The sequence below is a fragment of the Hypomesus transpacificus genome, unplaced genomic scaffold, assembly GCF_021917145.1.
Source record: "Hypomesus transpacificus isolate Combined female unplaced genomic scaffold, fHypTra1 scaffold_290, whole genome shotgun sequence".
NCBI lineage: Eukaryota > Metazoa > Chordata > Actinopteri > Osmeriformes > Osmeridae > Hypomesus > Hypomesus transpacificus.
The window spans coordinates 1-125,204 of record NW_025813817.1 but is presented as its reverse complement, the minus strand read 5'-3'; the positions used below and the strand labels follow the sequence as shown (position 1 = coordinate 125,204).

The 125,204-nt window shown below is 48.6% G+C and overlaps 6 protein-coding genes across 8 annotated transcripts; 3 read left to right on the top strand and 3 right to left on the bottom strand.

Annotated features, from left to right (window-relative positions):
- Positions 1–8,763: 8,763 nt before the first annotated feature.
- On the bottom strand, positions 8,764–10,717 carry LOC124463515 (pleckstrin homology domain-containing family A member 5-like). The gene is made up of 3 exons (XM_047015272.1): positions 10,578–10,717; positions 10,399–10,475; positions 8,764–9,467 (listed from the first exon to the last, which is right to left on the bottom strand). Exons 1-3 carry the CDS (start codon positions 10,667–10,669, stop codon positions 9,406–9,408), a joined length of 231 nt encoding a protein of 76 aa, XP_046871228.1. The 5' UTR covers positions 10,670–10,717; the 3' UTR covers positions 8,764–9,405.
- Positions 10,718–27,494: 16,777 nt separating this feature from the next.
- LOC124463514 (1-phosphatidylinositol 4,5-bisphosphate phosphodiesterase zeta-1-like) lies at positions 27,495–40,648 on the top strand. Its single transcript, XM_047015271.1, has 11 exons — positions 27,495–27,684; positions 28,730–28,931; positions 29,956–30,100; positions 30,416–30,565; positions 32,550–32,738; positions 32,955–33,114; positions 33,670–33,786; positions 35,500–35,672; positions 38,288–38,411; positions 40,061–40,210; positions 40,566–40,648. The coding sequence occupies exons 1-11, from the start codon at positions 27,495–27,497 to the stop codon at positions 40,646–40,648; spliced, it is 1,683 nt and encodes a 560-aa protein (XP_046871227.1).
- A 76-nt stretch (positions 40,649–40,724) lies between these two features.
- On the bottom strand, positions 40,725–54,751 carry pik3c2g (phosphatidylinositol-4-phosphate 3-kinase catalytic subunit type 2 gamma). 3 transcript variants are annotated; one of them, XR_006955562.1, is made up of 34 exons: positions 54,324–54,751; positions 53,360–53,848; positions 53,162–53,241; positions 52,868–53,025; positions 52,516–52,630; positions 52,143–52,254; positions 51,632–51,702; positions 50,970–51,033; positions 50,644–50,769; positions 50,481–50,511; positions 50,075–50,261; positions 49,606–49,728; positions 49,272–49,400; positions 48,958–49,072; positions 48,668–48,801; positions 48,377–48,565; positions 48,044–48,137; positions 47,812–47,906; positions 47,468–47,648; positions 47,237–47,344; positions 47,058–47,150; positions 46,776–46,905; positions 46,286–46,422; positions 45,935–46,104; positions 45,673–45,829; positions 44,980–45,089; positions 44,663–44,834; positions 43,854–43,972; positions 43,662–43,758; positions 43,460–43,526; positions 42,795–42,874; positions 42,545–42,670; positions 41,851–42,107; positions 40,725–41,472 (listed from the first exon to the last, which is right to left on the bottom strand). XR_006955562.1 is itself a non-coding variant. In XM_047015270.1 (33 exons), the coding sequence occupies exons 2-33, from the start codon at positions 53,795–53,797 to the stop codon at positions 41,955–41,957; spliced, it is 4,161 nt and encodes a 1,386-aa protein (XP_046871226.1). In that variant the 5' UTR covers positions 53,798–53,848; positions 54,324–54,751; the 3' UTR covers positions 40,725–41,954. The 3 variants fall into 3 exon arrangements, 1 of the variants encoding a protein (XP_046871226.1); XR_006955563.1 differs by having other exon boundaries at positions 40,725–41,438; XM_047015270.1 differs by having other exon boundaries at positions 40,725–42,107.
- Positions 54,752–56,720: 1,969 nt separating this feature from the next.
- Positions 56,721–57,689, top strand: LOC124463517 (protein Bouncer-like). Its single transcript, XM_047015275.1, has 2 exons — positions 56,721–56,767; positions 56,980–57,689. Exons 1-2 carry the CDS (start codon positions 56,745–56,747, stop codon positions 57,407–57,409), a joined length of 453 nt encoding a protein of 150 aa, XP_046871231.1. The 5' UTR covers positions 56,721–56,744; the 3' UTR covers positions 57,410–57,689.
- A 332-nt stretch (positions 57,690–58,021) lies between these two features.
- On the top strand, positions 58,022–58,432 carry bncr (bouncer). The gene has a single exon (XM_047015273.1). The coding sequence runs from the start codon at positions 58,022–58,024 to the stop codon at positions 58,430–58,432; it is 411 nt and encodes a 136-aa protein (XP_046871229.1).
- A 368-nt stretch (positions 58,433–58,800) lies between these two features.
- reln (reelin) lies at positions 58,801–119,171 on the bottom strand. Its single transcript, XM_047015269.1, has 64 exons — positions 119,039–119,171; positions 118,671–118,806; positions 106,938–107,008; positions 99,870–99,902; positions 99,410–99,488; positions 99,195–99,291; positions 98,725–98,776; positions 97,984–98,080; positions 97,196–97,436; positions 96,930–97,075; positions 95,274–95,425; positions 94,907–95,022; positions 94,396–94,604; positions 94,051–94,179; positions 93,749–93,858; positions 93,568–93,634; positions 93,203–93,436; positions 92,803–92,964; positions 91,217–91,453; positions 90,475–90,667; positions 89,606–89,718; positions 83,725–83,862; positions 83,449–83,635; positions 83,145–83,350; positions 82,755–82,926; positions 82,005–82,211; positions 81,471–81,706; positions 81,055–81,212; positions 80,627–80,840; positions 80,427–80,503; positions 79,687–79,845; positions 79,183–79,377; positions 77,801–78,083; positions 77,303–77,443; positions 77,033–77,210; positions 76,757–76,841; positions 76,419–76,601; positions 76,032–76,200; positions 75,495–75,600; positions 75,132–75,358; positions 74,204–74,427; positions 73,809–73,959; positions 73,393–73,651; positions 72,682–72,931; positions 72,336–72,504; positions 71,694–71,834; positions 71,346–71,523; positions 69,984–70,177; positions 69,529–69,782; positions 68,995–69,149; positions 68,635–68,849; positions 68,372–68,549; positions 68,034–68,209; positions 67,718–67,824; positions 67,362–67,604; positions 67,034–67,209; positions 66,868–66,941; positions 66,556–66,717; positions 66,180–66,337; positions 65,861–66,080; positions 65,389–65,586; positions 64,997–65,095; positions 63,590–63,595; positions 58,801–60,180 (listed from the first exon to the last, which is right to left on the bottom strand). Exons 1-64 carry the CDS (start codon positions 119,169–119,171, stop codon positions 60,084–60,086), a joined length of 10,212 nt encoding a protein of 3,403 aa, XP_046871225.1. The 3' UTR covers positions 58,801–60,083.
- Between the last annotated feature and the right edge of the window lie 6,033 nt (positions 119,172–125,204).

The window sequence follows — 125,204 nt, the reverse complement described above, 5'->3', positions numbered from 1 at the left end:
CTCTCACCCCCACTCATCTCTCTCACCCTGCCACTAAAACTAGCAGGGAGCTACAGGGAGCTGTGGAGGGAAACTAATGCTCCATCAGAACAACTTTTTTTTCTTCTTCCGCAAGTCCATAAAAAAAAACACGCCCTTGGCTGCGTTTGTTTACGGGGACCAGGCTTGATGCCCATCCCCTCACAGTGCAACTGACAGGCAGGCTATCTATAGAACCCAACGAGAGGGAGCATAGGAGTGTTTTTGGGCAAGACTGGCCGCGTTGTCGACTATCCGGGAGTCAGATGACCTACGACAGACGGACAGCGCTCTGGGGAGTGGAGAAGCCAGCCAGTCTTGAGATTACCAGAGCTGTTGGTTATCCCGTCAGCGTGAGACAATGTGATACCATAGTCAGTCGAATGCAAAGCAAGTGTTTGTTGAGACTGTTGGCAGTGGGCACACACAACGAAGTTCGCTGTGGAGAATGTAGCTGTGGGTCTGTGGGAGACACGAGCCAGGGGAGTGTGTGGGAGCTGCTGGAACAGCAGCAGCGCTGGTGAGTGAAGTGCTAAATGCAATACATTATCCAATCACTGCAACTGTCTCGAGATCCCTCTGGATCCTGTCTTAGACACTAAACACCCAGCGGGACAAGAGGGTTGGCTGGCAGGGATACTATTACAATAATGCCATGCAATTTGCATGCACCTGTTCTCAAAAGTCCTCCTGGGCTCATGTGAGAGTTGGTGACGATACCAGTGAAGCCCTGGAGCGTACGAGTCGAAGGAACGTCCTCGGGAAAGAAGGACTCAGCTGCTGTCTGCTCGGAAACCATCAGCTGCATCGCTGGTCTTCTCCAGATGTCCAATGAGAATGCAAGAGCAGACTGCAGACTGTAGGAGGGCTGATTGCTGCAAGCCCTGGGGGAGGGATGTTAGTCTTAGTTGGGTATTGGGAAGCTTTGCTGTTGTGATCTTACGCAAGGAGGTTTATCTGTAGGGCTGCTGTCCAGAATGGAGCACTGGAGAGAACGCCAGTTATCTAGAGGGGAAACCACAACAGAGAAGGTGAAAACCCACACAGTGGTAATGGGTCTCCACTCAGAACGCACCCGAGCACAGCTGGACAGGTCCATTTACTGAAGCTCTCTGTGGCAAAGTAGTGTCTTTAGTTGACAGTTGATATTGATACGGTTGACACATGCTTCAGGGGGCCAGTCGGAGCCAGGTCTGTGTGCTCTGCTACAGAGCGCAGGGGGATATGGGTGAAAGACCTGTCTGAGACACGACAACCAGGCAATGTGTTTAGAAAAGGTCTGGGCAGAGTGAGTTGTGCGTGGGGGGGGGCGGGGCAAGGGAATCAACAAAAGCTCCAGGCCCAGGGTGGGACATTAATCTCTCTCTGACTGCTTCTAAATTGAAAACTTGGCAGCAAGCAGCACATCAATGCTGCCCAGCCTCGTCCTCCAGACCCCTGTACGATGGTGGGAGAGGAGGTAAAGTGCTGCTTAGCCTCCTTCTCTAAACAGGCCTCCTTTAAGGTTCGATATGGATGTCGCGCAGCTACGAAAGACAGAGGGACTCTGCCATGGCCTGTTTGAAGCTGGCAGGGTGAAATTGTAACAATTTGTTTTTCTAAAAGAGAGATCGTGTTCCAAGCACTGGCTGGATTTGTCTTTTTTTTACGTGGCGCTCCCACAGCTGCTCCCGGCGTGTGAGCAGACTGACAGCCTCCCAGAGCCCCCGAATCAACACATACAATCGGGACAACAACTGGACCGCACTGTGTTCACCAGACTGAGAAGGAGGGAGAGAGAGAGGGAGAAAACCGAGACAGACAGAGAGACACAGAGAGAGAGACAGAGAGAGAGAGAGATCCAGAAAGATAGATAAAGAGAAAGAGGGAGCTGTTTGTATGGGTACAATACTCTCCACCTTTTAAACAGCTTATCACACATCCTTGTTAAGAAGGATGAAAACTTGGCACAAGGACAAGTTAACGGATTTTACAAGGAGCAACAGGTTGGGTTTTAATCGTACTTAGCATGTGTGCAGTGCAGGTAGCAGGTGGGGACTCAAAAGGGAAAGCAAATGAGCAAGCAGAGCAACGAGGAAAGCTAATGTGGGTATGTGTATGTGAGTGAGTGTGTTTCTCTCACCAAACTCTTACAAATTAGCAGTCTGGGGTGCTGAATAGAATAAGGCCGCTGACACTACAGTCTACAGTGATAACAGATTGATATGGCTCAGTAAAGAACCTCAATACAGACACAATCCCATTTCCAACAAGCCAGCCCTGTCTCTTGGACTCAACCTGGGCCATAATCAGCAAAGGCCAGCTCATAGCAGATTATCAAAACTGGGATTAAGCTCTACTATAAACTCAACTGCTCTGAGCTTCGAATCAAAGACATCGCACTGCTAAGAGGCTTTGAAGCCCTAAGTATTATTCCACGACCGAACCCTAGAGGAAGAACATTAATTCACCACTCAGAGGGGCTCAGCTATAGTCTGTGGCTACAGAGGATTCCTGTCTGAGAGCCAGTGCATCTATCCAGCTGAAGCTGAAACTGAGCGAGACAAAGTGACTGGGTCTTGTGAAACAGGGTCTGGCCCCGACCCAGGGCTCTACAGTCTTTGCCAGGTCTGGGCTGAGATCTAACACCAACGGTGAGAGAATCTGTCACCATGCACAGAGGAAAACCACACTGGGGACCCTCTCTTTGCACCAGGATGGAGCAGGGGGAGACTAAGCCCCTGTTCGCATGGTACCATGTGCACATGCCGATTTCTCACCTTTACATATCAAACAGAAGTTGGTTGGTTGGTGGTTTTGAAGCCACGCTGGCCAAAGCACCGTCCATGAACGAGCAGTTTCTAAATAACAATATCAGTTATAATAAGATCAACAATGAATCAGATGAAATATCATCAGAACTGAATTCTAGCTTTTACTAATGGCATGACTTGGGCCAGCTTTCGCATTGAGAAAAAGGCCTTAATCAGCACCTGGGGCAGTCATAGACATGAAAATCTCCCTAGTCCTTGACTCTCTCTCACACACACACACAGCTCGCCAGATGGCAGAGACCCCACAGAGTCTGCAGTGCATGAGAGCGGTCGGAGCAGCTCAAAGCTGACTGACTGTTGCCTGCGGCAACGGGACTCAAGGGGACTCCAGAGTCGTGGAGCCAGAAACAGACATGACGAACAGCCAATCCAGATATGCTGGTTTCCCCTCCCAAATCTCATTACACACACACACACACACAAAGATTCTCAAAAGGAGTGGCTGGGTGAGTCAGCGAGCAGCCACAACTGTCAGCCTCTCCCTGTTGAGCAGGGAGTACATTTACATTTACATTTAGTCATTTAGCAGACGCTCTTATCCAGAGCGACTTACAGTAAGTACAGGGACATTCCCCCCGAGGCAAGTAGGGTGAAGTGCCTTGCCCAAGGACACAACATCATTTGGCATGGCGGGGAATCGATCCGGCAACCTTCTGATTACTAGCCCGACTCCCTCACCGCTCAGCCATCTGACTCCTCGTCAGATGGCTCTGACGGGTCACAAACTGTGTCCTGACTGGAGCAGGATCCTCCCTACAGTAAACACTCCCCTCAGCCAGCGCCTGTAGAGTCTGACAGCAGCAGAACCAGAGTCCCCTGCAAGCCATAACAGGAACAGTGGGAAACTTTCTGCATCGACAAGGCTACCCTCTCACTGAGTGGCCTGTTAGAACAGCCTGGAAGAGGAACCCCCTTGGACACACGCTTCTCTTTTTGTTTCCCGCATTCCCTTCACAGCCTGGAGCCCAGTCCCACCCGAGGTTTTCCCCCAGATAACTTTGTCTGATCGATACGAACGTGGTGCTCTGACAGAGACACCCTCCTGGGAGACAGAGCTAATCAAAGTTCAAAGGCTGCCTCAGACACTGAGATGTGTGGGTTGGGACTGCGCGTGTGTGTGTGGAGGGGGACAGAACAGGAACTCCCTCCCTGATGAATCCAGCCCCACTCCCCCCCCTTCCCCCCCCCTTCCCCTCTCTCTCTCAGTGTCAAGCCAGGTAGACTCAGAGCCCCCATTAGCTGAGTACCAAACGCTCCCCTCTGACTGAAGTGAGATCAGTGGGGAGCCATTCCAGGGCTTTTCTGCCAGGCAGGCTAGCTAGTGAGCTGATTCACTTGAGCAGAGCATCACTCATCAAAATGAAACACAAATCCACAACCGCTCCGCGTCTGTGACACGCCGTTCCATCCAGCAGATCTGATAACAGCGTGCCTCGCTTTTACAGATGCCTTAGGAAGCCCAGCTCCAGCCCAAGGGTGTAAAGAGGCAGCTCCAAAGAGAGGTTTGAGGTTGGGGAGGGCCGTGTGAGGCAACAGATCCAGTAAGACTTCCCCCCAGAACTCCTCCATACTGTAGACGGATGATAATTCTCTCCGTTTCAAAGGGAGAAGCGTGAGTGGAGCTGCAGATGTGCCTAAGCAGACAGACTGGAGGATCCTGCTCCAGTCAGGACACAGTTTGTGACCCAGTCGGTAGCCTAACCCTTAAAATAACTACAAGGCTGCAGACCTACATGCTTTTCGTGGGACGTAACAGGTTTTCATTGGGTAGATCCAAGCCACAACATTGAGCAATAACTGTCATCATTACTGTAGAACCAAGAAGCATAATAGAAAGATACGTTTCCTTGGAAAGCAGCGGTATCAATTATTGATCCACTGGTAAAACGTCTGTGATGATGAGTCGTGCTTGATATGTCCTGCAGTCAGGAGGGTTCGCTAATCTTTTTAAAGCACGGCATCAGCTACAGCCCAAACATATAGGAACACACTGGGGAAACATAAAAAAATTGGCCAGATTTCAGTTGACATGCTTTCCTCTGTTCTGTGGGATGAATAATGCAGCAGGAGGAATGAAGCAGCCTAATGAATATGGTGGTGGCAGAGTCGACTAGCTAGTCAAATATTTATGTTTCATATTGGAGTTTACAGAGGAGGGCTGTGCTGTCCCACCATGTCCTCAAAGAATATTGACTTTGATGGAGGTCCTTTGGGGGAAAAACTTTTTAGCGAATTAAGAGGTAGGGTTGGACACACCAAGCACAGTCCAAAAACAGTCTCAAACAAAAGTCCATAAAACCCTGTGTAGCCTGAAAGAAACAGAGGGAGGGAAAGAGACATGAGAGAGTAGAAGTATGGAGCTATTTCAGTGCCAGCACAAACTGAATCAGCATTTAACAGTTTTGAATTAGAAATGTTCAAACTGAATAACCAACTGTTTGCTCAATTTGAAATCTGTGAAATTTGAGCATTTCACAGAATGAAATTGAATCTTTGAAACTCAAAGAAATCATTAGGGGAATAACACAACAATGGCACTCTCTGTAGGCAACTAACCTATGTTTAGTGAACCTCCTTAAACTGATACTAATTATCTACCCTTCTGTTCTCATGATGGATGTTGAACCATCTCCACAGACCAATGGACCTCCAATCTACAGGATACTGCAATAAACTGGCAAACTATATGCATCAATACATTCACACACATTCATATGCATCACACCAATACGTAACTACAACACAACATTTTACAGACCACACACACCACCACACAAACTCTTCCTTGTGGCCTCCAGAATGAGTAACATCCACTCACTCTGGTCATGCCCACTTATTGACTCCTGGCCGGAGGTCCTTGGCACGCTGAATTCAAAGCTCGCTCCAGCCTCCCAGACAGCCCCTCCAGTGCTCTGCTAGGAGATCTGCCCACTATCCAAATATCTTTGACACACAAACCCCTTTCTCCTCATATCCTTAGCAACTGCAAAAAGGTCATTGTTTTTAAGCTGGAAAGGCAGAACCAAAATATCATTAACGCACTGGCTCAACCTTCTCATCGAACGCTCAAACCTGGAAAAACTTACAGCAACAGCAAGAGAACAGTTAAGGCTTTGTGTTATCAAACATTAGTAGACATTAACCCGCAAATACTGTAACTGTACTGTGTAGTCCCTTGTTACAATCAATCTGAGTTTGAACTGAGAAGCACTCATCCGATTAGAGCCAATAAGAGTTACATTAGATTTCATTTAAATCTTCAATATTTAACATACAATATTTAGTTTGAACATTTCAAATGACAAACTATTAAATGCAGATTTTCCCTTTGTGCTGGCATCAAAATAGCTCCATAAGAAAGTCTACAGGCCTAGGCCTAATCGCTGTAAACAACTCTTATGGGCACAAAATGGACCCTCATCATTTGATTGGGGTTCAACATTCATCCAGGATCTTTTATCTTGCATCGCCACAACAGTCAAGCCACTAGACAACTCTGAGCTGATACAAACCATCAGAAGGCTCATCCCAAGGTTCAAAGACACTCGCAGGTCACAGAGGACATTTCTCATTAGTGTCCATTTATACGCTGACACATCATTGCTTCACTGTTCAGTTTAGCCAATTTCTCGTCTTTCCCTCTGCTTGAACCTCAACCTAAATAGGGATTAGGTTAAATATGGGATTATGTGCCCCTCGGATTAATGAAATCTGTCAGATGGTTTTGGCACCACGTCTCGACAACAGACATGAGTTTGCGAAAGAAGCAGGTCTAGGCCTCGCCACTAGCCTGGCTGTGTATCTCGTGCCAACATTAATTTGAACTGCAACGTTGCACCAAAAAAGAAAACGTTGCTTTCATAGCATTGTTGACTGAATTATTTGTAGGCCTATACTGTAGAACAGCTAGGTTATACATTTATAATGAGGAACTTAATGACTTTGGCTTTCCTATTGCACATAAATCAACAGAAATGTCATACATAACCAACATAAAGACCTGGGCACTCACTGCAAATATAAATTAGATGGGATGCCATAATTAAAGGCAATTAAATGAATGAATAAATGAATACATTGAGAAAGTAGACATTTATCATCTCTCAATCCATCTCTCAACAGCATTATTTAGATTTCTGTACCTAAACCTGCCACACTAAAACCTATGACACCGTACTTTGCCAGCATGAATAAGTGAATTACAAGATCACTGTAGTCTATCAAAAGGGGCCTGTTTCGAGCCATTGATTCCAGGCTGGATCCAAACAGCTGACTGGGTGTCCAATAAGCGATTTGCTCATTGAACTACAATCTCAGTACAAGGCTGTAAAACAGACGAGTTAAGCTGGAGGAGAAACCCCGATTCTCTGATATGTGGATTATCCCATTAGCTCTTGGCAAAGCAGCAAGGCTTCAGGATTCAGTCCTTCGTTTTAGGACCTCTTCTCCCTGCTCAACTGGGAGATCGTTGGTGAGCTGAATACTTCAAGGGGCCCAGAGAGACGACACTGGCAGAGGACTAGAGCTTGGTAGTGCAGTAGTTGCAGCAATGCGCTCCATTGACCACCTCCTCCCTCCCTGAGCCCAGGATGATGATGAGAGGCTATTGAGCCCACCGCAGTGAGGGCCTTTCACTGTGACAGGCAGGGGAAGTGAGGGAGGCACTGCGACCAAAACAGGCTTCATTTCACTAACTTTACAGCATGCTGCTTGTGGAGCACAACTGATTTTAAAGAATACAAGAGTAAAGTAGCTCTTCTCTTTGAAATGGTAGATAAGACCTGTCCCTCCTCTGACTCTGCATACAATGATCTACTGACAAAACACATGATCAAGAACTGTGCCACCCTCAACAGTGGCAGTGCTGAACACAACAACCAACAGCCAAACTCCTAGTTCACAGTTTAACACCTCCTGACTATGTGATTTGCTCCCTGCTGGCAGAGAGCTAGCTGGCAGTTGAAACTATGCTCTTCAAAACAAAGAGGTTTAGGCCATGCTGGCACGATTCTGCAAGCAAACGACCCAGAACCTCGGCTACTTTGCGGCTCAGTCGGGCGAAAATGATCTGATTAACATCTGCAGTGACCTTTACTGATTCAAAGCCCACAATGACATCAACAAATCAAATCTCCCAAGCTCCCAAGCCCCCCCGCATCAAACTGACAACCTGTGGCCTACCTCACTACTATTCTCTCACGGCCCACAAATGGATAGAGACGACATCAGCAAGAACTGCTGCTCAGTGCTCACCATGTGTCCAGCCAAGAAAGCAAGCTGCACAACAAGTCTCTCATTCAGCAAATCTCTCACGCCGACATAATCCAGCAGACTAGATAAGTATGTTTAATGGATTCCATACTTATTAGGCCAAGGCTTGTTTCCTATCAGACTGAGTCTGAGTTCTAAATGTTCTCAACAAACCTCAAATGCATGACAGTGTACCGTTGTCGAGTGTACCTTTTTCTGAAAATCGCCACCAAATTCTGACAGAGACAATCCTCATGTCATGCAGAATTTGGTTAGTGATTTTTTATCAGATTGGTAAATCAGATAAATATATCAGATTACTGCCTCTCTGTTTGGCAGCATGCCACAAGGCTCCTAGAATTCATGAGGAAAGATTGCCTTGTTAACACAAAGAGGAGTGAGAGGATGGGAGGAAATGTGAATACTCTCCAGCATTCCTGTTCTGTGTACACTCTCTCTTCCTCTTAAAAAAAAAAAGAAAGCTGCACAGTGTATTCATGCACAGTAGAGCATGTGCCAACACACAAACTGACACATTTCACTTTTGAGAGGCAACAAGGCAGGGCATCGCATCTACATGGATGTGACACATTCTGAGCAGTAGCTAGCTGTAGATGGATCACATGATGGTCTCTGATTACACACACGCCTGTCATGAAGCCAATGGAATGAAACGTTAAGACATGGTGACCTCAGCTAACCTCTTTGGTGAACATCACTTCGTAAATAGAATTCTCGAATATAGTTCAGAAGGGTGGGAGTTAAATGAGGAATAGAAAGTGTCTTTCCCTGAACTAGTGGAACACATGACTGTTTTAGTCATACAGCCACAAACACAAATGCAAAAAAGGTTTTCAAGTTATCAGCATATATACATACACACCAGCACAATCATGGTCAAAATGTGAATGATGTTTATGTTTGAAACTGAGACCAACTGACACTTTGCTCACCGACTGTATCAGTATAATGACTAATCATTAACCGTCCATGCTGATACTATATGCAAACAAAGGAGTAACGCTCACAGGACAGTCATTTTCTAAGCATGTTATTTTCTTTCAAAATCAGCACAGCAAATAAGGGTTGGGCTTTGTGTTTCATACAAAAGTTGTGAACATCAGAGGCAATAGAAGATGTGGCATTCTGACATGACACTACACAACGTCTCCAATAGAAGATGTGGCATTCTGACATGACACTACACAACGTCTCCCTTGTCGTCATCCGTGTGACAAGTATGACTTGCAAAGCGGGCCAAACCAAGCAATAATTAAGATAATGAGAAAGGCATGTTGAAGCAGGATGGCAGCACAATTCTGACTCACTTGATGAAACATCGAGCTCCCTCGAAAGTATATCCTTCTTCCCAACCAGTCGGTAGATCTGAAGAGAAAACAGATTAAACAACAGACTAAACAGGGTTGATTGGAATGCTAATGATGACATAACAGCTGTCAGGGAGGTAGGTGTCTCGGTGCAGGGACCAACCATGCACAAGGCTGCAATGCCATTTGGTCAGAGTGCGAGCACCTTGGGCTACCTAACAGACTTCAAACGACACAGTCACAAGTGACAAAAACGGTAGCTAGTTAGCTAGCAAGATAGGTGGCCACTGGTTAATGAGTGGTACACACAGAGTAAAATTGACATTATTTATATCTAATTGATGTGTATATGTTTGCTATTTGATTCAGTACAGTGTTTGCCTACACTAGGTTAATTTAGTGGTGACTAGTCAAGTAAGTTTGTATGTAGCTAGACTAGGCTAGTCTCTAACCGTGTATCAGCAGCAGCTGTCGCTGCTGGAAAAATGTCAATCAATTACACACTGGCTTTGCTGCGTTGCCTTGCTAGCAGGGCAGCGAGGTGTTTAGCTAACGATATAAGTTACCGAGATGGTTGTCAAGTTCGAAATTTGAATTGTCTCATTTATTGTCTGAAGGGAGCATTGTTAATCGTTTTTCCCTTTTTTACCTAACGCAGTGGACGACTGTAGGTGGCCAGGTCAGGTAGTTAAGGCTAGCTAACGATACTGTTAGTGTTAGCTGTAGTGCCAAATGAAGGGTGACCAAATTAACCGTCCAACGACTCTGTGGCACCAGTGGTGTGGGCAGTCGGCACCACCACGCTCAAAAAGAACAAATCGTTAGATTTTCGCAGTACGCGAACCAAAACCCACACATCAAAGTCAGCAGTAGCAAAACAGACACAGAGCGAGTTTCTTTGAGATTGTGCCATTGGAAACACACAGCATTGGCGTGTACAACATCAGATGATTTTCAAAGAAACTTCTCCACGAATTAAGTCAACATACCTGGAGTTTTTCTGTGTCCGGTTATTACTGCCTCGCCACTTACTGGATGCAACCAGGTTGTACTCTTCGCTTCTTCGCTGTTGGTGAGAAATGGAAATAGTGAAAACCCGTTGTAAGCTGTGCCTAAAAGGGTTTAAATCATACATTAAGCCAGTTAATAAAATCCATGATGTCTTTACTTGATGAAGAAGACACGTCCATCCCGAGTAACCCCATAACTCCAAGAAGAAGGGAGACAAGATATCCACTCGGGGTGTAGATCCGCCGCCATGTCTGGCAATACTAGTACTACAGCGTTGAATAGCGCGTCTCCGCTCGAGCCGCGCGTACACCGAAACCTTGGCAACGGGCGGGTAGCTGTAAGGCTAAAAAGTGAATCACTGGAGGTGCGGGCCTTTTTAAAATACTGATTAATGTCCTATGCATTTCCCAATATATAATCCGACATTTTACATCGGCCGTAGGTGCAGTTGTAAAATGCATGTTTCACCAAATGAAATGGACTAGGATTGTGAGAAATAGATCATGCACTATACCTTTTCCTATACTGTTATATATATACTATACTGTTGCAGCACACAGACAAATAGAGAGTCATGTGAAGCCTAATTAGATTCCGTAGCAAAAAGGAAAATGATATTGCACACACTGCCTTGCTGCTACACTTTAATTAATATTTCTAAATGTGCCCTTAACTTCCTAAATAAACTCCTCCTCTTCTCAGGGCATTGCTGTGCAGTCGGCAGTGTCAGCTCTTCACACCGCACAAAGAGAGGTCACCCAACACTCATCGGTGGTTATGCCTGGCTTGTTTGTTGGCTTTGCGCGGCATTGTGCTTAAGACTGTACAGTTTTGCAGACAGGGCTTGTGATTGGTCAGTGAGCGCCTCTACTCGGGGTCAGGCACAGGCAGGCGTTGCTCATGGATTGGGACTCAACAAAGAAAAAAAGATCCATTACTTTACCTGGTCACATTTCTAACATTGGGCCCATTGTATGTTCTCCCGTGGTGATGCTGTCAGGGAAGTGACCTGTGACTAGAGCCTTGTTACAGAGAGTTGTTTGTTCTGCTCAAAACCAACAGAGCAGCAGCATGGACGGTGGTTTGAAGAATTTTTTTGAAACAAATACAAAACATTGGTCGGTGAAGAGAATTTACTGCTGTAGTGAACGACAAGAATGCCAAACAAATTAAAACCAAAGTTGTTGGTGTAATCTTCCCATGGGCCCTGTATTGATTGAGAATGGAGAGAGAGAGAGACAGACAGACAGATGGAGAGAGAAAGAGAGAGAGAGAGAGAGAGAGAGAGAGAGAGAGAGAGAGAGAGAGAGGGAAAGAGAGAGGGAAAGAGAGACAGAGAGAGAGAGAGACAGAGAGAGAGAGAGCGAGAGAGAGAGAGAGAGAGAGAGAGAGAGAGAGAGGAGAGGGGGAGAGAGAGACAGACAGACACACAGAGAGAGAGACAGAGAGAGAGAGAGACAGAGAGAGAGAGAGAGAGAGAGAGAGGGGAGAGAGAGACAGACAGACACACAGAGAGACAGAGAGAGAGAGAGACAGAGAGAGAGAGAGAGAGAGAGAGAGAGAGAGAGAGAGAGAGAGAGAGAGAGAGAGAGAGAAAGAGAGAGAGAGAGAGGAGAGAGCGCAGTAGTGGTGCTGCAGGATGCCAGGCCCAATACAAACAGCAGTAATGTGTCTCAAGGAGATCCATCACTCTCTCAGTTTGCCTCAGTTCGTCCACTTTTTCTCCCTAACTCGATGTGCCTTGAATTTTACTTACCTTTAAACTGACAATAACAAAATAAATAATAAATAAGATACCTCTATGAAGAGTTTTAAGACTATCTCCCATTTTAAGAATAGCCATCCTCTCCACTTTTTGCCTACTCTTGCGTTTTGTGACCAAGGTCAATGAGGTATGAATTTGCTTGGTCAAAGCCTGATACCAATTGGTTTATACCCACGGGGTCTGAAGGTGAGGTAGTGTCTCACCAAGGAGGGACAAAGATACCCTGTTTCTTTTTCCAGGGAAAAGGCTCAGTTTCAGCTTGAAAGAGGCTGGACGTTTTTAGTCGAGCAGTCTAGTAAAAGAAAAAAAGAGGATGAGGAAAAAATGATGGAATCATATTTGACTCTCGACAAACTTTAGCCTGCAAATTTTTTTATCAAGATTATTTCGGTGGGGATCAGTGGGGGTCAGATGGCTGAGCGGTTAGGGAATCGGGCTATAAATCAGAAGGTTGCCAGTTCAATTCCTGGCTGTGAAAAAATGGTGTTGTGTCCTTATGCAAGGCACTTCACCCTATTTGCCTCGGGGAATGTCCCTGTACTTACTGTAAGTCGCTCTGGATAAGAGCGTCTGCTAAATGACTAAATGTTAAAAGTAGTGGGGTATACCGCTTGCTGTTTAGGGTCTGTCCATATTGACACAAATGACAGTCCATTGCACAGGGGCTATTGAATCCTTTTTCTTTTACAGCCACAGGCATTTCTTTAGTGAAGTCCACCGTTGCCTAGATCCTGCTAGGGGTGAATCATGTGTGTTCGGCCCTGCTTACATATCAACCCAAAGAAGACTCGTTACTCTGAACACCCTCATATCCCGAGGGCCTCATCACATTTCTGCAGCTTGTCACATCTGTCTCTGCTGAAGCTTATTGGAAATATGTGTTGTTTTAGCTACTGTCCTAATTAACACAGAGGTGGGGAATCCACTGTCACCTGGTGTTCTCCCTGGGAAAAAGAGTCGAATTAAAGTGAGCTATCTTTAGAGATGTGTTATGTTTCCCACAGTGGTTGACAAGACTGAGACATTACCCATTGTTAGTTGTGGGATACCAGAAAATGAGTCACAATAAATAAGTTCAGAACAGAGATTTTATCCTGAATGAGCAGATGAGGATGACATTGTCTCCAATTACAGTACATTACTCTCAAAACCCCTCCCCCTACAGAAACTAATAGAAGGAAAATAAAAAACAAATAAACATGGAAACAACCATACCAGAACACAGGAGCAAATGAGTCCTTGGCCCCCATGGAATGGTTCCATCTGTTTATCCCCTCTCTTGGCAGGCTACTGGATTGAGTGGACTGACTCCCCCTAAAATGTCACTCTGGTCTTAAAAGTTAGCTGTTTTTTAACATTTCATGCCAAATGAGCTGTGGAATTGCCTTAGAGATCCACACATTTGCAGATTTATTCTAACTACAGCCCCTCTGATATGGTTGCTTTGTTGTTGAAGGAGAGGACTGTGTGCAGAGAGGCTTATGGAATAGCTACGAAAAAAACGTTGTTTTGTAACCAGAGCAATGTGAAGATCAGATTTCTCTCTCGGTTCTCAAATCCAAGAGAGAGGAAATAATTAAGAACTCACAGCATTGTGTCTGGATGATACTGTGCATTGAGGTCTTATGTTATTGCTCCAGAGTTGTAAAAAAAAAAGAAAAAAGGTTATTTTCAACATCTCAGGCCAGACTTGAGGCGTCAACATGTAATTAATGGATGTGTATATCAAGCAGCTGTTTGAGTGCCTTTATTCTGTTGCCGGCCTTGCAGTCCTCATCCTCTGTAACTGGTCTCCAAGCTCTGAGGTTGCTGATTGACCGCTTGGTCCTTAGTCTGGGTCCTCAGTGTCTCAGGCAGGATCACAGGCAACCCTGACATAATGGCTTGTTTTCATCTGTGCCAGTTGTTGTGAAAGACCAACTATTTGTCCTCAAATTGGGGAGATGTTATCCCAGCTTTACACTGCGCCTGTGCATAGGTTGTTATGGTACCCGTGGTACAATGGGTTGGAATGTAGTAAATATAACAAGCCCACTAGCTTGTATGGCTCACTGTCTAGTCAAAGTTCACACTGTCTGTTCCTCTGAACTGAATGTGCTCCACTCTTTCTCTCCTATTTCAGAGTATCATTTTACAGGCATCTATTACCCACAAGTCAGTGCTGCTATTAGGGTCAGTCAAATCAGCAGGCGATGGTGACACTGAATGGTACTGATGGAAACAGTGGCATCATGTTGGCTTAGATGACTGTAGCAGTAGTAGTTTGGAGGATGTGTGCTAAAGGTTATTCAATTGTTAGATCGTTTGGTGGAATCAGTTGTCAAGTCAGTTAATAGTTCCCAATTTCATTCTTGGCTTATATTAAATCTGCTGTCCATGTCTCCTGTTAAGAACAGTAATGAAAGATACTACTTGGCCAGGATGTTAAACGTATTCCACACCTTCTGTAATCTCACTATATGAGGTTAACAGGATGACCTCATAGGGATTTCATGGGTTAGGGTGCAGTCCAAGTGGTTTTCCTCCCAGCAAAACCGCACAGCTTTTATGAGATATTTCCACAGATGATGTGTGTCATTAAAACCATAAGGAGTAAGCAATCTGCTTAGTGATTAGGGAATCATGTTATAAGTGGTCTGGGGCAACAGCAATTAAAATGGTGGAGAGGGGAAATTAGAAAGTATTGACATTTCAGTAACAGTAACTGTTTGCAAACCAGACCCCATTCCTCACAGTCTTGCTGTTTGGGGGTATTTCTGTCAATCTACTTTTTAAAATTGAATCAGGAGCTGGCAGATTGTGTTTCCTGTACAGTTGTGACTATGAATAGGTAAGTGACTTCCCATCGACCAGGGTCTTAGACACAAACCCACAGGGATCAGATCTCATACAGGCTAGACTAAAAGTTACGTCATGGACCTGAGATGAACAGCTGAGGTCATGTCACATGAGAACCGGAAATACAGTTCTGACTTTATAGGATGGTGACCAGTTTTAGGATTGGCCAAGATAATCATGTCGTCTGAAGCATTCTGATCTCTGGGAATCTTTCAAAAGTCAAGGCAAATCCAGTTGTTCTGGAAATAACTAAATTACGACGTTTGCAAACGACTTGTGCTCGCTGGGTTTAAAGTCTTTGTTTTAGACCACCATGATAGCTTAATCGCCAGTTGGTTTGTCCTCCTGTAAAGCTACTGACGACTCTATAGTAATTTGCTGATTTAAAAGGTGGACCAGAAATGTTTAGTTATATTGTCCCCGTCTACCGTAGACACTTAGCTGATTCCTAAGATAATGTGGAAACGTGCACAAGTGCTATTCCACTTTGGTCCTAACGCATTTCTACAGTAGCCTATGCTAGCACATCTCACAACACAGCACATTACATATCGATTGCGGTGCATGAGATGTAGCTGGCATAATCACTTAGCGATCCATGGGTGGCATTTAAGTAATGAAGTAGATGATTAATTAAAGTGTGGGTCTGTTTAATATTGATCAGGGTCTTTAGCTCGTCTCCGCCACGATGCATAAATAACATCTTGTGGGTGGGAACCTTGGATATTCCCAAGCCATTAAAGATCATCACTTTTGCTGACATAACACATCCTGACACACTTGTCCCCGAAGTTTCATCTTCACGAGTGCAAATTCATCCCGTTCGCTGTGTATTTATGCGAAACTATAAAAGATTATATAGACCCTCCCCAGGGGAATCACCTTAGAAGTGCCACCTGAGTGTAATGGATTTGAAGGCAGATTATACAGTCAGTATTAAGTGGATGTAACTGTATTGGCCTATATCGTGCCACTCCAACTCTAGTGAATGAAATCAAACAAACAAACTTCAATGTCTTTCAATGGTCATCATCACCCACCACTCAAGTAGCCAACTGTATTTGTTGAGTGTTGTGTACATCTAATGATGCACAGGATTTCCACATAATGTGGAACTTACGATACAAATCTCTTCCATTTTTTTAGTTTTCCTGAACACTCCTTGTCTTTCTTGAGGTTTGAGCTTCTTGACGCCGATCAATGGGCATCTGCAAGGCCCTCTGTGACATTGCTTGTAAAAAAAAAAAATGGGCAGTACAAATGACATTTGATTTGATTTCCTCCAGCTGGGAAAGTTGTGACAGTCATAGTGGAATTGAGTCATGTGACTGGTCACAGGTCATGTGAGACAGGACAGTGAGGAAGACCCGAGTCCTGTGCAGGGTAAACCTCCAGAGCCTCATGGACCACATCGGACCTCTCTCACGCCCCAACGAGGAGTGGGAAGAGCTCAACAGTTTCCTGTCAACTTTTGTTGACAAACTCTCAGGCAGATATGTTTCATAAACTAATATGATTGACGAGCGTGGTGTGGCTCAAATACAGTGTCCGTCTTCATGTTCAGCTATGATTGTCAAGGGGAGGACTACTCCCATGGAAATGGTATATACCATCTGTCTTCCATGTGGGCGATGGCCATCAAAAGGGATAAAAGCAAAGCTTTGTGTTGTGAGGTATTGTCATTGAGCTTTAGATCTCCAGAAAACACATTGTCGGAGGCACAAAGCAGTTTTGCATGATTCAGCATTTTGGCTTTAGTATGTGGAGAAAATAATCCTATTCCCACTCTCAGTGGATCCACAAAACAGGCGCACAACAACAGCGCTAGGCTAAAAACATACATTACCTTTTTAAATCATAAAAAAAAAAAGTCTTCCATGAATTAATATGACGAGAGAAAAAAGCATGTCAACACTATTGCCTTTCAAAACAAGTACTATGTAAGGACTGCAAGAAATATACTCTGCGAGCCAGCCTTTGACATAGCGGTACACATATTTATGTATGAACAGCTGTCGTGCTTTGAGCTATTTGCTCCTAGGAGGTCTGCTAATTTGCCAAGGTCAGACGAGAGAGAACGAAAGATGGAGGGAAAACAACCCACACATTTTGCTCTCTCTTTGAGTGATCAAACAGAGCAGATTCGCATAATCTTTCCCCACACTGACTGTAATAAAAAAAAGCATTTACAATGTGTTGTTTCTTTGCCTTTTGTCCTGCAATCTTCACCTGGGGACTATAGTTTCCTTCAGGCTATGGGGGGAATTACTCAGGTTTCTGTCCACCTTTTGTACCCTCGATGACAAGTAATGTGTCAGTGAAGATTATTATTGTGTAAAAAAATTAATAATAATACATGAGCTCCTTCCAATTAGAATGACTGGCGGCTGGTCAGGGGACAATGAGATTCATTGTTGACATCACTAAATTTGGCAAGTTTCTTCATGACCCCAGATTCTTCTGAAGTTGCAGATTCCCTCTGTTACTGTATGTGTCATGTGCGTGTCATTGTGTGTGTGTGTTCATGCGTGTGTGCTTCTATACATACCAATGAGAGTATTCATGCACGTGTGTGTGTGTAGCATAGCGTGATCCATGGCCTCTGCCACAGCAGGATGCATATATCACAACCTGACCCACGTCCTGGACTACTGTGTCAATGAGTTCTCTTCTCCCCCTTTTACAAGGGAGTCAGATGGCTGAGCGGTGAGGGAGTCGGGATAGTTATCGGAAGGTTGCCGGATCGATTCCCCGCCCTGCCAAATGACGTTGTGTCCTTGGGCAAGGCACTTCACCCTACTTGCCTCAGGGGGAATGTCCCTGTACTTACTGTAAGTCGCTCTGGATAAGAGCGTCTGCTAAATGACTAAATGTAAATGTTATATCTTGCCCTCTCTCTCCCCCTCATTTTCTTTTATGAAGACAGTGATTAAACCAAGTGCTATGAGAAGCAAATTACCAGCACTTTGAGCCCACCTACATTTCCTGTGCTGTCTAGAGTTACTATTCGCAAAGAAATAGTATTCACAAAGTGAATACTGAATACTAAATAGTTTGTTTTGGAAATGCTGAATCTTAATTAAGGGCTTCTGAGATCATCAGGTTGTGAGGGAACATGAAAATGGAGCCAACATCTAAAAAGCATGTAACCTATGATTAATAACTACACAATGCATCAGCACTACATAAAGTAGTGATAAAGTATTGACAACAATAACATATAACATGATGTTAACTCTGCAGGATATTTGACAGTGGAATGATATCTCAATCACTGAACCGTGAAAGTTTACCAAGACGTAATGGAAATGTCACTTGACTATGACGGAGAAAGTAAAATGAGATCTTTGTTCTCTGTAGATAACAATACTTGTTTATCTTGTACTCCTCCTTAAAGATAACACCATTTCCACATCATTACATAAATGATAAAATCTCTCATTTTGAGGTTAAATCTAATCTAAAACTGTTCAGTATCTGAGTCAGTGCTGCATCATAGAAAGGGTTTTTGGCAAACTCTCCTGTACTGCACACCTGTTCAGGTGGACAACGATCAGCAAATTCTAACTTAAGCTCCCCTGCCAACACACACACACGCACACACGCACACACACACACACAGCCATATGGCTGGCAGGTCAGAGTCAGAGTCAGCAACATAAATAGGACTGTCGTGGTGAATTGGCTCTGAATCGATGAGGAGTGATGGATAATGGGAGAGCTGATCTCTTTTCCTCTCAGGTCCAGTAAGCCAATATGACGGACCACTGGATCTGCTTTAAGCCAATGATGACAATTTACACATCAAATCAAGGGTGTAAAACGTATTTGGGTGAATCAATAAGTCAGGGTTTAAGAGTCCCAATAGCTACTGAACAAGTAGTGTTAAAGTGCGCCATTGTCTCACATACCTTCACATTTTGCTTTGTTATGTCTCGTTTAAAATGGTTGATGTATGCACATGCTACTGCTACTGTGTCTCTCTGTGTGTCATGGTGACTGGAGCCAGGGTGACACAGCTGTACCCTGTGGAGGGGTCGTGTGAGGGCCAGTTCACGCGTCTCCCTGTGTTAGACTCAGCTAGGCCAGCTCATCCCTCCAACGACGAGTCCTAAGGATTGGGAGGCTGAGGGGGGCGGGGGGGGGGGGGGTAGGGTTCCTTAAGGCAGCATTCCTAATCAATGAGTATTGATTCCCCACTTATTTCAGACGCAGCCAGGTTGACGGACGTCCCATCTCTTCCGGGCCATTCCACTCCGAGGGAGAGGAGGGTGCTAGAAGAAGAATGCGGGCACTCACACAGTACACACACACACACATTACACACACACACACAGTACACACACACAGGCCAACACTAACAGAAGGACACAAATGTATTATGAAACACCATCACAAGCATTGCTGTACTGCTACAGGCTCTATCAATGCATGTAGAAAACAGTGACATAATCTCAACCTCTCTCTCTCTCTCTCTCTCTCTCTCTCTCTCTCTCTCTCTCTCTCTCTCTCTCTCTCTCTCTCTCTCGGTCCTCTGTCCCTCTCTCTCTCTCTCTCTCTCTCTCTCTCTCTCTCTCTCTCTCTCTCTCTCTCTCTCTCTCTCTCTCTCTCTCTCTCGGTCCTCTGTCCCTCTCTCTTTCACAGACAATTAATCAGTGTTTTGTTGGTTGGATGGCACGTGGTCACTGCAGCTGCTGGGCTCAGCAGAAAGGTAAAATGAATACAAAATTGAGAGAGAGGACTAAAGCAGCGTCCTCAGGGATGGACAGATGAATGGATGAAGGGATGGATAGATATATGGATGGATGAAAGAATGAATGGATAGATGGGTGAATAGATGGATTGATCATGGATGGATGGATGGATGGATGGATGAAAGAATGGATGGATGAAAGAATGGATGGATAGATGATGGATGGGTGGATGGATGGATGAAAGAAAGAATGGATGGATGACCGGTGCTTTGATGACACACAGACAAAAAAAAACGTCATTCTCTAATTTATAGATCAAAGAGCTTATTACGAGAACTTTTCAGAGCGTACGGGATGGGGGGGGGATTCTGGTACAGTGTCGGGTGTAAGTGCATTCGCGCCATGAGTACAGAGCTTCCTGGGATTTACTGCCCACGCTCTCTTATGACACTCTTAGATTTACATACCGATGTAGGAGACACTTTAAAGCATCGTTTCTTACAGCAACAGCATCATCTGATCCCATGGCAACAGCATCATCTGATGGTTGGTCATTACTTTGGGCACAGCGCCCAGGATGGGGATTACTTTAATGTACTATAACATCAAAGAGACTGCAAAACAGAAGGCTACATAAGGATACCAACAGCAGCTAATTATGATTAAGTGAAAAAAATGCAGAGCTAACTTGCCTTGACTAAAGAAGCAGTGTTATAAATGACGTAATTACTTGCAAATTAATAGCAGCATAGCAAGACTTAGACATGAAAGACATTTGGATCTGTTGAATGGATCCCACTCAGCAATGAAACATTGATTTTAAGGTGCGAGACATGAGGATACATGGCATGATGGTCGTACAGTTTGAACGTAAGGCTGGGCAGCTATCGAAACGGAACTCTGTTAGGACAATAAAAATAATACTTTGATGTTTTGGACATTATAGACAGTTTATCATTACTAAACAGACCATTTATTATTAATCAATGCTTAAGATAGCTATGTCCATTAGTAGAAGACCACATAGGGACAGATACCTAAATTAAAAGAACATTAGCCAGCCATTGGGGTAAAGGGGAGCAGGGTAAAGAACCAACGCTAAGACTGTGTAATTGCATCTGTGACCACCATGCAATTACACCCATGTCTGCTGATTGAGCTCCTTGAATCCTTTCCAATTTGCAGATCATGACTGCTGTGAAACGCAATTAATGGGTTCCGGATTTAATTAGTCCTTGGTGATTTACCAGTTCCTCACAGCTCATAGGAATAGCTTCAGTCCAAAACGTTCCACTTAACCCTGGTTCCGGAAACGTTCCTCTCTTGAGTCAAAATGTGATTGACAATATGTCTGTCTTTAGTCAAGGTGCCTTCCACATAAACATATCCAAAGAACATGAGATATTAAATCAGTGCAGTTAATTCTATCAAGTGCAATCTGTCTAAATGGAAAAAGCCTCGTTGTTTTGTGGTGAGTGAACAACAACTTTGGCGTAAACAAATAAAACAGAATGATGGTATTTATGGTCATCCTGCATTCATTATCTCCCATCTTAAGGTGGATTGTCCTGACAACACAGACCCTGTTTCAAGATGTTCAGTAATGTCATGTTGAGGACATACCTAGCTATCCAAGCTGGCATGAATGTCAAAACAAATATGAAGTGCCTATTGTTAGAGTGAGGCAGACAGGAAGGTATGCAGAGGACAGAGCTCATGTTTTTGTCTTCGTAAACCTATGCTGCCACAGAAATAGTCTGACCTAAGTGAAGCCACACGTTTCCTGGGTTCCTGGAGCTGCCATGAAAACATACTCACGTTACGTTCAACCATATCTGTGTGTGCCACCTTGAACCAAACTGAAGAAAATGTTACCTGCAAATGTAATTGTGTCGTTACTAGAACGTCTTCGAAATGTAATGTTGTGAGCAAACCATTAGTCTTTGCAAGGCCGAATCAAATCTAAAGTAGATAAGGCAACCACACCACATGGCCGCGGGAACTAGGGGTGCTGAGGGTGCTGCAGCACCCCCTGACAGCACGAGCATTTAAATTGATATGACTTAAAAATCCACCACCGTGGCACAGTTCCGCAGTAGCAGACTGGCCATCGGGAGCACCGGGAGAAGAATAATGATGAAAGACCAGGCTAAGAAACGTAGGGTTGGCCTGAAAACTTAAGAGACAAAGAAATCACCTTCACTAGACAAGGTTTTACCAATTGAAAAACGTTTATGTTTATTTTACATAAAGCTCAACTATTTTGCGCTCAAATAAAGGCCAAAAAATTAAGGATAGAACTCCCAAACTTGCATCACATCGAACACTGAATATGCTTGCATTCGCAGGGCAGCTGTGGTTGCGTATATGGGGGCCAGTTCTGGTGGGCCGGTCTGGATCAAAGTCCAGGGCCTATTTTTACTCCCGGTACGTCCCTGCCACCCCGCAACATTAAGCCCCCCCCAGCACCCCCTTGATAAAATGTGTTCCCGCTGCTATGCCACATCACCTCATTGGGGTGCTCTTAGCTTATGATACAAGAATGTAAATATGCCTTGGTCAAACACCCCTCACGGTAATTGCATTCCTTATAAAAAAAACTTCCAATAAACTTGGCATGCTATACAAACCTTGGGCAGGGAAGTTAAAATATGCAAATGTTCCCATCAAACTCAATTTGGGCCGTGGTTATTTACTCTGACTGAGCGTGGCTGTGAAGCTTCGCAAGCTGCTATCCAGTCTGCCCCGTCCCCAACGCAGTGTTTAACAGGTGTGCTGATTGTTTGCCGTAAATCATGCCCATGCCAGATGTTGCCAAGCAACTGATTAATTAGTGCATGCAGGACGGATCGACGGGGCACGTGAGCTCGTTTGTCAACGCTCTCTTTAGGGACGTCTGCCTCGCTCCGTTCCTTCCACTCAGGCGGATAGTGTTTGACTCCCGGTGGATCTAGAAACGGGTCAATTAACAACGAATTCATGTGGGGGTTTTCCTCACTGAGAAAGAAAATGATGTCGAAAGGTTGCTGATGTGCTTTGATCGAATTTGCTTACAAGTTTGAATTGGGATCTTGACTGAAGCAGATGTTGTTTGTATATTGTTTCAGACTGATTCAAGCAGCAGGAACGTATTGCTCTTAACCTAGCAGTGAAACAGACAGATGTCAGAGTCTCTCCAATCTGTGTGTCTGTGTTGATGAGCTTCTGAAAGCTTCAGACTAGCTGGTGGTATCTCAGGGGACACAGTCTGCTATAATAGGGAGACTGACATAGCAGAGAGTCTCACAACCATTTCATTGCACAACTCTCACTGTAATTCCAGTTAATCTTTCAATTCTTCAGACACAATTATGGAAGGCTGATGAGTCATAATTCCAATCATAGTCTGAAATATCATTTAAATCAGAAAGTTCCTTCATACTAAACCTTACTGGGGGTTTTTAAGCTCTTATTTGTAAGTGCTTTTTGACAGCCTTGTCAGGCCACATAAACACAACTGGGTCTGGGTGTCGCACCTTTCACCCTGTCATCCCCCTGAGTCTGTTGGAGTTGCAATGTGATTGTATCAATAAAGCTGCAGCTCTTCACTTCTCTCATAACGGCAACTCCTTGTGTGCCAGTTGAATTGAAATCACAGCCGATTCTGCGTAAAAGAAACCCTTCTAATTTAGCACCAATGTGCTTGCGCTCCGCACCCGGCGAAGGGTTGAATGGAGGTGCATGGGAGCAGAGGAAGAAGGAAGATTCACAGCGGATCCACAGACCGACAGGCATAGTGAATGGGAATGATTTATAGATGGCTCTTCCTCCCTCCCTGCGATGCGTTTGTCATGTAGGCTGCCGACTCTGTGCCTCTTCTGGATGGCTAGTGACCCAGCTCATCTCTAGACAAGCGTTATTCCTGTCACTGTCACTTGTTCTCAGGGCACAAGAGACAACACACAGGGTGATGGCAGGGAGAATCCTAGATACTTATCTTAAACCTCTAAACCCTTTCAATGGCAATCCCTCTTGCTCTTTCCAAACGACTGTAAAAGTGTGATCCTTTTCTATTTTCAATGGCTGCCCTGGCTTGACAATGTAGGTTAATATCACTGGGTAAATGAACTAGGCGCATGGAGCTAGGGACCATGTGACCCGTGATAAAAACTAAATGGTCCAAATTTCTTCTGTCGGTCGGGTCCCCCATCCCACACAGCCCTCCTGGAAGCCAGTGTGGCTAACATACATCAATTCATCTCTGGCATTTCTGAGGCAGAGCCATGAGGGTGGAAATTATCTTAAATTCTGGATCCAACCATCACTGGAGCAGAAATCGTTCAGGGTTAGAAGAAGGCATTCATTTGTTTTATAACTTGATGGAAATGACCAAAAAAATAACTCAAGATTTCTGGTCAATTTTTTTGCGTGCCAGATCTGCTAGATGTAAAGGATTTACAAGACACCCAATTTTGGGGGGGTCTTTTACGGCTCAGTAGAATATCTATAGCAGATTAGTTTAGCTTATATTTGCTTCATGGTTACAAAATGACTCACTGTTTCTTTGTGGCAGATCTCAACAGTTTATCCCCTCACAACTGACTGCACAATCTGACTCACTAGCCTGCAGCAGTACAAGACAAGGCCTCTGATGTTGCCTTAACGTTGTTGCCACCGAAGGATTTCGTCATCAGATAGCATTTGCACACAGCTGATGATATTACAATAGAAGACAAATAATAGCCTACTCATGAGTAAAACATTTCATGATCTGTCAGTGTGAACAGCGTAGCAGCTTCATGCACACGTAGGCTTGAGGTAAACACCCTGAGAATGAATGTCATTTAGAATCTGTTGCGAACCCTGCAGTTCCCCCAAACTGAGTTGGTTCTGGGGAATTCCCATAATCGTAAAGTCTTGATAACACCCTAAAATGGTCGTTTTGGAAAACAGGAGCTTGATTGCTCATAACAAACACATCATCATTATTATCGCCCTGGGCCAGCTGGTTAAACTGTGAGAGCGAAGCTAACTTTGAAAGAGCTAGCTTTTTCAAACTTTGTTGAAGTGCTGGGTTTACAAAATACCCTAATGGTTTTAGGAAGCTACTCTCTTGCCTGTACTTAGAACAGTGTTCAAACTGAAGTTGGTCTGGGGGGGGTTCCTAGATCACCATTGAGATCCTCCAATGAGATAGATACCCTTGGTGGCTGACGCTAGACAGCCACACTCAAACGTGTTCACTGCTTCTCTTGTCACCAGAGCCTGCAAGGTCATCATTACTGGCATTCAGCCGCCCGACACCAAACACTCATGGGCCAATGAATACCGGATTAGCCAGTGGAAATCCTGCTGGAATTCATTGTCACCACAATTCAATTAAAACCTTCCTCTCAACTTCTCAGTTTAGGGATTTAGCCAATCCTACTCAAATGTGAAGAATGGCCCTAGGCAGTAGCTTATATTGCTGTAGTTTGGGCACCGACAGTGTATACTCAAAGTTAGTAAAGTAGAATACTAATCGACCCACAATTATTCAGTGTAATGCTCAGCTAATGAGTCACCACATTATATTATATGCTGTAACTCTCATATACATGCAACATTGCTCCAAAGAAAGCCCTTTACAGAGATGAGTGCTCCTAATAACAATTGCATTTGTACTGCATGGGAATTATCTTCTCAACTTTTGGTTCCCAATGGGCCTGACAGGTCGAAGCCCCTCCTCTTCCTACTCTGACACGGCTTCATTCAGAGAAAACCAATCCTACTGGACGGTGACCGAGCAATAACCAGTGTTGTGCACCACTGGTTCAGAGGAGACCTATAACATCTCATTCAGACAGAGGGAGGCAGCAGGGAAGCCCCTTCTTTGAGAAGTAGACCCTAAAACAACTTCACTACAAGTTTTTTCTTCCTCCACAGCATGAACTTTGAGATTCAGTGCCCTTTCTCTGAGGTAAACAGTGAGCAGGAGTGCTTTGGTGATGCAGTGACTTTATAATACCAATGTCAGCTTCTCAAAAGTCAGTCCTTGATTTCTAAATCCATCATCACACACCCACTTCACTTCAATTAATCCCTACGGCACCTCCAACTGAATCAGAAACCCTTCCTTTCAGATATCTGACTTCCTTCCACCCCTGCTCCAGCCCAAGCCACTTCTGTAAACACACAAGGGCCTTTTAACAATCGTTTCACAGGTGAACCACTGTGTGTTAACTTATCTCTGACCACACTGGGTTGATTTTCCCCTCTGCTTACAGTCTCACGCAGGATGATGGGTTCACAGTGGCAGGGAAAACAAAGGTTTGGGCTGTTCTGCGAAGAGCCCAAAAAGCTGAGTTGCGATATTTTTCTGGAATAAACATCTAAATGCATGGAACTGTCAGATGACTTGTGAGAAAGTCATAGAAAATTGTGAGACTGTGATCCCTTATTACATGGTTTCAACTCTTCATCCTGGTTGACTGAGACAATGCCAAAAATGAATGGCCCATGTTTGCCAAATGCCAGAAGGAGACAAATTAGGTGTATTTTTTACACCAGAGCCATATTCGTTCAATCCATGGAATTAGAACTTTAACGTTTTATTACATCACAAGTCTTCACGTGATGACAACATTCTTTTTTTCCTGAGGCTGTTCCACTAAGCCTGTGGTAAGATGTGGCCCACTTTACAGAAGCTCAACGCTTAAGGAAATACATTTCTAAGGTAGGTTGTTTATACACCACAACCATAAAGTGTTTTCCAGAGTGACTACGATAACTTACCTTGGCCATTCTTGATGAGGGACATTCATTCTTTACAATAGAAATACCTTCTTAGCAGCTATTGACCGGATGTGTGGCAAATATCTGTATTGTCCCCAAAAACAACATGGTGACAAGTAGCACTACCAGCTGTGGGTGGGGTACATTATATCCTTGACTGGCCATATCTCTAACGAATAGATGGCTAGCCACTTTATTCACAAAGAGGCATGCACAGCAACACACAGAGTGTAGTGTATAAAAAGATAATGACATGAGTGTCAGTGTTGGTGGTTTAGTACAGCATAGATATGACATTCTCAGCAGGGAGCGAGCGCAGCGACAGGGCTCTGTAACATCCGAGGCAAGGGGGTGGGGGCTAGGATAGGCACACATTTGAAATGAGGGTAGACAGGGGGAGAGAGAGACAGACTGGGCGAGACAGAGAGAGACAGACAGACAGAGAAAGAGAGAAAGAGAGAGACAGACAGGGAGAGAGAGAGAGAGAGAGAGAGAGAGAGAGAGCGAGAGAGAGAGAAGCTGTTTTGTTCCTCTGTGTTTGAGAAAGGGGGGGATGAAATCGAGGAGTCTTGGAGGGTGGAAATGTTCCTCCTTGAGAGCGAGCACCCAGGTTTTCCTTTCATCCCCCTCTTCTCAGCTGAAGGAGCAAAAAATAGCATCTAAGCAGCCAGCTCTGGACTCAGACTGGTGACATTTCTAGAGCTGTGGCTTTCTGACTACTCAACCAAAATGCTTCCAAATGTATTCGAACACTTTAAACATACTTTTCAGTTCTGTTTTTTAAAAGAGAAAACAATATTTTAAGTGTTTTTTTTTTGTCCTGTTCTTTACATTTCATTGTCAAATCATAAGGGGGCATTTTACATCTCCAAATTTCCGATAGGCCTATACAATATGTGATGCAATCAACAGTGACATAATCAGAAGGTCAGTGATTACTTGATGTGTAATGGCTTTCCATGTCCTAGGGTGTCAAGGGTCAGATTAGGTCAGGCACTTTGAGGTTCATGTGTAAAGGAAGAGGATGAAGAAGAACAAGCTCCCGCCCTCCAAGAGGGAGGAAATCCAGCACATTTACCAATGCTACACCTCTGGCCAGAGGACTCTGCCCGCTGCTGGACTCCTCAGCTTCCTCCACAGGGAGCAAATGGAGACCACAGCCAATCAGCAGACGGCAGAGAGTCTGATTGACAGATATGAGATAGAAGACATGGGTGAGCATGGGATCCGCTTCTTTATTAACGGTTTGTTGATCGCGATTAACTGAAAGCAATGTGTCGCTTCTCATAACACAGGGTCAATTTAGCTTAGTCACCTACAGTTACGCTGGTCTCACATCTTCACTGACAAGTGTTTCGGTCATGGGAATGTTCCGGTATATCCCAAGTGTTAGACGTTGTAGAACACAACTCCCACACGATGCCAGAATGTTCTGCCTAAGGCTTAGGGGCCTCAGAGTGTGACAACATAGATAGGAAGTCAGGGAATCAGGCACCATCAGAGGACTACTAGACCAGATGATGCCCAAGGGCTCAGTGTGCTGCTACTGTGCTGCTCTTTCTATCACAAATAATAAGACAAGGAAAAAACAGGAGGGCTCACATAGCTACAGGTCAAGCTAAGCTGTTGTTGAATTTCAAAAAGTTCTATCTGACTTGAGTTTACACCCATCTATGTCAGGAATCTCTGTCTGTCCGACTGCCTGTTCTACAATTTTGTGGCACAATCTTCTCCACAAACGTGCACTGTATGAGGTGGAATATCTTCTGGCGTGTTGCTCAAAATAATTATAACATTATTGTTTTATAATAATTACATTAATTGGATAAATAGGCCTTTAAATATGTCCGAGTTGCGGCAACAGTTGTAGCCACTGGTCTCGCGAGCCGCTCACCCAATCGGTTTTGTCCTGGTCTGAGCTTGCAGATATAAAAAGGCTGCTAAACTATGGAAGAAAATCAGACATAATGTTTTGTATTTCCAAAAGCCTTGAATACTTAATATAGAAATGTAAACACCACCGAATTGGTTTTGAATTCACCTTTTTAAAATGGAAAACACAAACAACTCACTACTGTTTAGCCACATAAATATAAACTACAGGAATTGGATTTCTAGGCATCATCAAATAAGGACTTACTTGCTGAACAACACAAAAACGTTACCAAAATCATAATGTGCACTCGCACCTATAGAACTGCTTCAACATAATCTGTGCACCTCTCTGATGCGTTGTGTCTCTGTGCTAATCTGCCACAGCCAGAGGACTGAAGACCATGACCTTTGAGGGGTTTCATAGGTACATGGAGTCTAAGGACTGCTGTGTGTTTGACCAGGCCCATGGAAGGGTTTACCAGGACATGACACACCCCCTTAGTGGCTACTTCATCTCCTCCTCCCACAACACTTACCTCACTGGGGACCAGTTAGTGGGTCAGAGTGATCTGGACGCCTACACAAGGTAACACACTGGGTGGAGAGTTTGAAAGGTATGGGACTGAAGAATTTGTCTGACATTTGGAAAAGGGAATCACTTATTAGTGGACTTTTGTGGTGTACTTTTCCTTGCGGAAGAAATCTCGAGACATTTTAAACCGATGCAACTTCTGAGAAAGTCACAGAAAAGTTGTGAGACTAGGCTTCCTTGAGAAGTGGAGATTGGTAGGGGGGATTTTAGAGTGTGTCTTGTCAGGAGTCGACGCTGGCCTATATACTGGGGTAAGAGGCCCATTCCATTGTCCACACACTCAATCTTTCCTTCGTTCATGCGGAACCTCTGCTGTGCTGACCCAGACAGGGAAATGGCTCTCCTACCCGCAGAGGACAATGGAGGTGATATGAGAAAGAAGCTGATGAGGACAGAGTAGCGTATTTATAGTCCCTTCGGGATCCAGGGAGCACTCTCTCTTTTCTGTAACCCTTTTTGTCAAGTGGCCGAGCAGACCCGGTTTACTTAGCTAATGAAAGAGCCATAAGCACGTTGAGGGATGGAGAGCAGCGTGACCTGTCAGCGATGGGCTGGTCAGGTGAGACGGCGAGAGGGAGATGGGATTAACGTGAAGCACGTTGGGGCATGTGTTCCAGTAAGACTTGTGCAAGATGGGAGATCAGAAGTTGTTGTTTCTTATTTCATAGACAAAATAAAGGAAGGGTATGTTCAGATTTCGTTTTTTTTTTTTTTCACTGACAAATTGTGATGCAGCCTTATTAATCATTGAGGGTTTTTGGCTTTGTGTCGTTCAGATACTGTAATCCCAAACATGTTTTCACTCTGGCTTTTCCGGATCCACTTTAAGCCCGTGGAAAACTGTGTTATATTGTTCACAGGAAATTGGAATTTGCCTCTAACAACTGCTACAAGGTCTTCTCTGTAGTCATCCAACCTATCATCTGAGCTGTCATCCTAGCTCTCATCCCTTCTCATTAATAAAGAATTACAAACTTATATATGAAATGTATTTTATATGTGATGTGTGTTCCTCCAGTGCTCTAAGGAAAGGCTGCCGCTGTTTGGAGATTGACTGCTGGGATGGTCCAGATGAACAGCCCATTGTCTACCATGGCTACACACTGACCACCAAGATCCTCTTCAGAGACGTCATCACAACCGTAGAGCAGCACGCCTTTGAGGTGATGCACACTGTACATAGCAACAGGAGATGGAAACCGTACAGCGTGGAGTGAACACGCCCCCAGTCCTGCTTCAGGACCTTTTCTATTCTTCTGGCTCTTATGAAGCATGCTGTGTTGTGTTCATTCAAATTAATGGCGTTCCTAATAGCAGTGTTGGGCACTGCAGGGGCTCCTTTTCATTCAGAGAGCTTTGGCCGTTCGCTGTGATGTCTGGGGAACTGGCATTCAGGCAGATGGCGTGTTTGAGTTTAACAAACTATTGAGAAGAGACTTTGGAGTATGTGTGTTTATCTTCTGTCTTTTGTGTGCTAGGTGTCTCCCTACCCTGTTATCCTGTCCCTGGAGAACCACTGCACTCCTGGGCAGCAGGAGGTGATGGCCAATTACCTCACTTCCATCCTGGGGGGAAAGCTGTGTTCCTGCCTAGATCTCACCACACTTATAGAACTGCCCAGCCCAGAAGTAAGCAAGCATCAATATCAAGTTGAGTTTCTGATGTAATTTGACATAATGAGGTTAGCACTACCTGAATTTTAAAATAAGTCTTTGCTTGTGCGAGAGAAAATTGCAGGCACAGTAAATGCTTCTAAACCTATTTATTTTCTGTCATTCAGAAATACAAATTCTTAGTAGGAGGGGAGGGCCTCGTTAGTTAGTGTCTGAGGTGGCTCATCAAGCAGTTTCTCTTCTCTCTACCTTCTCTGGCCCCGCCTCTGGGAGTACAGTATGTTACTGCCCTGGAGTACAGTATGTTACTGCCCTGGATCCAAATCCTTACAAGGCCGTTCAATCTCACAGACTCCCTCAGAATCAGTGGAGCGAGGCTGAAGGCTGAAAAAGATGGAACCATGAATAGTTCTTGAGCACTTTGGTGTGGAGCGTTTCATTTCTGTTTCTCGCTCTGCGAAGCAGAGGCTTCCTCTCTGAAATGGTCTGCTTCACTTTAAACTGTGCTTGTGGATGACCCTGTGAGGGGTCCTGTCTGTCCATTTGTCTGTCTGCCCAACCAACACTATTTGGAGGACGAAGGCTTTTCTACACATTGTATGAATGTGTTCTGGCTCTTTGGGTTCTCTTTCACACTTTATGACATGAATTGTGATAGAATCCTCTAAGTCTGACTTTCCTCCACACATCAATCTTTCATCTTTAAGGCTTGCGAAGCATTGAATTAAGTGAAACCCTCGATGGATCTAATAACTTGGTCTTGACTCCCAACCCTCTTCAGACATTCAATCCATTTTCATGAGGAGCCGTCACACACACCCACGCGTGCAAGGATAGCTACTTACCAAGTACTGGCCCTTGATAATTTGTGGGGCCTTTTAGTATGCCAGTAATAGTGATGGTCAGCACATTATAATCTTGTAATGTCGCTTTCACAGCGGGATAAGTACTAGCACTGTTGACTGTGCAGCTTGCTTTGGAGGCGTAAGCTATACTTTACAGTTCCTTTACATCTCACCCCAAGCGGGAATAGAGAATACTTTAATACATTTCAGCGTATGATATTTGAGCTTAATACAAGTTCACTGGATAGATTTTTTTCTACACAATTGGTTCAGTTAAAATATACAGATTTAGTCTATTCACATACTCATTAACAGGGTAAATATGTGTGTACTATATACATAGCATAATATTTTTTCGCTTGAGACATATTCTGGAATGTGGCATTACATGTTTTTCTAAGCTCTGTTAGGGAATGCTCACATGCAATATATATATCATCATCAATAAACACCTATTTCTAATTTCACCATGGTAAATCATCTTGTGTAATACCAGGAGTAAGGGAGCTGGGTGTCAGAGGAGACATGTAGCCACATGGAAACGCGTGGGTAATCGTTTTTAAACAGAGAGTCAGACTCTTGTGGAGACTGCTCTGGATTCCAGGCCGGGGATGCAACAGGATATCATTATTATTTTCAGTTTGCCGTCCCCCACTGCGGCAGTAAAGCCTCCTGCCAGAACCTGATTACTGAGCTGCTGGCTTCCTCCAGAAGTGACCACAGGTCCCCATATCTTAGATCTGAGCATGCTGCTACTCGTACCCTGTACACTGCCAACCCGGGAGATCACAGCTATGGAGAAGCTGTACTGGCTGCCCTGATGTGTGGTAGTCAAGAATGAGGTTTCGCTGTCTGGGTCACTGACTGTCTTCCCTCCCCCCCCCCAGATTTGAATCTTGGTCTATGTGGTTGTTGGTTTTGTCTTATTTGACATTTCTGGTTTGAACTCAATGATTTAAACAAAACATAAGAAAAAAACATGAGGAATATCTGGACGAATATATACTGAAAGTGGAGGGTTTATGTCCAGGAGAACTTTTGTTTTCCAACCCCTGGAGTTAGGACACAGACGCTGAATTATTCAGACAGCCTTGAGTTTTTGATGGTTGCAACCGAGACAGGTGTGCGTGTGTCTTTGTGTGTGTTTGTGATAGGACCTGAAGTACAAGATCCTGATAAAGAACAAAAAGCTGAGCCCTGTGATTGAGCCGGATGGCAGGACAGGGAGAGAGGCAGAGGGGGAGGATAGTGAGGAAGAGGAGGAGGAGGATGAGGAGGAGGAGGAAGAAGGACCTCGTACTAAAATAAAGTTCTTAGGTAGACAGGCAGGATCAGGAAAGAAAGTAAGTCCACAGGAGGGATATGACCGAGTACTGTTGTCAAGGTGACAGTGACAAGTGTACCTCCTGGCTGTAGTGTAGATATACCACCAGACATAAGTATAATGTACAACTGTATTTGATCTAGTAGTTACAATGTTTATGCCCATTCCCAGTGTGTGTGACCTTCCCTCTAAGCTTGCACACTAATTGTAGAAATCTCTCCTACCACAGAAGAAGAAGAAGAAAAAGGTGGTGGTGGTGGAGGCTTTGTCTAACCTGGTCGTCTACACCAAGTCTGTCAAGTTCCACAGCTTCAGCCACTCCAGGGAGCACCAGGCCATCTTTGAGAACACATCTCTGGGGGAAAAGAAGGCTCGGAAGCTGGCCAAGACTTCTGGTTAGGCTTCATGTTGTCTGGCTGGTTGACTATAAGATGGATGGATGATGGGTGGATGGATGATGGGTGGATGGATGATGGGTGGATGGATGTTAGAAGGGAGAGAAGGAGGGAGGGAAGATGAGATGGATGATTAGATGAATGCAGAGCAGTAAGTTATCTGGCAATACAACACCTTGAGAGTAGAAACACAGTAGCAAATAAGACATTAGGGTAGGGGACCGTGTATTTAAATTAGGGCAACGTATGAAATGTTAAACACAGCACCGAAAATACCCCTACAGCTCTGACCGAGATTTAAAGAAGGCTGGTGAGGTTTGAAATTGAATCCTAATCAGTTAAATGTGCTGCTATGTGTGGGAACATTAGAGATAGAGGATTGAAATGAGGTATTCTCTGGTGCTGGTCCCATCCAGCAGCATTACAGTTACACAGGCCATGGAATGTTCATCCCAATTAGGCGACAAGGATGTATAATTTCCTGCAGTTATAATAAAGTTGCAATGTAGTCTACTTTATGTAGAGATCGTTCTTAGCTGAGTCGATACTTTCCAGGTCCAGAGTTTGTCCAACACAACAGGAGGTTTCTCAGCAGGATTTACCCAGCAGGTTCTAGAACCCTCTCGTCCAACTACAACCCCCAGGAGTTTTGGAACGTGGGCTCCCAGCTAGGTAGCCATGTACTACACACACACACACACACAGATACACACACACACAGATACACACATCAAAGAGGTCTGAAAAACTACTTTCTGTGTTCCGTGACAGTTTCATCCTCATTGATATTCTTGGAACATTTGGTACCAATGCCCATTCAACCTCTAAACCTCAGCCCAGACTGCAGGTCTCTAGATGCAGACGTATTCTGTGAGCAAAAACACATAGATATTCCAAACATCTATTGCAAAATGGAAGACTTCTTTGATCTCAACAAAGTCTTTGATAAGATTGAAATGCTGACATCTTTATTTTAATTGCACAGAGACAAAAACAAAATGCTTTCCTATGTCATCATCAACAAATCCAGATTTACCATTACATCAGTGTAAACAAAGAACAATCAAACAAATTCCTTTGAAGGGACAGGAAGTAAGAGTTAACAAGGAAAGAAGAACAGTTAGATAATCACTTTTAGAGAAGAGTAGCAAATGTGTCTTCCAAAGCTAGTGAGGAGAACTTGTGTGTGGCCTGCAGTTTGGACACTGGTGTGGTTCAGGAACAAAGTTTGTTCCAAGAGGACAAAGATTATAGCATTTTTTTCTTGAACTTGTGTGTGTGTGTGTGTGAATGTGTGTGCGTGTGTGTGAATGTGTGTGGTCATGTGAGATTATCCCTTATCACTTTGCCCCCTTATTATATGACAAGGCCATCATCCATCAACTTACCATGCTTTATAGACCCAAACGTTAACCTTTCACGCTCAAGGTCCCTGTCATTCTAGATTATTCCGGGATGAGAAGTAACAACCCATTAGCTATAGCCTGGAGACTCATTTGAGCCTGTGTGGATGCCAGCACACCTGTCTATGTGTCTGGTCTGTGTGCCTGCCTGTCTGTGGGTCTGGTCTGTGTGCCTGCCTGTCTGTGGGTCTAGTCTGTTGTCTGCCTGTCTGCCTGTCTGTCTGTCTGTCTGTCTGAGTAAGAAGAGGCAACACAGAAGAAAGACAGGGATAGACAGATGCAGGCACATACATACACACACACACGCAGAGATAGACAGTACATCCCTGATCCTAACACGAGGAGATTTCTTCCTGCCGAGCGGCTTTCAGAGTCTCTCTGTGCCTGGGAGAAGCCGTCCATGCAGATGGAGCAGAGAGCAACTCCAGGAGACTGCCACACAATGGAGAGCACACAGGTCAATTTCAGACCGAAAAGAGGGTAGAGATAGGAGAGGAAGTTCACAGATAGACAGACCCGGGGACAAGAGTTGGGAGAGAAAAGCCCCGATATCCACAGATATATTATGGGAAGTTGTGGTGATTTATGACCTTCACTGTGATAGAGATAGAAAAGTGTGAGAACTGGAGTGTGAGCAGGTGTTCCACTGCAAGGCCACAGGTACAGCTGTTTGGAACCTTGTACTGCCAGGGAATCATGCCAAATCCCGCTGAATCACAAATATTTCATCTTTACCACTCACTGCTTTACGGAACAGATGATTGTTAACATAATTTCTCAAGTAACGCACAGTCGTCGGATTCAAAGAAAGTACAATAGTTTAATGCTTGCCAGCAAGGAGACAAAGTCTGATCGCAATACAAAGTTTGTCTGCTAGCATGTCATGTACAGCTGTGTGTTAACTGAATGTTGTTCTTCAACAGATCGTGTATTGCACAGCACTGAGTGAGTGCTGTTAAATGTGTTCTTTCCGATCCTGCAGTGGCACTAAACTTCCAGTCATTGGGGCTGCCCATGGACTTGAACGACGGACGTTTTCGTGACAATGGTGGCTGTGGTTACATCCTCAAACCCGCGATCCTCCGGTCCAATGAGAGAAGGTTTGATCCGAACTCTTCCCAGCCCCGCATAAGGCCAACCCACCTCCTTCTCAAGGTATATCACTAGTGTTTGAGTGTGCTTACATGTGTGCAGGTGTTTAGATGGGTGCTAGTGTGTGTGGGGGGGGTGCTTGTGTGTGTGTGTGTGTGTGGGGGGGTGCTAGTGTGTGTGTGTGTGTGTGTGTGGGGGGGGGGTGCTTGTGTGTGTGTGTGTGTGTGGGGGGGTGCTTGTGTGTGGGGGTGTGTGTGGGGGTGCTCGTGCGTGCGTGCTTACGTGTGTGCATGTGTTTAGATGGGTGCTCGTGTGCATCGTCCTATCTAACTAGGACAAGGTACTGTACCATGGAGCTCATCTCCTCCACCTCACTTCCTGTCTCTCCTGTACCGTCTGAACCACCGTGAGGAGCAACCCTGCTGAGAGCTGCGCAGTATAATTAGATCAGCCGTTTGAAGGGAGGGATGTGGGGGGGACTTCTGTATGCGAAGGGCATCCAGTACGACTGGGCGAGTCTCCGGTTTCATGTAGAGAGAGTCTCTGTGCTTCAGGGGCCAGTTCGACTCTCGCCTCCATAGCATCAAAGTTGAATGAGGAGATTAGTGATGGAGCCGGCAAAGAACGCGGTTCCCTCTGAACAGCAGCTACATCAGTTTCATGAAGTTTTTTTTTTTCATCCTGTTTTTCTGGTCTGATTATCAGTCTCATGGGAAATACTATCACTGTAACTCTCCTCACCCCAATTACAGAGCAGGCTTTGTTCTCTCGATAGAACATACCAGAGAACGGCAGAAAACACAGGCTATAGAGATGTGCAGCCCGACAAAGTCTGTCATTGTCCAGAAGTCGGAAGAGTGCGATGGAGGGTAACAAGTGGGCACTGGCGGCATGGCGACCCTGGTCCCGACATGAGGAAACGAGCCGTTGTGAATGTCTGACGCCCCACTCGTGTACAAATCACTTCCTAGATGTAGCGTGCAGCGTTGTGTTTCTATTCCTGTCTGTCATGAGGCCTTTACAGGATGGCTTCCTAACCTGACCTGGGGGGAGATCAGTCATTCAGACCGCACACTATCAGTGTTCCCAGATGTTTATGGCTGGGTTTGATCTGTAGGTCCTGATAAACGGTCACTACAGCTTTATCAGTCACAGTGATTTGATATACAGTACAGCTTGCAGGGCGGGAGTGTGGCATGGAGACAAAGCCTAGAAATCTGCAGTTGAACTCCGATAAGGAATGTCTTGAATTGGGATGCAGTTCTTTGGCCACAAAAATTGCCTGACGTTGCACTGGTTTGAGTTTTTACCCCCCTACAGGGTGTAGTCCATGGTCAAAGTGAGACTTGTCTGGTGTGCATGCTAATGAATCTGCTTCGTCTTGCATATGAAATATACATAGAAACTCCCTTTCTGGAGGCTCATAAAAAAAAAGCCAAACTTTATTTATTCACATGGGTTTCCGGCCATTTCTTTCCATAAGGGGAAACTTGGCCTCCCAAGTTAAGGCGATTCACTAGTATGAATGGTATATTTTTACTTCTCAATGGGTAAATCGTTCAATTATCAAGCAGTGAATCAACCTTCTGCTCAGGAAAAAACAATACGACTAGCTTTGCCTGTGCTTGAACATATTTTGCATAGAAAAGCACAAAGGTAGACTGAGTTATTCTGACAACTCACATCTTCTGACTACTACTCCTCTATTCTACTCCACCATCACTCCAGCCTACAGCTTTATATGCCTCCGGCTGTAGAACAAGTTGGGAAGAAGTTAGAACCATGGGAGTTGTAGTTTTCTAGCATTATTTTGACTCTTTTTACTCAGCCTTTGCCAGACAAAGCCTTCATAAGCCAAGTAGGAAATCAGCTATGCAGTCAGTCATCCAACCAACCAACCAACCAACCAACCAACCAACCAGGCAGTCGGCCATCCAGCCATCCAGCCATCCTGCCATGAAATAAGTCATCTAGCCAGCTAGTTAGTCAGTCAGCCATGCAGCCAGTTAGCCATTCATCCATCCAGCCAGGCAGTCTGCCAGCCAGACAGTCAAACATGCAGTCAGTCAGACAGCCAGAGCATGTCCAGATAAGTGCATTCAGGCTTGTCTTTGATGGAGGGGCCGGGGGGGGGGCAGTGGGGGCAGGCGGGGGAGCAGCTCCGTGTGAGAGGGCTGCAGATAAGGCTGGCGGGGTCCAGACTAGTATAATTACACCTTCTCCTCCTGAGGGACATCCACCCCTCCCTCCCTCTTCCCTCCCTCCCTCTTCCCTCCCTCCATCTCCTCTCCAGCTGACCTTGTCTCCCTCGCTACAGGATCTCAGGCAGGATAACATGAACTCTCTGGGCACGTAACATTTAGAAGTTAGAATGCAACAAGATTTTCCCTTGCTTCTTTAGAGATGCAGGGACACTGACCTTTAAAACACAGTGTAAACACAGTTCTTGAGGGAGCGTTGCATGGGGAGGACGTCTGATTAATGTCGCCGCAACTCTTCTGACGTGTAACGTGCGTTGAGTTAAATTATCCCATGCATGAGACCCTGTCTGAGGTGTTCACTCTAGAACGGTCATCGTGTCACTGTGTTGGCGTTTAGGTGGTGGTCTCTGTGTGTTTGGTCACTGTGCTGATCTGTGTGTTGTTGACTGTGTCGGTCGCTGTGTTGGTGGCGTTCAGGTGGTCAGTGGCTCCAGCCTGCCTGTGCCCAGCAGTGGGAAGTTGGATCCCTTCGTCAGAGTCGAGATTCTCGGGATCAATTCAGACAACTGCAAGAGGAACACTGACACCATCAAACACAACTGTAAGTGCTGTCACACACACACACACACACTACACGGTCGCACAAAACTGTATGTGCTGTCACACACACACACAACACACTCCTAACTTTGTCCAGCCCTAACAACAGTCCTTGACTGCATTTTTGGGGGGGGTGAAATTCGAATCTCTCAAAACAGCTACAACAGTCCAAAATATGATAAAAGTCTATATTTTAACTAGTCTTATTGTAAATCTCTGTATTATGAATTAGAGAAACTTGACCAGTGTTGCAGAGGGTGTGCACACAACGGCAGCTTCCTAAACTGTTTCTCCCCGTTTGTCCTCGGAGGGCTAAGAAGCAACAATCCCATCTGATTCCACCGTCAGCCGATCCTGTTAACAGCGACCATTCTCTCGCCTAAGGAATCCACTTTTATGATTTTCTACCATTTCTTATTTCCTCCCTTTATTTCCGATTCCCAGCCGCCAGCTGGTAGGCTTCTACAAGGGAGAGATGTGCTGATGAGTGCATGTGGAGTAGAGTGCCTTTGGAGCAGCCTTACGTTAGTGTGTTCCATACCTAACTACATATAACTGTACCCCCAAACACTGTAGTATGTACATATGTACACCCATAGGGACAGCTTCTCAGTATACTGCAGTAATATCAAGAATGTTGACTTTGTGTACGTTATAAGTCAATTTAGTCTGACTGTCCATGGCTGTGGCATGCTAAACAGCACGTCTTAGTACGGTAATAACCTTAAAGCTATTGCGAGAGCTGCATTATTAAGGCAGTCTCAAGTCTTCCTATCAAGAGCGTGTGTCAAACGACGTCTCCTGATTGTATGTTCACGGAACTCTGTTGCCCCCGGCGAACCCGCCCGTCATCAGGGTGTAAAAACTGACACTAAACAGGCTAATTGCTCGTGTTGCCTTTGATGGACTTAAAGGGACATTGGGAGGCTTCTTCCATATCTGGGGGATGGTTCTCAGCTCACGTAGATTTCCCCTTCATCCGGAATGTACGTGTTCAAAGCTTGGGCGCTTTTTAATTAAGTTGTAAACAAAGCATATGTCGGATGGTTTAGACTGCACCCAGGCGCTGCTGCTGGGAGAGTGGCATTCGCTGGCTTGAGACTGACAGCAGGAAAGGGGGAGAGTATAGAAGCGAAGAGAGAGGACGGAAATGAAGTGAGAAAGATAGATGACTGCTGATGCAAGGTTATAAGACATATCATTTTCCCTCAGTCAACCAGATAAGGTCACTTGTGTGAATACATGAGTTTCAAAATAGGACATGGAGATTACTGACTGCGGGACTGTGTCTTTCTCCTTGAAACAGAAGCTTGTCACGAAAGAGAGAGAGATAACCTTGGCTGGAATGGTGTTAGGTAGTTGCCGCTCTGAATAATGACCTGTTTGTGTTGAGACATGATTGCCCAGACAGAATGAATTTGGGATGAGCAGGAGAGAGGTCCCTGCTACAGGGAAAAACGAGTGCAGCCCTGTCCTGGGTGTGTGTAGCCCTGTCTTACTGGGTGTGTGTGGCACTGTCCTACTGGGTGTGTGTGGCACTGTCCTACTGGGTGTGTGTAGCCCTGTCTTACTGGGTGTGTGTGGCACTGTCCTACTGGGTGTGTGTTGTCTCATTATGCCTGGTGACTCGAAGGCCCTTTCCTGCCACAGCACTGAGCCCCCACTGGGATTCCTCCATGAACTTCACCATCGCTGTGCCCGAGCTCTGCCTGGTTCGCTTCTCTGTACGAGCCCAGATAGGACTCCTCAACAGCGAGTTTGTGGGCCAGTACACCCTGCCCTTCACCAGCATGAAGAAAGGTTAGAGAGGTGGAGGGAAAGAAGAGATGGAGGGGGTGGTGGTGAGAGAGATGGGGGGGGGGGGAGAAGAGTATGGGGAAGGAAGGTGAGAGAAAGGGAAGGAAAGAGAGAGAGAGGGGAGGAAAGAGAGAGAGAGGGGAGGAAAGAGAGAGAGAGGGGAGGAAAGGTGAAAAGTGGAGGGAAGGAGAGGCGGAGAGCATAGTGGCTGGTGGCAGTGTCCATTAGCCTGTGTGATTAATGTCAGCACTCTAAATCTGGTAGTCTGTATGTGTGTGTGTGTATTCATGTACGTGTGTGTGTATTCATGTATGTGAGTGTGTGTGTGTATTCATGTGTGTGTGTGTGCTCCCTTCAGGCTACCGCTGGGTGCCTCTCCTGTCTCGAGAGGGATTCAGTTTGGATCCTGCGTCGCTCTTCATCTTTGTCTGGTACTCCTAGACTCCCTCCCTCCCTCCCAAATCTCAGCGAGGATCTGCACCCCCCGACAGCAGGCAATAAAAAGACACACGTTGCCTCCGATAAAAAAAAAACCTAAACACGTTTTATCTTCAGAAAATATATTTCACATTTCTTCTTCCTACAATATATTTCCTGTGTGATGGAGCAGAAAGGCCTTGGGCTTGCTTCAGCACAGTCTCAAGACAGGACAATATTAACGTAAGTGGTAAGTCATAAACAAGTTCAGACAGGTCTCTTTATAAAACAAAACAAGGTAGTTATTGATTGGATTGGCATACAAGAAGCATATTGTTTTATAGGAATTCTAGAATCATAAAAACCACAACCTTTTATGACATTTAAAAAGGCAGCAGCCACAAGGGTTTAAGACCTCCTTCAAATGCCCAGAGGTAAAATAAATAGCATTTCAGAGAGGTATACATTATTGAACCAGATACAGTACACTACCGTCTCATTTGAATCTGGGACTTGTTGAAGGTTTAGAGCCAAGTTTCAGAAGCCTGCTTGGAGCCCTCCCATTAGGATTACATGAAGATACCTGGGTTTAGGTCAATGATGGAAGGCCAGGCTTGAGAGATGGGTCATGTGGTGGAAGAGTTGGGGGGTGAGAGGTTAAAACAAGGCCTGGGGCTCAAGAAGACCTTGAAATGACATCAAGCTTCCAGGCAGATCCCTGCCCTCCCTCGTCTGACGGCCTCCTATCCCCCTCTGCCCTCAGGACAGGCACAGGTGAGACGAGTGTGTTTCCTCTGCATGGCATCTATGACACCTTTACATTCCAAGGGACAGGGATGTTTGACACACTAAAACAGAACACAGCTGGCATTTTACTATACCAGAGTATACTCCAATTCTACAACAAAATATAAGCAACAAATTCAGTTCATAATTAAAAACAATACATTTATGTTTTTCCTTCATTAAAGACCGTTTCAATTGTATATCAATCTCCAAAAATGTATTTCTGAATGTTCTCTTCATTTGGGAGAAATGAAAGTCTTCTTCAAAAGAGTCTTTCCCTAGTCTAGATCAACGATGTAACAGTTGATGTGCATCCCAGTGCTGGAGTGTGAAGTTACACAGTCATATCCAGTTAGCTGTGTACACTGGTCCTATATATCCATTGTGCACAGCAAAGACATTAGTATGTAGGATGCAATCTGTATTAAAACAGCACGGACCTGCAGTCAAGTGCAGAGAAGTCCACTCTTCTCAGACCCAAAGTGGAATTTTCAGGATAGCAGTGCCCTCTAGTGGAAGAGTTTCTCCAGTGCACCTCCAGGCGTCAGATGGGACAGTTTCCCAAGGGGAACCACTCCTCTTTGTCCATCATCCTTTCCTCCAGTTGGATGTTGGCCGCGACCACAAACCTCTTCTTGCTCTTCACAGTCACCTCCAAGACCTGGTTATACAACGAGAGCACTTGGCTGTACTCCACCTAGGAGGAAGACATTGACATTACTTTTGTATAATTTAGCAGGACGCTTTTATCTAAAGCACTTTACAAATGGCGCATATAGAAAGTAAAAGGTTCTCAAAGCATAGTCCTACAGTATTTCATGGGTCAGAGTCAAGAAACGGTCTGTATTTGGAGATGTTTTACACGGAACACACACACATCCAGACTGATAGCACCTAACCTTGTGATACCCAATAGAATGTAAGAAGAAAATCCTTGTGGGGTGTGTTTGTGCATCGTTGCAGCAACGGGCTGTGGTGGCTGTTTCAATGCCCTCGGAAGGATTCTGACTTGATGTGTGGACAGGTAACTCAACAAGTTTGTATTTTAATTGTATTTGTATCATTGAAATTATATTTTAAATGTATACATTCATTGGTTTAATTATATTAATTTAGGTAACCAAGTCTTCCTACCAGTTCATTGAAAGTAGGGTTGTCGTTGTTGCGGGCCACCCTGGTCTTCCTCTTGGAGCGGTTCTGAGGGTCCGGCCTCAGGAACGTGACCACGTAAGCATCCGGACACGAGCCGTTGGCTAGCCTCTGAACACACAACAGGACGGTGAATGAGACAAGGGGTTTTGTTAACACACAGACTGAGACAGAAAGAGGTGGAGAGGGGGGGGGCGAGAGAGAGAGAGAGAGTGCAAACAGAGTGCAAACTCACAATGTTTTTCAGGTGTTTGATCAGAATGGAGAGTTTGAAGTCTCTGTAGGACATGAAGAGCTGGATCTGAGGCCTGGAGTCTGTCAGAACAGTGTTGAGAGTTAACCACTGACATCAGTTAGAGCACTGTGTGAACTCTAACCACTGACATCAGTTAGAGCACTGTGTGAACTCTAACCACTGACATCAGTTAGAGCACTGTGTGAACTCCAACCACTGACATCAGTTAGAGCACTGTGTGAACTCTAACCACTGACATCAGTTAGAGCACTGTGTGAACTCTAACCACTGACATCAGTTAGAGCACTGTGTGAACTCTAACCACTGACATCAGTTACAGCACTGTGTGAACTCTAACCACTAACATCAGTTAGAGCACTGTGTGAACTCTAACCACTGACATCAGTTACAGCACTGTGTGAACTCTAACCACTAACATCAGTTACAGCACTGTGTGAACTCTACTGAACACTTTGCCACCCAACCACTGAACTCTACATAAAAGAGAATGGAAAATATCTTTCTAGAGAAGAGATCGACCTCTGTGATGGATAATTTTTTCTCTGAGAGGAAACCTACCATGTTTTTTTGCATGCCTGTGTGTGTGTGTGTGTGTGTGTGTGTGTGTGTGTGTGTGTAGCAGGACACACTGAGCAGAACGTTACCTTTCAGTGAGACAGCTGGAGGCACGATCTTTGGGCCATCCAGGAACAAGCTGCACACAAACTCATTCTGTGAAAAGCCACAATATGTGCTGTCAGGTTCCATCGCTCCACAAGAACAACACACACGAATCAAACACACCTGCTGCTGTAGTGTGATGGGAAGAAAGTTAGGGACTGGATGGATATATAAAAACAGACTCACTCCTTTGCAAGGCCCCTCAAATAGCTCCTTTAGGTACTTGTTGAGCAGATTCATTTTCCTGGCCGGGGTAAAGGACATCTTATACCAGCTGGGAAACCTGCCCAGACAGAGCAGCAGAGAATCACGGGAGGTTCACTGAGGTTCACTGAGTATTGGAAGGCTGTGTCTACGGGGTGCATGTGCATAACTCACTGAGGGAGGGTGGACTCGATGAAGTGTTTCTGAAGCTGTTTGTGGAGGAGTTCAAACTGGCCAAACGTCTTCTCACTGAACAGATAGCCGTCCTCAATGGTCACCTTCAGCTCGTACAACTGAAACCAAAGTGTTGTTGAACATTCAGGACATTTGATATTTAATCAAATGAGAGTTCAGGTAAGGAAATCAATCAATTGAGATAAAATGAATTCAACCCCTAGATCTTTAGACTTTCTGTGTGTATGAAAAATATTCTGTGATCTTTTATTCCAGATAAGAGAAACATCACAACTTCACATGTTGGATTTATAGACACAGTAGGGGTGTCCTCAAGCATGCTAGACCCCAATCTCAGAGTGTGTGTGTGTAGGTGAGTGTGAGTGTAGGTGAGTGAGTGTGTGAGTGTGTGTTGCCTCAGAACAGCACGCAGCCTATCTAGCAGATGGACGGTTTACGCTGACAACAGGACGCGTGTTGTGATCAAAGAGAGGCATGATGGAGACGAGCGCCCCCGCCCCCGTCTGACACGGCTTCGGGGAGAGGGCGCTTCTCACAGCAAAGCATCCTGACTCTCCCGTCTGTCCTCCCAGCCAATCAGCACACAGCTGGGCCACACTGCCAGCTGCCTGCCTAGAGCCATCACTGTGATGTCTGGATAACAGGTCTGCCTTCTCTTGTGAGAGGTGACTCTATTGGCTGAAGGCTTCAATGAGCAGGCCACTTTTGTGTGTTTAGGGTTAGTGTTATTATAAGGAGGATGGCTGAGGACAGAACTGTGGAAAAGGGTTCAGCGAATCGTGACTCACCACCTCCCTGCCCTTGACGCTGTGCTTCTGGATGATCACTTCCTGGATGTTACTGTTGGAGGCGGAGCCTGGCGCGAGCGGCGATGGTTTTCTGCCGCCGGGCATTTGGACCATGTTGTGAATCAGAAAGTTGAGTTTGACCGGGAGACTGCCCATGCTCTGTTTGATCTTCCTGGTTAGGGGACACATGGCCAAGTTAGATTAGGTTGCAGATTCAAATCCCCCTTACATTGCTTTGAATGAAAGCATCCGCTAACTGAATACATTATTATAATATTATTATGATTATGATGATGCGGGGTGTGCGTGTTCAGTACTTGGTAAAATAAGAAGTAGCTTCCAAGTCAGAGTCTTGCGGTCGTAAGTTATTCAGAACGTATTGCAGGTCTACAATATCGTTCATCTCCGGCATGCCTGCGCCCAGCATCTGAGCACACAAACAAAACGCACAGGTAAAGAGAAATATCAGCGCCTGGCACAGCGTAACGGTCCGTGTCGTGGTCAGGGTGGGGGCTGTGTCGTGGTCAGGGTGGGCGCTGTGTCGGGGTCAGGGTGGGGGCTGTGTCGGGGTCAGGGTGGGGGCTGTGTCGGGGTCAGGGTGGGCGCTGTGTCGGGGTCAGGGTGGGCGCTGTGTCATGGTCAGGGTGGGCGCTGTGTCGGGGTCAGGGTGGGCGCTGTGTCGGGGTCAGGGTGGGCGCTGTGTCATGGTCAGGGTGGGCGCTGTGTCGGGGTCAGGGTGGGCGCTGTGTCGGGGTCAGGGTGGGCGCTGTGTCATGGTCAGGGTGGGCGCTGTGTCGGGGTCAGGGTGGGCGCTGTGTCGGGGTCAGGGTGGGGGCTGTGTCGGGGTCAGGGTGGGCGCTGTGTCGGGGTCAGGGTGGGCGCTGTGTCGGGGTCAGGGTGGGCGCTGTGTCGGGGTCAGGGTGGGGGCTGTGTCGGGGTCAGGGTGGGGGCTGTGTCGGTTTCAGGGTGGGGGCTGTGTCGGTTTCAGGGTGGGTGCTGTTTCGACCCACCAGCTGCAGCAGACTGAGCACCAGGGCGGAGCGCCGTCTGATGCCGTTGTACGCCTCGCAGCACAGCTCCACGAAGCGGTGGAACCGCTGTGGCTTCTGCCCCCCGCCGGTAATGAAGTGCTGCATCTCCGATGTGAAGATGAAAGGGGTTCGGTCCCTACCATCACACAATTTGCACATTTACCACACGGTTCCTTCGATAACGAAATTTCTCTTGCTGTAAGAACTTTAGCTGGTGTTTCCCAGGGTAACGCCAACTTGCCTTTTGATGCTGCCGAACATCTGAGCGTTTCCCATGATCTTGCCAAAGTCGATGTGGAACATGTGGCCGCTGTGCTTGATCATGATGTTGTCGTTGTGGCGGTCGCAGATGCCCAGGATGAAGGTGGCAACGCACCAGCCTGCACACGAGTGGAGGAAGTTCATCACCGCCTGCAGAGAGACGGCACAGATATACAGGGCTATGACAACACACTTGGTACAGTTAGGGCCCTATGACATAGACTACATCTGGCTTTATGACTTCCGCAATATGGAATGAAATCCACCAAACACGGAAAATGCAGAACTTCCAAATTAATCAAAAATGGACTGAATGCGTGTTCAGACGGACCTCCTCGTAGTCCTCTTCCGTTTTGTTCCACATGTGGAACCACTTCTCCAGGGTGTCCTCTCTCAGAGCCCCACTCAGACCCCACTCCTGCTGGATCTTCCCCAGGGTCACCGCCTCGGGCACCACCTCTACCAGCCCTGGAACACACACACACACAGCCAAAATTCATACACAAGCGCACACACAGAGGCACAATCAATTCGTTATTACAGATGGCTGAGTGGTTAGGGAGTTGGGCTATTAATCAGAAGGTTGTTGGTTCGATTCCCGGCCGTGCTAAATGACGTTGTGTCCTTGGGCAAGGCACTTCACCCTACTTGTCTCAGAGAGAATGTCCCTGTACTTACTGTAAGTCGCTCTGAATGAGAGCGTCTGCTAAATGACTAAATGTATATGTACAGAAGCTTCAAGTTCAACCGTATAGAATATCCTTCTGTCCTGTATGCATAGTATAGGAGTATAGCACCTGCTGCATGGTGCTCAGACTGACCCTGGTCTCTGCCTGTGGACAGGCATCTGTAGGTGACCATCCTCATGTCCAGCCCAGCCCGCAGCCACACCTGGTCCATCACACGCACCATCTGAAGCACCAGCATGTCCTGACGCAGGTTATCCCCTGTCTGGACACACACACACACACACAGTGTACAGCACATGCAACTGTGTTTCCGTAGCTGCATGAAGACAATTGCCTGGACACAGACAAACACATGCATGTATAGTGTTGACACGCACGTGCGCACACACACACACCTGGAACTGTCAGAGTTACCTTGCAGATGACACTGACGTTCCTCCCCAGAGGGTCCGTGTTGATGAAGGAGATCCCGAGAGGGGCAGCGTTGGAGTTGAAAAACTTACATTCCTGGGACAGAGAACACACATCATCATCATCACAGTTGTCCTCTAAAGCCTATCTCTGGAAATGTAGTCCAACAGGAATCATCTTACATCCACCTCCACCGCTTTCACCAGGACTGCAGGGTCCAGCGGCAGGCGACACGTGACGCCGTTTCGGAAAAACTCTGCGATTTTCCACCTCTCTCTCTTCAGAACGTCCTGAGAATGAGTGTGAGAAGAGAGTTCAACCCACAGTACACACACCCACAGAGCTTCCAACCAAATACACACACCCTGAGCCTGACTCAACTTCAACATGGGGGCTGTGTGAGTGTGACTTGCCTTCCTGCGGGCCTTCTCTGCGATGCGGACGCGCTCCGCCACGTGCGTGAGCAGCGTGACCAGGCGCTGCTCCAGATCCAGCTCCTGCCTCAGCGCCCGTCCGCAGCCGTGCCTGAGAGCTGCCTGCACCTTGCTGAACCAGCTCTGATAATGGGCATCGTCCTGGGCGTCCAGCAACAACCTGGCACACACACATACACACACACAGTGTGACACACATACAAGAAATAACTAACTGTGCAAGTCGCTTTGGATAAAAGTATCTGCTAAATGTAAATGTAAAGTTAAAACAGGATAACCCAGTGGTACTGTTGTGTTTGTTCCAGACCTGCTCTATGACTCACCAGTAAAACTGCTGAGCAATCCTCAGGCTCCTCAGAGAACGTTCCAACAACAGCATGACCAGAGGCCCATCCAGATCCCACTCCCCCTTTACAGCCTGGCGATGGAGGGGTGTGTGTGTGTGTGTGTGGGGGGGGGGGGGGATGTGAGAGATTGAGCAGTGTGTGTGTAGTCAATTTGTCTATCTTACAAATGCTGCTGAGTGTGTGTGAGAGAATGTGTGTGTCTCATCACCTGGACGAGCTGAGGCAGGTAATCCTCCAGCTCTCCATCGGAGATCTTCTCAAAGAACTTCACCGCTGATCCGCGCACCGTCTGGTCTGGGAAACTACACACAGGAGCACACGTGCTACTCTGGAGCTAATAGCATCTTTGGAACGTGGCAACACACAATTACAGTCAACAGACTATATCGTAAAATGTACTACCAATAACATAGTCAAATATATATTCAGTATACTGTATAATCCCAACAACAGACACCCAATTGTAATGACATTCATTAAAGTGACAAACATTTCATTACATGAGCTGTCGAGTCCCGTCCCAGCCCTTTGTGGAGCTAACCTGTCAGTGAGAAGGAAGAGAGCTTCCTCAGGGTTCTGTAGGGACCAGTGATCCACGAGGGTGTAGATTTCTGTCAGGTCTTTGGGCTGCCAGCTGGGGGCGCCACTCAAAACCAGGTGAAGGAAGGTGCTCCTGTTGTCGCAGCTGTGCCTCTTGCTCCAGAGGAAGGCCTTCTCGTTCTCGGAAAGACTACAAAACCGCACCCTCAACATCACAAGATTTCACCTGGGTATATACTGGATGGTGGAATTTTTATGGCAGGGTTGCAGTCCTGCCGGTCAGTGAACTCACAAGCAGATGCAGTGTTTCTGAGAGACCTCAGAGATCTTCCTGCTTAGTTCCTCACAAGGCAGACTGGTCGCGGTAGAGTCTGGGAGGGAAACCGGTCTCTTATAAATCCATTCATGTCTCGCCGGGAACTCCAGCTAGAAACAAAAACAACAGAAGCAAAAACAAAGTGAATTCTAGGAAACTGAAAATAGGACGTTGTGTTTACTAAAACAAAACCACAAAAAGGGAACTGTGGATGATGCTGCTGTTCCTTGTGTGGCCAGGAGAGGGCATCATTCTGCAAGACTCGCCTGCAGTATGACCCCAGTGGGCTGCCTGTGGCCGTCCGACAGGGCGGGGCAGGGAGGGGCGTTCAGCTCCAGAAGCATAGACATACTGAGCAGCACAGTTCCACTGACCAGAGTCCTAGAACACACACACAAAGTTCTAGAACACACACACACAGTTCTAGAACACTCAGAGACATCCACTACACTGCTAATGAACCCGCTCTCTCATCTGTGAATCAACGAATATCATCAGAGTGTGCCAACTTGTTATACTAACCTAAGAGGTGAACATGGTGGAAATGTATATCTGTGGTTCGTGTGTGTAGAAAGCCAACCTGTGGCTGTACAAAGGCTGGACGGCCCACAGTAACAGCTCCGGGGTCTTTCCCTGCCTGGACGCCAAGAGATGAAACGTCAACATGGACTCATAGGGCAGCTCGGAAATTTGCATGGGGAAAACCATCCTGAGAACACACACACACCAAACACACACAGGCATATACACCAGCGTTAGATAGCTCAATGAACTACTGATTCAACCTAATAAACGGTACTAAGACTGCCTCATTGCAAATAAGGACTTTTCATTCAGGGTTATAGAAGGAGGGACATTGAGGAGGATTTTCAGAATGGTCCATATAACCCTCCTAGGAATGGCAATGCCCTTACATGCGGTTGAATTGAATCTTGTTGCCAAGCGACAAGGTGGTGCTGATGTTTTCTGAGATTCCTTTGTCACAGATCCTCTTCCCCCCGACCGTCAGCTCACAGGAAATGGAGAAGTAATCAAAACTAGGGGACAACAGGGGGAGACATCACACCAGCTAATACCACCCACTGTATCCATGTTGTGATTGTTTTGTCATGGCATCATACAAATACACCACATATACACTGTAGAATCCATGAAAGAATGTGCCATTGGGGGGGGGGGGGTATCTTGAGAATACATTCTCCTGTTTTCTGTGTCTTTCCTATTTTGTGTATTTCTACATTTGGCCTTGAATTACTTTTGTATACAGCACTTGCATTTCTGTATGTCCCTGTAATGTCTGGCTGTCTCTACGCTGTCTCTACGCTGTCTCTACGCTGTCTCTACGCTGTCTCTACGCTGTCTCTACGCTGTCTGTCTGTCTACCTATTGATCCAGTTGGGCTGCAGCTTGTAAAGGGCAGCCATGTTGATCTGCAGGATGTCAGCATTGTGTTCGACGTCCTGCACAGGCAGGATCTGGCGGTGGACATCCTGGACCTGGAAGTCTGAGTGGAAGTTCTGAAAGAAGACGTGAAGCAGCTTCCCCAGAGCCTGGTGGAGCATGACGGAGGCTAAGACAGGAAGTGTACAGTTTAGTCAATGGCTGAGCGATGGCCGCTATAATGTGAGAATGTGACAACAGACATGCATTGTTTTAGACGTCAGTATGTGACTGAGGTTATGGCACATTGTTAACAAATGCCGAGTCATCCGTCGTGAATCTTTCAATAAACTATTTTGAGAGGAATGTTTGTCTCCCCCCCTTCCAAGACGACTCACACTGGACTCACCAGTTTCACATTCAGTCATCTCCTCAAAGCTCTGGAAGAAAAAAACAGCAAACAAGGAAACGTGTCTATGCGTTTGACTGGAACACGACGCATACTAGTACAGATCATACCTGCGGTGCATGGCATCATAGTCTCAGGTATGTAGGAATGAAGTGTTAGTTACCAGAGCCATGGGCTTGATCCGGCTAAGCCTTCCTATGGCCTCCTCCACCTCTGCAGCGGAGATGCCACACAGCAGGTTGATGATAGTGCGGACCTCGTCCACCAGCATGTTGATGTGGGTGCCACTCTAGAGGCAGGGTCGTCAACACTGGTTAGAGCTTCGTCAAAGTCCCTCAGGTCTCGCCAGTAAGGTCTTAACTAATCAATCAATCAGCATAGCTCATTTTATAGAGCACATCAAACTAAAGTGCTGTACAACAACAAAAAAGACAAACTAAAAACAAATTGGTGGTAGGATTGGGTAAGAGCATTGGGAGTGATATGAACCTTGTTCTTCAGCATCAGGTTCACCTCCCTGGTGTAGCAGTTCAGTTTCTCCTGAAGGCTTAAACTGGCAAAGCGAGAGAGATGGAGGAAGAGGGCGGGAGGAGGGGTGAAGAGAGAGAGAGAGAGAGAGAGAGGGGGCAAGAGAGAAAACAGAGGAAGTTTGAAGGACAGGGAGGGTAAACACACACGTAACACAGTAAACACAAGCTCTACCGTATGGCCTTTCAAGTGTTTCCTATCAACAAGTAGACACCTGTGCCTACATGCCTACAGGCAGTAGAGGTGACACAGTCTGGGAAAGAAACAAACGCTGTAGAACAGTTTTCCCACAAATTGGCAAGTCAGTCTGGGACAGCCTAGGCAGCAGTTAGAAAGCTGAGGTGAGACACCACTGACCTGACAGGCATGCTGACAGTGAACATCTCTGCTATGACACAGGCTAATGGGAGTCAGATGGCTGAGCGGTGAGGGAGTCGGGCTGGTAATCAGAAGGTTGCCGGATCGATCCCCCACCATGCCAAATGACGTTGTGTCCTTGGGCAAGGCACTTCACCCTACTTGCCTCGGGGGGGAATGTCCCTGTACTTACTGTAAATCGCTCTGGATAAGAGCGTCTGCTAAATGACTAAAATGTAAATGTAAGAAGTACTGCCCACTATTACCTGGACGTGTTGAAGACACAAGCAGAACCCAGCAGATGGTACAGGTGACATGGGGCACTGTCATCCTTGGCCTGAGATAGGGAAAACATGAATTAGATTTAGCAGTGAGGTTAACAGCAGTGAGGTTAACAACAGAGTATAAACAAACACAGCCTAGCAACAAAACACACATCAAAAAGCCAATCAATACATCGAATTGCTAAAGATAAGGTTGTTCAGTGTTGCGTTTAAGACTTTGTCTCCGGGAACGCAGCAGGCAAGTTCACCTTCCCCCCTAATTCCTGCAAAATGCCAAATGCCACGAATGACTTCACAGCACACAGAGCAAAGTCAACAGGGCAGTGGAGGTTTTTATGGCAACCCCGGCCCTGATAAGGCGCCGAGGAAACAGCCTGGCCAGAAACCAAGGAGGACGCAGACTAAACTGTTCCGGCCTGCTCTGTAAATTATCTACCAACTTTTTTTCTTTCTTTTATGGTGGGAAGAGAAGCAGGCCCCCGGGCAGACTCACGTCTCTGGCCAGAAGGTGCTCCAGGGTGTTCTCGTGGAGCAGGCGGAGTGAAACCTCCGAGCCAGACTTGCAGTAGGCCAGGAGGCTCTCGTGGCCGCCCAGGAGCTCCTCACTAGCAGAGGGACGGTAGAGGTGGCAGAGGGACAATTAAACAGGACACCATGTGGCGGAAACACCCAGAAAGGGGTTGCTATGACATTCTCACACACACACACACACACACACACGCATACATACAACCTCAAAGAATACAACCAATTGTGGTTTTCATGAGTTGGGAACAGCAGATACCATAACGAGGTCAAGGTTACAGTGCGTGTTGAGTGTGGGTGCTGAGGGTGAGATGAGGGTGGAGACGGTACTGCAGACTCACTTGTGGAGGTACTCCTCAGAGTCACAGAGCTTGAGGAGATACTGCCCACTGCTGCTGGTGGAAGTGTCCATGAGCAAGAAGATCTCATCGATCAGGTTCTGCACTGTACGGCTCACTAGGGGAGAGGTCACAGTCATAGGTCACAGATAGGGGGAAGGTCAAACATGGCCCTGTTTTAAGGCCACCGTGTCTGTTTTTAAAAAGACTTTGTCCTTTTACAAGCTATCAATAGTGCCAAAAACAAAACTTTCATTCTGCATGGTGGCAGATTAAAAGGTTGTGTTTGTGTCTGCATTTGCAGGCGTGCTTGTGTGTGTGTGTGCGTGCTTGTGTGCGTGTGTGTGAGACTTACATGTGGTACAGAAGGGTATCTGGTGTGCGGCCCAGGAAGTAGCCACGTTGACCGTCACCTGGGCTTTCTGGAGCAGGGAGGGGTGAATGGACAACACACGGCTCCACACCAGGCCCGCATTTGACCAGCTGTCTGAGTGCTGATACCTGGACATCAACCTGACACGAGACACAGCAGAATGTCATGTCTAAATGAAAGTATACAATCACTGAATGTACTTTAAAATGTGCTGCCTGTACGAGCAGACTTGGATCATAATAAAAGGTGTTATTGTGTGGCACTAGGTTTTCTTACTTGGATGTTGACGTGCAGAGCGAGGCCAGCTGTTTGGTGCTGCCTTGTGGCGTGTCGATGAGTTTGATGCTCCAGACGTCCTGACAAATAAAACAACACAAACAAACTGAGACAGTAAAACTGTGACGAACATCCCCGGTAATGAACAAGGGCCTCTTGTGTGTGTGTGAGCAGAGCCGAGCCAGGAGTGATCCTCACATGGTCCACGGCTGTGTTGGAGCGGTTCAGTCTGGCGGAAGGCATCGTCAGATTACAGGAGAATCTCTTCTGGGCATTGCTTAGAGGAGGCCTTCTCCTGGGGGGCACGGCAGGGGGTAGAGGAAGCAGTGGGGCAAGTCTAGCTGATGTCCCTGTGCTAACCCTTCTGACTTGTTTGCTGGGGTCAGGGTCAGCCCCGTTGAGGCCTTGGCTAGACCCATGGTCATCTCCACAAGCCCCGTGAGCCCATAGAAAGCTAGGGGGTTGACATAGATCCATACTTGAAAGTGAGCTGTACAGATCCAGTTCTTCATCCTCTTTAAATACATACAGACCAAGTTCAGTTAGTATATCCTCCTGGAAGTGATCTGTAAGAGGTGTAGGGAAATCCCTGGCCTGTCCTTGGAAAGGATGGGAATCCCCTTGATTGGGATCCATCTTGAATCAAAGCATATGACTGCGCCGATATGCTCAAGTTATTTTTAGGTCCTGGAAATGTTTCAATGAAGAACACGTGTCATTAGAATCAAAGAATAAATGTTTTAAGCAGTCAACTCTACAAGGTTGCCATGCAAGCGTTGATGTTTGTTTTCCACAAACAAAACAAAAACACGATCCAGATTTTACATGATGTAACCTACAAAAATCCTTCCAGTTTGTGTAATTAATCATTAACAGCTTTTCAAAAGTCAACAGGAAATTTGCCGACTGTTTCAAACGTGCATGTCCAAAATATGTGCATGTGTGTTGTACAACTATTCGAGACGGACCACCCTACATGTTATCCCTGTTCACGAGACCTCAACTTCAGCCTGTAGCGGTCATTCTTTAGTTTCCTCTAAATATTCAATGTACATTTAAGAGAAACAAAAAGGTGTGTGCGTCCGTTTACTTTCATTATACATACAGTATATTGTATGTACTATAGTACTTTCAATTCGTATTGTAGGTTCAAGGGTCTTACCGTGAAAGCTGTCATGGTCCCGGTCAGTAAAACGAAAGAAGGCTAGAATAGCTTGAACAGAATTGCACGCATCTACATGAACCTGTCAGTGCAGAGAAATTCGGGAAGTTCCTGGTACAAGTATCATATGCTTCATGCAACCCATTAACAAACGCCCATGACGCTTGCGTAGACACACGCACACACACACATCGCATTGAGTAGACTAGCCGTTAAAAAAAAATATGTCAATGCTTTTAATGATAAAAAAGCTAAATAGCGATGTCTATTTCTCCGTTTGTTTGTGCGCTGGCATTACCCAACCCGTTTTGGGTTTTACTTAAACGCTAAAGATGAGATCCTAAAATTGTTGTTGCCCATTTTCTTCCGTAACAGAGATGTGCAACCAGCTCAACACAAACCCATTCTTGAACATGCTCCAGCTCCGTGCTTTCTTAGGAATGTCATTGAGCAGGTTGAACGCAGTCATCAGAAGTGTAATACTGTCATCAGAAGTCATCAGAGGCCAAGGGCGGGGGTGCATCTGAGGGCACAACACTTCCGGGGACACTAATTGGCCTGGTTTTTTTTATCTTTATTTTTCAATTTTTTATTTTTTCAATTTTTTATAAAACGTCATTTGTAATTTCCTTATACTGCTATTCTAGTTTCTTCCAGGCTATGTTCAAACATCAGGGGTGTGCAATCGAAAAGAGCAAACATTACAGAACAACTTCTTTGGTGAGGGCTTACACATATCAGGTGAAAAAACGGCCTGATATGATGTGAATCCCCTCTGTAACTTTTGATAAAAAAGAGCAGACATCTTCATATTATCTCAGGTTGTTTATTGTGACCAAAAGAACACAGAAAATCACACACACGATGGCAGGACAGACCTTTTGCATGTTAGGGGAGGGGTCACAAATTTCTTTGGGGGGTCACACATTCTGATGGCCGTCAGAAATGGTGACCTCTGTGGTACTGGCTCTGTGATGGCTCCAAATCAGAAAATATGGTTCCAGATTAGTGTGAAGGGATGATATAACTACCACCAACCATGGTTCGAAGATTTAACTCCTATGGGAAGTAGTTACGGTGGGGTCACACATGCTTTTCCTTTTTTTGGGAGGTCACCATATCTGACGTCAGAATGTTTGGCCCCACCGTAACTGCTTCACAAAGAAGGTAAAACTTCAATTAATGGTTTGGGGAAGTTATGTCATCCCTTCACACACTAATCTGGACCCATGTTTTATGATTCGGAGTCCAAAAAAAACAGTCCAAATCTTCCTTTACTAACTTACTGATCCATCTATCAAAAACATTTCTTATTTCACTGGTTTCCTGTCTACAGGGCCCCTGAGGTGTAATATGTCAGTGGGCATGCATGAGCCAAAGGGCATGATAGATTATTCATGATAGTCCGATCAAGGGTCCAAACGGCAGCTGACCCTGTGTTCTCCCAGCGCCCCAGTTGAGTCCCAATTGAATCGAGGCTCAAGAGCTGGGGAATAGAGTGGAAATCAGTCTGTTCCTTGACAAGCTCCTCCACGCGCTCATACATATTTCAATACGGCACAGCGCTATATTCTATTTTCAAATAGATTTTCCCTCTGTGGCTCTGACGAGAGTGAACATGTGGCGCTGTCCAAAGCAGGTGCTTCTAATTTAAGTCATTTATGTAGAGAGAGAGAGTATTAGCCTATTCATTTTGTTTCAGTTATCGACAGGACATAATGTTTCATTATTGTTCGATGTCTTGTTCAGCCTTCATCCCCATTAAAGATCTATTCAAGGCTTAATTCTGGTGGTCTGCACTTTACTTTCACTGTGTTTCAATAGAATAACATAATACTGTTACTTGTGTAACTATGTAAAATGTAGGCTACTACTAATGAAAAACTTTTAATTTCATTTTTTTTTTTTACATATATTCTAGCAAGTTTTTCAAGCCATGTCAAATCAAAAGCTCAGTTTGCCTGCTCTTTTGAGTGCTGCAGCAGCCTCAAACAACTGATCAATGAAGTCAGGATGTTAAACTTAAAAATAACTTGCTGAGAAGTTATTAATGTAGCCTATAGTTAAACTAACACTTACATTCACAATATGATTACGAACACACATCACTTTTTTACACAGGTCAACTTTGAAAGGATGTAACTTTAGTTGTGATAAAGATAAAAGTGATTTAAACAGATTTGTATTCAGGAGAGTTTGTGGTTTACAAATATGTACAATACCCAGAAAGTAAAATGTTCACCATGTGAAGGATTTCGCCAGGCCGCCACACATCTTAAAATTGTTTCCGAGTAATCCTTTTTCCAAGATCATGCCGCAAGCCTCACACACCTGCTTCCTCTTAACAATCAATTGTTCTGCTGATAGTTAATAAGAAGCAAACAATCCTTTTACCATCAAACATTGCTGATTGAATACATCATGGAGTCCCAGGGAAAACAAAGGTGAAAAACTTCAGTTCTCAACTTTACTTTAAATGTCTCAATGGCATGTCAGTGCAACTGTTGTTTTCAGTCGAGCCACGGGTCTAATGGGAATTTATATAAGGGGAATCTTAATCTGAAAGTTCTTTTAAATTGGGTGGAGTATTGTACAGATTATCATGTATTTGATGATATGCCAGTTGTGGTGCATTGAATTCCAGCTCGTGTGTCAGTGTGCCCTCTGCCCAGCCCCTCTCCCCGTTCATCCTCATACAGTGTGTCCTGCTGGCGTCCCTGTTCTTCATGCCAGGCATGGCCAGGAACAGGCTGCTGTGTAACTTTAGCGCCCTCCAGTTTAAAGACAAAGCCTTTCTTAACGTCACCACCGAGTGTCTACCGCACCAGAGCTGTTACACCAGCAGGGGGCGCCGTGGGTCAGAGCACATGGTGTCTGCCCAGGGTTGCATCGCCTCGACGCGCTGCGGAACCTTCCTGCCCGTCTCTTACCGTGGGCTGACCTACAATGCCAGCTACACCTGTTGCTGTAGGGAGCGCTGCAATCAGCCCCCCAGCCCAGACACCCAACTGAGAAGGCTGCTGGGATTGACCAAGGACCCTACACCCAACTCCCTGGACGCCTGTCCCACACCAGCTACCTTGTAGATCCACACAGTGTCTTTAGTGGGCAAGACGAGAGAAAAAATGACGCGTCAGTCTACAATACTTGAAACTGTCAGACTGGGCCACAGTTCAACCAAGTGTATTCGCATGTTACTTAGTTATAATATGTGTACACAAATTTTTTGTTTTCGATGGAGTGTTTGCTTGTATGTGATCATCACTAGAGAGGGACAGTGGGTTAGCCACTCTCCTGGTGTGTTCACAGCAAATGAGATTCTCAGTGTGTCATCTGTTGGGTCCAGTGAAATAAATAAAGGATCATGATAATGAATGTCTGTCCTGGTTGGTCTGTCTGCAGCACGTGTGCATGGGCAGGTGAGATCTCGCACATCACAAATATCCTCAACTGTTAGCATCACTAATCCCAGGATACTGCATCGCTTATTGCCTGATCTTCTGTATTGACAATGTGATAAGGCTGTAGTTAATTGGCATGACTGCTATTATCATTGCAAGCTTGTAGTCTTCCTCCAAGCCCTGTAATTGCATTAGTTAATTGACACTGATTCAAAACACCTGTGAAATGTGTTTGCAATGACCATATCAGACCTGAAACCCCAATTTAGGGTTAGCATACTTTAAATCCACCTCCAGATGCCCACCACCACCTCCTCCTCCTCCCCCAGGCCAGAGGGGTACTGGGCGGGGTGTGTGTTCCTGTTCCTCTGCCTGATGATGCCCGCCGTGCCTGGTGCCAACCTGCTGTGCTACTACAGCTACATCACTCCCAGGAACAAAAGTGTGGAGCTCATCCTGTCGGAGTGTCCTCCGACCAAGCTGTGCTTCACCGCTGACGGGCGTTATGGCAACTACAGCGCGCTCATCGCCCGGGGCTGCATGTGGAAGGCAGACTGCAGCAAGGTCCACCCCCATGTGCTTCGAGGAACCAGGTTCACCATGCAGTACGCCTGCTGTGATTATAACTACTGTAACTCGGGCCCTCGTGTTACGGCCTGTTCCTTTCCCCTCATACTTACCCTGCTGCTGGTCAGCGCACAAACCTGAACTCCTGATATAGTTAATCTGCTTCAGGGCAGAACGATGGGCCGTTATGGAGACATTTGTCTTCTGATTTCACTTTGCATCACATACCCCTTTTATGTTGATGGACAGAATATTGTATGAACAGCTTCGTCCTGTGACACCCAGTCTTGCCAAACTGAGGTGAATCGTAACAAGACCGTCCCCCGAACAATACAACAATTATTGGATTGCTTATTATAACGATTGTTTAATGATTATTAAATAAATTAACTTATAAATCGGATAACTATTCATATTATATTTCATCATTATTCTTGTATGCTCTCAGTGCTTCTCTTTCTCTCCCCCACCCACACACACACAATGACACTGACAGGGCAGCGGCAATGGAGATTTGGACAGTTGTTTATTTCCCTTTAATAAGGCTGCTGGGTCTTCCCATTGTGGATATACATATATATACAGGAGATTGCTATACGGAAGTTACACTGAGGGGAGAGGGTCCATATTACACAGACTTTAAAAAACAACACTGATAGAGCCTAATCTCCAGGTATCAGAAATGAGCAGGGAGAGAGAGAGAAGAGTAGAGAGGTTAGGGGGGTAACAGCACAAGAAAAGGGGGAGGGAGGAGAGAGAGGGTGGGGGGAGGGAGGAGAGAGAGAGGGGGGGGATGGTGCAGTCACAGAGCCTGACTCGACTGCCTAATAACTTAACACTAGAAAATAACATACAGATTTCACGCACAGTGCATCTTAAATAGGTTACGTGGAGAACCATTTACCATAAATATCTGTATTTCGGGAACCAACATATATAAAAATAATAAAAAACAAACAAAATAATTGTTCAGTCTTTAGATTTTTTCTTATTTTTTTCTCTTTTTTCCTTCCTTCGGATCCTTTGTTCCTTTCTTCCTTCTTGTTGCAGAGGAGGGTTTTCACCCGCATCCATCCCGGATAAACGAGAAAAGTAAACCCGACCCAGAAAACCATATGAATTAGTAGAAAACCAACAAACGAATGAACGGAACAGCACAGTCAACTCATCACGAAAAGAACCCACAGACACACAGAACAGCAAGAACACAGTACTCTTTTAGCATCTTCATCACTGTTATCCTCATCATCCTCATCATCCTCGTCTTCCTCTTAGGGTACTGGGGGGGTCAGGGAGCTTCTCCCTGGGCAGCCCAGCGGGGTCTTGACGGGGTCAGCAGTGATTTCTCTGAACTTCACAGTGTGGTAGGAATAGTGTGGTGGTGGTGGTGGGGGGGGATTTAGGGGAAGGGGGGTGACCAGAGAATAGCCGGGGGGGGGGGAGAGGGGGGGTCTTGCAACTGGAACAGGGATCATCAGAACCACAGCAACAATTAGAAAATAATTAAGAAAACCCAGAACATGTTCGTGGAAAGTAAACAAAATGGCCGCCACGTTGCTCGTTGTCTCCTTCCTTCCTGTCACTCACGAGGTTGGGAAGGCCTTGATTGGCTGCAGCGTATACTGAGTGGGCGGCCCGTGTTTTCTGGCAGAGGAATAAATGGGTGGGGCTTGGGGGGGGGGTCTAAGGCTGACTGGAATAATCGGCTGGTCGGCGGGACTTGAGAGGCATGTCATCAGGGGGCGGGACAGGATGTAGCGGTGGGTCGATTGGCAGGTCGGATGGCGAACGGTTAGGCACGCTGTCGCAGTGCCCGCCTCTTCCTGCTGTAGTAGTGGCGCAGGCCGGTCTGTCTGGCAAAGTTCATCATGTAGTTTTGTTTACGGGTGCTACAGGGACACAAAAACAAGTGAGAGAGGAGAGAGAAAAAGAAGGTGCCCATTAGTGACTGAAAAGATCATACTAACAGAGTTCACAAACACACACACACACACTGGACATGCACACACACACTCCCAGATCTTGCACACTGTCTAAAACCCATGCTCCAACACTCAACCAAACGAGCTAAACTTGTCGGGGCAGAATGAGTAGGATTCTACAGAGCAGGATGGCAGTACGTGTGGCTCACTCGACAGCAGCTCTAGGACACGAGGACAGGACGAAGACACAAGGACACGAGGACAGGACGAGGACACTGAACACAGAGAGGACAGATGCCGTTCTACAGACAGAGAAGTGTGACGAGCGGAACTATGACCACTGATCTACGACAACTGTTTGAGGCCAGGGTTGGAGTAACAGCCAGCAACTGGGAGGGAGGGAGGAAGGGAGGGGGGGAGGGAGGGGGGGAGGCGGGAGAAAAAAAAAAGGAAGGAAGAAAACCGAGCCATAAAAGTGCAGGGTTGTGAGGGTAAGGGGGTGTGGAGGGGGTGTGGGGGGAGGAGAGAGGGGGGGAAACATTGAACTAAAAAGGAGAAACAGAGAATAGCTGTGAAGATCGCTCTTGCTTAGCCTGTCATTGCCTCTTCCATCCAGCAGGGCGGTGCCAGTGAGCCGGGAGTGCAGCCAGGGCAGGCAGGGGCCTCTGCAAAGCGGGGGGGGTGGGGGGGTGGTGGGTGGGTGTAATGGAAGGAGGTGTGGGAGGTTCTGGGGGCTCCCCAAGTGAGATGTTGTCCTTGCTTCCAGTGGCAGTTCCCCAGTCAGAAGCTAGGGGGCGCTATGGAGAGGACGCCGGATGGACCATGGAACCAGAAAGCCATGGGGCTGGCGGGAGAGATGTCGTGAAAGGTGATTCACAAAGCCATGCAGGGGGTCTACTGGATGGAGGGGTGGGGGTGTCGGAGGGTGAGCTGTGGGGCTTCCTGCGGCGGTCCGTCTGGGACACACACAGCCCTGCGGGAGGGACCATGCTGGACTGTTGGTCTGAGTGAATGAAAGCGGTCAGATGTATGTGTTCAAATGTGTTGGAAAGAAGTGTTGGAACCCCTCAAACTGAACAGTTTTATAGGGACATTTGTGTTTGAATGGGAAAGGGTTCTCTTTAGATATCAGGAAACTGAAAAGGGTTCCACTGGTCTACTGACACATGGAAACTGCAGAGGAATTATAACAAAGAGCACAGCAAACATATAGTGATGGGTTACATCACACATATACAGTGCCCTCCAAAAGTATTGGAACAGTGAGGCGAATTCCTTTATTTTTGCTGTAGACTGAAAACATTTGGGCTTGACATCAAATAATGAACGTGAGACCAGAGATCAACGTTTCAGCTTTTATTTCCAGGTATTTACATCAGGATCTGATGCACAACTAAGAAAATATCACATTTTGTTTGAATCCACCCATTTGTCATGTGAGCAAAAGTATTGGAACAGATATACTTAAAACATATTTAAGTGAATAAGACTTAATATTTAGTTGCAAATCCTTTGCTTTCAATAACTGCAGCAAGTCTGTGACCCATTGACGTCACCAAACTTTTGCATTCTTCCTTTTTGATGCTTTCCCAGGCTTTCACTGCAGCCTCTTTCAGTTGTTGTTTGTTTTGTGGGGTTCCTCCCTTCAGTCTCCTCTTAAGCAGGTAAAATGCATGCTCTATAGGGTTTAAGTCTGGAGATTGACTTGGCCAGTCTAATACCTTCCATTTCTTGCCCCTGATGAACTCCTTTGTTGTTTTGGCAGTTTGTTTTGGGTCGTTATCTTGCTGCATGATGAAGGCTCTGCCAATCAGTTTGGTTGCATCTTTCCTTAAATTGGCAGACAAAATGTTTCTGTAGACTTCCGAGTTCATTTTGCTGCTGCCATCATGTGTTACATCCTCAATGAAGATTAATGAGCCCGTCCTAGAAGAAGCCATGCAAGCCCAAGCCATGACATTACCTCCACCGTGTTTCACAGATGAGCTTGTGTGTTTGGGATCATGAGCAGTTCCTTTCTTTCTCCAAACTTTAGCCTTTCCATCACTTTGGTAAAAGTTAATCTTTGTCTCATCAGTCCATAAAACTTTGTCCCAGAATTTTTGAGGTTCATCTCTGTACTTTTTGGCAAATTCCAGCCTGGCCTTCCTATTCTTCTTGCTAATGAGTGGTTTGCATCTTCTGGTGTAGCCCTTGTACTTTTGTTCATGAAGTCTTCTGCGAACAGTAGATAGTGATACCTTCACTCCTGCCATCTGGAGGTTGTTGCTGATCTCACTAACAGTTGTTTTAGGGTCTTTCTTTACAGCTCTCACAATGTTTCTGTCATCAACTGCTGATGTTTTCCTTGGTCTACCTGTTCGACGTCTGTTACTTAGTACACCAGTAGTTTTTTTCTTCTTCAGGACATTACAAATGGTTGTACTGGCTATGGCCAATGTTTCTGCAATGGCTCTGATTGATTTTCCATCTTCTCTAAGACTCACAATTGCTTGTTTTTCACCCAAAGACAGCGCTCCGGTTTTCATGTTGTTTTCACCTCTGAATACAGTCTGCATAGACAAAACCTATCTTACCCAATCTGAACCTGAGTGTAGACATTCAGTGGTATTTATTGATTGAATAATGTATGTAATAGGACACACCTGGGCAACAAAACACACCTGTCAGTCATATGTTCCAATACTTTTGCTCACGTGACAAATGGGTGGGTTCGAACAAAAAGGTGATATTTTCTAATTTGTGCATCAGATCCTGATGTAAATACCTGGAAATAAAAGCTGAAACGTTGATCTCTGGTTTCACATTCATCGTTTGATGTCAAGCCCAAATGTTTTCAGTCTACAGCAAAAATAAAGGAATTGGCCTCACTGTTCCAATACTTTTGGAGGGCACTGTATATACACACCAACACCATACCACTGAAAGCGTAAATACTGTATACAGATTGATTTATTGAAATATCAGTATATGTATTATATGACACTATATAGTTTTGGCATATTGAGTACTAAATAAACATAAATTCAATTCAAGGATAATGTATAAATTTGGGTATATTTGTGAACTATACGTAAGCTGCCCCAGCATGGGTCAATCCACAACCCTTTATCTTCAAGATGGAAGCAGGTCAGAAGAAGCTGAGTCTCTGCTGGGTCCTAAAGAGAGCCCCTCCCCCACCCCGCCTGGACACTGAGATGGGGTAGCCTGCGTGTCTGAGAGGTGGAGGTGGGGGCGGAGGGATTAAGGTGTGCAGATGATGACTGAGATGAGAGCAGGAAAGGGTGGGAGGTTAAGGGGGGGGGAGGTAGTGAGGAGCGGGATCACAGAAAGGAGGGGGGGGGGGGCTGCATTCGAGAATAGGCGGAGAACTTACCTGACACTACAGCCATGCCACAGGGAGCAGAATACAGAAGAGAGCAGAGGTTAGAGCGCGAGAGGGGGGGGGCAGGAGGAGGGGGCAGCTGGCTCGCTGAAAGGTCTGGGGGGGCAGGAACCCCGGCCTGGGGAGGCGGGGGGCCCAGAGGAGGAGGGAACAGGGGGAGAGGAGGAGAGAGGCAGAAAGAGTCAGAGTCGCAGGAAGAGTTCAGAGTCCCAGAAAGAGAGAGAGACAGAGAGAGAAGGAGAAAGAAAAAAAGACAGAGAGAGGGATGGAGAGAAAGAGGGATGGCAAAAAGAGAGTGATAAGGATGGAGAGAGAGCGAGAGACAATTACAGATGGAGAGAGTAAGAGAAATAGAGAGCCAATTCGTGGCCCAACAGACAGAGAGACACAGAGACAGAGAGACAAAGACAGAGAGAGAGAGAGAGAGAGAGAGAGAGCAAACCGCATTTTTGGAAGGAAGGAGGGATGAGGAGGAAGAGGAGGAAGAGGAGGGTTGATGCCGAGGGTCAGGACGTCCCACAGAGGGATAGCACAGGCACAGGCAGACAGGTTAGTGTGGGCGGAGCGAGGGAGGGAGGAGGGGCGTGTGATGAGGAAGAACAGGTCGTCGGAGGAGGGTGAAGAGTGATAAGCAGAGAGACAGAAATCAAAGAGAGCGGCGTGAGGATCGTGGTTGACTCTTGTTCAGCAGATCTGTTGAAAACTGAGGGAGTGAGAGAGAGAGGGTGAGGGGGACAGGACAAGGCCACACTACACCAGGCATGGCTCGGGTTAGAGCGGGGGGTGTGTGTGTGTGTGGGTGTGTGTGTGTGTGGGTGTGTGTGTGTGTGACTGCAAACAGACTGTATACAGTATCTAGTGTACATCAAGCCCACGCCAGGGTTACATTGCATGACCGTTGTATGAAGCATTGCATGTTAGGAGACGATTATGACAGCTTATAACATGTTATGTTATGTCATTGTCCCTGTACCTTCAATAACATGCACAGTGTACTAGAAATGTCCTCTACCATAGCCATGGAAAGAGAATAGTGCAGACTTGATGTCAGTGTGTGGAATGTTTGATGCTAGCTCTACAGTCTCACAATGTCTCCCCCACTAGCACTGAGGCCTGGTGCACTATCCAGCCATCTGAGAGTAACAGTGAGGACACAGCTCAGTGTGACTGCAAATCCAAGAGGTTTCGCATCTTATTCCTAAACCTTATTGGGGTGTGATTGCAGAAAGCTCATGGGTGTTGAAGAGCACACACTTCAGGTGTGTGTGTGTGTGTCAGTTTGGAAAGAGATGGGGAGTCAGGTTGGAGGCGAACAAGGCAGGACTGAGGTTCTGCGGGGAGAGAGGGGGGGGGGGGGTAGGGTCTGGGGGTGACTGGAGAGAGGAGAGAGATACTCACAGAACTACTTCCACGTGGTCGAGCGCCCACTGGTCGTGCCCCGCTCCGTCATGACGCGGCTGCCACCATCGTAGCTCCACCCCTTTGACCCTCGCCTCTCTGAAGGGACACCAGAGGTCAGGAGGTCACGGTGGGTCTGTTCCTTCTCTTGAGAGTGTGTGTGTAGCATTGTGTTGAATGGTGACAGACCTATGTGTGTGTGTGTGTGTGCACGTGTCTGTGTGTGTGCCTTCATGTGTGTGTGGATGTCTATGGGTGTGGAGACCTATATTTGCATGTGTGTATATATACACAATATAGTATATACTGTATGCCTGTATGTGTATAGACTCACGTGTGTGTGTTTGAGACTGCATGTGAGTGCTGTTCGTGTGTGTGTGTGTGTGACTCACAGCGGGATGTTGTAGGAGACTCTCTGGGCTTTGATGAAGTCTTTAGGCTGGTGCTGGGCGATCACATGCCAGCTGACCCCGTTGTTGACGCTGTACTGGAGCAGCACGGCGCGGTCCAAGGTGTTGGCCTGGTCTAGAGCTACATTACAGCTGTCTGTCTGAGACACACTCCCGATCTGCAGCACAAACATGATCTTGCTGTGGACGCAGGAGGAGGGGGGCATGGAGGGAGGAGAGAAAGAGATTGTCCTGTAACTTGGAGGTCTAACTTCCATCAGAACTGCATTTTCCCGTGACTGAAAACGTAATAAATGAAGAAAAATGAAGAATTCTACAAGAATTCTACAAGTATTTCAAAGCTCTCCTGCTGGACGATCCAGTCGACTACTGAAACACCTGCTGCTGTATCTTTATGAAACTGTCCTACTGAAACGTTGCGCTGTGGTTTTTCCATGGCTGGTTGCCGTGTTACCTGGCTCTGGTGAGATCCAGAGGCTTGGTGACAGCCTGCCTCATCTTGCAGCCGTTAAAGTACAGCGAGTCTCCGTGCGCGTGGGGCGAGAGCTGACCACAGCCGCTGCCCACGCCGCCGCCCTGGACCAGGCGCCAGCTCTCCTCAGACACGCTGCCAGACTCAAAGTTGTCCTTCACAAAGCTGGGCAGGTCGCTGTTGGACAGGGAGCAGTCGTCTCCTGCACGAGGAAGGGGAGGGAGGAGGAGAGGAGCGAGGAACATCAGAATGAACGAGGACACACACACACGTGTCACTTCCACTATGGGCATGTCCTTACCTTGGTGGCCCTCGTCACAGATGCAAACCGCCCCGCTGGTGCAGTAACCGTGGCCGCTGCACAGGCCAGGACACGCCTCCCCGATGTACACGTGGTCCACGCCCCAGCTGTGTCGCTCACCGCTGCCCTCTTTCTGGATCCAGCGGAACTGCGTGGCTCTGGGAGAGAGAGGGTCCATGACATGAAGCCTCCAACAGTGGAGGAGGAGACCTCGAGACAGGGGCTTAAACTGGACATTATAATAACTGTGCCACACATTCATCAGATGTTCTCCTTACTTTTACTGAATAAAGTAAAGTTTGTTTATAATCCAAATTCCAAAATGACTCAGTTAACTGTAGGTTCCAGTTGTGTATGTGCGAGACAGACAGCCTACCCAGAGGACACGTGGTCGGGCAGCTGCACGGTGACTCGGGTCCAGCTGGAGCTGTTTACTGGGCTGTAGATGGTCGACTCATGGAACTGGAAGGGGGAGCAGCCCACGTTGTTGATGGAGGTCGGGAGGCACTCGGACTGTACCAACTGCCACGAGTCAGACCTGAGGGGGGGGGGGAGATTAAAGGGAGAGATCGAGATAAAGAGAAAGGGAGAGAGAGGGTAACAGTAGGTTGTTATGTGTCAGTAAAGGTATGTTATTTTGGATTAATGTGACCCACAGAGAGGCTGGCTGACTCATCAGTGCCCTCACCTGGCATCCTTCCTGTACTGCAGCAGGACAGAATGATGATCATCGCAAGTGTCTGCCTCACAGCCCACCACAATCTACACCAGAGACCAGGAGTTACCTTACGTTAGCATTTTGCATGTCGCTTAGCATCTTCCTTAGCATTTTGCTTAGCATGTAGCCTTTGTACCTTGAACTGTAGGATGTAGCCAGGCTGCACAATGAGCTCGCGCGTGGCCAGGATGTTGTGGGTCTTATCCTGGTTCTTGTTGGGCCAGTACAGGTGGAAGGAAGGGTTCCCACAGAACCCTGCGGTCCTCACAGCGTTGGGGTAGAAACTCCAGCTCTCCTCGTGAGAAACACCCTCTACAGAAGAGAGAGAGAGAGACAGAGAAGCAAAGAGAGAGAGAAACAGAACAAAATAGAATGAAAAAAACTTTGACAAACGTATATTCAATTTTCCCCACCTCTGTTTAGTGTTGCTGTACAATAAGCCAAAAAGACAAAAAGACACAAACCATCATCGAAAGTGTCCAGAAGGGTGGAAGGGTTGATGTCGGACCCGCCCACCAGGATGTTGTCGATGGCCCACTGAGCGCGCTCCAGACTGGGGGCAGCCAAGCCTGAGGACATGGTGAAGGGCTGCCACCAGCGCAGGCGCGTGGCGTTGGACAGCGCCCCCTCTGGCAGCACGATGTAGTCTCTCCTCACAGACACGTACTTCAGATAGTCCATCTCGTGGAGCAGCGTCCAGGACACCCCTGGAGGGAGGAAAAGCGACGAGGAAGAACGTGAGGGCCCGAATGGAAACATAAGCAAGCATCTCTCTCTGTGTACCCCGTAAAGTTACGGCCATGTTTGGTCGTCGTGGTACCTCCGTCAGTGGAGTAGTCGAGCAGCACGCCCTCTTTCCGACAGGTCGGACGATGGCACATGGTCATGTTATCCTCACTGCCTATCCTGGCCCAGTACTCCACAAACCTGCTCACAAAGACAGGTTCACAATCAACACAGAATACTACCTTACAACTGCCCCATAGACATAAAAAAACAGTGCTCAGAATTTTTTTTTTCAATTATTTTTCTTCACATTTTAATCACTAGAACTGAGAATTGTAAATGCTTTTTAAACAGTTGTAACAGTTGTAACAGAAAACAGTAGCTGTAGCTAAGGCATAGAGAGTCCTTACTTGGCTCCCCGGAGGTCCAGGTCCACGGTGACGGCCTGCCTGCCGTCCGCTCCCCCAAAGTACAGCGCTGTCCCCTCCACCAGCACACCGCAGTCTGTGCAGGGACGGCCCCCCTCCAGGACCTGCCACTGGGGGCCTGCCACCCCTTCCCAGTCGAAACGCTCCTTCAGAGAGGCCTGTGGGGAGGGTGTGTGTGTGTGTGTGTGTGTTTTAAGTGGAGGAGTCAGCCATCAACCCATGAGAGTGTGTGAACTAGGGGGGGGGTGACCAGAGTGTGTGTGAAAGTGCGTGACTTGAGTGTGTGTGAGGATGTGTGAGATGAGGTTTACGTCCGGTACCTTGAGGGCTGTGCTGGCGTAGCAGTTGGGTCCGGTGAAGCCAGGGTCACAGAGGCAGCGCTGGTCCAGACAGTCCCCATGCCCTCCGCAGTGTGCGTCACACGCCGGGCCGATGTAGAAGTTCTCCACAGCCCACTGGATGTCTGAGTGCTGCTGGTAGAAGCGGAACCTCACCGCCCTGAGGAACATGGAACAAGGAGGGAATGAGTGCAGGACAGCACCCGGTCAGCTGGGTGGGTGAGGTGAAGGGCAGGGGCACTCACGTGTCTGCCAGGCTATCGGGCAGGGGGTACACAGCCCTCTTCCAGCCTCCGGCAGGGAAGAAGACGGAGGGCTGGGACACCTGGCCCCCGCAGCGGGGGTCGGCGGGCAGGCACTGGGGCACCAAATACTTCCAGGTCACTCCAAAGTCCACTGAGTACTGGACGTGCACCTGGTGATCCACATGGCGCTCTGGAACGGTGCAGCCCACCGCAATCTGTACGGACACACACACACACACATCCTCACACACACACTCAGGCAAAACGCACGCTTCCTCTGTGTATGTTTTACTCAAACACCTTTGTTTCTGGCGACCCGTGTTCCCGTGGATTGTGTTTGGCGTTGGGGTGAAGGGTTACCTTGAACTGCATGACCCAGCCGCGGTCCGGCACGATGTCGTGTGTGACCGCGTACACCTCCCGGCCGTCCACGCTGCCACACACCATCACGCCGTCCGGAGAGCTGCAGAACCGCTGGACCGAACAGTCCTCGGAGAACAACCAGTGGTCACTCACTAAGAGGTAGGGAGAGAGACATAGGAGAAGAGAGTGAAGGAGAGAGAGACAGATAGAGAGAGGGAGAGAGAGAGACAGGGAGAAGGTCAAAGGCAGAGATGGAGTGGGGGAGAGAGTTGTATTGTTTACTATATATTATGTTACTATCAACATTTACGTGTATGTCTTCAATATATTTCACGTAAACAATGATGACTTAGCCACCATAAAGCTGTCCTGAGCCCACCCAGCCCAGTGACCCACACCCAGCCCAGTGACCCAAACCCATCCACCCAGCCCAGTGACCCACACCCATCCACCCAGCCCAGCCCAGTGACCCACACCCATCCACCCAGCCCAGTGACCCACACCCTCCCAGCCCAGCCCAGTGACCCACACCTATGGGGGAGTCCTCCAGCTCGCTGACAAGCCCTGTCCTGCCCGTGGTGGTCCCGTCAGAGGGCGCTCTCTCGTGGTTGGGCAGCGCCACCCCTCCGAAGGTGTCTGAGATCTGCGCCCGCGGGTCGGAGCCGGCGATCAGCACGTTGTCCAGGGCCCAGTCGCTGTGGTCCGCCCCCTCGTGCTGGGGCTGCCACCAGCGCACGCGCACGCCCTCCTGACGGGCAGCAGGGGGCAGCAGCACGTTGACGAACCTGAGAAGAGACACATGGGAGCAGAGAGCAAGAAAACATGCACTTTAGAGTTGTATCCATTTAGCAGGATGCTTTCATCCACAGCGCCTTACGAATAGCAATCGAGGAAGAGTTTGTTGCATCGCATAGCTTAAGAACTGTAAAAGAAAGGCCTTGTATGTGTGTGTGTGTGTGTGTGTGTGTGCTGACAGGAACCCCCACCCTGGCTTGGTGTAGAGGTCGTAGAAGATCTCCGTCAGCAGGATCCAGTTGATCCCTCCGTTCAGACTGAACTCCAGTAGCACGCCCTGGTTACGGTTGCTAGGGGGGATCATGCAGCCGTACATGAAGTAGAACTGGATGAACTCAGCGTTGGTCAGGTTCAGATCCACGGTCACCAGCTGCCGGCTGCAGCTCTGCACACACACACACACACACACCGTGGTCAACAGGCGGGGGAGAGGGAAAACATGAACAGAGAGATCAGTGGATGGATGGATCAATGGCAATCAGGCAGATGGAAGGAGGAGTGGACTGATAGTTGAAAGCATAAATCATTAGACAGATGAAAGTACAGGCGAATGGATAGATGGATGACTGGATGGAGAGATGAGCGGAGAGAGGGAAGGCTGATACATGGATAACCAGAGAGATGACTGAAAGGAGAGATGAGCAGAGAGGGATGGCTGATAACAGGATAACCAGAGAGATGACTGAAAGGAGAGATGAGCAGAGAGGGATGGCTGATAACAGGATAACCAGACAGATGACTGGATGGAGAGATGAGCGGAGAGAAGGATGGCTGATAACAGGATAACCAGAGAGATGACTGAAAGGAGAGATGAGCAGAGAGAGGGATGGCTGATAACAGGATAACCAGACAGATGACTGAATGGAGAGATGAGCGGAGAGAGTGATGGCTGATAACAGGATAACCAGAGAGATGACTGAAAGGAGAGATGAGCAGAGAGAGGGATGGCTGATAACAGGATAACCAGAGAGATGACTGAAAGGAGAGATGAGCAGAGAGAGGGATGGCTGATAACAGGATAACCAGACAGATGACTGGATGGAGATGAGCAGAGAGGGATGGCTGATAACAGTATAACCAGACAGATGACTGGATGGATATGAGCAGAGAGGGATGGCTGATAACAGGATAACCAGACAGATGACTGGATGGAGATAAGCAGAGAGGGATGGCTGATAACAGGATAACCAGACAGATGACTGGATGGAGATGAGCAGAGAGGGATAGCCGATAACAGGATAACCAGACAGATGACTGGATGGAGATGAGCAGAGAGGGATGGCTGATAACAGGATAACCAGACAGATGACTGGATGGAGATGAGCAGAGAGGGATGGCTGATAACAGGATAACCAGACAGATGACTGGATGGAGATGAGCAGAGAGGGATGGCTGATAACAGGATAACCAGACAGATGACTGGATGGAGATGAGCAGAGAGGGATGGCTGATAACAGGATAACCAGAGAGATGACTGAAAGGAGAGATGAGCAGAGAGAGGGATGGCTGATAACAGGATAACCAGACAGATGACTGGATGGAGGGAGGCGTACCCCGCTGAAGTGCAGTGCCGCCCCAGAGGCCACAGCTCCACACACGGTGCTCAGCTTGGCCCCGGTCACCAGGTGCCAGTGACTGAGGGAGGGGGACCTGCTGAAGCTGTCCTTCAGCTGGGAGGGCAGGGGCACCACAGGCTCGTCACAGTACTCCCCGCCCCACTCCGGGTCACACCTGGGGGGCGGGGGGGGGGGGGGGGGAGGTTACAGTGTGGAGGAACTTAACATAGCCACTACATTTCCTGGAAGCATTTCATGAATGCTGTAAATGATCGTGTTAAGTGTGCGTGCGCGCATGTGTGTGTGTGTGTGTGCCTGTGTGTGTGCCTGTGTGTGTGTACTCACACGCAGGTGCTCTGCTGGCAGCGTCCGTGTCCAGAGCACATGTCGGGGCAGCCGTCTCCGATGTAGAGGTTGTCCAGAGCCCAGGTCTGCTGCTTGTCAAACGGAGCCTGCTGGAACCAGCGGAACCTGGTGGCCGGGGACCTGACACACACACACACACACGCACACACACACACACACACACACACACACACGCACACAAGATTATGACATGAACCACCGTCATACATGTGAATCTACACCTGTATGTATGTACTGTACACTATGCATGTATGTGCATATGTAAGCATTTATAAGTGGATGTGTCTGTGTGTGTGTATATATACTGTGTGTGCTTGTGTATATATCCTGTATGTGTGTCTGTGTGTGTATATATACTGTATGTCTGTCTGTGTGTGTGTATATACACTGTATGTCTGTCTGTGTGTGTGTATATATACTGTATGTGTGTCTGTGTGTGTGTATATATACTGCATGTGTGCCTGAGTGTGTGTATATATACTGTATGTGTGTCTGTGTGTGTGTATATATACTGTATGTCTGTCTGTGTGTGTGTATATATACTGTATGTGTGTCTGTGTGTGTGTATAAATACTGTATGTGTGCCTGAGTGTGTGTGTGTGTGTCGCAGGGAGTGCTGACCTGGCGTAACTGGGGATGGGCAGGGTGACCCTCCCCCACTTGTTGAAGGTGTCAGCCACCAGCAGCTTCTGCAGGGTGTAGGAGGAGCAGTCTGGACTGGTGGGCAAGCAGTCTCTCACCACTGGCTGCCAAGTCAGACCCAGATCCAGAGAGTACTCCAGCTCTATGGCTGGGGAAGGGCACACACACACACGAAAAGTTAGAAATCACCAGTGTAGATCAGTAAAAGTAATCAATAATGATAAATGATCAATAGAAGTGTTTTCCCGTCCTGCACCATGACTAAACCCACGCATGAACCCTAATCCCCACCCTAACCCCCACCCCCTGGGCTAGCTCTGCTTACAGTAGCAGGAGTTGGTGACGGAGCAGGACGCTGAGAAGTCGAACTGGATGAAAGCATCCTGGCCCAGGCTGATGTCGGTGGTGACGGCGTAGCGCGTGTTGGACTTCTCGATGAAGGCGAAGGCGGGGCCGTCGGAGCCGCACACGGGCATGCGCGTGCCGCCGGGGTGGAGCAGCCAGGAGCGGCCGTCCATGGAGGAGAAGTCATCCTCCAGAGGCCCCCAGCCGCTGGCACTGCCCCCCACCACCACCTGGGGGGAGGAGTAGGGGGAGGGGAGGGGGGAGGGAGGAGAGGGAGGGAGGTGAGGGGTGAGGGAGGAGGAGGGAGGGAGAAAGGAAGGGGAAGGAGAGGGGTGAGGGAGGAGGAGGGAGGGAGGGAGGAGAGGGGTGAGGGAGGAGGAGGGTGAGGGAGGGAGGGAGGGAGGAAGAGAGGAAGAGAGGGGTGAGGGAGGAGGAGGGAGGGAGGGGAAGGACAGGGGTGAGGGAAGAGGGAGGAAGGGGAATGAGAGGGGCGAGGGAGGAGGAGGGAGGGAGGGGGAGGGGCAGAGAGGGAGGCGATCGGGTTAATGTGCATTACAGTAGGCAGGCCAGGTGCTCCAGTAGATAATCCAACATGGAGGCCAACTGAAGACCACCTAAAAAAATGGTGTGGGGTGGGCGGTATGAGTTCCGAGGTTGGACCCAGCCACGCCCCCTGGACCTCAGGCCTCACCTGGTCGATGACCCAGGGGCTGTAGAAGTGACCGTTCTCTGAGGGCTGCCACCAGCGCAGGCGCGTGGAGGTCGTGCGCGCCCTCAGGGGGATCTCCAGGGCAACCAGACGGGCCTGGTTGCTGCTGTTGCTGAACAGGAAGTCCTGGAGCAGGCCCCAGGTCAGCCCGCCGTCCACGGAGAACTGGAGGAGCACGGGCTGGGAGCGCGGGTCTGGAGACGCCTTCCCACAGCCCAGACGCAGGAAGAACTGGACAAACCTGCACACACACACACACACACACTTGTTGAAAACTAACATTTCCAATGGAAAAGGGCATACTTTTCAAGTGAGAGTTAATGAAGCATGTGCGTGTGTGTGTATGCATATGTATGTGTGGTCTACATGTGTGTGTGTGTGTATGTGTGTCTGGGTACCTGGCGTTGGACAGGTCCATGTCGCTGGTGACCAGCATGCGCAGGCCGTCCTCGCTGAAAAACAGGTGGTTTCCACTGGACATGATGCCACACTTCCTGGATGGCTTCCCTCCGCTCAGCAGCTTGAAGCGCTCCCCGTCCACTGCTCCTCCTACAAACACATGCACACACACACACACACGCCAAACACACACATGCACACACACACGCCAAACACACACATACATGCAAAATACACCCACCAAACACACACACAAATTGTGGCGGTCATTGACATGTCCCTTCATTCTCCCTTCACAGAACATCACATTAAACAACAGTCTTTAAGTTGGGAATATACTCATGGTGTCACATACTCCATCTGGGTTTGTGTGGGCATCTGAATGTTGCGGTACCTTCGAAGTCCTCCTTGAGGAAGTCTGGGTTGGGGATGTCTGGCAGGGAGCAGTCGGGCCCTGAGTAGCCCGGGTCACACACACAGTGGGTGCCCCCCACACACGCCCCGTGCCCGTTACACATGTCCTGGCACTGGGGGCCGATGTAAACGTTGTCCAGGGCCCAGGTAGGGGGGGAGGAGCCGCTGGAGTAGAAACCCTGGTACCAGCGGAATCTCACGGACCTGGAGAGAGAAGGGGGGGAGGGAGAGAGAGGTGAGAGAGAGGGAGAGAGAAGGGGGGAGGGAGAGGGTGAGAGGGAGGTGAGAGAGAGGGAACGAGAGGTGAGAGAGAGGTGAGAGAGAGAGAGGTGAGAGAGAGGGAACGAGAAGTGAGAGAGAGGTGAGAGAGGGAGGGAGAGAGAGGTGAGAGACAGGTGAGAGAGAGGTGAGAGTGGGAGAGGGTGGGAGAGAGAGGTGAGAGAGAGGTGAGACACAGGGAGGGACGGAGGGAGAGGTGAGAGAGGGAGAGGAAGGTGAGAGAGAGGGAGGGAGAGAGGTGAGAGAGGTGAGAGAGGGAGAGAGAGGTGAGACAGAGGGAGGGAATGTGAGGTGAGAGAGAGGTGAGAGAGAGGGAGAGGGAGGGAACGAGAGGTGAGAGAGAGGGAGGGAGAGAGAGGTGAGAGAGGGAGAGGGAGGGAGGGAGAGAGGGAGGGAGAGGTGAGGGAGAGGGAGGGAGGGAACGAGAGGTGAGAGAGAGGGAGGGAACGAGAGGTGAGAGAAAGGTGAGAGAGGTGAGAGAGAGGTGAGAGATAGGGAGTTGAGATAAGTGAGAGAAAGGAAGAAAGAGGGAGAGGGAGAGAGAGAAAGGGTGGGAGGTCGAAGGAGTGAGGGAGATCGAGACAGACGAAAGAGGAGAAGAAGGATGGAGATAGCCTCGTGCTCCTCACCCGCAGAGCCGCAGCTTTCCAAAGTGGACGACCTCCCTCCTCCAGCCCTGGGTGGTGCCGGGGTAGTACACGCTGGCAGGGTGGAGCTCTGTGGAGCAGAGGGAGGAGGGCTGGGGCCCGCCCGAGCACAGCGGGACCAGGAGGTGCCAGGTGGCCCCGAAGTCTCGCGAGAACTCCAGCCTCACCGGGTTGGCGGAGGAGCTGTCCGCCGTGCAGCCCACGTTGATCTGGGTGTCATGGAAACACGATAAACATCCCCTGAACGAGCTTGCTCCACAGCTTTGTGTCCTGCTCTCTGATGTTCCTCCGACGTTCTACTGTGACTAAACCTGCCCCTGATGATCCTTCCAGCTTCCTCCGTACCTCAAACTGGATGATGGTGTTCTCGTTGACGTCGATGTCCCTGGTGGTGATGGAGTGTTCCCCCGGCTCGCTGGAGACAAACACCATGGCAGACTCGTCCTCCTCCCTGAAACAGGGCAGGAATGCGCCGGCGTCACAAACAAACGTATTCTATCCTCTACGTATCCCTGTCATGACTCATTCCATGGTAGATACGGAACTAATGACACAGCTGACGTTTGTTTGTTTCACTGACCGCACACACACAGTTGCTAACAGGTTGGTTTGTGGAAGGTCTCAACCCATTGCTGGGTTAGAGTTGCACAGGCAAAGTCCACTATGTTCATTTATAATGATATTATTATCCCACGGAAAAGAGGTGAAATAAGAAGTAACATTTCTGATACTAATTTCTGAGAGATCGGAGATCTCTGAGGTAAGTATTAGGGTAAGTGTTCAGTATGGTCCACCTATATTTTGATATGAATACTTTTTTGTTTCTTGAGGTTAAGGGTTAAGTTTGGAGTAAGGTTAAGGGTTACAGTGAGTGACACTCACTGGCCACTCTTCTGGTAGGGACAGTAGAGGCCTGTGTTCCCTCCAGGGTAGAAGAGCCAGTTCCCCTCCTGGGGCCCTCCCTCGAAGCTGTCCGACACCACCGGAGGGTTGTGGAGGGAGCTGCCGTCGATGATGAGGTCATCGATCACCCAGACCTCCTCCTTCTTACCTGCACACACACACACAGTGCCAGAGGTCGTCTCACGAGTGTGTGAGTGTGCACACGTCACGTGAATCTACATGTCTGTGTGCGTGACGTTAAAAGTTCGGGTGCTCGTATGAGAGAAACGTTTGATTTTGTAGGTGTGCGTGCATGTTAGTGTCTGTGCACGTGTGCACATGTGTGTGTACATGTGAGGAAATGTGTCCGTGTGTGTGTGTTCTCACCGCTGTTGTAGGGCTGCCAGAGGCGGAAGCGGGTGGCGTTGGTTTGGGCGCTGGCGGGCAGCGCTAGGTGGAGGAACAGGGTGTCGGTGGAGGTGGGGAAGTAGAACTCATCCAGCAGCAGCCAGCTGATCCCCCCGTTCACAGAGTACTGGAGGAGGACTGAGTGAGAGCGCTCTGGGACACCTGGGAACACACACACACACAGAGATACACACACACACAGACACACAAACAGACACACACACAGACACACACACAGATAGACAGACACACACACACTGTTAATCCACCATCTAGGAGACCCGGGACAGCAGAGATGGAGGGAGAGTGAAACCCACCCTTGGTGATGAATTTGAAGGAGAACTGGATGTACAGAGTGCTGGTGCAGTCCAGATCTCTAGAGACCAGCAAACGCAGACCATCCTACAAACCACACACACACAGAATGTAGATAGACCAAGATGAAACAGTGGGAAATAATTTGTTAAGTGTCATTATATATAATAAGGAGAGAGCGAGCGAGAGCAAGAGCAAGAGCGAGAGAGGGCGAGCGAGAGGGGGCGAGAGAGAGCGAGGGTCCGGGTCATGTGATCCCTGCAGGAGGGCGTTCTCACCCCTTTGAAGATGAGGGCGGTGCCAGACTTCAGGGGCTCTCCGCTCAGGGTGCCCCGCTCCGCCCCGTACACCTCAGGCCACTGCTCCGCATGCAGGTTCTCGTTAAAGTCGTCTCTCAGGATGGAGGGCAGGGGCTCCAGCGGCACGCAGTGCGCCCCTCCGTAACCACGGTCACACCTGAGAGAGGGGGGGGGCGGGGGTTAAGGTGATCGTTTCAGGCAGTCGAAATGTTGAAGTGGTTTGTTTGTGTGTGTGTGTGTGTAACTTACACACAGCGCCCGTTGTCACAGAGGCCGTGTCCAGAGCACATCCAGGGACACCCAGGTGCCAGCAACACGTTGTCCAGAGCCCAGCCCTCCGCTCCGGGGGTGAAGTGGGTCTGGATCCAGCGGAACCTGGTTCTGGGAGAACTGGTGGAAAGATACAAAGCGTGTCTACAAGGTGTTTCAGACTGGGTTTACCTGAGCCAGCACACACACACACACATTTAGTCATTTAGCAGACGCTCTTATCCAGAGCGACTTACAATAAGTACAGGGACATTCCCCCGAGGCAAGTAGGGTGAAGTGCCTTGCCCAAGGACACAACGTCATTTTTGCACGGCCGGGGAATCGATCCGGCAACCTTTAAATTAATAGCCCAATTCCCTTACCGCTCAGCCATCCACGGTCACCTCGCCCCCCTGCACGCGGGTACCAGTTGTGCCCAATTCCCTTACCGCTCAGCCATCTGCCCCTCCCTCCCCCCCCCCCCACACCCCCACATACTTGGCAGCGCTGGGCAGGTAGACGGTGATCCTCTTCCAGGTCTTGTACTGGGTGGACATGTAGATGGAGCTCTGAGTGTAGCCGGCACAGCCGATGGCGGGGGGCACACACTCGGGCGTGAGCAGCGTCCAGCGGCGCCCGCAGTCGCTGGAAAACTCTAGCCTCACGCCGTGGGCCAGCGTGGCCGACTGCAGGGCCTTGCTGCACCCCATGCTCAGGTCAAACTGCAGGAAGGAGGAGCCGGACACCTCGAAGTCCCAGCTCTCTGCGTAGCGGGGCTTCTCTATGGGGGGATGAGGGGGGGGGAGGTGAGGGAGAGGGGGAGGTGAGAGGAGGAGGGGGAGGGGAGGGAGAGGTGAGGGAGAGGGGGGAGGTGAGGGGGGGGGGAGGTGAGGGAGGGGGGGAGGTGAGGGAGAGGTGAGAGGAGGAGGTGGAGGAGGGGAGGGAGAGGGGGGAGGAGAGAGGAGGAGGGGGAGGAGGGGAGGGAGAGGTGAGGGAGAGGGGGGAGGTGAGGGAGGGGGGGGAAGGTGAGGGAGAGGGGGAGGTGAGAGGAGGGGAGGGAGAGGTGAGGGAGGGGGGGGAGGAGGAGGAGGAGGGGAGAGAGGGGGGGAGGAGGAGGGGAGAGATAACATGGTGAAGATGAAGAATGGTGTCTGGTTGCAGGCTTCATGTACATGTTACAGCACAGTGTTACATTGTCTGGTTGCAGGCTTCATGTACATGTTACAGCACAGTGTTACATTGTCTGGTTGCAGGCTTCATGTACATGTTACAGCACAGTGTTACATTGTGCTGCAACATGTGTGTTATAGGCAGGTTCTGTATCATCTGACTTTTGAACGATACGTTCCCTGACCATGTGATTACATTACAGCGGGTAAAAAACAACAGCATGCAAAGTCAATAGGAGCACAGAAGTGCTCGAAAGACACCATCAATAATGTGTGCGGGTGTACGCCCCCACGCGTGTGTGTGTGTGGAGAGCGAGCGGGGGGATATAATAGCTACCATTGATTCATGTGTGTGTATATTTCACTATATAGGGGAACACACACATCATGTGGCTACACCACACATTAATGCTCATGGATTCGTTGCCAAATGACTCTTGGAGGGCTGCCTTAATGGACAAACCCAGAATTTCATTTGATATTTGCACAAAGGACATCCACTCCACTACAACACACGCTCATAAATAACTACTGGGATGTTAAATCACATATGGAGAAATTCATTATTCATGAGATGTGGGTGTTAGAAAAAAAGGGCTGATTCACTTTCAGCCTGGGTTACTTACTAAATGTGTTGAGATGCAGTGTGTGTGTGTGTGTGTGTGTGCGTGCGTGTGTATGTCTATGCGCGTGTGTGTGTGTGTGTCGTACTGTCGATGGCCTCAGAGTTGAAGGTCAGGGCCGTGTCCAAGGACAGGCAGTCCACGGTCACCTCGCCCCCCTGCACGCGGTACCAGTTGTGTCTGAGAGGGGAGCTGCCGTCAAACTTGTCATGGAAGCCCGTCCTGGAGCTGTCGTTCATGCCGATCAGGACGTCGTCCAGGGCCCACTGGGCCGAGTGTTTACCTGGGGAGGAGGGGGGGGGGGGGGGGGGCAGAGAAGCAGAGAAACATTACAGGCCTCATCTGGGGGGACGGGGGGGACGACAGAGAAACATTACAGGCCTCATCTAAGCTTGCTGTTATCATAACACAACCAACCAAGAAGCCTAGATTCTGCTAGATGTGCGTGTCTTAGTATGTGAGTGTGATAAAAGTGTCTGTGTGTATGTGAATGTGTGTGTGTGTGTGTACCAGTGTTGGTATTGAATGTGTGTATGTGCGAGCGTGTGGGTGTATATGTAAGTGTGTGTGTGTGTGTCTCCACTCCCCTCACCCTGCTGTGGCTGCCACCAGCGGAACACGGTGTAGGGCGTCTTGGCTTGGGGCGGCAGCTCAATGGTGACCACCTGAGGCTCCAGGAAGGAGCCAAAGTCCAACTCCCTCAGGAACTGCCACTGCACGCCGTTGTTGGTGGAGAACTGGACCAGCACCCCTGGGAGACGTGGGGGAGAGGAGGACAGGATGAGAGGGCAGACAGCAGTGCGGCGTGGCCCCTGGGCTGGAGGGGCCGGTCTACTGACTCAGCTGCACATGAGACTGGAGTAAAACAGAACATGGATCTCTACAGTGTTGGCTGGACTACAACACCTTAAACGCTGGTTAAAGGTGTACAGAATATTTTTTTTTCTTTATAAGAGAGGGAGAGAAGGAATGAGAGGGAGGGAGGGAGGGAGAGAAAGAGAGAGAAAGAGAAAGGGAGAAAGAGAGAGAAAGAGAGAGGGAGAAAGAGAGAGAGGGAGAAAGAGAGAGGGAGAGAGAGGGAGAAAGAGAGAGGGAGAAAGAGAGAGAGGGAGAAAGAGAGAGGGAGAGAGAGGGAGAGAGAGGGAGAGAGAGGGAGAAAGAGAGAGGGAGAAAGAGAGAGGGAGAAAGAGAGAGGGAGAAAGAGAGAGAGTCAGATAGCAGAGAAAGTGTGACATGCTGGAGTTCAAATCCACATTTCCGGCTGCAGTGTCAGTGAGCCTCCACAGGGAGGCAGCAGAGAGCTCGGAAGAGGCAGAGGAACGGCATGGTCACCTTCGTTCCGGGAGCGAGGCCGGGCGCAGGTGGGGCCCAGGCTCTTGCTGCCGATGCGGATGTAGAACTGGACCAGCCTGGAGACGGGAAATGGGTAGAGAAACGGGAACGTTTTCACTCACGGCTCCACACTTCAGACGTCTCACGGTGGGGGGGGGGGGGGGGGGGGAGGGGGGGGGGCGCGGGGGTGGAACACTGACCTGGTGTTGGTGGTGTCGAGGGGGACAGTGCGGGCCTCCCTCCTCCCTGGGCTGCTGAAGTAGAGGGCCTTGCCCTCGCTGATGGTGCCGCAGCCCCCGACCCCGCTGACCCCCACCCCGCTCAGACTCTGCCACAGAGGGCTCAGCTTGCCATCAAAGCCCTCCGCCAGCTCTGTGGGAGTGGCCGTCGCCGGCACGCAACTGTCCTGTTCCACTGCGGAACACACACGCGTGAGCACACACACGTGCGTGAACACGCACAAACAGATAACAGACAAGTTGTTTGAACATTCTCAATGCAATGTAACGCTCACTCATCTCTCCTTCTCTTTCATTTAGCTGTTGTCTTCCTCCTTGTGCTCCCCTCACCTTGTGTGTATAAGTGTGTGTGGGTGTGTATTTGTGTGTGAACCTATGTGTGTGTGTACCTGTGTAGCCCATGTCACAGAAGCAGACTCCAGAGATGCAGTCTCCGTGTCCTCCACAGTGGTTGGGGCAGGGCTCTGAGATGTACACCCCGTCCAGGGCGAAGGGCGGGGCGTCGCGGTACACGCTGCTCTCTTGGTACCAGCGGAACCGCGTCTTACTGGGGGAGGGCAAGACACGGAGGTCAAAGGTTATTCAAGGAGTCAAACCTTATATGACTCCGATAAGCATTTAAAAACGTGTGCCATACGTGGAAAAACCCATTCACAGTTGCAACTGCTAATTGGATGATTAATTACAATGATATAGATATATAAATACAAACTCCTTTGAGCTCAACCTACTTTCACATATCAGGCTTTTATGTGAATCTATCCAAATGAAAAGTGTTTGAAGTCTGAGCGGCCCACCAGCTTACCTGGCGGCTACGCTGCGCGGTATCACCACGGTGACCCTGGTCCACTGCTCGTAGTCTCCGGTGTGGTAGACGGTGGGACCCCTGAGTTCCCGCCCGCTGCCCTCGCAGCCCCCCCGGCCGGGGGACCCGGGGTAGCAGCCCTCGCGCACCAGGGCCCAGGAGCGCCCGGCGTCATGGGAGAACTGCAGCATGACCGGGGCCGCCCCGCTGAACTGGGCCTCGCAGCCGATGTTGAGCTGGACGGGGGGGCGGGGCCATGAGAGGGGACGAGGGAGAATCAGTGAGAGCAGGGAAAATAAAGTCAATGGATTAAGGAGTTAAGTAGGAGTTTGAGGATGTTAGTATCCAGCACCGCAAGGTAACAGTAATGCCTACATTCCAAATGACCTTAAAACAGCTTTACAGTACAGGCAACATCAATAAACATAAGGTATTGGATAAGTTGACATGAGTGGTCGGTTCCTCCATCTCTAAAGCGTGTGCTTAGAGCAGCGGTTGGAGTGTGTCCTCTCCGTGGTGTCGCGGTGGCGCTACCTTGAACTGCAGGGTGTAGCCGGTGCGCAGCGCCAAGTCTCTGGTCACCGCCACCCGGTCCCCGTCGGAGCGGCCGAACACCATGGCGGAAGGCGTGGGGGCACAGAAGCTGCTGTTGCTCTCGCGGTCCATGCCCTCGTTCCCCAGCATGAGCCACACGCTCATCTGGTTCAGGGGGTAGTCGAATGCCGGCTTCTCATAGAAGTTCTGCACGTGGGAGAGAGGGGAGAACGTCTGGTTACTGGTGGAACAGGAGGAGGACAGTGCTGTAGATTTAGCACCGGGAGGATTCATTTGACACCTTGAGTGTTCACATAAATTCCCTCTTATCATTGGGAACACTCCTGGTGTTAAATCAAACACATTGACATCTGCTGTCTACAAAAATTACAGGTGACTAGTCTGCCTCCAAACCAGACCAGAGTTAGCAGTTATGCATCTATCATTATGGGATGGCTTTGCCCTGGGCTTGCCCTTAGCTGTGGGATCGTTCAGTCAGACTCTGACCTGGGGGAGGGTGGGGTTAGCTCTGACCTGGGGGTGGGCGGGGTTAGCTCTGACCTGGGGGTGGGCGGGGTTAGCTCTGACCTGGGGGAGGGTGGGGTTAGCTCTGACCTGGGGGAGGGTGGGGTTAGCTCTGACCTGGGGGTGGGCGGGGTTAGCTCTGACCTGGGGGAGGGTGGGGTTAGCTCTGACCTGGGGGAGGGTGGGGTTAGCTCTGACCTGGGGGAGGGTGGGGTTAGCTCTGACCTGGGGGAGGGTGGGGTTAGCCATGGGGATGATGTGCTTCTCCCGCTCGGACAGGATGATGACGTCGTCGATGGCCCACTGGTCGTAGCCCTCGCCCGAGTGGAGGGGCTGCCACCAGCGGAAGCGTGTTGACGGGGTCTTGGAGGGCAGCGGGAGCTCGTAGTGGACAAACCTGAGGGGGGGGGGGGGGGAAGTGAGGGGGTTAGAACTCAGAAGTGTATTCAGAAGGACAAACGAGGCAAGAAGTGTGTGAGACTGTGAGGGGGGTCTCCAGGGTGGATGGCAGGTAACACTAGTTACCCCCCCTCCCCCCCTCATGGTTCAGCCTGGGCTGGTCTGGTCCCTGTGAAGGTGTGGTGGTGTGAGGAGGAAGTGTGGGCGTGGCCTCACCGGGGCTTGGTAAAGTCAGTGAAATACATCTCGGCGATGAGGCCCCAGCTGATGCCGCCGTCGTTGCTGTACTGGAGCAGCACGCCCTCCTCCCTGCTGTCGGCATGGTTACACTCCGCCCAGTCCCCGCCCACGCGCAGGTAGAACTGCACAAACTCCGCCCACTCTGTGTCCAGGTCCCAGCTCACGAGCTGCCTCAGTCCAGCCTGGCGTACACACACACGCGTACGTACGTAAGTACACGCAAGCATCACACACGCACACTAATGACACCAATGTGTCTGTATAATGTTATATGTTATACCTTGCTGAAGTACAGAGAGGACCCGGATGACACCACCCCACAGCCCATGTCAGGGGTCACCACCTCTCCGCCTATCACTTCCTGCCATGCGGCCAGCAGTGCATCCTGGGACTCGAAGTCCGACAGGACGCTGGAGGACAGAGGGGAGGAGGGCTGGCAGTCTGTTCCAGAGAAGCCCTCGTCACACCTAAAAAGAAGAGACGGTTTGTTGAGTGTGGGTGTATGTGTACATGTGTGTACGTGTGTGTATATGTGTGTGTGTGTGTGATTACTGACCTGCAGTGTCCGTGGTCACACCAGCCGTGTCCGTGACACATGTGAGGACACTGCTGTCCTATGTAGATGTCATCCAGAGCCCATTCATCCTGCTCCCCATAGTAGTTCTGGATCCACCGGAACCTGGTGGCACTTGACCTGAACACACACATACAAAGGGAATGTAAATGCGAGACAGAGAACAAAGGAATTTCAAAGAGGTTACTTGGATGGAAAAGAGGAGAGATTACTGCATGCCTGACCCAGATCAATATTTGATCATCACATTGATGCTTTATACTCTGCCTGATATGAGATCAATGATTCATACACATCGTGCTCTGGTGAGGATCATTCAGTGCTCCATCATCTACAACCTAGTGTGCGTGTGTGCTCATGTGTGTTTTAGTGCATGCCGCTGCATGTGTGACTCCTGATGGATGATGCGGCCCAGACAGTCAAGTATATGGTGCTGTGTGGGTGTGTGTGTGTGTGTGTTGGGGGAGGACACTGCTCCAGTGACCTGCATCAGGCACCAGCTGCACCTGATCATGCAGGCCTGGTCTGGAATCTTCCATCTCCATTACAGCCCCCCCCCCAGCCCCCCCTGCCCTCCTTGTGATGGAGGAGATGAGACCAGGACACCTTTACTTAGGAGCCTGTTGGCAGAGCAGGGGCTGGAGGTCACAGTGTCCTTGGGGAGTAGGGGGGGGGCAGCTGGAAAGATTGACTATTTGAGTGTGTGTGTGATCGCATAATTCCTGTTCATATGAACACATGCTTGATTTTTTACAAAGAATGTGCGTGTGTGTGATTATGTGTGTATGTGTGTGCAGTGATCGACATTAAGGCTTGTCCCATTGTCCGGGACAAGTAGGACTGAACTTGCCCAAACGGATAAGTAAAAAAAAAAAAGGTTTCTTCGTATCAGTGCAAGCAAAAACATTTGTTTTGTCTTTCTATAATGCAGCTATGGTGTCTGACATCTAATGCATTTATGAATTGAGCCGCGTGTTATACTGCTCGTGCCGTGAATGTAGCCCGCCGGCGCCAATCTTGTCCTCGCGATTATATCAACTTTAACTCTCCTTACTCTTCGGATCAGTTATCAGTGATCAATTAGCCGACATTGGCGTTTAAACTGGAGTTCAGTGAGAACATGTTTCTTAATACATCGAAACCTGGGCAAACACCAGGTAAGCGGTCCACCAGGTAACGCAACTTAATGCTAAAAAATGCCTGGCGTTAATATGAGGCGAAAAGAGTGAAAAGATTCGTCCCGACCTGGTCAGAAGTTTCCCTGGCTTCGACATGATGGAGAGAGATGATGTAGCGTTACTGCTTAACTTGTAGGGATGTATCTGGTATTACAGACAGGTAAGTCAACTGTCATAATTTAGTTTAACAAATGTAACGCTAGTTCTAGTTATATAGCCTATCAAACTTGATCTCAGAGATCGCTTTAAACCCAAATTTCATTTTAAGATGTGTAGGGCCTACACCACTGGAAACGTTAGCTTTACTTCTTAGCTTTCGTACTAGCTTACGTTAGCTTTCCAATGAACCAATAGTATTTTCCTAAATATCAAGCAAAGTTTTGTCGTAATAGTCAGAACGAAAATAAGTTAGGCTAATTAGTACAAACGTTTCGCCTCAGCTGACACGGACAGTTCGTTAGCTGGCTAACAAAACCACCTCTCGCCTTCAATATTCTGTGAGAACACGTCACATGTAGTAAATATTTACCCGTTATCTTATACGGTTACATTGCAGTGGTTTGTAATTATGTAACCAGTAGGTTATTTAACATGTTGAATGAAACATTTTACGTAGCTACAGCATCGGTAGGCCTCCATGGAATCATACGGCAACACTGTTGCAGAAGCATGATGGTACGCGTTACATTTCTCAAAAAAAAAATGTTCTCCACTTTATTGGAGTAGAGCAGAGCATAGCCCAGCCTATTACTATAGGTAACCGCGCTAGTTAACTACCGTTATCTTTTGCCTAAATTATGCCTAAGCAGTGCAACGGAACCAAAAGTAATCAGAATGATAACTTGTTTTTACAAACACGGAATTTACTGTGGCAGAAAGGTGCATACAATAAACGTATATGGATATTAATGTAAAAATTATAATGTATAAATAAAATAAAAAGCCTAATACTAAGGAGCTAAACAATAACTACCGGGAAAACCCTAATAAAAAATAGGTTCCCTCCTACCGGAGGAACCCTAATTAAGCACACGCAATTAAAGTAGAGCAGAGCCGAGCAAATTGTAGTGCCGTTTGTGAATGTGGCTTGCTAGCGAGCTACAGTTATCTTCACTTTTAATAAACATATAAGGGTCTTAATAAAAAAAGTAGAATTTATAAATAAAATAAGTCTATAATACTAAAGAGCTAAACAATATGTAAGATATAAAATAGATAGGCTATAAATATACAAACCAAGCACACCCAATTAAAGTAGAATGGAATAGAGCCTAAACTGTAGTGCCGTCTGTGACAGTGGCTTGCGAGTGAGCTTCAGTTAACTTCACTCAGCCGCCGAGCTGACCCGTCGAGCGGAACTGAACTTGAGCCGAGCTGCGCCGCTCCTGACTTTGACCGTGACTGTTCCTAGCTTGTCAGCTACTGGTTACCTTCACTTTTAACAGCTTGGCTCGGCATTGCACTAAGGAGGATTTTTTTGCCGTTGCAGTTAACATTTTGTTTAATAAAGTATCAAACCAACATAGAGGTGAATAGCGCCACCCAGTGTATTGGAATGTGTTCACTAGCTCTGCGTTAGATCAGATGATCACTAGATCAGGCGTTAGGATTCGCCTACCAACTTTGATGGGCGAGTTTGACAGATAAAATGAATTCATGAAGCACTGCAACACGTGGTGACATGAAAATGCAATTGAGTGAGGGCACTGTTTAGCTTATTGCATTTAAATATTGTCCACTGCATAGTAACACAGGACCATTACATTATTAAATACTGAAATAATTATACATGAATTTTACATAAAATTAATTGGTACATGACACATTTAATAACACGTTTATGTATTTAATTCAAATTTTAATTAATTGATGTCCCGTTTAAGTCATTATTTAATGGTGTATTTATTTAATAGATTCTGGCACTTTTACTCCTCCATAGTGCAATGCCGAGCCAAGCTGCTTTGTAACCATGACTAGCAGTTCAGCTCACCATCACCCTTCAGCTTTCGGCAAAGCCGTGCCAAGCAGCCGAGCCGAGCAGAGTCAAGCCCGGCCCGCTTTGTGACAGTGACTGGGGCTAGCTAGTGAGCTACTGTTATCTTAACCTTTAGCCGTTGAACCAAGACGAGCCAAGCCACCAAAGGCAAGCATACCCAATTAAAGTAGAATTGAGAAGAGACGAGTCAAGCCTATTACTGTAGGTAATCACACAAGCCTAAACCATAGTGATTGTGACTGTGGCTAGCAAGTTAGCTACTATTATCTTTTGCCTAAACCGTGCAACAGAACCAAATGCAATCAGAATCAGAATTTGGTTTTATTGCCATGTAAGTTTACACAAACACAGAATTTACTGTGGCAGAAAGGTGCATACAATAAACATATATGGATATTAATGTAAAAAGTACAATGTATAAATAAAATAAAAAGCCTGATACTAAAGAGCTAAACAATAACTACCAGGAAAACCCTAATAACAATAGGTTCCCTCCTACCGGAGGAACCCTAATTAAGCACACGCAATTAAAGTAGAGCAGAGCCGAGCAAATTGTAGTGCCGTTTGTGAATGTGGCTTGCTAGCGAGCTACAGTTATCTTTACTTTTAATAAACATATAAGGATCTTAATAAAAAAGTAGAATTTATAAATAAAATAAGTCTATAATACTAAAGAGCTAAACAATATGTAAGATATAAAATAGATAGGCTATAAATATACAAACCAAGCACACCCAATTAAAGTAGAATGGAATAGAGCCTAAACTGTAGTGCCGTCTGTGACAGTGGCTTGCGAGTGAGCTTCAGTTAACTTCACTCAGCCGCCGAGCTGACCCGTCGAGCCGAGCGGAGCTGAACTTGAGCCGAGCTGCGCCGCTCCTGACTTTGACCGTGACTGTTCCTAGCTTGTCAGCTACTGGTTACCTTCACTTTTAACAGCTTGGCTCGGCATTGCACTAAGGAGGATTTTTTTGCCGTTGCAGTTAACGTTTTGTTTAATAAAGTATCAAACCAACATAGAGGTGAATAGCGCCACCCAGTGTATTGGAATGTGTTCACTAGCTCTGCGTTAGATCAGATGATCACTAGATCAGGCGTTAGGATTCGCCTACCAACTTTGATGGGCGAGTTTGACAGATAAAATGAATTCATGAAGCACTGCAACACGTGGTGACATGAAAATGCAATTGAGTGAGGGCACTGTTTAGCTTATTGCATTTAAATATTGTCCACTGCACAGTAACACAGGACCATTACATTATTAAATACTGAAATAATTATACATGAATTTTACATAAAATTAATTGGTACATGACACATTTAATAACACGTTTATGTATTTAATTCAAATTTTAATTAATTGATGACCCGTTTAAGTCATTATTTAATGGTGTATTTATTTAATAGATTCTGGCACTTTTACTCCTCCATAGTGCAATGCCGAGCCAAGCTGCTTTGTAACCATGACTAGCAGTTCAGCTCACCATCACCCTTCAGCTTTCGGCAAAGCCGTGCCAAGCAGCCGAGCCGAGCCGAGCAGAGTCAAGCCCGGCCCGCTTTGTGACAGTGACTGGGGCTAGCTAGTGAGCTACTGTTATCTTAACTTTTAGCCGTTGAACCAAGACGAGCCAAGCCACCAAAGGCAAGCATACCCAATTAAAGTAGAATTGAGAAAAGACGAGTCGAGCCTATTACTGTAGGTAATCACACAAGCCTAAACCATAGTGATTGTGACTGTGGCTAGCTAGTTAGCTACTATTATCTTTTGCCTAAACCGTGCAACAGAACCAAATGCAATCAGAATCAGAATTTGGTTTTATTGCCATGTAAGTTTACACAAACACGGAATTTACTGTGGCAGGAAGGTGCATACAACAAACATATACAGATCTTATTTAATTTATACATTCTACTTTTTAAATTAAGTGTAATACTAAAGAGCTAAACAATATGTAATATATAAAATAGATAAATATACAATTAAGCACACCCAATTAAAGTAAAATGGCCAAACCTGCGTGTGTCTACACCATAGTGATGTTTGTGACTGTGGCTAGCTAGTTAGCTACCATTATCTACACTTTCACTAATGCTCTGCTCTTCTCTACTAACATTTTTCTTCCCCGTGGATTATTACTGCAGTTCCCTGCCTCCCACTTTACCCTGACCCAACCCACGGTTTGAGGGAGAAGCTCACGGATATCAGGACCTCTTCACCCCCCTTGGTTATCTTAAGTTGACATTATATTACATTTGAGAATCAGTCTAGAGACTGATTATTTGCTTTCGATTTTAGTGAACTTGGTCTATACTTATGCATTCCATCTAATTGGGTGTGCTCAAGCCTTCGGCAAGCATAAACCATTGTTCGCTCTCATATATAGTTATTATTATATATTATTATTTTCCCAACCCTAAGGATCCCTCAATATTTGGACTACATAGACAAAGTCGATGTCAAAAGGTTTGTCTTGTTCCTGATTGAGTTGCTTGTATTCGTGCGAACGTTCCGTTTGTTTTGGACAAATACATTCAGGTGTTGGACAAGTAAAAAATATGTCTAACTTGCCCGAAGGACAAGTGGCCCGAAAAGTGTATGTCAAACCCTGTGTGTGTATATGACATTGTATTTATACAGTCTATGTGTATATATGTGTGTGTGTGTATACAGTGTGTGTGTGTTCCTCACCATGTCTTGTGGGGCAGGGGCAGGGTGATGCGTCTCCAGTCTCTAAACTCAGACGGGTGGTAGACGCTGGGAGCGGTGAACTCTGAGCAGCTTGGCATGCCTGGCAGACAGGCCTGGGACGGGCAGAACACAGGGTCAAAGGTCACACAGCGGGCCACACAGCACACAGAGACTCACTATGACCATGCCCCCCCCCCCCCCCCCCTCGCAGCCAGACAGGGCGTTCCGCTCCACCACATGCAGTCAACAGAAGACATTGGACACCTCCAGTGTCCACTCTGCTTGATTGACATCTACTGAGACTGACATGGAGATGGATCCATCATGTGATTTGTGAACGGGGGGGTTAAACCAAAAGCAGGCAGGTGGGCATCTCTGCTGTGGATCTACCACACTTGTTGAAGCCAGGATCCATGTGGTTTTGGTGCTTGGGAAAGACTCATTAAGTCTTATTCAGTTCAAAAGACGATAAAAAAATCATGGGGTTACTTGACAACTTGGAATATTTATGGTCCCGTTGGAAGCATAGAAAATCTTTGTTGAATCATTATATGATAATCTGCCTGCTGATTCAACTATTCATGTGTTTTGATAATAAGAAGTAATTACTGTAATTTGTCATACCGCAGGAGACCAACTAACACATTTAAAGACTCATTATTTAGACATTATTACTGATGCTATAATGGAAGGATCAATATTCATGTTCATAAATAAATTATGTAGTTCATTGCTATTATCCAGGGGGACTTACAAAGCTTTCTCCAACTCATAACTAATGACAATACAAACTCCTGTTGAAAAGGGCAGTCCATTTCAGCAACCAAATGATTAAAAAAGAACTCAATTTCCCATTCTCCCCCCCTTACCTCCTTGACCAGATGCCAGGTGAGCCCGTGATTGGTGGAGAACTCCAGCCGGACCTGCGTGTCAATGTGGGGGGAGGGCTCTCGTCCGCAGCCCATGACCAATGAGAACTGGAGGCTGTAGGACGCTCCAATCTGCATGGACTGGGTCTCCACGTAGCGCAGGCTGGATCCAGGGCTGGGCTCCCCAGAGAAGCTGCAACACAGGGGAGACTTCAGGTACCACCTGACCCTGACTGGGTGAAACTGCAGGTCGACAGACACCGATGATGCAGCAACATACAGAGAGTAGACCTATGCTATGCACCTGTCGGGTCATTTAACCAAACTTTTTTATGCTTGTGTTTTATGTTTATTTTGCCATCCGTAACGAGGACAGGCACACTGGAATTCTGTGGCCCTGCTCCTCTTGTCAGTTTCCTAGCAGCCTATCTAAACCTGGTGTAAATCATCTAAACCAGTGGTTCTCAACCCTGGTCCCCAGGGACTCCTGTCCTGCATGTTTGAGATGTTTCCCTGCTCCAACACACCTGAATCAAATAAATGGGTCGTTATCCGCTCTGTAGAAGCCTGGTAATGAACATGCATTTGAATCAGGTGTGTTGGAGCAGGGAAACATCTAAAACATGCAGGGCAGGGGGTCCCCTGAGGGCCAGGGTTGAGAACCACTAATCTTAACCTATCACCAATCAGTCCTTACCCACCAGTGTGTGAGCGGTGCTTGGTTAAGGCGGTGTGAGGGTACCTGAGGGTCCAGTCGTGTTGGCAGTAGGGCTGCACGTGGCCCAGGTAGAAGCCCAGACTCTGGGTGACGTCCAGAACGTTGCTGAAGTCCAGGCTGATGGTGTTGAACAGGACTGAGGTCATGGTGATCTCGTCAAGCGCCCACACGTCCAGCCCGCGCCCAGAGTGGTACGCCTGCCACCAGCGGAACTGAACCCCAAACTTACGGGCTCCAGGGGGGAGCTCCACAGACACAATCCTGGGAGAGGACGGGAGGGGAGGAGGGAGAGGGATGGAGAGAGGGGAAGGGAGGGTAGAGAGAGGGAGGGAAGGGATGGGTGGAGGGAGGGAGAGAGAGGGATGGAGAGAGGGGAAGGGATGGGTGGAGCGAGGGAGGGAGGGAGAGAGGGGAAGGGATGGGTGGAGGGAGGGAGGGAAGGGAATGGTGGAGGGAGGGAGGGAGAGGGATGGAGAGAGGGGAAGGGATGGGTGGAGGGAGGGAGGGAGAGAGGGGAAGGGATGGGTGGAGGGAGGGAGGGAGAGGGATGGAGAGAGGGGAAGGAATGGGTGGAGCGAGGGAGGGAGAGGGGAAGGGATGGGTGGAGGGAGGGAGGTAGAGGGATGGAGAGAGGGGAAGGGATGGGTGGAGGGAGGGAGGGAGGGAGAGAGGGGAAGGGATGGGTGGAGGGAGGGAAGGAGAGAGAGGGATGGAGAGAGGGGAAGGGATGGGTGGAGGGAGGGAGGGAGGGAGGGAGAGAGGGGAAGGGTTGGGTGGAGGGAAGGAGGGAGAGGGATGGAGAGAGGGGAAGGGATGGGTGGAGGGAGGGAGAGGGATGGAGAGAGGGGAAGGGATGGGTGGAGAATGGGAGGGAGGGAGAGGGGTAGAGAGAGGTGAAGGGATGGGCGGAGGGAGGGAGGGGAAGGGATGGGTGGAAGGATGGAGAGAGAGGAAAGGGATTGGAAGGGACAAAGGTTCGAGGAAAGGAAAGAGTGAGGGAGGATGAGTGGAGAGAGAGGGAGTGAGGTAGGGATGAGTGGAGAGAGAGAGAGTGAGGGAGGGATGAGAGGAGAGAGAGAGAGAGAGTGAGCGGGAGGGAGGGAGGACAGAGAAGGAGTGTGATGTGTTATAAGTGGGCCTTCTGCAGAGCCAAGCTGTCCAGCCGGAGTGAGTCACACTGTCTGGGTTCTGACTCAGGCTAGGAATGCTGCTCCATGGTTCACACACACACACACTAATAAAGACACATGCAAACATAACACACACACACATTAAGGTTGCAGTGTTTTATCCTGACACATGGCCCTGTCTGGGCTGATGATGAACTGTCCAGGTGTGTTTGTGTGTGTGTGTATGTGTATGTGTATGTGTGTGTGTGAGAGAGCTCTCCAGCCAGCCAGCTCTGGGAGTGTGTGTGTGTGTGCTGGTTACTTTGTCTTCATTACACACTGCGACAGCACTAACTGACTCAGGCTGGCTCCCTGCAGGTTCCTCCTCTCCCTGTCCACTCACTACTTCTCTCTCTCTCTCTCTCTCTCTCTCTCTCTCTCTCTCTCTCTCTCTCTCTCTCTCTCTCTCTCTCACACACACACACATACGGTGGTTGCTACCTGGGCTCGTGGAAGCCCTGGTAGGCATAGTGCTGCAGCAATGTCCAGGTGATGCCGTTGTCTGAGGAGTAGTGCAGCAAGACGCCCTCCCCCGCCTGGTCAGGTGCGGGGCAGGAGCTCAGGATGCTGCGACTGCCCAGCCTCAGAGTGAACTGGAGATACCTGAGAGAGGGGGGGTGGGGGTGTGGGAGACAAGAGAGGGAGAGATAGAGAGAGAGACAGAGGGGAGAGAGTGTGAGTGAGAGAGGAATGTTGGAGATGATGAGGGCCAGACAAGTAAAGGAGAGAGATGAAGGGAAGAGGGTAGACAAACGCACAGTCAGCCAGGGAGGAGAGGTGTGTGTGTGTGAGAGTGTAGGTGTGTCTGTTCCACATTGCCCCGGAGTGTACCGTCTCCTACCTGGCCTGGGAGCTATCCAGAGGAGCGGTGACAAGATGGCGTCTGCTGTCTCTGTTGAACACCAGGGCCTTGCCGCTAGCCAGCACGCCACAGCCGAAGCTGACCTCGGCGCCCCGCAGAGATGAGAAGCTGTGATAGGAGGACAGGCGGGGGCTGGAGAAGCCCTCGGACAGGAAGGCCGGGAAGGTCTGGGACGCCAGCTCACACGCCGGCCCGCTGAACCCGGGGTCACATCTGTTGGAGGGAGTGGGAGAGAGAGGGGTAGAGAGAGGGAGAGAGGGACAGAGAGGGGGAGAGAGGTTGCTCTCGATCACAGAGCTCAAGCGATGGTCAGAGTAAACAGTAAGTGCGCTGTGGTTTCTTACTTGCAGCCGGTGCGAGAACAGTGTCCTCTTCCGGAGCAGAAACGCAGGCAGGACGGCCCGATGTACACTGGAGGAAATACACACACGTGACACACACACATGTTTACAGCAGCGCAGAGCTGATGAGTGTAGTCATGGAAGTCCTACAGGCGGTTGTGTCCTGAGTGTGAGTGGTTCTAACCATTGTCTATCGCCCACATGTTGCCTGTGCCCATGCCCGACTGTCTCCAGCGTAACTGGGTGGTCTCCGTCAGGGCTGCGTTGGGCAGGGGGATGGAGATCCTGGTCCAACTACACATACAGACAGGTGCACACACAGACTGGCTTAGACACACACACACACACGCAGATGGGTAAACACGCAGACTGGCCTAGACACACACACACTCGCACACACACAAACTATTTAAATAATACAGTAAAAAATCCCTGAGGGTAGGCAGATTTACTGACACAGACTTACACACACACACACACACACACCCGCTGTAGTTGTCTGAGGAGTAGATGGTGCTGTGGGCCAGATGGGGTCCAGCACACAGCTCTGGGAGGCACTCGGTGTGGAGCAGAGACCAGGAACGCCCGTGATTGGTGGAGAACTCCAGGTTGACGCTAGCACGGACAGAGACAGCATGAGTCTTTAAAACCCCGTTGTTACCTAAAACTTAATAACACCTTGTACTGCTTTCAGTTTCCCCGTCTTACTAAGCACATTCCAATCACCCTTAAACAACATAATCAGGGCTGTTTAAGACCAGAAAGACTCCAGAGCTCCAGACTCCAGCAAGCAAGATTCAAGGCACAGTGGAGTGCTGAAGAGAGGCCTACCTGTTGGCGGGCTGGTAGGAGCCGCAGCCCAGGTTGATGGAGAACTGGGCCACGTGCGTGTGGGTGCCAGGTAACACGGGCAGCAGCTGCATGAAGTCCAGGGCCCACACGTGGCGCCTGGCACCGCCGTGGGCACGCTGCTCCAGGCAGAACTGGGTGACCGGAGTCTGCAGCTCAGTGGGCAGCGCCACTGACACAACACCTGGAGTCTGGAGAGGAGAGGAGAGGAGGAGGAGGGACAGGAGAGAAAGGAGGAGGGGAGGACGAGGGGAGAGAGGAGGGGAGAGAGAGGAGGAGGGGACAAGAGAGGTGGAGAAGAGCGAGGAGGGGGGGAGAAGAGACAGTATAGGAGAGAAGAGAGAGGAGGCAGGGAAAGGTAGGAGTAACAGAAAGGGGTGAAAGTAAGGAAGGAGCAGAGGATGAGACAGTAAATACTGTGAGCAGACACACAGAGGCCTGGAAGGTGAGGTGGACCTCCAGTACATCACCGGAACATGTGACCTGGTCGTACCCTGTAGGAGGAGTAGGGCAGGGTGTCCAGTATGAAGCGCTCCCTCCTGCCCTCAGACCTCCCAAACAGGATGACATCATTTTCGTGGGACTCCCCAGGGTCACACCCTCCACCTCCTGATGAAACACAGACAGATCGCTCAACTGTCAAAACAAGAGACGAAACTGTCCTTTGACGTGGGGAGTTAAGTTTTGTGTTAAAGCTGCTGTGTGTGAGAGGGTCAGGATGCTGTGTGTGAGAAGGTTAGGATGATGTGTTTGAGAGGGTAAGGTTGCTGTGTGTGAGAGGATTAGGATGATGTGTTTGAGAGGGTTAGGTTGCTGTGTGTGAGAGGATTAGAGTGCTGTGTGTGAGATGGAGCTGGTACCCATGGTGAAGTAGAATCTCAGGTTGCCGAAGGAGGTTGTGTCCAAATAGGGGGTGCACACCTTCCTCTGCCCCTCCCCCTCCAGGACCAGGGCAGAGCCAGACTCGACCTCGCCACACTGAGTACCGTACACAGCCCCCTCAATGTCCCAGCTACACAGAGGGAAGAGGGGGGAGAGAAGAATAGAGAGAGAGGGAGGGATAAAGGGAGGGAGAGCAAGAGAGGGAGGGAGGTGTGTTGGGTTCCATTAGCACCTCATTTACACAAATGCTGTCATACCAAGTAAGCCCTTAACAGCACATTTACAGTCATACTTTGTGTTCATTAGCACAACTAGTAGCAGTCAGCTTCCGGATCTGAAATAAAACTGCTTGATTCGACCATTACAGCCAGATTTACCAAGTTGTTATGTCTGGACAGCCAGATATTATCCCAAGCGGCATGGGACACACACACACATTGTTTCACTCACAAAATAATGACAAGGAAAAACACTTCACACCTTACAGGTACACAAACCCATATACACAGTAGAAAACACACACACACACCCCCCGCAACAGAGCTCAGGATCCTCATTAGCACTGGCAGCAGCTGACTCAGCGTGTCTCATCTCTCCACCCTCCCCACACACATCTCCTCCATCCCTCTCTCCTCCATCCCTCTCTCCTCCATTCCTCTCTCCTCCATCCCTCTCTCCTCCATCCCTCTCTCCTCCATCCCTCTCTCCTCCATTCCTCTCTCCTCCATCCCTCTCTCCTCCATTCCTCTCTCCTCCATCCCTCTCTCCTCCATTCCTCTCTCCTCCATCCCTCGCTCCTCCATCCCTCTTTCCTCCATCCCTCTCTCCTCCATCCCTCTCTCCTCCATCCCTCTCTCCTCCATCCCCCTCTCCTCCATTCCTCTCTCCTCCATCCCTCTCTCATCCATCCCTCTCTCCTCCTCAACGCCCAACTGTTCTATCTCACACGAGGCTTCGCTACCTTCTCCAGTTTGGAAGCTTCATTTGCGTGTCAGGCTTCTGTGACTATTATCCACAGAGTAACACTCCCCCTCTGCTTCCCTAACGTCCACATCTCTTCTCCGGATCCCCACTCCCACTCCTGACCTCTAACCTTCCTGTCGGCTCATGGGTCCCTGACTGTCCCAGGGTGGATGGGAGCAAAAGAGAGCTGGACAGAGCTTGGAAAGAGAGAGAGAGAACTGGGAGAGAGAGAGTAGAAAGAGAGAGAGAGACTGAAAGAGAATGAAAAAGTCAGATCTTATTACCATACACCACCTAATGAGCTAAAGTTGTCATCCCGTGCAATTGCTGCACTTCCTAACTGTATAGGTATGTGTGTGTGTGACGTGTTCCCAGTTGAACAGATGGAGTGACATCTCTGTAGCGGTGGGAAGCGGTGGCATTCACCACCTGTGCCAGTTCTCCGTGGGTGTCACATGACGCGTCACCTGACATATGACAAGTGACAGCTTTACCCTGACGCAGGTCCACCGGTCGCCTAGCAGCTGATTATTCCCCCCGGTTTATATGGAAATCACTAGAAATCTACTTACTGACTTCCCAGTCTTGAAAACATTGCTCGTATGGATTGGGTTTCAACAATGGTTAAAATTAATGACATTAATGATGATAATGAATACCCTAGGACTTACTTGGAGGGAGGGCTCTCAAAGTCTTCCTCCCAGTAGCTGCGTCCCTCCTCGCGGTGCAGGTCGATGTCTTGGGTGGTGGCAAAGGTGTTGACCACCCCCTCGCCGCCATGGAAATACAGAGCATTGCCCTCTGACTGACAGGCATGCTGGCAAATCACAAATCACAGTCAAATAACCACGGCCAATACCACCTTAAGGACCCCCCCCCCCCCCCACACACACACATACATAAATACAGAAACTAACATTTAAATATGGCCTCATACCTTCACAGTGGCTCCAGGGAAGAAGAGCCAGTTGGCGGTGTTGGGGGGGTCCAGGTTGTCCTCCACGAGAGGGGGTCTGTGAGCAGCGTTGACCAGCAGGATGTTGTCGAGGCCCCAGCAGGACTCGTAGCCCTCTGGGCCCTGGGGGGGCTCCTGAGACCAGCGCAGACGCACCCCCTCCCCTCTGGAGGGGACCGGCAGGGGCAGGAGGTGGACCACCGTACTGCTGTTAGTCGGAGCTCTGCAGGAGGGGAACGAGGAAGGATGGGGGGGGAGCAAGGAGAAGGGGAGGAGGAGGGAGAAGGGGAGGAGGAAGGGGAGGTGGGGGAGAAGAGGAGGATGCAATCCAAGGGTTAGGATTCTGTACGTGAAATCATCACACGCAATTAGCAAACCGATGGGGATAATGACAGGACATTATAAGCTCGATATCAGCTTGGTCAAGGAAAAGTGTGTGAGATAAAGAGAGAAGAAAAAGAGAGAAAAAGTGAATAGAGAAAGACCGAAAGAGAGAGAGAGAAGAAGAGATTACAGTCAGGAAAACAGGAAAGAGTTGACAAATTGAGAGGGGGAGGTGTGAAAGAGGTAAAAAAAAAGAAAAAGAGAGAATACAGGGTGTTTGCGACAGATGGAGGGATGTGCGTGCGTGAGAAGGAAGAGAGAGAGAGAGGGTGAAAGAGAGAGAGAGAGAGAAAGAGGGGGAGAGAGAGAGAGAGAGAGAGAGAGAGAGGGGGAGAAGGAGAGAGAAGGAGATTGAGGAAGAGGGAGAAGGAGAGAGAGGGAGAGACCTTATCTTCTCCAGGACGATCCAGTCATCTGAGCTGTTCAGGCTGAACGACAAGGTGATGCTGGGGTCTGCGTAACTGAAGCGACAGGAGCCAGAACCTGTGAAACACACACACACACACATTCCCACGAGTTAAGCAAAACAAGCGCAAACACACACACATTCACACACACACACACAGTCATAGACAGAAGGGTTTACATTGGTACTTCATGAGTCGACAGCTCTGTGTAATAACGCCGCTCTAAGCCCCTGGGGAGAGGTGGTGGAGGCCAATGCAAAATAACGTGTCAGCTTTTTTTGTGTTTTTTTTGCCGCCATAAATCGAATTTCCCCTCCATCACACTGGCAATGATCCACTGGTGCCCCGGGGGCCGGCGGGCACCTAATGGCAGAGCCCCCCTTCACGCCCACCCCCCTCCAGTCACTCAAATGCATGGACAGCGTGGGAGTCTAAGTGATCGGCTCAGCCAAGGAGAGCAGTATGTACTGTTTGTGTAGTTGGGTGATACGTGTGTGTATGTATGTATGTGTGTGTGTGTATGTGTGTGTGTGTATTTGCGGGTGGGATATTGGGTCATAGGTCACTAATGGAATAAAGGGTCATTCACCCGGCACCTCAGCAATGCAGTAAGGAAAGAGCTCTCTCTCCCTCTCTCCTCCACTCCCTATGATGTGTATCTGATGTGTACGTGTGATGTGTGTGTGATGTGTGTGTGTGATGTGTACAGTAGATACGTACCCAGAGCAAACTGAAGGATGGAGGCAGTGCTGGTGTTCAGAGGCACGGTGGTCTGAGAAAGGACACAGGTTAGTGTTACACACACACACACGTGTGCCAGACAGCTTCATCAAACAGGGCTGCGACAGACTATAAGACATCTTATGAGAAGTAAATAGAAAGCATCCACACTAAACCTGCTGCAAGGCTTTCATCTCTTATAAGAAGACATACTGGCTGTTTCTTTTTGATTAAGATTGGAGTGTGCCTGTGTGCCTGTGACTGTCCGTGAGTGTGTGTGTGTGTGTATACATGGGTGACTGTGTGTGTCAGCATGTGTGTCCCTGTGTGTGTAGTTGTATGTCTAGAGCACACTTGGTTCTATGTTTGCCTGTGACTGTGGTTGTGGTCAATGTGACTGAGGTCATATAGTGGTTTCCAACAGGGCTCAGAGGGTTTGTGGTTGTGGTCATGGTTGGTCTTGTAGTTACCAGCGCTCTCTCTCCGAAGGGTTCACAGAACGTCACGGCACGCCCATGCATCAGAACCCCACACTGCTCCCCCACTTCACAGGTACTGCACTCAGCCCTGAGGGGGGGAGGGAGATAAAGGGAGATAGAGAGAGAGAGAGAGAGAAACAGTTAGATTAACATCAAAAATTGAATTACTACTAAATAGAATGTCTTTAATGAAATGTGTCTCCTACCAGATGTTGGGGTCCAGTTCTCCTTGCAGGTTAGAGTCAAAGTCATCACGCAGCACGGCGTGGTTACCATGGATCTCAGCTACACACACACACACACACAAGTTAGTATTGTAGGAATCGTGATCATAGACGCATTCAATACAACGTGATGCTGTAATTATCAAGGCTAGGTTACTGTAGCATTATGCCGTGTTCAAACGGAAAGCGAAGCAAAATACTTGCGCAAATTAAGAAATGTTTTCCGCTTTGCGTTCATTTGTGTTTATTTGTGCGAATCAATGGTAGTATGGAAGCAAATCAGTGAATTTAAAAGGCATTGAATACTTAATATTGAAATCTAAACACCACCAAATTTGTTGTTTTTGAATTCACCTCTTTAAAATTGAAATATTAATTGATTCCAATGTGAAAATAAATCAAATACAATCAGTGTGAAAACAATAAGTATGAAAACACTCACCAAGACTGGGCCTCAATGGGGATTCAGTGGGGGCTGAAACAGACAGGGGAGAACTATTCAGTCAGATGTGTAAGAATATGCCCTGAACTATGAGAGCCATTCATTGTGTGTGTGTGTGTGTGTGATTATGTGTGTAAATCCAAGCATGCTTAGACACACTCTTCATTCAACTTTAAGCTGAGCCAACTTGTGTGTGTCCAGCCATTGACCCTTAACTCCTGTAAACCCAAAGCAGGGTTCAACTCACAACCTGTCCTGGATGTGCCCAGTGTGTGGATGTGTGATGCATGATCTCCCATGGTTTAAGAGTTTCAGCACTAGTTACTAGGCTACGAAGCTTTAGTTGGAAGCACTTGCCATATACACATATATACAAGATATACTGACTGAGATATGACAGAGTAAAATAGACTCTTAAATCGGTGCTCTTTAATGGTTCCCCCACCTCATATGTATAATAGTAGTTAGTTGAGTTAGGTCACCCCCACATCCTCTGATGCCCCCCCCCCCTGCTCTGGAACCCTGGGTGGGGGCTTCTTCTTCTTTGAAAGAGACTTATTTCATAGTGGATTCGTCTGAGTCGAGGGATTATCTGCCCTCATATTCTCCTCCAGACAGAACGAGACGGCCCGCCCGATAACCCCAATCCAAGATAACACACGACTCAACACCCACTCCCGCACCACCCGCCGAAAAAGTTGAAGGTTGGAAACTTTCAGGAGATTTTCACAAAACTCCCAACTTGTAACTCCCCAAACTCCTCAAATCTGCTGTGTGTGCCTGGGAGGGGGGGATGGGGGGTGGTGGGGGGGGGGGGGGGTGGAGGGGGGTATTGAGAAAAGGTCGGTAAGAGTGGGGGCCGTTGCTAAATAATGAGACCTGAATCTAAAAAAAGTCAGGGGGTGAGGAGGATTATGAAAATGGTTTCCTCCTTGCTTCAAGCCTCCGGCTTCACGTCCTTAAACAGCCGCGATCATTCCTCTCTCTGGATTCTAATGCTTGGGCCTTTTTAAAATGGATTTGCTATTCAGAGAAGTGGGGGGTTGAGGGATTGGTGTGGCCAAGTTAGTGCTGACAGCAAAAGTTGGAGACTTAGTGTTCGGTCTGACAAAGAGAGAGAGAGGAAAAGAGAGGGAGAGAGAAAAGGAGAAAGAGAGGGAGCGAGGGAGGGAGAAAGAGGGAGCGAGAGAGGGAGGGAGAGAAAAAGACAGAAATAGCGAGAGGGAGGGAGGGAAGGTGACTGCGTTTGAGGGTCCTGAGCTGCATGGCTGAAATGTGGGGCTGCAATGAAGGCCTATTAAAAGTAGATCAAAGAGCCTCTTTTCTCCAAACCTAATCCTCCAAATGTCGACTGATTCAAAACATGTTTGGAACGATCTATCAATCCCAGCCCAGGCTCGCTCATTGCCCCTCATTAAAGATCTTATTAAACTGCGTTAGAGATCAAATGTAGCAGCGAGTGGGCGTCAGTACGTGTTTGAGTTACTTACCTAAGCCATGCACGCACACACGCACACAGACTAAACACACCCATAATACATTTCAGTTTTTTTCCTTAAAACCTTTTCTGTAAACTGCCCTACATCACTCTGTCACTTTGTCACTCTCCAACAAACAAATCCCTCTGAAGTTCTTGTGTGTGTTTATGTTTGGCCGGGGAAAGGCCTCGGTTTCACTGATCTAATCCCCTAAAAAAAGCCCTCCTTCATCCCATCCCTCCATTTCTCCCTCTCTCTCTTTCTCTCGATCTCTCTCTCTCTCCGCCTGTCAGGATCTCTCCCTCTCTCTGCCAGTTCTCTCCCTCGTCCCCTCTCCACCCCCCTCCTCCCCTCTCCACCCCCTTTCTCCCCTCTCCACTCCCCTCGTCCCCTCTCCACCCCCTTCCTCCTCTCTCCAACCCCCTTCCTCCCCTCTCCACCCCCTTCCTCCTCTCTCCAACCCCCCTCCTCCCCTCCTCACAGAAGGAGCAGACAGGGCTGCTCATTTCACTCTTCTTAATCCCCCTCTCACTTTCTTAAAGACTTCAATTACAGCCTCCTCTATTAGGGACTCATCTCTGCTAATGCCTGTATCTCCCCGGCCAGGGGCTTACACACACACACACATCCTCAAACTGTTGGCACACATGCTTTTATTCACCACCTCTAACCTCCTCTCCAACACACACACACAATTGTGAACCCCAAATTAGAGAGCCAGGGAAGAATGGAAGGGCATAGGAGGAGAGGGGGGAGGCAGAACAGGGATGGAGAGGAGAGGAAGAAGCTTTGTCAGATTTCAGGCCATGAAGAGAGCAGGGAACTAGTCACTCTAAATCTTCTTCCCTTCTCTCTATCTCCTCGCCCTAATCTCTCTCTTTCCATCCAGCGTCTCCCCCCCCCTCTCTCTCGCCTTCTCTCTCTCCTCCCCCTCACTCTCCCAACTCCTCTCTACCTCTCTCCTCAGACCCCCCCCCCCCCTCTTTCTCACAGCCACACTCAGGAAAAACAACAACATTCTGGGTCCTGGTGAGTCAGTAATTGCGACGGCCAATTAGACGGAGGAGAGACTTCAAACACGCGGTTCCCATTCTCAAGCACCGTGGAGAGTGGGTCTGGGGGGGAGAGAGAGAGAGGGAGAGAGAGAAAGGGAGAGAGACAATGGGGGAAAGAGAGACCGAAGAGTGGGGAGAGCTAAGGGGAAAGAGAAGGAGAGGGAGAGAGGGGTTGTGTGGAGGGGTGGGAAAGAACCTCTCCAGGGTCAGCCTAAGGCCACTTCAGTCCACTCAGCCCTGTGGAGGAGGCCTTTTTTCTCTGGGCTTCAACAGCTATCATTATCCCACTCCCATGTGAGGAGAGAGGAGGGGTCTGAGCGAGACTCTGGGTTTGTTGTTTTCCCCTCTGTGACTTATTGTTTCCTCTGTGTAATGGGAGAGTGACTGGACGCATGCAAAGTAAGACGATTTGGAACACAATGGTTGGCTATCAAAGCTTCGGCAAGTCTCCCGTGGACGAATCCGGCCTCGCAAATCAGTCTGAGATGGGCAGGTCACTCCCCTCAGGAACCATTACCATAACAACCTCTCAGATGCAGAGACATTATTATGGGCTGGAGTGAGCAGACCAACCCCTCTATGGCTGCGCGGAGTTGGCAAGGAGGAAAGGAGCGAGGTGAGGGAGAGAGATGGCTAGGAGAGGCTATGGGGGGCTGGGAGAAGGAAAGGGTGATGATCACAAGAAGAGAGGGATTCAAGATAAAGGGGAGGAGGGATGCAAAGAAAATGAGAGAACTGGATGAGAGTGCTCTCAAGGTTCCAAGGCTATGAGGAATGTATTGCTAGGTGGCTTGCCTGTGTACGTGTGGGAGGTTGAGTCTGGGTTTGGCTACCCGCCCCCCCAGCCCCCCCTGCCCCCCAGCCCCCCTGTGATCAGCCGTCCCTTGGGGAACTGTGGGCCTGTCTGAGTTATACCTCCCTTTAATAATCCATCTGGGCTGCCCGGCACTCTGCCCGGCCCATAAACCCAGGATTTATCCCCCCGCTGAAAATGAAAGAGACTGGCAGAGCCAGGATGGGAGAAGGACTACTGCCCACCCTGTCAGGAGATAGGGCTGATGGACTGCCCTGGGTGTCATCCACCCCCCCCCCCCCCGCCCCTCCACACACACACACACACACACAGCTCTTCTCCATCCAGGCCGATCCGAGCCCTGCCTAGGGCCTAGTCCCCCCTGCAGCTGGTTCAATCCACAGTCACTCAATGGCCCTCTTTATGGCCTTCTCTTCATGTCAAGTGTGTGAGGAGAAGTCATTTTTTTTCAGAAGCTTTATACAGTATATATATGTGTGTGTGTGTTTTTGTGTGTGTGTCTGCCTCACTGCCTGTCTGTCTGTTCCTCTGCCTGCCTGCCTGCCTGTCTAAATGCCCACCCATCATTGTCTTTCATTATCCTGACTCTCAAGTGAATATAAAAGAGTGAAATGCTGGGATTTGAGTCTCTCCTGGTCAGAGGGAAAGTGATGGGGTAAACAGAGTGTAGATCAAAACTTAACTAAGGGGAAGTTAGAGGGAAGGAGGGAGAGAGAGATGGGGAGAGAGAGAGGGGAAAGGAAAGATTGCTGGCGCAGCAGAAAGACTCTTCAGGAGGACAGGAGGAGCAGTGTGTGTTTGTGTGTGTGTGTGTTTGTGTGTGTGTGTGTGTGTGAGGTCAGGCTTCCCCCGGCAGCCAGACAGATCTTCTTACAAACATGGCTGACACACACACACACACACTTTCCTCCTGAGCTTGTGTCTGAGCTGGCTTTCAGAGGCAGCCACATGGAAACTCGAAAACAAACACCTGTCTACACTCACTGCCCACGTAGCCCTGACCAGAGAAACACTCACTGCCCGCGTAGACCTGACCAGAGAAACACTCACTGCCCACGTAGACCTGACCAGAGAAACACTCACTGCCCGCGTAGACCTGACCAGAGAAACACTCACTGCCCACGTAGACCTGACCAGTCCTTTCTACGTTTATTTTTCAATCCTCTTTAACATCCCATCTCAAGTCTCTGCCTCTCTCCCCCTGTCTCCCTCTCCTCCAGTATCCCTCTCTGCCTCTCCCCCAGTCTCCCTCTATGTCTCTCTCCCCCAGCCTCCCTCTCTGCCTCTCCCCCAGTCTCCCTCTATGTCTCTCTCCCCCAGTCTCCCTCTCTGCCTCTCCCCCAGTCTCCCTCTATGTCTCTCTCCCCCAGTCGCCCCCTCTATGCCTCACACCCCCAGTCTCCCTCTATGTCTCTCTGCCCCAGTCTCCCTCTCTGCCTCTCCCCCAGTCTCCCTCTATGTCTCTCTCCCCCAGTCTCCCTCTCTGCCTCTCCCCCAGTCTCCCTCTATGTCTCTCTCCCTCAGTCTAGTGATATGGTTGTATTACGGCTGGGTGCTAAGGGCTCTTTTGCTGTCTTCTAATCCTCCCATTTGTTCTTAAAAGCTTTGGGCCCAATTCCCACTTTCTAGAGTGGTCTGTTCTTAGCCGTCTCCCTCCCTCTCTGCCATCTCCATCCTCTCCATCCCCCCCCCCCCCTCTCTTTCCACCCCTCTCTTTCCATCAAGGATCACAACCCTGCTTTAGATGGCTTTAATTTCTCCGGCTCCTTAAAGCTGCGTCTAAGCACATGAACTTCTGAAGTGGCTTGAGCCCTTTGATATCTGTGATTTCCCTCTTTTGAATGCGTTTGCATTTGAAGAAACTTCCCTCCCCTGAAAGACTTGGTACTCCGTGTGCCCCTCTGTAAGTGTGGAGTCAGGGACCATGTTCCAGCCGGCTGGAAGAGCTGTGCTTCACCCTCTAACTAGTCTCAACCAGAACACGGACCCCAAGCGGAAATAAGAAGATACTGAAATCGAATCGAAATGTATGAAATTACAGCTGACAGAGGTCCTCCGTGGACAGACAGACAGACACAGACAGGACAAACAGACAGACAAGACAAATAGACAGGACAGATAGACAGGCAGGCACAGACAGAAAGGACAGACAGGCCCCTCTCCCTCTCACTCAGGAATGAGGCCATAACGAGGTCGGACGTCCACTCCTCCTTTTCACTCTGTTTGATCTTTCTCCCTCTGACACCTTGCCCACAATTTATGACCTTCAATTTTTTCGAAAACACCCTCAACCCATCCCTCCGTCTCTCCCTCCCTCCATCCCTCCACCTCTCATTCGCTAGAGACAGGAGCTCTTATTACTGAAACCGGCAATTTACCGCCCCTGTCTCCCTCCGCTTTCCTCCTCTCTCCATCTTCCCTGCCGCTCCTGTCTCCTCTCCATGTCACTCTGTTCTCGCTTTCCATCTTGTTTCCTGTACCTCACTCTGTGTGTCATCTTCAGCCCATTCCCCCATCTCACCCCCTCTCTCCTTCTCTCTCTCTCTCTTGCCCTGCTCCACGGGTCTGGTAAGGTCTCAATCTCTGTTCCCCAGCCTGCCCTCTGGGTATCGGCACTGGGTGTCTGAGTGTGTGAAGCCAGGGGATTGGCAAGAAGCAGCCAGGCCTCTACTGCTGGGCCAAACAGACGTCTCGTTTTGGAGGGCAGGCGACCTTGTGTGTGTGAGTGTGTGTGTGTGTGAATCTGAGCTGGTGGTAGAGATGATGAGACTGGCCCCAGGCAGACAGATAGAGGACAGCCATCTTGGCTCTCTCTCTCTCTCTCTCTCTCTCTCTCTCTCTCTCTCTCTCTCTCTCTCTCTCTCTCTCTCTCTCTCTCTCTGTCTCTCTCTCTCTCTCTCCCCATCTTTGCTGGAGTGACTGGCTGGTGTTTCTTCAGCCACTCTGATGCCAGCACCCATCATCCCTTCAGTCCTCCCCCATGCCCCGGTTTGTCTCCCTCTCCTCCAGGCTGAATGAGGCTTCCAAACCTTGTCTGTGCCTTACTGGTACTTCCGATGGCTTTAAGCTCCGAGCCATGAAGAAGTGCTTCATGGAGTATTTTGAAAACAGAAAAAGCACACAGATTTGTGTTTTTAAATGAGCTACCACTCTCTGTCAAAGTGTCAGAGTGATCTGTTAGCCGTGCTTGAATGAGAAAGTTTTGGAACTCGTAAACAAGCAATTATCATCTCTCCAAATGCATTCTGGGAGTGTGCTGTCAATATTTACTTAGCGCTGTCACAGGAATGCAGTACAGTGTAAGAAGAGACAGGACTGAACTATAAATTTGTAAGAAATAGCTGAGTTTAGTATAATCTTTAATTACACTGGTGCTCTAGGAGACCCAAACATTTCTAGATATACAGTTTGTCTGGCATCATGGTTTGCTTGGGAGTAATTAAGTAATGTTCCCGTGGTCGTGAGTATAGCTGTATGCTGTGTCGTAATGGGGTGTGTGTGCACGTAGTTGTGTGTGTGTGTGTGTGTGTGTCAGGGTGGATGACGAGGTGTGTGTGTGTGTCAGGATGGGTGATGAGTGTGTGTCAGAATGGGTGATGAGTGTGTCTGTGTGTGTGCCAGGATGGAGGATGTGTGTGTGTCAGGAAAGATTGTGTGTGTGTCACAGATGGATGATGTGTGTGTGTTTCAGGATGGATGATGATGTGTGTGTTCTTCTCACCTCCCTGCTCACAGAGCTGTTGGGCCAGAGCGTCCTTGAAGATGATCTGCCCTCGATGGGTGGAGGTGGCCCTGAGAGGAGAGAGAGAAGAGGAGAGAGGGGAGAGGAGGAGAGTAGGGAGAGAGGGGAGAGGAGGAGAGAGGGGAGAGGAGGAGAGGAGGAGAGAGAGAGGAGAGGAGGAGAGAGGGGAGAGAGAGAGAGAGAGAGAGAGAGAGAGAGAGAGAGAGAGAGAGAGAGAGAGAGAGAGAGAGAGGGAAGGGGGGGGGAGGGAGGGAGGGAGAAAGCAAGAGCACATTAAATCAAACAGTTCAGAGGGGAAAGATAAGGATTTTACAAACTGATAGGAAGATCCGCTCAGTGCAGATGGCTTTATTCACCAGTTAATGAAAGTGTGTGTGTGTGTGTTCAAGGACAGCGTCTCACTCTGAAAGAGAGAGTCTGCCTTGAGCGAAGACAACTTGACACTGAGAAAGTCGCTGTCGCAGAAATGCATCTCACTGTCCTCTGCTTGCGTGCGTACAGTAGGTCAACAATACATCGCGTGCATGGCCCTGCACACACAGGCTGTCCATGGTGACTAACATGTATTATTCACCTGGGTAGGAAGTGGATCTACACCAGGAGGACAAAATAGGTCAAAGTGGGATATGAGAGATCCTACTTTGTACAAAACCTCAACTCTAACCCTAACTCTTAGCACTGGACTGTGCTGGGCTGTGCAAGGCTGTGCTATGCAGTACTGTGCTGTACTATGCAGTACTGTACCAGATGGTGGGAAGAAAGACTGCAGTGCTAGTGAGGCAGAAGGTCCTTTGGTCAAGTGAAGCCAAAGGCAGGTCTGCCAGACTTCCTTCCTGGAGAGATGAGGGCAAGAGTTCAACACACACACACACACACGCACACACCGCGAGTCATCAGAAGAGGTACTAGACTTGGACCTTGCAATAAAATATCCTCCGGTGGAGACGGTACCAGCGAGGGGACATTCAAAATCACCCATCATGCACCCTGTCACACAGATCACAGAAAACGAGGGAGGAAAAAGCCATTTGCCTTCAGATCGCTGATTACATCTCTGCGGTCTGGGGCCTTCTGGAGGATTCCACAGAGCCCGGGTGAGAACGGCAAGTAAATCAATTGCGGTTGCATTGAGGTCAAACACATAAAATACATAAATATCCCAGTAGTGGCCCCGTTCCTGACCAGCCGACTCATTGCTGCGATAAGCACCCATCTCATCATGCATAGTAGGATACTGAGTGTTGGATATGTGTTTGGTTTGGTACCAGAGATTTTAATGGTTGTACTTCAGCCTTAGAGGTTAAAGGGGAGATTGTCAGTGGGGGCCAATGGGAATTACACGTAGTTGGACATATACTCAAGCACACGAACACACGCGCACGCACCTACACATACACACACGTATGGACACACGTGCACATACATGCACGCACACACTCAGCCTCTGAGCCACCTTGTGTAAGAGAAGCAGGGAAACTCGAGCACCCCTCGGCCGCTCTCCCAGAGTGGACGACCTGACCCCCTGCTCTTTAAATGAAACACATGCACACACACTGTGAGGGCTTCTCACTGTCAGACTCGCTTCACGTCAAACCCCACGGAACGGCCCCAACACATACACTCTCCTTAAGATGCACACACACACACAAGCAATAGTCAAAGAGAGAAGAAAAAGACAAACACTGAAACAAGATTGCTAGATGATTTTCTGTCGGAGGATGGGCCAAGGAACGCACCACAATGAAAAAGAGTTGACTTTGTTTATTAAAGCGAGCTGCTCGGATCAGGTCACTACGACAAGCAAAGTGGTTGGCATGAGTGAGAAACAAGATGGAATCTGTGACTCGAGTGTTAGTTACCCAGATTGTCCCGTTTCTTCCTTCTACAGTCCTCCTCCGCCCCTCTCTCTTCCCAAACTCAGCGACCCACCACAGAGAACAGACCAGTTATGGGTGTCAAGGCATTTCCACATGATCCTCCCTCATGAATGATTAATGAGCTCCTCATCAATTAGTAATGAGCTTGTGGGGTGCGGAGGCAGGGGAAAAAAAACATGCTTAATTACATTCATATTTCAGAATTGGTTAAAGACTAATTTGAGTTAAGGTATTTATGAATAAAAGATGGCGCGTCGCGAACCACAGGAGGGGATGTAGGAACAAGACGCTTAAATATTTACCAAACACGGTCTCAGCAAACCCACTCACAGGACGGTGTTGGGTGCGAGAGAGTGAGAGAGACAGAGAGAGAAAGACAGAGAGAGAGAGACACAGAGAGAGAGAGAGAAAAAGAGAGAGAGAGAGAGAGAAAGACAGAGAGAGAGAGACACAGAGAGAGAGAGAGAAAGAGAGAGAGAGAGAGAGAGAGAAAGACAGAGAGAGAGAGACACAGAGAGAGAGAGAGAGAGAGAGAGAGAGAGAGAGAGAGAGAGAGAGAGCGCTTCACCGTGAGGATGACACGCGTGTCATTGTGTCTGTCTGTGTGGGGACAGAAGCCACCGGCCTCGCTCTGGATGTCCCAACATGGACACCTGGGTGTGTTACTGTGTGTTAGGGGGTGAGTCTCAATGTGTGTTAAGGTGTGTGTGTTAAGGGGGGTGTATAAGGGTGTGTGTTACGGTGTTTTAGGATGTGGGTATCACCCGGGATCAGTCAGGAGAGAGACAGAGACAGAGAGAGAGAGAGAGAGAGAGAGAGAGAGAGAGAGAGAGAGAGAGAGAGAGAGAGAGAGAGAGAGAGAGAGAGACAGAGAGAGAGAGGATGGTGTTGTAGAGAGCATGTGATCGATGTGGCGTGTCGGAGACGTCTGTCCTACCGTCATCCTCCACTGGCCCTCAGCCTGTCTCTCTCATTACCAGCTCTGTGGCAGGGGCCACACACACACACGAAATCACAGAGACACACACACACACCACACAATCACAGAGACACACACACACAGACATACATACACAAACATGTGCATACCCACACACACAGGCATACATACATACCTGTGCACACACACACCACTTAGTTAACATCTAAATGTTAATTTGACTTTCTTTGTTGGGGGCAAAAAGCAATTAAGGCTGTGAAAGTGCCAGTGTCTTCTCTTCCTCTGTGGTTCCTGAGCTGGGATCATTCATCTTGTGGAAACAAGTGCCATCCTCTCCTCTCTCATTAGTCTGCCGGGGCCCATCATAGAGCAGAGGGGGATGGAGAAAGAGGAGGAGAGAGGGGGATGGAGGGAGAGGAGGAGAGAGGGGGATGGAGGGAGAGGAGGAGAGAGGGGGATGGAGGGAGAGGAGGAGAGAGGGGGATGGAGAAAGAGGAGGAGAGAGGGGGATGGAGGGAGAGGAGGAGAGAGGGGGATGGAGGGAGAGGAGGAGAGAGGGGGATGGAGAAAGAGGAGGAGAGAGGGGGATGGAGAAAGAGGAGGAGAGAGGGGGATGGAGAAAGAGGAGGAGAGAGGGGGATGGAGAAAGAGGAGGAGAGAGGGGGATGGAGGGAGAGGAGGAGAGAGGGGGATGGAGGGAGAGGAGGAGAGAGGGGGATGGAGGGAGAGGAGGAGAGAGGGGGGATGGAGAAAGAGGAGGAGAGAGGGGGATGGAGGGAGAGGAGGAGAGAGGGGGATGGAGGGAGAAGAGGAGAGAGGGGGATGGAGAAAGAGGAGGAGAGAGGGGGATGGAGGGAGAGGAGGAGAGAGGGGGATGGAGGGAGAAGAGGAGACAGGGGGATGGAAGAGGGAGATCTGGGATGGGGGGATAGATAGGTGTTGAGTGCATGTGTGCGTGTGTGTGTGTGTGTGTGCGTGTGTGTGGCTGGGTAAGAAAGCCCGTCTGCTGTCAAGCAAGAGGTGAGTGGAAACAGGAATGGAAGAATGTCGATCCTCTATACTGATTCTGGGCACACACACACACACACACAAACACATCCCTGAGCGCTTACATACATGCAGGCGGACAGCCTGTCACTCAGGGGGCTAGCAATAGGACCAGGAGTGTGTAATTACCATGCTGTCTACCATGTATGACTACATGTTGCTGTGGGCCACAAGCCTTCCCCACGGAGCCCGTTTGACAGCTCCCTGCTAACCATATACACACACACATACCCTCAATACAGGCCTGAAACACTGCCCTCACTACAACTATATATAACTACTGCTGTCTTCTGTGTAGACGTGTAGAAATGTTATGCGCACACACTGTACACACTAATGAGCAGAGGGACAACAGAGGACATGCATGCATACACACACACACATACATGCTCACACATGCTCAGACACACGCTCACACACGTGGATGTCTGTGCGTGATAAACACACACACACAGAGGCGTGCACATGCACACAAACAGATGTACACGAGCATGGAACAGTGCAACAGTATTCTTCTCTCCTCTCCTCTCCAGATCCGGCATCATCCCTTCTCTCTCCTCACATCCCTATTAAAAGCTCATTTGCTCCTCACAGCTCATTCTGGCTGTCGGTAATCATGATTAATACTAGGAATTACAACAGGGACCAGAGCCAGTCACCAGCATTCATTTGCAGAATTTGGAGCTACCCTTTAAAATAATACAGTGTAATTGCTTGATTTATCTTCCATGTTGAGTACCAGCTGTGGTGGCGTTGATGCAATCAGAGAAGGAGAGCGAGAGAAGAAGACAGAGAGAGAGAGAGAGAGAGGAGAGAGAGAAGAAGAGAGAGAGTGAGAGAGAGAGAGAGAGACAGAGAGAGAGAGAGAGAGAGAGGCAGACGGAGGCAGTGCGCTCAAGTCCTTGTCCCTGCCCGACAAGCTCGTCAAGCTGAGAAACTAAGTTCCCTCGTTCAAGCAGTCAGCACATCTGTACTGTACGTTGACTGTACGGCCAGGTTGGTGTGGCTGGCTGTCTAATCCCACATCCTCCATCCTCCCTACGCCCACCTCCCTCCCTCTTTCTCTACCCATCCCTCCCTCCCTCCCCACCATTTCCAAATGGACTAATTGAAAGAGCTCTTGGGGAAAACACACGTTTAATGAACCTCTGCCACGGTGGGTCTTGGGAGTTGTTTGGCAAATGACCTGCTTGTCAGTGCAGGGTCACACTCTGAAGGAGAGAGTGGGAGGGAGGGAGGTGGGAGGGAGGGGGAGAGAGAGAGGAAAGTAAGGAGAGAGTGAGGGAGGGAAAGGGGTGGGAGGGAGAGAGAGGGTGAGACAGGAAGAGAGGGAATCAAGGAGAGAGAGAGAAGGAGAGAACAAAAAGCAAAGAGAAATTGGATAAAGACACTAGCAGAGAAAAGAGCGACCTTGACAACTCTGAAGAGATAATTAGAAAATTAGGAAAAACAAGCCTCAGAAGCCTGCTTTAGAAACAAACCCATTTCATTCATGGCCATTCCTGCATGTCTGGACAAAAGAACAGCAAACAGCTCTGTTTGCGGTGCTTCTTTCAAATGATCTGTTCTAGTATCAGGAGAACTGGCCCACCGGAGGCTGGAGGAGGGAAAGAAAAGGGAGCCTCCATCTCTCAGGGTCAGAGTAGGACAAAGAAGGTAGAGAGGAAGAGGTGAGGAGACAGAGTGTGCCTGAGAGAGGGAAAGAGAGAGAGAGACAGATAAAAGACAGAGACAGAGACAGAGAGAGATAAGAAGAAAGAGAGAAAGACATCGAGGACAGAAAGCATCTATTTACAGAGAGCCAGTCAAGAACAGGAGATGGATTCCGGGCAGTCCAAGTATGCCATTTGTCTTGTCTGTCAAACCTGGTGGGCTTCTGTCAAACATATGTTCACACAGAGAGATGTGGAGCACTTAAGTGTCCCCCCCCCCCCCCCCCCCCCCCCCCCCCCCCAGCATAACCGCTGGTGTCCTCCCTGTCCTCCAGCCATTTCAGGCCTTTTAAATCTCACAGACGAGCAGATGTCTTTTAGAATGTCTGTGCTCTGCGTGTCATCCCAGATTCTAACAGCAGAGCGTGGGGCGAGAGAGAAGGGAGAGGGGAGTGCTGTTGGTACTCTGTCCCTGTGTTGGTATTACACAGACGTGACTTGGTCAGGTCAAGGGACAGATGTCGATCTGTGTAGTGGTGTGTGTGTGTGTGTGGGGGGGGGGGAGGGTCTCTCCCAGGGGAAATAAAGCAGGGCCGGGACCCCCTGGGGGGGGGGGGGTATGGGGGTGCAGGCTGTTAAGAAGGTTCAGGAGAACTGATTGAGGTACAGAGAGAGAGACTGGAAAAAAAGAGGGCGTCAATAGGCTACATCTACATTAATCCTGATACGAAAAAATGACGCTTTGACATGCGTCATTTCCGTCTATTTATTTTTTTATTATGTACAAGCTGACATTAATCTTTCACAACGCAATTTAACCGCAATTACACACCCACCCCACTCCAGCACCCCTCCCCTCCCCCCCACACCCACCCCACCTCAGCACCCCTCCCCCCCACACCCACCCCACTCCAGCACCCCTCCCCCCCAGCCACACCACCTCTACATCCTGACTAATCCCTTGTCATTTCCGTCCCTGGAGTCTACGGGGACTAAGCCAGCCATATCACTAAAGGGCAGGCCTGATCACAGAAGCCTTTTAATGATGACACCATCTCTTTATCTAATGATTTCCTGTTGGCCACGACAGTTGCGGGCGTTGGACAATCGCCTTCACCATCAGGAAATCAATACCAGAGGCTGGCGCTGGGGACGGATGAAGCCGGGGTCACCTGCAGACCTGACCTCTGACTTATGACCTTTGAGAAAAATGACAGATTCCGTGTCTGTCGTCACCAGATTGAAACCATGTCAGGTCACTGTCAGCATCCTAGCTGGCTCCCTTTAGATTAATCATTCTACTGAGTCCAAAGGGGGGGGGGGGGGGGTGAGGGTGGTTTAGGGGTGGGGGGCAGGGGTGGCATGATGTTGGCAAGCAGGGTTGGTGTGGGGTAGGGGTGGTGTCGGGGTGGGGGGCAGGGCTGGTGTGGAGGTGGGGGGTAGCGGTTTGTGTGGGGGTGGGAGGTAGGGGAGGTGTGGAGGTGGAGGTGGGAGGCAGGGGTGGTGTGGGGTGGGGTGGGGGGTAGAGTGTGTTGAAGGTGAAGCGTGGTGGACCCCAGACGGTGGATGTGTGGTTCCACCAGCATGTCTGTGCTCAGTCCCTGGATGCTGGAAACACAGATGGCTGCTTCATCAGCGCACTCTAATCACAGCCCAGGATCCATTCCTTTTCAATTAACACTAACGAGACTAATGCCCGCCCGCCTGCCTGCCTGCCTGTCTAACTGCCTGCCTGTCTATCTGCCTGCCTGTCTAACTGCCTGCCTGCCTGTTTAACTACCTGCCTGCCTGCCTGTCTAACTGCCTGCCTGTCTAACTGTCTGCCTGTCTATCTGCCTGCCTGCCTGTCTAACTGCCTGCCTGTCTAACTACCTGCCTGCCTGCCTGTCTAACTGCCTGCCTGTCTAACTGCCTGCCTGCCCGTCTAACTGCCTGCCTGCCTGTCTAACTGCCTGCCTGTCTAACTGACTGCCTGCCTGTCTAACTGCCTGCCTGCCTGTCTAACTGCCTGCCTGTCTAACTGCCTGCCTGTCTAACTGCCTGCCTGCCTCTCTAACTGCCTGCCTGCCTGTCTAACTGCCTATCTTCTTTCTATTAAGACCTTACGTTATGACTGTGTGATCTGTGCAGGGTTATTGACAGATACGTTAACAATACACAGAACACACCCACACACATGCAAGACATTACACACACACACACACACCTACACACTCCTCTCTCCCATGTGAGGAGGAGTAAAGCACGTATTCAGTAATGAAAACAATCTCCAGACCAGCAGATGCCTGTGCTCCGTGGAGGGAGAGACGACACCAAACAGCTTGGAACAAACCTGCACACACACAGACACACACACACACATGCACACACACACAGTCACACACACACACACATGCACACACACTCAGACACACACACACAAAGGATGAGAAGCTGCTAATAGCGCTTTTGTTCCTTGTCTGACTCTCTAAGAGTGCTCACACGACGGCCCCCGGGAAGTCACACAGCACACGCATGCATACACACACACACACACACACACACACGCATGCATACACACACACACACACGCATGCATACACACACACACACACACACGCATGCATACACACACACACACACACGCATGCATACACACACACACACACGCATGCATACACACACACACACACACGCATGCATACACACACACACACGCATGCATAAACACACACACACACACACGCATGCATACACACACACACACACACACGCATGCATACACACACACACACGCATGCATACACACACACACACGCATGCATACACACACACACGCATGCATACACACACACACATGCATACACACACACACACACATGCATACACACACACACACACGCGCATGCATACACACACACACACACACGCATGCATACACACACACACACACACGCATGCATACACACACACACACACGCATGCATACACACACACACACACACGCATGCATACACACACACACACTCATGCATACACACACACACACACACACATGCATACACACACACACACACGCATGCATACACACACACACACACACTCATGCATACACACACACGCCAAGATGTCCCGGGGCTGAGAGTAACAGCCTAATAAAAGCTGAGCCACATTAAGGCGTCTTTGTAGAGGGGGTCTGATGTTAAGCACTTTCACCTCTACAGACTCACTGGTGCATTCACATCAGCACTATGGCCCTGAATCCATGGGCTACGGAGTGTGTGCGTGTGTCTACATGTGTGTGTGTGTAGGGCTTTGTCAACCATTGTTGAGTTTGAGTGTGTGTCTTTCTAAAGGGGTTAGTCTGCCCACACTGAAGGCAGGCCTGGTCTTATCGTGTCACCTGTAGTGCTACTTAGGACCACAACAGCTCTCCTTCTCCTAAAACTTCTCCTCCTTCATCACCCCCCCCCCCCCCTCCTCCTCCTCTCCTCCCCCTCTCCAAGGCCTCGTCCACATCCAGGGAGGGTTATTTACTGCCCAACAGCAAATGAGTTCCTCCAGAGCCCTCCGTCACCCCAGTCTATCACCTGGGTGATAGCAATCTGTTACCAGGAACACTCGGCCAGTCTCCCCCATAAACCTGCTCCCATCATATTAACGCTCTGGCAGCGAAGGACGTGAAGGGAGTATATAACTTAGATTTTTAGGCAGGCACATCATGGACGCCTCGCTTAGGTAACACAGTCAAGGAAGGAGGGGGGCATGGTAGAAGTGGTTACTGTGAGTGGCTGTGGACTGTACAGGTCTGCAACACTGTACGGTGTCGTACGATAAGCCTGTAGATGCTGTGTTATCCACACGACACGCATGCTTAAACTGCACACGCACGGAATAATGCATTTCCAATGCGACAGGCTTTGCTCTCGGATTCCTCACTCAGAACGGCCACACTGACAACTCGGGGCCTGGGATGTGAGGGTTGGGACCCGTGGAGCAGTGGCCTTGCCTACGGCTGCTCCCCCAGGGTGGCTCCCCCACCCTGGGGTGTCCCCTCTTAGAGACAGGGGCTGCTGCTGCTTCAGACAGGAGCTATGAACTGGAACAGGGCCTGGTACTGGGAGAGTGGAGGGGTGTGGGGTGTGGATCCTAATGGTGTGTATGTGTGGATCAGCAGTGGATCAGTTGATAACTTGCTGAAGTGTGTCTGGCTGTGTTTGATGAGGTCACCCACACTGTTTCCCTTTACTGACATTGTGTGGGTCTTCTGCCAGTCATCTGCACTGTTATGCTACACACACACACACACACACGTACACACACACGTACACACACACACACACAGAGAGACAGTGGAGACACCAGAAAAAATGACTTATTTTGTTGGCAGACAAGGAAGCCAGTGAATCTTTTTAGCTCAGATCTCCTTATTGTTTATGGGGCAGCAGCTTCATCCTGCCTGCCTGCCTGCCTGTCTGCCTGTCTGAGCCTACAATAGTCTGTCTGTCTGTCTGTCTGCCTGTCTGCCTGCCTGTCTGCCTGAGCCTACAATGGTCTGCCTGTCTGTCTGTCTGAGCCTACAATAGTCTGCCTGTCTGTCTGTCTGAGCCTCTGTGCTGTCTGTTAGGGAAACTTTACTGAGTGCTTTTTTGACTTTGCCCACCCAGGGTTGTTGAAACCCCCCTCCATGTTTTTCCAGCAGCAGCTGCTAATTGCGTTTTGACTGATTATTGTTATGAGGCTGTAAATCACCAACCAATGATATACATGAAAGAGATAGAGGGAGAGGAAGAGAGAGAGGGACAGGAGAGAGATAGAGGGAGACGTAGAGAGAGAGGGACAGGAGGCAGATTGAAAGAGAATAAAAAAGAAGAACAGAAAGAGTGGAGAGCAAAATAAAACCAGTGGAAACTAAAAGTCTCTGGTCGTGGATAACGATTATATTATGATATTCAAGTACAGTGAATCGTGATTCAGATCCAGATATCATACACACACACACACACACACACACACACACACACACACACACACACACAGATACACGTGTGCGAGCACACACAAACACGCATGTGCGTCCACACACACACACAGACACACAGACAGTGGAATCACCTGTTCCTGTCCCTGAGCAGCAGTTTATCAGCACACCTGACGGAGGGTCTCACCCAGATAGCAAGACATGAAATGTATATTCCACCACCAGGGCTCAACTACAGTTAAGGGACGCATATTACACACACACACACACACGCACACACACACACACACACACACACACACACACACACACACACACACACACACACCTCTGTGCTTCAACGCAGTGGTTTCCAACCCTGGTCCTCAGGGAACACCTGTCCTGCATGTTTGAGATGTTTCCCTGCTCCAAAACACCTGATTCAAATGAATGGGTCGTTATCTAGCTCTGCAAAAGCTTGCTTATTCATTTGAACCAGGTGTGTTGGAGCAGGGAAACGCAGGTGTTCCCTGAGGACCAGGGTTGGAAACCACTGCGTTAACGGACAAACAACCCACCGTTTCTGTCCTCAGAAATGCAACCGCCATCTTGGAAAGGTCAAGTTCCTCGTTGCTTAGCATCAGAATAAACAAGATGCCAGCACTGTCCAGCATATTCCTGCTCAAATCGGCAGACAATCGCAAACACGGCTCGGGGGATTGCTTTTCACAAGTAAGATTTAACATTACCATACTATTGGTTGTATTTTGTGATAATAATAACCATGTCCTGTATCATAGCTACATGTATGACCTTTGCATCAAAGCAAACCGCGTGAAAATCAGTTCGGTATTCAGTTCGGTATGATTAATGAAATGCGCTGACAGCTCATTGCCCCAGCCAAACAGATTGCACTGAGTGGAGCGAGTGACCTTTCCAAGATGGCGGCCCCATGGCTTGTCAGCGCCAGTAGGCAGTAGCGGTCGATGCGGCGTCTACTCTTTATTATGTCTATGCTCCTACCCCGTCCCCGTCCTCTCTGTCTTTCTGTCTCAGGAAGTGAGCACGCAGGAAAGGGCGGGGCGCTGGGCGGAGAGGTCAGCTGAAGGACATGAGCTCAGCACAGAGGACCGAGGCGTCTCCGTCCGTTGGGTCATTTAAAGATTTCTTTTGGTGAGAAAAAGCTGCTTTTCTTCTAGTAATGTTGTTGTTGTCAGCAAATCTCACAAACACACACACACACACACAGGTACTCACAAGAAGTTGACACAGCCGGTTCCGGGCGGCGGGGCGATCCAGACGAAGCTGAAGCTGGAGGAGGCCTGGTGGCTGACGTGAGACGCCACCACACTGCACACAAACTGGGTCCCAAACTGGCGCTCCGGCAACACGCCTGACAGGAGGGGGGAGAGAGAGAGGAGGGGAGGAGGGGGGGAGGGAGGTGAGGGAGGGAGGTGAGGGAGGTGAGGGAGGGTGGGGGGGGGAGGGAGGGAGATGAGGGAGGGAGTTATCGTAAGTTATACCATGTGAAAAAGATGATAACAAGAGACAACTCTAACCCTTGTTCTTCATACAGTACAAACGCACAGCTGTGCGGCTTCCTTCAGCCAGACAGCCATCCTGACCAGCTCTGGGTGTGAGAGAGCTGGACAGGCCCAAGGCCTTGGGTTGTGGAGCTAGAGACAGGTGGAACTGTGTGATGTATGGCCCTCCTGTCAGAGCAGGGGGACAGTAATCAACGTCGCGCCGGTCCCTCATCCCTGCATCGCTGCCTGTCACCCTCCCTCCCTCTCTCCCATCCTTCCTCCTCCATCCATCCCTCCCTCCCATTCTCCCTCCCTCTCCTCTGTGTGAAATTACATCGTGTAACGGCGCTCTTATTAATAGACGCCCGGATCCATGGATGATTCAATCAGCGGAATGACGTTATGTCACACAATCTTCCCTTCATTAGAGTGAGGAGACCATGAGGATCAGACAGAGTCCACCTGACATGGCTGCTCAGTCACTCGCGGTCAGAGTGTGCCCTGGAACAACTCACACACTCTCAGACTACACACACACACGTAGAGACACAACTTCCGTATTTAGAAAAGCACATATACCAGGACACACACTTCTTCTGAGAGAACAGGTAACCAGGTACTGAACCCACAAGATCTGAGTACTTTACGCTCCAGACCAGACTTTACTCAACTTCTCTTGGAGACTTTCCCCCATGCAGTTAAATGTGGATGTCGGCCTTGTGTGTTTGTGTGTGGGCATGGGTGTGTGTGTGTTTGCGCATGTTCATCTGTGTGTGTGTGTGAGATTTACGAGGTGTCATAGCAGCGGCCTATTACCCCGCCAGAGGTGGTCTTGTGTGTGTGTGTGAGCGTGCGCGTGTGTGTTGTGTAATAGCAGACCGCGAGGTACAGTAATCACCCACTAATGGCAAAGCTGTTCTCCAACCAGCCTTGCTCTCTGCTCTCTCTTTAATGGCTATGATTTACTGTTACACACCACACACAGACATGACACACACACGCTCAGGGACGGGCACACACACGTAGGGTGTCATCTTTCACTCACTGGTAGACATGTACACACACACACACACGTCAAGGCTGTTTGTATGAGTGTGATAGATGCAAAACCCTCCCTTCAGTTTTAGAAGAGTGGGAGAAATACCTGTACACCACTCATACAGCACTTACTGTAGAAAAGCATGTTTTCACATTCCTACACACACAAACTATCATTTCCAGAACAATTCCACCACTGTCACATGCTATGCAATTACTGGACAGAGAAAGCACTAGTTTTAGCGCAAAGTGTCCAATTTGTTTGCGCCGGGCTGGAAGAGACGCTCCGTGTCTCTCGACACGAGGGGCCAATCAGAGACTCCCTACAGATGAGCATCATACAGGCTTGGTTGTCATTGCCACGGAAACACAAGAGAGAAAGCGAGAAATGGAGGGATAGTGAGAAAGAGATACAAAGATAGATAGAAAGAGAGAAAGATGGAGAGAGAGGGAGAGAGAGAGTGAGAGGGAGAGAGAAAGAGAGAGAGAGAGAGAGAGAGAGAGAGAGAGAGAGAGAGAGAGCGAGAGAGAGAGAGAGAAAGAAAGAGAGTCTGAAAAGAAAGGTGGGGCTCTACCACGGACTCAGATCCTCCTCTGTGGAGATGGATGTGGTCTACTGAACGTATGACTGTATGGCTGAACCCTGACATACAAAGACTTGGTATTTGTAGTCATATCAACACACAACATACAGAAGGGACTGATTGACAAAGAGCTACAAACCCACAGTACATAAAGCTTGAGCCTCTAGTCTATAGAAAGGTAAAGAAACTAGTGGAGGAAAATAGACTCCAGTCTGAATGGTTTTCTTCTCAGCACATAGTTGTGGCCTTCACAAAGGAACCACTTTTAAGAGCTGACACACGCTTGGGCTTAGAGCAATGAGCACCAGGAGAGTGCTCTGTGTGTGGACACGGATACCTCCCTCAGGACCAGAGACGCACTCTGTCGAATAGGGGAACGAATTGGGGAAAAATTGAGCCAAAAAAAAAGAGGAAAGAAAGTGAGAATGAATGTATGAAAGTGAAACGATCAGGAGGGAAAATCCAATGAGGTTGAAAGAGAGAGAGGAGAGAGAGAGAGAGAGAGAGGGAGGAGAGGAGAGGAGGGAGGGAGGGAGGAAGACAGAGATAGAGAGAGAGGGGGAGGAGAGGAGGGAGGGAGGGAGGGAGGGAGGGAGGGGAGAGAGAGAGAGAGAGAGAGAGAGAGAGAGAGAGAGAGAGAGAGAGAGAGAGAGAGAGGAGAGAGAGAGAGATAGAAGGCGGAGAGGAGAGGACAGGAGGGAGAGATAGAGAGAGAGAGAGAGAGAGAGAGAGAGAGAGAGAGAGACAGATATAGAGGGAGGAGAGGAGAGGAGGGAGAAAGAGAGAGACAGAGAGGGAGAGGGAGAAGAGGAGGGAGAGAGAGAGGGAGGGAGGAGGGAGAGGGAGCGGTGAGGGCAGGGTGAAGATGAAAAGAGAGACTGTTGCACTCCAGGACACAGCAGTGGTGGGACTTGACATAGCTCTCCGAATGTTTTATTCCCCGTTGCAAAACACACTCAGGCGCAGAAATGCTAATACGCATCACTTCCTTTCATGTACCAGAGAATAAAATCACTATTATTCAACAGGATCCAAATCCCAGCTGCTCTAGTTAAGCAACAAGCTGTAGTGGAACCAGATATATATTTTTAAGGAAAAATAAAAACAAAGACCTGCTTGATGCATTAGTCTGTCCAGGGAAATTAAGAGAGAGAGAGGCAGAGCTAGAGGGGGAGAGAGAGAAAAAGAGAGAGAGAGATGGAAAATATTGAAAGGAAAAGATAGTGCCTTTGATGTTTGTTGAACCCTTATCAGACACATCCCATCCCTGTGTCTTAACATGAAGGGGTCACTGCGTTCCTTCTCTTTGTGTCTGATTCCGTTACCGGACGCGAGAGATGCAACCCTTCGTCTAAACATCGCTGCCTCCCACCCGTCCCTCTGTCTCTCCACTGGGGCCACATCGTTCCGGAGTCTTCTAAGACCCAGTTAACCAGCGAACGGAACACGCCAAACGAGTTCCCAGCTAGGTACCATGAGCACCAAGGACCCTTGACTTGAGATGCCTGGGGATGGTACAGTGTGTGTGTGTGTGTGTGTGAGGGGTGGGTAGGGGTTGGTTCAAATGTCCAATGGCACGACTCTAATGCCTTTAAAGTTGCGTGTTAGATTTGGACCAGCAGTCGTGAGGGGGACCTCAGGGGACGGTGGGGGTGGTGGTGGTGGGGGGGGGGGGGCTTCATCACTTCCCTCCCTCCCATCTTCTCCTCCACTCCTCCCCCTGTCATCCTCCTTTCACATGCAGATTGGCCACTTATGCGCTGTCGTCTGTGATTAATAGCCGGGGGGGCTGACCCCCTCCCTCCCACGTTAGTGTAAATACTAATATACAAGCATGCAGGCGTGCTAACACTGGCAGTAAGTGCGTAAGAGCACACACACTTACAGTACAAACTTACAGTACACACACTTACAGTACACACACTTACAGCACACTCACACAAATCTACTTCTCTCCCACAGTCTCAATGTACAGACCAGAGGCCAGGGTCCTGGAAATGGGTGTGTCTGAGGTGGAGGGGGGCGGGGCAGTGGGAAGACTGACATACCCGTATTCATTGATGTCGCCGTGGTTACGGTGGATGTATAGGGTGTGTCAGAGGGATGGAAATAGAGGGCCAGTTTGGGACAATGGGATCCTTCTTGTCCTCTGTCAGTACAGAGTCTGCTTCTACACTCCATGTCCTCTGTCAGTACAGAGTCTGCTTCTACACTCCAACTGGGCTCTGCTCAACAGTCTGTAGAATCACCCACCCTCTCCCTTTTCTCATACTTCTCCGTTGCTCAATCTCTGCCTTTTTCTCACTCAGAGTAACAGTCAAATATTAGAGAGAAAGAGAGAGACAGACAAAGAGGGAGAGAGAGAGGGAGAGTGAGAGAGGAGGGGAGAGAAAAGGAGAGAGTGCGATGGGGAGAGGGAGCGGCAGGGAGAGAGAGAAAGAAAGAGCGAGAGAGGGATAGTGAGAGAGGAGGGGAGAGAAAAGGAGAGAGGGGAAGGGAGAGAAAAGGAGAAAGTGCGAGGGAGAGAAAAGGGGAGAGTGCGATGGGGAGAGGGAGCGGCGGGGAGAGAGAGAGAGAAAGAGAGAAAGAATGAGAGGGATGGAGAGATAGATAGATCCTCCACAGACAGATGGGTGATCAGTGGTGTTGCTTGGCACCCAGCGCCCAGTGAAGAGCCACAGCGTGCCAGGCCCAGGGCATTAGGGAGGGGGGGGGGGGGGGGTGAGACTGGGTGGCACAGCCTGTGGGCAGACATGGGCCCCGCTCAGCCTGGGGAAGGCATTCACCACACATCATTCACCCTTTATAGACATCATTAGACATCTGGTGGGTATCAAAAAGATATCATCACACTCCTGTACCGACCCCAAGACTGTCCTTCAAACTGGTACTTGGAAATGAAGCCTGAACAGTTTGTCTACATAATATCAGGACATACCAGAACACACACACAGATGTTCTAATGAGCAGCTGAGAGTTTTAAACCACACTTCTACTGACTTGTTATCCAACACAAATGAGCCCTCCATGCTCTGTTCAGTTGTTTGCTTGTCTCTGGCTAGTTCTGATCTACTGGTGTTAAGCATTCCTTCCTAGGGGGTCTGTGTGACACACACACACACACACACACACACACACACACACACACACACACACACACACACACACATACACATACAGGAGCATTAGAACACATCTATGCATGTATGCAGTGGATTTCGCCCCGAGTGTTTAATGAAAGCAAGAGAGTGAAACAAGGAAGTGTTCTTCTCTGGGAGGGCGAGGTTATTTGATTGTATCTACAGGGAGCATTATTCCGTAGCGATATTAATGTTAATCTCTGCAGACAATGTGCTTTTTAATTAAACGCTGGGAGGATGGGCCTGGTTGAGAAGCAGAGATCGGGGTTTGTCATGCTCATCGGTCTCCAGGACCGGAGAGGTTCAAAGGAGTTTGTCAGAGTTTGGAAGGTACTTACCCTATTAGACTGTAGTTGTCAAAACACAACCAATGCCACTCCACGGAATTTGTGGGTGGGGGGGGGGGGGGGGGGGTTATACATTCATATTTCATGTGATTGTTTTGCAACCATGACATCATCCCACCAGGGCATGAGATATGCCATTACCATGAGTGTGTGAGCCTTCTGATCTGCCATAGGCTGCGGATAATGCGTCTGTCAAACAGCAGGCCCCAGTAGCAGGACACACAATGGCCGCCCTAAATGATACATCAAACCCAGGCCTGACAGATAGACTGGGGGTTGCTGAATGCTACAGTACACTGTGTCATTGTGTGACAGGGCTTGCATGGAGATGGTCTCCCCGTCGCTATCCTGTCCTCCGGTCTGCAGAGACCACAGCAGGACTATAGGAACAGAGCGAACCCCTCTCCATGCGCGCCATTGGCTGAGCTGGGCGTCCATCCCAGTGCCTGCCAATCACTTTGCCATGGCGACGGGCTGGCATTGCCATGGGGATGGTGGGAGTGGAGGAAGCTGGTAGTTTGGGTGGTGGTGGATGCCAGTGGTGAGGGGAGGGTAGATGCAATGTGGGGAAAATGGAGATGAATGCAAATTTGCCACACGAATGAAGGAGTGTTCAGCCGGCACTAAAGGGCACCTGGAGGTGTGTGTGTGTGTGTGTGAGAGAGAGAGAAATGTAAATGTAGGCAAGATAATGTATGTGAAGTGTAAGATAATGTATGTGTTTATGCATATTAATGTGCACAGTGCACAGTGCATGCAATTGCTTGTGCTTCTGAGCAATGTCGTGGTGTCTAGCATGCATGCCGGGACAGCAGACCACTTAGGCCACATGTATACATTCACGGAACAATGCCTCTTTCATTCAGGCATCCATTCTATGTCACACCATCCATCATCCATCATCCATAACCTCCTGAGGATACACACTTACACAATCACACACTAACTCATTGTAAGAGCCAGTGAGTAAGCTGTAACCAGAGAGCAAAAACCAGACATGAAGTCAATGGTCTGTTTTTCAACCTGAAGACAATACTGTATTTAGACACACTTGCTAAGGTACACACACATACACACACATTCTCCCACATTGGTTAGCGGTGTATAACTGTTTCTTGGATGGTCTGTCCTATAGATAACATGTAGTGTATACGGA

What these genes read in the sequence shown, in the direction of transcription:
- LOC124463515 (XM_047015272.1), bottom strand. Translation starts at nt 10,669, where the DNA reads ATGGCGGCGGATCTACACCCCGAGTGGATATCTTGTCTCCCTTCTTCT. An exon ending in GGACGTGTCTTCTTCATCAA is followed by an intron (nt 10,476 to 10,577) that starts GTAAAGACATCA and finishes TCTCACCAACAG; the next exon opens with CGAAGAAGCGAAGAGTACAA. An exon ending in CGGACACAGAAAAACTCCAG is followed by an intron (nt 9,468 to 10,398) that starts GTATGTTGACTT and finishes TTTTCTCTTCAG; the next exon opens with ATCTACCGACTGGTTGGGAA.
- bncr (XM_047015273.1), top strand. Translation starts at nt 58,022, where the DNA reads ATGCCCACCACCACCTCCTCCTCCTCCCCCAGGCCAGAGGGGTACTGG.
- LOC124463514 (XM_047015271.1), top strand. Translation starts at nt 27,495, where the DNA reads ATGAAGAAGAACAAGCTCCCGCCCTCCAAGAGGGAGGAAATCCAGCAC. An exon ending in ATATGAGATAGAAGACATGG is followed by an intron (nt 27,685 to 28,729) that starts GTGAGCATGGGA and finishes AATCTGCCACAG; the next exon opens with CCAGAGGACTGAAGACCATG. An exon ending in TAGAGCAGCACGCCTTTGAG is followed by an intron (nt 30,101 to 30,415) that starts GTGATGCACACT and finishes TTTGTGTGCTAG; the next exon opens with GTGTCTCCCTACCCTGTTAT.
- pik3c2g (XM_047015270.1), bottom strand. Translation starts at nt 53,797, where the DNA reads ATGGATCCCAATCAAGGGGATTCCCATCCTTTCCAAGGACAGGCCAGG. An exon ending in CTCTGCACGTCAACATCCAA is followed by an intron (nt 53,026 to 53,161) that starts GTAAGAAAACCT and finishes GTCTCGTGTCAG; the next exon opens with GTTGATGTCCAGGTATCAGC. An exon ending in GCTACTTCTTATTTTACCAA is followed by an intron (nt 44,835 to 44,979) that starts GTACTGAACACG and finishes TCCCCTAACCAG; the next exon opens with GAAGATCAAACAGAGCATGG.
- reln (XM_047015269.1), bottom strand. Translation starts at nt 119,171, where the DNA reads ATGAGGGACCGGCGCGACGTTGATTACTGTCCCCCTGCTCTGACAGGA. An exon ending in GAACTGGACCCCAACATCTG is followed by an intron (nt 99,292 to 99,409) that starts GTAGGAGACACA and finishes TCCCCCCCTCAG; the next exon opens with GGCTGAGTGCAGTACCTGTG. An exon ending in GCTGGAGGACTCCCCCATAG is followed by an intron (nt 69,150 to 69,528) that starts GTGTGGGTCACT and finishes CCTACCTCTTAG; the next exon opens with TGAGTGACCACTGGTTGTTC.
- LOC124463517 (XM_047015275.1), top strand. Translation starts at nt 56,745, where the DNA reads ATGGAGTCCCAGGGAAAACAAAG. An exon ending in GAGTCCCAGGGAAAACAAAG is followed by an intron (nt 56,768 to 56,979) that starts GTGAAAAACTTC and finishes CTCGTGTGTCAG; the next exon opens with TGTGCCCTCTGCCCAGCCCC.